At 36.4% G+C, this 144,179-nt stretch overlaps 5 protein-coding genes across 5 annotated transcripts; all 5 read right to left on the bottom strand.

Annotated features, from left to right (window-relative positions):
• Window positions 1-25,241: 25,241 nt before the first annotated feature.
• LOC137407178 (dentin sialophosphoprotein-like) lies at window positions 25,242-30,694 on the bottom strand. Its single transcript, XM_068093780.1, has 5 exons — window positions 30,589-30,694; window positions 27,901-28,011; window positions 27,381-27,518; window positions 25,354-26,042; window positions 25,242-25,277 (listed from the first exon to the last, which is right to left on the bottom strand). Exons 1-5 carry the CDS (start codon window positions 30,692-30,694, stop codon window positions 25,242-25,244), a joined length of 1,080 nt encoding a protein of 359 aa, XP_067949881.1.
• A 30,116-nt stretch (window positions 30,695-60,810) lies between these two features.
• On the bottom strand, window positions 60,811-61,776 carry LOC137407177 (uncharacterized). Its single transcript, XM_068093779.1, has one exon. It carries the CDS (start codon window positions 61,774-61,776, stop codon window positions 60,811-60,813), a length of 966 nt encoding a protein of 321 aa, XP_067949880.1.
• Window positions 61,777-63,244: 1,468 nt separating this feature from the next.
• Window positions 63,245-66,450, bottom strand: LOC137407176 (clumping factor A-like). The gene is made up of 4 exons (XM_068093778.1): window positions 66,393-66,450; window positions 65,876-66,013; window positions 64,443-64,967; window positions 63,245-63,435 (listed from the first exon to the last, which is right to left on the bottom strand). The coding sequence occupies exons 1-4, from the start codon at window positions 66,448-66,450 to the stop codon at window positions 63,245-63,247; spliced, it is 912 nt and encodes a 303-aa protein (XP_067949879.1).
• Window positions 66,451-73,669: 7,219 nt separating this feature from the next.
• LOC137407366 (uncharacterized) lies at window positions 73,670-112,859 on the bottom strand. The gene is made up of 10 exons (XM_068093999.1): window positions 111,147-112,859; window positions 110,945-111,012; window positions 109,972-110,129; window positions 102,018-103,618; window positions 101,738-101,805; window positions 83,173-83,330; window positions 75,295-76,943; window positions 75,008-75,075; window positions 74,291-74,412; window positions 73,670-74,024 (listed from the first exon to the last, which is right to left on the bottom strand). The coding sequence occupies exons 1-10, from the start codon at window positions 112,767-112,769 to the stop codon at window positions 74,020-74,022; spliced, it is 5,520 nt and encodes a 1,839-aa protein (XP_067950100.1). The 5' UTR covers window positions 112,770-112,859; the 3' UTR covers window positions 73,670-74,019.
• Window positions 112,860-122,077: 9,218 nt separating this feature from the next.
• LOC137407367 (uncharacterized) lies at window positions 122,078-124,343 on the bottom strand. The gene is made up of 4 exons (XM_068094000.1): window positions 123,731-124,343; window positions 123,445-123,512; window positions 122,692-122,849; window positions 122,078-122,426 (listed from the first exon to the last, which is right to left on the bottom strand). Exons 1-4 carry the CDS (start codon window positions 124,229-124,231, stop codon window positions 122,422-122,424), a joined length of 732 nt encoding a protein of 243 aa, XP_067950101.1. The 5' UTR covers window positions 124,232-124,343; the 3' UTR covers window positions 122,078-122,421.
• Between the last annotated feature and the right edge of the window lie 19,836 nt (window positions 124,344-144,179).

Below are 144,179 nucleotides of genomic sequence, written 5' to 3'. Positions count from 1 at the left end.
CAAAAATTTATCATTTTAATAATTAGTATATGTATTCATGACTATAAAAGTATTACCTTTATTTGAGTATATGTATAGGAGACTCAAAGTTAAAGATAGCTTTACCTCTATTCTCCTATTTTTCTCTGCAGCATAACGCTGCTGACACCTGTCAGTTTTAGCCATAAACTCTCTGCTCCAATCTTTAACCAGCTGATGCTCAAAAAACTCTGAGTCACTTTCGCTCGAACTTGAAGCCATTTTTAAATTCTTTAGTTTGTCAATAAAACGTTTGCAAGCAATAAAATTTATTATAATCTATAGAAAAGTTTTGTGCTGATAATATCTAAAGAAGAGATCGTATATTTCTCACTCACAAACTCTTTCCATATACGCTCACTACATACGTCACAATAAAACCACCTTCTCAAATCTAAGCATTCCAAAAAATGATCTCATTCAAACTCATATCTCTGGACGGGGTTAATCTACAAAGACAAAAATAACATCAAATTGTAGCTGATGTCTTAGCCTTATAGCCTACTGGTTTTAATGTTGTTCAAGTGACTTCAATGGTGCAATCACATTTTTAAATACAAAAAATATATTCCTACCATAATATAATCGGTGTCTGCCTGTTTGTCTGAACCCAGGGTTAGAGTTTAGAATAAACCATCGCTTTCAATAGTACTTCAACTTGTGACATTCAGCTTAATAAATCGACACTCTAACACTAAACGACCGCCTCTAAGGTATTTCTGAATAATTGTGCAGCTGCATGTTCTCTTTGCTTTATCTGCACACCTGATGATCTCTCACGGCACACTAGACTGAGGGGATACTAATGCATACAATAGAGATTCTCTTAAACATCCTTATCCCTCCCAAATGCGGCAAAAGAAACAACGATGTTTTTGAAATTAAATGTGAGATTGTCTATATGCAAACCAAACTTAATGACTTGCGCCGACTTGATGCTTTATCTTATATGAAATTTTTTATGTACTCCGAAGCAAAAACTTTACATAAATTTTTTACGCTATGTGGAACTTATGTTAAAGGAGCTTTATTTTACAGGAGCGTCTACTGTATTGTATAATCTGACATTTGCTGAGGAACATCTTATAATTTAATGCTGATGGCAAAATTCGGTAACGGCGCATCTAGGTCAGTACAACGCGCATACAACGCATGCGCAACGCACATACAAGGCACTTGCAACGCACAAACATTGTGGATACAACGCTCATACACTATCATCACAAAGCACATACAATGGTCACTACAAAATAAATAGAACACTTTGTGTATTGTTTTAGACCTGTTTTATTAACAGACTCTAAATATAAATAGATTATTGAATAGTAATGTAATATTACTATTATTACACATTAATATTATTAATAATATTAATGTGTTAACAGTGTCACGTTGTGGCACGTGCGTTGTTACTTACTTGTGTTGGCGTTATATCCACAATGTTTGTGCGTTGCAAGTGCCTTGTATTTGCGTTGCGCATGGGTTGTATGCGCATTGTACCGACCTAAGATGCACCTTTACTCAAAATTCTTATTTAATACACAAAGTTTGTACACTAGTATAATCATAAATAAAAAGATCGCTATAATGTGCATACAAGGTACAGATGTTGTTCATGACATAGCAGCTACTTGAAAATAGACCAAAATCACTTACAATATAGCTACATCTACATACATTTGTAAGGAGAGGAAAATAAACAATATTATTTTCTAAATTCTAAGTAGAGAATTTTGTATAGAAGTATTAACAAAAGCAGATATTACAATGAGCATGACACCTAATACATTAGAGGACCAGCAATAAAGACAGTCATCATATACTCATCTACAAGCAGCTTAGAAACCTCCTGTGAAAGCAGCTCACGAGGAGGAAAGAAACATCAATTGACATGTCAGAAAACCATTAAAAAGAAATTAAAACTCTTTCAGCAACGACCAAAACAATTGAAGTTTGTCATTTCCAATCATCACACTCCCATGATGAACTTAAGACAAGTCCTCTCATTAATAACGCTCATCTACATAAAGACCAGAACTGAGCGTCTAACCACCTTCTCACAGGCTAACAGAGCCATCTATCAAAGAGAAAAGGTCCAACATCTCAGCATCTTTCTATTGCTCTTTTTCAAAAACCTGCTGGCGCTTCCTTTGCCTGCTGAGGCGCGTTCCCCTGCCTCTCGAGCTTCCCCCTATTTTCCATCTGCCTGTTCCATCTATATGTTATACAGCTACTTATTCTCTGTACTTTATCAGCACACATGACAGTCTCTCACAACACACTAGACTACCAGGGCACTAGAATATATAATAAAGATACCTCTATATGTTATACAGCTACTTATTCTCTGTACTTTATCAGCACACATGACAATCTCTCACAACACACTAGACTACCAGGGTACTAGTATATATAATAGAGATACCTGTATATGTTATACAGCTACTTATTCTCTGTACTTTATCAGCACACATGACAATCTCTCACAGCACACTAGACTACCAGGGTACTAGTATATATAATAGAGATACATCTATATGTTATACAGCTACTTATTCTCTGTACTTTATCAGCACACATGACAATCTCTCACAGTACACTAGACTACCAGGGTACTAGTATATATAATAGAGATACCTCTATATGTTATACAGCTACTTATTCTCTGTACTTTATCAGCACACATGACAATCTCTCACAACACACTAGACTACCAGGGCACTAGAATATATAATAAAGATACCTCTATATGTTATACAGCTACTTATTCTTTGTACTTTATCAGCACACATGACAATCTCTCACAGCACACTAGACTACCAGGGTACTGGTATATATAATAGAGATACCTCTATATGCTATTATACAGCTACTTATTCTCTGTATTTTACCAGTACATCTGATGATCTCTCACAGCACACTAGACTACCAGAGTACTAGTATATATAATAGAGATACCTCTATATGTTATACAGCTACTTATTCTCTGTTCTTTATCAGCACACATGACAATCTCTCACAGTTCACTAGACTACCAGAGTACTAGTATATATAATAGAGATACCTCTATATGCTATACAGCTACTTATTCTCTGCATTTTACCAGTATATCTGATGATCTCTCATAGCACACTAGACTACCAGGGTACTAGTATATAAAATAGATATACCTCTATATGTTATACAACTACTTATTCTCTGCGCTTTGTCGGCACACATGACAATCTCTCACAACAAACTAGACTACCAGGGTACTAGTATATATAATAGAGATACCTCTATATGTTATACAGCTACTTATTCTCTGTACTTTATCAGCACGCATGACAATCTCTCACAGCACACTAAACTGAGAGTACTAGTATATATAATAGAGATACCTCTATATGTTATACAGCTACTTATTCTCTGTACTTCATCAGCACACCTGACAATCTCTCACAGCACACTAGACTACCAGGGTACTAGTATATAATAGAGATACCTCTATATGTTATACAGCTACTTATTCTCTGTATTTTACCAGTACATCTGATGATCTCTCACAGCACACTAGACTACCAGAGTACTAGTATATAAAATAGATATACCTCTATATGTTATACAACTACTTATTCTCTGCGCTTTGTCGGCACACATGGCAATCTCTCATAGCACACTAAACTATCAGGGTACTAGTATATATAATAGAAATACCTCTATATGTTATACAGCTACTTATAATCTGTACTTTATCAGCACACATGACAATCTCTCACAGCACACTAGACTACCAGGGTACTAGTATATATAATAGAGATACCTCTATATGTTATACAGCTACTTATTCTCTGTACTTCATCAGCACACCTGACAATCTCTCACAGCACACTAGACTACCAGGGTACTAGTATATAATAGAGATACCTCTATATGTTATACAGCTACTTATTCTCTGTATTTTACCAGTACATCTGATGATCTCTCACAGCACACTAGACTACCAGAGTACTAGTATATATAATAGAGATACCTCTATATGTTATACAGCTACTTATTCTCTGTACTTTATCAGCACACATGACAATCTCTCACAGTTCACTAGACTACCAGAGTACTAGTATATATAATGGACATACCTCTATACCTCGCTTTTTCACCCAAGTGTGGTAAAAGAGAAAATGATATTTTTAAGGCCAACTATGAGACTCGTTATTCAAATCTAGTTTGAAAACTTGTATTGACTTGAAACTTTACATTATATGAAATTTCTCATGTAATATGAAGCAAAGGCTTTACATAAATTGTTTAAGTTAAATAAAATCTATGTGATGAGTTTCTACTGTATAAGAACGACAAGTAGGGTATATACACAAATAGCTCTAGTTATGTAGTAGACTTAATATACATGTATCTGCTGCAATATTTACCAATTTTCTATTCTTCCAGAGCAAGACAGCTTTTAATTCTATTTGCTATCACAAAAGTATTTAACATAATATTTACTAGGCTCTTGAGTAATTGGGTAAACAAGTTAAAAAACATGATATTAATATAATATGATAATAAAGAAAATTTAAACTACAAGAGTTAGTCAAAGGCATTCTATTAAATATTATAATGGCAGCAGACGATTGCTGCAAAAGGTTATTTTCTCTCAGCAGTAAAGCATAGTGGTACGAGGAACCTCAAACCAACTAAAACATATTATTAGTCATGTCTTCAGCTATTTTAGGCGATGGGAGAGACCGTCGCATGTCATTAAAATCTTTGTAGCCATTTCTTTGAGCGCATCAATATCAGCGCGCATTTGTTTTCTGCTCTTTTCCAGTTCAGCTCGTTCTTTAGTAATTTCATCTTGAGTTTTGCTGCGAGCTTGCAGGTCGTTCACCTTTACTATAAGTTTTCTGTAATATGTACATTATATATATGCTACTGAATGCCTGGCATTGCATGAATAATAAAAACGTTTGTGCATCAAAAATTCATTTGTAATTAACATATAATAACAGTTACCACTTTAAATTTATTTTTAGTTGGTTAAGTTTCTTTGCCCAATGATTTTGAAGAATGGAAGCAGTTTAAAATCTTTACTATAAGAAGGGCCGTGTCCATCCCTCTAAAGCTAGCGTTAGGAAAAAAGATTGCACCATGATCTCTCATGCAACCATGATCTTCAAGTACGCTTGCTGAAGCGTGAAGCATGCTATTTTACCTAATCAGCATTTAAAACTGGCAGGTGCATTAGTATGTGCACAATTATTCCATAGAAACACTGGTTAGGAGCGTAGTCTAATGAATAGCACACTTGTCTGAAGTACTGAAGGTTTCAAGTTCAAACCCAGTGCCAAGCAGATTTTTCATCCTTAAAACTTTATTACTATAACTAGAAACATGTATGGTAGACCAACAAATGACAAACTCTGAAATTTGTATATGTAGATATGTATACATGGATATTTTCTGTATGTATATGTATATATACATACAGAAAATATATATATATAAAATATATAAAATCTAGTATATACATATGTATATACCAGATGAATCCCCAGCGTTGCCCTAGGAATAAAAAAAGTTTTTGCACAGAAAATTTGTTTTTATTTAACGCATAACACCTGTTACCATTCTAAATTTCAAACTTTCATATCATGAGAAAATTGTTTTGTGCAGTTCAAACAAATTAAAAGAAAAAATAAAACTGTAAAAGTAACTTTTTCAAACTACTGCAGCTTTTAAATTTTATATCGTGAAAAAGGGGTTTAGCTGAAACAAATTAAAAAAGAAAATAAAACCACTATAAAGGTGTTTAAATGTAAATGTGAAAGAATTAGCAAGTAATGGCTAAATTAAGTCTGTTTTGCTATGGTTACAATGAAAAATTATTTGTTATTGTGTAAAAAGTTATATGGTTTTAACTTGTTTTAATGTTGTAGTGAAAATATCTTATAGAGCAGTATAGAAACGCATACTAATTATATAATGCCAACACTTCTTGGTAAAAAATCATCAAATTTTAAGTACGTAATGTTCATATTAAAATTTGTTACAGAAAAATGTGTTAACCTTAATAACTATAGTTATCTATGGTAACTTTCGTGTATTTAGTAGTAATGATCTGCAAGAAATGTGATACCACAATGTACTATGTGCAGTACATATTGTGGGAAGAACTTATCTTTGGGACAGACATATAACATAAATGTTGAATTTACCTTGATTGAGTTTAGCTAACTAAACATATAATTAAACCTAAGTTTTAACATGTATTTTACTAAACTAAACTTCAACTTTGTCACAGGCTAAAATTTTATCACCTGTCTGTTTTTAAGTTTATTTTTACTTTAACTCATAACGAATAATGCTGAATTAAGGTAAGGAGCAGCGTATATCTCTTAAGGCGTTGGAGAGAGATTTTGACTAGCATATCGACATTTTTGTTATTTTGTTGTAATCAGTAAACCAACTGCCAAATTTTAACTTTTTGAGAAGTTTTTGGTGATATCGTATGACGGAAAACAAGATTACCCTAATATGGCAAGGAAAAAAAAGCATCATATTTCATAGAGTAAAGCAAGAGATTTTTATAACAGGCCACCGTGACTTGAAGACGCACTGTATTAACTACTAATTGAGCAAAAGCAATCGTGAAAAGGGTTTGCATTAGTGTATGGCAAAAACATATATATATATATTATATATATAATATATATATATACATCGTATGACGGAAAACAAGTTTGCCCTAATATGGCAACGACAAAAAAGCATCATATTTCATAGAGTGAAGCAAAAGATTTTTATAACAGGGCACCGTGACTTGAAGACGCACTGCATTAACTACTAATTGAGCGTGTGCAATCGCGAAAAGGGTACGCATTAATGTATAGTGAGAACAACAGAAATGGTAAGAACGATTCAGTCTTGCAGTTAGGTATGAGTGTTTAGAAACTTGCAGTTGTAATTTTTGTGAGTTCAAATCCAGTATTAGGTCCATTTAAATTTTGATCGCCATAGCTGGACAGATGAATGACAAACTTTGAGACATACATGTATATGTAATATATATACTGTGCATATACATACTGTGAAACCTACATGTATATTTGAGTGCCACGGCGCTCTATTTTTCGACTTTCCTACTATAGTGGAGGGCAAATAGAGGTGGCTTTCAAATAGTGGCTGGCATTGTATTTTTCAAATACATATACCTCATCAAAACTCTGGGTAGATGAATTTGGCACTTTTACAGACAAAGCGAATGTTGCCTATATTTTGCACTCTCCCTTGAGTGGAGCAACATTAACCATGCTGGATGCTATAAATATGCTAGCCTTCCTTAAACTTTTCAAGCATTTCTGAATAAATATGCATTGAGAAGCCGAAAAATATATCTACTAGTTGATATCTGTTGCTTTCAATTAACCTGCGATAATACTATAGCCTGTGCCCTGCATTTCAATTTGTTGGAACTTTTAATTTTTTTATTTCATTCTAAATTTTAAGGCAAATTTTTATTTTATAACTATTCTAGTCGAATGCCCGGCATGGCACAGGTATTAAAAACAGCTTATAAACAATGGCAGGTAATGTAGATGCCTGCCTCTTGCCATTAGCCTGGCACATTGCCAGTAGCTAATTTGAGTAAGCTAGTATTCCTTTTGCTAAACTTAGTAATAAGAGCCGTGAGATCAAGCTTTAGTGACATTGTGCAGTGATGCAGAGTGCTATGCGTATTTTAATCTAGATATAGACTCATATCGTCTGACGAATTCACTGCATCTCATGTAGCTCAATGGGTTAATTAATTGCCTGGTGAAAGAGAGGATTCGCGATCAAATCTTCTGTGATATGAAGTCTTTAGTGCTAGAGACTAATCAGCTATAGCTGGGAAGATTAAACAACAGACTTTGAGATTTATATATTAGATTTAACAATGTTGCATAAAAGCTCATTGCACTTATTGATATATTTGCTATGCTATGTTTGTATGTGCATTAGAAGAGGAGTCATGAGCGTCGATCCATTGTAAGCCAAGTTTATATAAACACGAGAATGCAATAAAATAATATGCTATAAATCTGTAAATTTGTAAGCTACATAACAATATTCTATTAAATGCTACAAACATATATTCAATAACAAGTGACATAAATAAACGGTACTTACAATCTACGCAGAAACAAATTTAACATTTTTGAAAAAAAAACATATTTGCATCATTTGCTCGGCCAGTTGCATTCTGATTGTTGCTTTTGATGGAACGAACATCTTCTTCTAGCTGTTCACTACTTTCCACAGTGTCTTTTGACCTCAACTCTTCTGCGCTGCTGAACTAGTCGATATTAACGTCCAATTTTATTTAGCACAGCAAAACATTTATGCCTTGAATCTTGAACAAACAATGATCAACTTATAGTCGGATGAGCGCTAAGAGCTACTTTTAGCCTGAAACTAATCGTTTATATAACATCGTTAATGGAAACTGTTTTACACAAACATTGATGCATCAAGACTGTGTTGAACAAGAAACTCCTATTAGTCTGATTCAGTAATTTCTTTGGTAAGTTCCAACGTTGCTTTCAAAGTTCCAACGAGTAAACAAAAAACTTTGAAATTAGAAAATGGACATCGATACAAACAGAAACAACAAAATAGTTAATTGTTATTGATGTAACCAATTCGTGATTAGTATGATTTTGTGAGCACTTTTCTACTGACTACCTTCTATTATGGGTTCGTACAGATCAAAGTAAGTGAAGGTAGTGGTCAAATAGAGGTGGCAATCATTTAAAAGGTGGCACTCTATTTTTCAACTGTTCTCTTACAGATGTGGTCAAATAGAGGCGGCGTTAAAAGAAAGGTGGCGTTCAATTAAGGGTTTTACGGTATATACATCTATATATTTCTCAAAGTATGTCGTTTGTTTTCTGTCATCTGTCATCTGTTTTCTGTCGCCTGTCTGCATTCCGGCTATAGATTTTCAAATCTTGATATTAATAATTTCGCTTAATGATGGATTCGAACTCACGGCTAATGCATCGACAAGCTTCATAGGCAGACGCTCTACCATTGAACTAGAACGCTATGGCGATCAGATACGTTTTCGAATAACAGATACACCATGCGCGTTCTAATTATTTTAGCCTTGCGTTTACAATTTATGATGCTTATGTTCAGAAAAGTTTTGGGACATAAATATATGCAGCGCGATGTTTATTTGTCTTTTTTTGTTAGGACTAGTTTATTCGGCCCCACGATATTGACAATAAGTTATCTCAAACTTAAAATTTAGCGATTTGTGTACTGATTATATACAGTGGAATGGCTCTTGGACGCTTCAGTTCATGACCAACTCGGTTATACACCAAAGATTTTGCGATTTGTTCCTCTCGGATCTTGAACATAAATTGTCTGCGCATGCGAGAACACAAATTGTCTGTTCCAATTTGAATGCACATGCGAGAAAAATTGGAACAGCTCAGGAAACAGCATGCAAACGAAGAAGCAATTTACGCTTCATAAATTCTTTCCAAAAAAGGAGGAACTATCTGGAACAAAGAGATTTACCAAATAGATTTGATAGAGAGATAACCCCTCATGTCGAGTTACCCTAAATTATTTTGGAGGAGGATTCTCCTTCATAGATGTGAAGTAAACGTGCTACTGCTGTTTATATTTTCCTTTTCCTACGATTTTTGATGTAACTGATCTGTTGCATTTTTTGCTGTTTCATTATCAATTTGTCATTGTATTTTAACCTTTAATGTTTTTAATATTTTAAGAGCAAAACATACAGAATGTTTACTTTTGTTTTCTTTTTCCATCATCATAAATAGAAAAGCTTTTATTAAAATTAAACACGATCTATATCTACCTGTTTTTATTTATAGTATGCAGTATACAGTACAACTTATGGTGTAAAATGTAAAACACGTTACCGAAGTTGACTTCTCGCCTTGGAATAGATTAAAATTTACTTACATTCATGATTATGAGAAGAATTGTTTTAGATTTTCAACAACTCGGTTTTCGAACCGAGGTTCCACTGTACGTTGTTAAAATATATACATCGCTGAAAGTTATGAATTTTTAAATTTACAGTGGTTTAAAAAAATTTACAATTGTTTTATTTAGTTTTAATTTAGTTGTCCCTCACAAAACATTTTACTCATGATATGAAGTTTGAAAGTTACAGTTGTTTGACAAAGTTATAAAACCTTTACAGCTGTTTTTATTTTCTATTTTAATTTATTTCAACTACACAAAACACTTCTCTCATGATATGTAGTTTGAAAGCTAGAATGGCAAACGTTGTTATATGTTAAATACATAGATATATAAACCTAGCTTGGCCAATAGGGAAAAAGACTGTCAGACTTAAATAGCATAACGTTACGCCATTGTATTGTACCTAATGCTTGACTGCACTGTGGTTTACAATGGAGCTAATGAGGAGAAGGTGACAAAATCACATATATTTTCACATAAAAACCTTCTTGGATACATAATCCAGTGAACCAAAGCGATTCTGTGATAATATCTGATAACCACCATAGATTAAAACTATAAAAGTTATGAAATGTTGCACACAGATCATGAGCCATCAGGGCTTTATTTGCCATCACCTCTCCTTTCCCCTTTCTCTCTTTTCCCCTTCCCCTTCTCCTAAGAAGAAGGGGGAAGGGGAAAAGAGAGAAGAGAAAAAGGAGAGGGGGGCAAATAGCCCACCCACCCAAAGAGCCAGACCCTGGCTAGGTAAAAGACTAATATCATCCTGAACTAAACATGACTAAATATGATGAGCCTGTGAAGTTTTGATCTGATCAGGGAAGTGGAATCAGTGGCTTTCTTAGCTAGAGCTAGAATGAGACCAAGGAATGCAGTCGGGCCAGACTCAGGGTCAGCAATGAGAGCCAAGATCGAGTCGAACCTGCTCAGCATGCGCGATTTTTTTATTCATTTAAGGTTAAGAGATAGTTCTATTACAGCCTAATGTTGTGACATCAATAACCTAAGATAAAAGAACCCATTATCACACCAATCATTATATTTTGTAGCTTGGTTTATAGATGCAATTTACAATTTATGGCTAGACATTGGTGGATCAATGCTATTCAATGGGTGATAGATTAATGCCGTGGTTTGGCTGGTGTTTTTATTACAGATTTTATTTTCAACTGCTATTATAATCAACAAGAAGAGATTAGTTAAGAAATACTTTGCAAATATAGAAATGGATAACCCAGCATAGTGGAAAGCAAAAATCCATCACTTCCCTAAAACTTCTGGTATTTGTGAAAGAAATTGAAAATAAAATAAATTTGCTGGATTGAAGATTCTTAGACACCCTTTCAAGTTCCTCAGGATGCCTTCGTTGTAAATGCCTCAATAGTATTGAGGCATTTACAACGAAGGCATTTACAACGTATTTACCTTCTTTGTAACTTAACTTGTTTAGCATATTGTACCAATAACTTGGTATTTCCCTTTCTTGACCAGCTTCTTCATGAACTCCCAGACCACCGACATGTTGATTATTTCTTGCCGAAAAATGTTGTGAAACCTATAGTCCAAAGACTATTGTCGCAGACGTGAAAATATAGTTTGAACTCACCTTGTTTTATTTTGCCTGGTCTTTTCGCGCTAGGACTATACGCGACTCTATTTCAATCACACTTAAAAAGCGATATACAATTGCTCTCATTTAACCATAAACCTACCCGTATCTTTGTATAAGAAAATCTGAGGGTTGGGTGGCTCGACCAGGGCACCTCTGACCCGGTGGGTCAAGACCAGACGAGCTACCGGTGCCAGCTCTATTCTTAGCTTCAAAATGTACCCTCATCGAAATAGCATGATGTTGAACCCCAGCAACATCTCCATGGTGGCAATTAGTGCTAGCCTGAGAAAGTTTGTCACCAACCCAGCACTACTAAGCAACACTCTCATCGCTTTCTCACTGTGGTTGCAAACCTCAATCACCACAGGCGAAGACAAAGTCAAGCCACCACGATTCTTAACTGTGATTAGGGAATTCGTTGCTTGGTTGACATCATAGTTGGTAACATCCACGATGCTAGTGATACAGTCATTACACTTTAGCTTTAGTGACCGAGATACATAGCCAGTTGTAAAATAATCATTCTGTCTCATTTTTGACTTAAGACATACTTGCATACTGATCATATTTAGTCATTTTTAGTTCAGCATGATATTAGTCTATTTACCTAGCCAGGGTCTGGCTCTTCGGGTGGGTGGGCTATTTGCCCCTCCCTCTCCTTTCCCTCTTCTCTCTTTTCCCCTTCCCACTTCTTCTTGGGAGAAGAGGGAAGGCAAAAAGAGAGAAGGGGGGACAGAAGAGGGGTGGCAAATAAAGCCCTGATGGCTCATGATTTGTGTGCAACATCTCATAACTTTTATAGTTTTAATCTATGGTGGTTATCAGATATTATCACAGAATCGCTTTGGCTTACTGAATTATGTATCCAAGAAGGTTTTTATGTGAAAATAAATGTGATTTTGTCACCTTCTCCTTATTAGCTCCATTGTAAACAACAGTGCAGCCAAGCATTAGGTACAATACAATGATGTAACGTCATGCTATTCAAGTCTGACAAGGCAACCAATGGGAATAGCTATTATTGGCCAATCTAGGTTTATATATCTATGGTTAAATACAAATCAATTTTCTGTCCGCAGACTTTTTATTACTCGGGCAGCGCCGGGTTGTATCAGCTTACACATCTTTCCTTCTAAACCCAACCAATGAGTATGTCTTAATTAATTTAACATTTTACAACAAACATTTGTAAGATTACTGTAAGATATATAGTGTAAAATTACAAGTATCAATTATTCCTCACTCTCTTATATTTACATACATTTACATACTTGGAAAAAAATATATATAGATATATAAATTTACATTCTCTTATTACATTTAAAAACTTCTTATAACTTTTGAAGTTTATAATATGCGTTTTTAAAGTTTGTTTCAGCGTCGTTATTATTTCAACTTGCATTCTTTTAAACATAATTTGAGTATCATGTTTGAAGTTTAAACATTATTCATTTCCCTATCACTGTTATTATTACTTGGTTAGTTTCCAGTATTTATTATTAATATTAATTTTTTATTCAACCATTTTGGCAGACATTGTTCTAATAAAATATAATAGAATACTACCATATTCTGTCATATTTTTAGTATCGTCATATTCCAAGTTTTGATAGATAGCTTCTGGTGGAACAGCAATCTTTTTATACCCACGAACTTCTATGCAAGAATTGGTATTATTAATTCAACATATTCAGGAATTTTATTTTGTTTTCTCAGTTTGTATTAATTGTATCATTACCAAATGATCTTTTATTGTAATTGAAGCGAAATCGACTTAATTTAGCTACTACTTGCTAATTATTTCTTATTTACATCTAATCCATTTTATAATTGTTTTATTTATTTGACCTGCACAAAACATTTTCCTCATGGTTTTGAGTTTGAAAGTTGATATTGCTTGACAAAGTTTAAAAGCCGTTACATTTGTTTTTATTTTCTCTCTTAAGTTATTTCAACTACATAAAACACTTCTTTCATGATATGTAGTTTGAAAGTTAGAATGGCAAATGTTGTTATACATGTATATTAAATACAAATCAATTTTCTGTCCAAAGACTTTTTTATTACAATTTTTGCATGGCAACGCTGAAACAAACTGAAATCAAATAATTGTATACCAAATAACTTTTGATTGTAATCGTAGCGAAATAGACTATATTTAGCCATTACTCGCTAATGGTTTCACATTTACATTTAAACACCTTTACATTTTTATTTTTCTTTCTAATTTATTTCAACAAAACTCTTCTTTGAACATATGCAATTTTAAGTTTACAGTTGTTTGAAAACCTTTCGGTCAGACAAAGTACGCTATATCATTTTTACATTTGTACCAGTATCGAGAGATAATAGTATCGAGAGATAATAGTATCGAGAGATAACAGTATCGAGAGATAATATTATCGAGAGATAATAGTACCGAGAGATAATAGTATCGAGAGATAATAGTATCGAGAGATAATAGTATCGAGAGATAATAGTATCGAGAGATAATAGTATCGAGAGATAATAGTATCGAGAGATAATAGTATCGAGAGATAATAGTATCGAGAGATAATAGTATCGAGAGATAATAGTATCGAGAGATAATAGTATCGAGAGATAATAGTATCGAGAGATAATAGTACCGAGAGATAATAGTATCGAGAGATAATAGTATCGAGAGATAATAGTATCGAGAGATAATAGTATCGAGAGATAATAGTATCGAGAGATAATAGCATCGAGAGATAATAGTATCGAGAGATAAAAGTATCGAGAGATAATAGTATCGAGAGATAATAGTATCGAGAGATAATAGTATCGAGAGATAAAAGTATCGAGAGATAATAGTATCGAGAGATAATAGTATCGAGAGATAATAGTACCGAGAGATAATAGTATCGAGAGATAATAGTATCGAGAGATAATAGTATCGAGAGATAATAGTATCGAGAGATAATAGTATCGAGAGATAATAGTATCGAGAGATAATAGTATCGAGAGATAATAGCATCGAGAGATAATAGTATCGAGAGATAAAAGTATCGAGAGATAATAGTATCGAGAGATAATAGTATCGAGAGATAATAGTATCGAGAGATAAAAGTATCGAGAGATAATAGTATCGAGAGATAATAGTATCGAGAGATAATAGTATCGAGAGATAATAGTATCGAGAGATAATAGTATCGAGAGATAATAGTACCGAGAGATAATAGTATCGAGAGATAATAGTATCGAGAGATAATAGTATCGAGAGATAATAGTATCGAGAGATAATAGTATCGAGAGATAATAGTATCGAGAGATAAAAGTATCGAGAGATAATAGTATCGAGAGATAAAAGTATCGAGAGATAATAGTATCGAGAGATAATAGTATCGAGAGATAAAAGTATCGAGAGATAATAGTACCGAGAGATAATAGTATCGAGAGATAATAGTATCGAGAGATAATAGTATCGAGAGATAATAGTATCGAGAGATAATAGTATCGAGAGATAATAGTATCGAGAGATAATAGTATCGAGAGATAATAGTATCGAGAGATAATAGTATCGAGAGATAATAGTATCGAGAGATAATAGTATCGAGAGATAATAGTATCGAGAGATAATAGTATCGAGAGATAAAAGTATCGAGAGATAATAGTATCGAGAGATAATAGTATCGAGAGATAAAAGTATCGAGAGATAATAGTATCGAGAGATAATAGTATCGAGAGATAATAGTATCGAAAGATAATAGTATCGAGAGATATAGTATCGAGAGATAATAGTATCGAGAGATAATAGTATCGAGAGATAATAGTATCGAGAGATAATAGTATCGAGAGATAATAATATCGAGAGATAATAGTATCGAGAGATAATAGTATCGAGAGATAATAGTATCGAGAGGTAATAGTATCGAGAGATAAAAGTATCGAGAGATAATAGTATCGAGAGATAATAGTATCGAGAGATAATAGTATCGAGAGATAATAGTATCGAGAGATAATAGTATCGAGAGATAATAGTATCGAGAGATAATAGTATCGAGAGGTAATAGTATCGAGAGATAAAAGTATCGAGAGATAATAGTATCGAGAGATAATAGTATCGAGAGATAATAGTATCGAGAGATAATAGTATCGAGAGATAATAGTATCGAGAGATAATAGTATCGAGAGATAATAGTATCGAGAGATAAAAGTATCGAGAGATAATAGTATCGAGAGATAATAGTATCGAGAGATAACAGTATCGAGAGATAATATTATCGAGAGATAATAGTATCGAGAGATAATAGTATCGAGAGATAATAGTATCGAGAGATAATAGTATCGAGAGGTAATAGTATCGAGAGATAAAAGTATCGAGAGATAATAGTATCGAGAGATAATAGTATCGAGAGATAATAGTATCGAGAGATAAAAGTATCGAGAGATAATAGTATCGAGAGATAATAGTATCGAGAGATAATAGTATCGAGAGATAATAGTATCGAGAGATAATAGTATCGAGAGATAATAGTACCGAGAGATAATAGTATCGAGAGATAATAGTATCGAGAGATAATAGTATCGAGAGATAATAGTATCGAGAGATAATAGTATCGAGAGATAATAGTATCGAGAGATAATAGTATCGAGAGATAATAGTATCGAGAGATAATAGTATCGAGAGATAATAGTATCGAGAGGTAATAGTATCGAGAGATAAAAGTATCGAGAGATAATAGTATCGAGAGATAATAGTATCGAGAGATAATAGTATCGAGAGATAATAGTATCGAGAGATAATAGTATCGAGAGATAATAGTATCGAGAGATAATAGTATCGAGAGATAATAGTATCGAGAGATAAAAGTATCGAGAGATAATAGTATCGAGAGATAATAGTATCGAGAGATAACAGTATCGAGAGATAATATTATCGAGAGATAATAGTACCGAGAGATAATAGTATCGAGAGATAATAGTATCGAGAGATAATAGTATCGAGAGATAATAGTATCGAGAGATAATAGTACCGAGAGATAATAGTATCGAGAGATAATAGTATCGAGAGATAATAGTATCGAGAGATAATAGTACCGAGAGATAATAGTATCGAGAGATAATAGTATCGAGAGATAATAGTATCGAGAGATAATAGTATCGAGAGATAATAGTATCGAGAGATAATAGTATCGAGAGATAATAGTATCGAGAGATAATAGCATCGAGAGATAATAGTATCGAGAGATAAAAGTATCGAGAGATAATAGTATCGAGAGATAATAGTATCGAGAGATAATAGTATCGAGAGATAATAGTATCGAGAGATAATAGTATCGAGAGATAATAGTATCGAGAGATAATAGTATCGAGAGATAATAGTATCGAGAGATAATAGTATCGAGAGGTAATAGTATCGAGAGATAAAAGTATCGAGAGATAATAGTATCGAGAGATAATAGTATCGAGAGATAATAGTATCGAGAGATAATAGTATCGAGAGATAATAGTATCGAGAGATAATAGTATCGAGAGATAATAGTATCGAGAGATAATAGTATCGAGAGATAAAAGTATCGAGAGATAATAGTATCGAGAGATAATAGTATCGAGAGATAATAGTATCGAGAGATAATAGTATCGAGAGATAATAGTATCGAGAGATAATAGTATCGAGAGATAATAGTATCGAGAGATAATAGTATCGAGAGATAATAGTATCGAGAGATAATAGTATCGAGAGATAATAGTATCGAGAGATAATAGTATCGAGAGATAATAGTATCGAGAGATAATAGTACCGAGAGATAATAGTATCGAGAGATAATAGTATCGAGAGATAATAGTATCGAGAGATAATAGTATCGAGAGATAATAGTATCGAGAGATAATAGTATCGAGAGATAATAGTATCGAGAGATAATAGTATCGAGAGATAAAAGTATCGAGAGATAATAGTATCGAGAGATAATAGTATCGAGAGATAAAAGTATCGAGAGATAATAGTACCGAGAGATAATAGTATCGAGAGATAATAGTATCGAGAGATAATAGTATCGAGAGATAATAGTATCGAGAGATAATAGTATCGAGAGATAATAGTACCGAGAGATAATAGTATCGAGAGATAATATTACCGAGAGATAATAGTATCGAGAGATAAAAGTATCGAGAGATAATAGTATCGAGAGATAATAGTATCGAGAGATAATAGTATCGAGAGATAATAGTATCGAGAGATAATAGTATCGAGAGATAATAGTATCGAGAGATAATAGTATCGAGAGATAATAGTATCGAGAGATAAAAGTATCGAGAGATAATAGTATCGAGAGATAATAGTATCGAGAGATACAAGTATCGAGAGATAATAGTACCGAGAGATAAAAGTATCGAGAGATAATAGTATCGAGAGATAAAAGTATCGAGAGATAATAGTATCGAGAGATAAAAGTATCGAGAGATAATAGTATCGAGAGATAATATTATCGAGAGATAATAGTATCGAGAGATAATAGTATCGAGAGATAATAGTATCGAGAGATAATAGTATCGAGAGATAATATTATCGAGAGATAATAGTATCGAGAGATAATAGTATCGAGAGATAATAGTATCGAGAGATAATAGTATCGAGAGATAATAGTATCGAGAGATAAAAGTATCGAGAGATAAAAGTATCGAGAGATAATAGTACCGAGAGATAATAGTATCGAGAGATAATAGTATCGAGAGATAATAGTATCGAGAGATAATAGTATCGAGAGATAATAGTATCGAGAGATAATAGTATCGAGAGATAATAGTATCGAGAGATAATAGTATCGAGAGATAATAGTATCGAGAGATAATAGTATCGAGAGATAATAGTATCGAGAGATAATAGTATCGAGAGATAATAGTATCGAGAGATAATAGTATCGAGAGATAAAAGTATCGAGAGATAATAGTATCGAGAGATAATAGTATCGAGAGATAAAAGTATCGAGAGATAATAGTACCGAGAGATAATAGTATCGAGAGATAATAGTATCGAGAGATAATAGTATCGAGAGATAATAGTATCGAGAGATAATAGTATCGAGAGATAATAGTATCGAGAGATAAAAGTATCGAGAGATAATAGTATCGAGAGATAATAGTATCGAGAGATACAAGTATCGAGAGATAATAGTACCGAGAGATAATAGTATCGAGAGATAATAGTATCGAGAGATAATAGTATCGAGAGATAATAGTATCGAGAGATAATAGTATCGAGAGATAATAGTATCGAGAGATAATAGTATCGAGAGATAATAGTATCGAGAGATAATAGTACCGAGAGATAATAGTATCGAGAGATAATAGTATCGAGAGATAATAGTATCGAGAGATAATAGTATCGTTGTATTCAGAGTTTCGATGGATACTTTCTGGTGGAACAGTAACCTTTTTTAACCCTTCTTCTGCTGTAGACGAATTCATGCGTTTCCTATGGTCGATTGCCGTAGATGCATTTTTACGACTTTTCCAGCAGTTGCGTAGTAACTTAATTTTATTATTCGTTGAAAACATAACCAACGTTGTTTAGGACTTTTATAGTATTGACAGTATTATCTAAAGATTTCCCTATAAAATTAGCCTAAAATAACGAAGCAGTTTTATATTTTCTTTGGCAATTTCCAACTTGAAAGCGAGCATTTTTATGTAAGTTTTGTAAGTGCCTCCCAAGTTAGAAAACAGACAACTACATGTACTTATGTTGATGATATTATAGCCAATTCATATTCAGATTTTTGTGGCTACGCAGATAATTAAAGTAGCAGTTTTGATGGTGATGAAAGTAATAGTTTTGTAAGAGTAAGGAACATTGTAGAATATCGTTCTAGCTTCGTAGCAATTGTAGCTTCACATAGCTTTAGCAATGCACAAAGTATAGCTCCATTTAATTTTTGGCATAGAACTATTTGTTAATATGTTAGCAAAATAAAATATTTAACAAAAGTGTTCTAGATACAGTTTAAAGTTGAAAAACTGCCTACATATCATGAAGCAAAATCGGCAATTTTCGGTAAAATGGCTGGCAGTAGGCCAATAGCTAAATTGGTTTATGAATGGTAGAGAAAGGATTAACCACACACTTCTATGCAAGAATTGTTATTATTAATTCAACATATTCAAGAATTTTATTTTGTTTTTTTCAGTTCATAATAATTTTATCATTACCGAATCAACCTTTATTGTAATTGTAGCAAAACCGACCTATTTAGCTATTACTTGCTAATTATTTCACATTTATATCTGAACCCTTCCATATTTGCTTTATCTTTTGTAATTTATTTGACCTGCACCAAACATTTTTTTCATGATATGAAGTTTGAACGTTACAGTTGTTTGCTAAAGTTTCAAAACCTTAGCAATTATTTTATTTTCTCTGTTAATTTATTTCAATTACGTAAAACACTTTTCTCATGATATGTAGTTTGAAAGTTGGAATGGCAAACTTTGTTATATGTTAAATACAAATAAATTTTCTGTCCAAAGACTTTTCTATTACTCGGGCAACGCCGGGTAGCACAGCTAGTCTATATATATATATTTCTCAAAGTTTGTATTCTGTCGTATGTATTCGGTAAGTCCAGCTATAGCTATTAAAATCTTAATATCAAAATTCTGCGTTTTGATAGATCTAAACTCACAACAAATGCATCAAAAATTTACTTATTCAGACGCTCTACCACTGAGCTGGAACGGCATATTAATCAAACACGTTCTCATATACCCCATACCCATGCGCATGCTAATTATTTTAGCCTTGTGCCCACACGTTACAATCCCTCTGTTAAGAAATATTTTGGGACTTAAGTTTATGCGACACGATGCTTCTTCATTTTTTTTGTTAGGGCTAATTTATTCCGCTCAACGATATCGACAATAATTTATCTCAAACTTAAAATTTGGCAATTTGTGTACTGATTATATACGTTATTAGAAAATATACATATCTGAACTTGCCATGGCGAGTTATCCATATCCGTTATACGTTATATCCGGTATCCGTTATGATAAAAACATTTTGCAACGAGAAAATTAATGTTAAAAGTTTAAAGTTTACTAAAATAGACGTTTAGCTATATATATATATATATATATATATATATATATATTATATATATACATATACACAACAAAAAATATAGGTAGTATGGGTACAATCAAGTTAAATTAGTTGCTGAAATGATATGCAAAAATAAGTGAGCTGGCAAGAAGAAATCTTACCTAATCTCTTCTTTATTTCTGTCATTTTCTTTAACCAACCTACAAATATATGTATTTTCTATATGGTAATCCTGCTTAGACATTTGAGAGATTTCCAATTAACAAATTACTTCACTCTCTACTACTTCACTCTCTACTTCCTCAGAACCCACCAAATATATAATATGGCACCACAACATGAGATTTCAGCTACAATAAAAGGTTAAAAACATTCAATGCTGTGGCAAAGCACCTGCTCCAAGCAGTCTACATAAGTATTCGCAACTCTTACCAACTCTTACCCTCCTATATAAAATACCTTTAGACAAGAATAAAATTTTTAGTAAAACAAAGTAATAGAATATTTTGCAACAAGTAAGTCATGGAAAAGAGTATGGAACATTTTTAGTAGGCTCTGTGTTGCAAGAATGCAGTAATACTACAGTTACTTCATTGAATATTAATTTATGTGCGTGACAAAAAATTTACTAAAAGCTGTAAATCACCAGTCATTTATACATTGAAGAAACATACCCAATGCAGTACTTGATGCACCCTCCTTAGAATCAGCAACAAACAGTATGTCCTCCAATTCCTATGGTATACACAAACATGTCACTAAAGCCCGTATTAATTACAGATCAGAATACAAGATGTGTAGGTTTGTACAAACTCAAGTTATGAACCCAATCTGAAAAGCCCAAGTACGTAACACGCAACTGTTAAAGTAATAGTTTGAAGATTTCAGAGTTTGGCCTTATTTAAAATTCCCCTTAAAACGAGTATCTATTTACCTTTTCTTGATCAGTTTGCCTTGCAATTCTCTTTATTTTTTTGGTAAAACTTTTTCTCTGTTCATCGCTAGTAAATTGAACAAGTGAGTGGACGACTCTATTGCGAGTGAATACTAGCTGCTGCATGTCACCCAGATCAATCCGCTCAACTGTTTTAGCATCTTGGTTTTCTATAGCCTGTATGAGATCACCCGTAGTCAGAGATGCATCAGAAATGGCTTTACAAATTACATGTTTTTTCAGCTCTTCAATGAACTTGTCAGGACAACTATTTTTAGCGCTCAGTAAGATTTTACTCAAGTCCAAGTCTACCATCCTAAGGTCTTGCATAGTATTTAGAAACGGTTGTGCTGCAGTCAAATCTTCGGTAAGCAATTGGCGAGGAATTCCATTAAGCACTTCATAAAACTCATTCTTTTCATCTGCTTCACTTAGAAGTGTTTGAACGCTGTCTCGAGTAATTACATCTTGTTTTGCAAAAAAATTTCGAAATGTATTTAGTGACCTGCCACGGAGAGTGATTGCGCCATCCAGTTTCTTGATCAAAGATTTGTATAACTTCACATCACACGATGACAAAATGTGAATGGCATTCTTTTTCGATTCCTCATGAGCGTTGTTGTACATTGTCCATTTCTCCATAAACTCTTTTTCATCCTTACGCTTCTCACCCATTTTTGAAACATCAGCAACTTTTCTTAGTAGCTCTTCAGTTATATTATCACTTGTAATAGCTTTTACAATGACATTTAGTTCACCTTGATCGGTCATCTTCACAAGTAAATGTTGACAGTCTGATAAACCTTTATACATTTTTTTGGTTTTTTTTTCCAAAAACCGTTTAAGTTGCTGCCTTGTTTCATGCGACCTCCTGAAACATTTTATAATCTCTTTCTTTTCCATGTATTGATGAGCAGTTTTTAAGTTTGTGACTTTGTATAAAGCATCAAACAAAACTGTCAGATAACTGACAGTTTTATCGGCTAAAAAATTTTCTATGTCGGTTGGATTGAGGAGCTGTCTACCAAAAAAATCTATTAACTCATCTCTCCATTTGTCTGCATCAGGATACCTGCTGTCAAGTTCAGTTTCAATTTTTGTCAAAAATACTTCACTACAATTCGGCAAGATTTCGATTGCTCTCTGTTGCAAATTGGAGTCTACTTTCAGGCTCTTCTTCTGCAGCTTCTGAAATTTTCTTTTGAGATTTTTTGTTATTCTTTGGTCCGGTGATGCAAAAACATTCTTTAGTGAATTCAGCAACATTTTCTTTTCAGTGCTAGAAGTTCCCTTTACAAGTTTCAGGCACTTCTCACCATCCCATTCCTCGAGTTTTTCTTGAGTAAAAATCTTCAGAAAGTCCAATAAATTTGCTGGTCGCACCTTATGATGCCCCTTTTTGATGACTTGTTCTGCTGCATCCATACAGTCATCCAATTTTTCCTTTTCAGAAATGAAACCAGCGAGTAATTCTTCTAATATTGGTGCAAAGGTTTTGTCAACCGAAATTACACATAGTGAAATAGCAGAAATGCACGACCAGAACCCGATGAGTGATCGCAGCCATTCCAGCAACTTTTTGTTTGACACATCGCTCGAATTACTCTCATCTGAACCTACAAATAAGTGTAATACCTCTACTTCTGTACAGATTTTATATAACCAAATGTTTGATGGAGTGGTAGAGGGAAGTTGTAGCCCACCTATAAATGATCTTCTGAGTTAATGTTAAAAGCCTGGATCATGAGGAAGAAACTCCAAACAGAATGAACTATTATTTGACTACATGTCTTTTTTAAGGGATAAAAAAGCTAATCCCATGACCAAACACGAGCGGAGCGATTGTTTGAGAGATTTATGATAAATGCATGTGCACTCAACTCATGAAAATTATTCATCAACACTGTCGCAAACCCTTGTACCAAAATCTCATCAACAAATTTAACCATTTTTCAATGGAGTCGTTTAAGTATAATAACGATACAAAACACATATAAACCTATATGTGTTTTGTATCGTCTATAGTCTATAGCATTGTGTAATTGCCGAAGGTTTCTAATATTTTTCTGTTATTAATATATTGCAAAAATATTTAATTATAAGAATAATGATTTGATTTTATAAAATTATCATAAGAATAATTATTCAAATTTATTTGTCCCAAGGTTTCTGTAATAAACGTAGACCGTTTGAGGTGTAGATCGATTTACAAGTACGAAATTGTGGTACACAGTCTATCAGCCTATAATTTTTCCCAATTACCAAAGGTTTCATTAAATTATTTAAAACGTTTGCCAAAATTCTTTACATCTTATGTACAAGCTAGGGCCGAACTACAACGCCCCTTTATGACGAAAACATTTTTTTATTTTGCTCCAGTTTGCAGAAAACTTCCAAACGTGTGAATGCTCACACTTGCTTTCTGCTAGATCGCTATCAAAACCATTCTACATTCAACGCAACCAACTTTCAAACTGTGTATATTACACAGCAGCTTGCCATTTTACTTCTAATATTGCATTTCAGAGATATAATAAACATATTTCCCTATTACTGTTGTTAAATTACATACATTACAGTAGGTTAGGCCTACAGCTTTAATTAATATTCATTTTATTGTTGTAAAACATAGGTTTGCGATAGTAGTAGATTAGGTGTGAATATTTTACAACCTTTTGTTTTGCATAATTGAATTTTTGAATTTAATTTCAAAACAACTTGACAACTACCATGGACATACAACTTCCCAGAACACCACGTCGGGGCTGACACAGTGGCCATCCACGTGTCTCTCAATTATTACAGCTTAATAGGAAGATAAATAGAAGGTCCTCACAGCAACCATCAACATCAAATGCTAATGTTCAACAACACGCTACTTAAATTAATAACAACAACTCATCTGATTCAGAAAATTCTTTAGTAGATGTTGTAGGCAATGTAAATGACATGAACTTGGCAGCCCCTTTGTTTCCAGATGATCATGATTTTATAGACATCATTGACCATGAAAATATTGCACAAAACAACATTGCTCCTCCCAATGCTGCCCCCTTCATCACATTCCTCATTTTCAATCTCTAGATTGTCCTGATTTTCAAGAACTGCGTAACAACTTTCTAGACAGACTTGACAACAACATATCACAGCTCACGTGTACTGGAAGTAATGAGAAACATTTCATTACATACAATGCTCAAATACAACTATGTCATAAGTGCCAACAAGTTCCCCTGTCAAACTCTTAGATTACTAGAATTTCCTTTTTGAAGTTGTGCTGCCTCAAATTTATTTTATATCATCTCGAACAACCCTCATATACACTATACTCTGTCAAGTCCTGCTGAAAACTATTTTTTCAACAACCAGCACTACCCTTTCTTTTTTACAGTATCACTTATTCCATTATCAGGTCGTGGGCGGTATGACAGGGGAATTTCTAGTTAGTGATTACAGATGTTTCACATCTCAATTATTTACTCTGCTGTAAGCAAAAGAGAACATACTTGAGGTGTCCGAGATAGCTTCAGCTTCCTCCGTTGTTGTTGAATCTGTCACATCAGAGCCACCTGAGCTGACTTGTCTTGCTACAGCATCTGATCCACCTGTGCTTGCTTGTCTCTCTACAGCATCTGAGGCACTTGTGCTAGCTTCTTTTGCTACAGCATCTGAGTCACCTGTGCTAGCTTGTTTTGCTACATCGTCTGAGTCACCTATACTAGCTTGTTTGGCTACATCATGAGAGTCACCTGTGCTATTTTGTCTTGCTATAACATCTGAGTCACCTGTGCTAGATTGTCGTGCTACATCCCCTGAGTCATCTGTGTTAGGTTGTTCTGCTACAGCATCTGAGTCATTTGTGCTAGTTTGTTTTTCTGCAGCATCTGAGTCACCTGTGCTAGCTTGTCTTGCTACATCGTCGGAGTCACCTATACTAGCTTGTTTGGCTATAACATCCGAGTCACCTGTGCTAGCTTGCCTTGCTACATCGCCTGAGTCATCTGCGCTAGCTTGCCTTGCCACAGCATTTGAGTCACCTGTGCTAGCTTGTTTGGCTACAGCATCTGCGTCACTTGTGCTATCTTGTCTTGCTACAGCACCTGAGTCACTAGTGCTAGCTTGTCTTGCTACATCGTCGGAGTTACCTATACTAGCTTGTTTGGCTATAGCATCAGAGTCACCTGTGCTAGCTTGCCTTGCTACATCGCCTGAGTCATCTGCGCTAGCTTGCCTTGCCACAGCATCCGAGTCACCTGTGCTAGCTTGTTTGGCTACAGCATCTGCGTCACTTGTGCTATTTTGTCTTGCTACAGCACCTGAGTCACCAGTGCTAGCTTGTCTTGCTACATCGTCTGAGTCACCTGTGCTAGTTTGCTTTTCTTTAATGTCTAAGTCATCTGTACTAGCTTCTTTTGCAACAGAATCTAAAATAGAAACTGACTAACATTTTTCACTTGTTAAGAAAAGTTTACTAAGGAGATAAGGTAGAAGCAGTTGGTCAGAAGTAACAATATTGGTAGGTGAGAAGTACAGAGGAGTGTGGGACAAGTAATAACAAAGTAAAATCATTCAGTAACTTCTGAATTCTTTAACAATGAGTGGCTATAAAAATTTGCATTCCTAAACACTTGTATTTCTAAAAAGCAAAAAGGCATTTGTGAAGATGCAGAAAACCTGCATATTAAACAAGTTTTGTATTTCGACTGTTAAATGTAAATAATTATCGGCACTGACTGAATCAAGTTCGTATTACGAGATACTTGAAACATAATTTCTAAAATATATTTACCCTGATCTCCTTGACTTTGACAAGATAAAAGTTTTCTGACTATGTAAACCTCAAAGTTGTTTTCAACAATATAGATTGTTATCACCACCACTATTGTGCAGTTTTTACATAATTCTAAAAGTCGTACCCACCAGTCAGTCAGTCAGTCTGTCTGTCTGTCTGTCTGTGTGTCTGTCTGAAGACACCCTAGGAGCATGAGGAAAAAAGATTCTATCAAACAGAAGTTAAACCAGGATAATCAGATTTCCAGCCAAGCACTACCATCAGTGCCACTCAACCATTTCTAACAACTAGAACAACTGTGCGCATGTTTATTATATATGACCAAACTGCCAGCTTTCTATAATTTTATAACAACTGCAAGTATTTATTTCCTACTTAACAATGAAACACCAAATGTTTGGTTCATCACTAGGTGAGGGTGAGCTAAAGCAAACCAATGTTACAAACCTTTCACGAACTTATCATATGTGCTATGTACTATATAAAATACACCTGATGGTACAAAAGAATAAGCAGATTACTCATAAAATTGAGTAACATTTTTTTTGCCAAAAGATTTCAACTCATAAAAGAACTTTAACTCATCTTCCCCATACAAAAAAATGATTAGCTATACAATTGTTGCTACATCAATGGGTTTTACCATAAATAATAGCTGTGCACACCAACTGTACAGAATGTTCCATAAGAAACAATTTTTTTTATTGAGTAATGCAAAATCTGAACAATGATTACCAAGTTTTTAAGGTAATAAATAAATACAGTCAGTGATTCAGAGCAAACTGACCCAGCTTTATCAAAGAATTAGAATTCTTACAACTATAAATTACAGTGAGATTGTTCGATGTTTAAAATAAATACTTGCATGATATGATGTATGTTATAAAACTTGCAAAACTTTGTAGCTGGGCGGACAACTCCTGATGTGATCAGAAACGATGTAAATGATCAACAATAAATAAAAACAAACCTGTAGACTTTGAGTCACTCTCAGACTCAGGTTTTGGTAAATCCATCACTCCTTCAACATATGGGTCACTCTCAGACTCTGCTTCTGGTAAATCCATCCCTTCTTTCTCATCTGAGTCATCTTGGCAAGGTTGACTACCTAGAGAACCATAAATATAAATGGTAGATTATATTTCCCTGAATGTCTTTTAGTTACTTTTGAAAATGTGACAAAATATACATAAAACCGATGACAGGTTGTGGGTGAAGGTTCTGAGAAAAAAGAGAGAATAAAAACAACTGGCCTAATATTAATGAATAGAGAGAAAACTTCATGGTTCCATCACAAAACCAATGGCATTATCACATTCACCGGTGTGAGTTATGTTACACTGATCACCTATTTATAATAACACACCGAATACTAAAACAGGCAAATAGTTACAACACACAATATGCTTTAAACAATTTTTATCAGAGCATCTTCTTACTTGTCGGTGAAGTGTGTCTCTCAATTATTTGAAAGGCAAAATAATACTCACTTGGAGGCTTGGAGCTGCTCTGTAACTGTGCTGCTGGAATATGATCTGGTGGATCCATCTCTTTGATGTTAGCTATAGTCATGAAAGTTGACTGTCGCTCATGTGACTCTTCTGTAAACAGAAAAATTTGATAGCATAATCAATAAACATGACATCGTTGAAACCACTGTGACTTTGGAGGTGATGAACGATGTTCCATGAATTTCAATAACAAGTTGATTATAAGCAATTGAACTCATTGCAGAATAGGTTAACTCGAGGGAAACTGGCAACTTAATCCAAATTTCGGTCTGCATTCGTTTTTATGAATTGTCTATTACCATACTGTCTAGCGTATGCATGTTTAAATATATTTGCATATCAAGTTTTGTACATGAAGCAAAACGTAAATAAACCGTTTGAGCAGAGTTTTATTTATAGGGATTCTACACCATACAAACAGGGAAATAAAAGTTAATTGCCTAATCCATTCCAAGATTTTCTCAAGCTCACCTCTGTGGGTGGCCTTTCCAAAAAGAAAAAATTAAACTTATATTTTTGTTTTGATGGCTGTACAGTAACCGTGGTATTTTTATTTGTATCGACAATTTATCTTTTTTTTTAATCACTCTCATTTGGTTTTGGGTTCAAATATGTTAAATTAACAGAATTGCTCACCTTCAGCGTCAATATTAATCAATTTTTTCACATTTTTCGACCCAAAAAGTATGTTTAAAGTTAAGTGGAACAAAAATACTTTTTACTATAATAAATTCGGTGTCTGTCTGCCTGTTTGTCTAAAGCTAGGGTTACAAAACAGAGAACAAACCATGGAGTGTTGCAACAGTGTTACAATAACAGTGTTAGAGGTTAAAATAAAACATCGCTTTCAATGAGATTTGAACTTGTGATATTCAGCTTGATAAACCGACACTCTAACATCTGCATCAATCGACCACCTTCAAGGTATTTCTGAATAATTGTACAGCTACTTATTCTCTGTATTTTATCAGCACTCATGACAATCTCTCATGGTACACTAGACTGCAATGGTACTAGTATATATAAAAGAGATACCTCTATATGTTATACAGCTACTTATTCTCTGTTCTTTATCAGCACACATCACAATCTCTCACAGCACACTAGACTACCAGGGTACTAGCATATATAATAGAGATACCTCTATATGTTATACGGCTACTTATTCTCTGTGCTTTATCAGCACACATGACAATCTCTCACAGCACACTAGATTACCAGGGTACTACTATATATAATAGAGATACCTCTATATGTTATACAGCTTCTTATTCTCTGTACTTTATCAGCACACTTGACAATCTCTCACAGCTCACTAGACTACCCTAGTACTAGTATATATAATAGAGATACTTCTATATGTTATACATCTGCTTATTCTCTGTACTTTATACAGCACACATGACAATCTCTCATGGCCCACTAGACTGAGAGGGTACTGGTATAATATATCTATATATATATATTCTTTATATTCTTCTTTATATATATATTTGCTTTTTGCACACATGACAATCTCTCATAGCTCACTCGACTGAGAGGTATGAATATATATATATATACATATGTATATATATACATATGTATATATGTATATATATATATGTATATATACAGATATATATATATATATATATACAGGACAGATAGCGCAGTTGGTAAGGTATTGGGACCGTGACCATTAGGTCCTCAGTTCAAACCCCAACAACTGCACTTTTCTGATGGTCCTTAGACAAGACCTTGGCTTGTATAACGTCTACAACCTCTATGATGAGTGCAATAACCAAAGCCATGCCGGCTCAGACGTCGCCCGGTCAAACAAGGTCCGCGCTGCCTGTAGCTGAACCAGGGACAACGCAGTGAAAATGGGCTACTGGTTTAAAACGGATAAAATGGACTCGGACTGATAACAGGTACCTCATGCAGTGCTACTTTATGAGTGAACCTCAAAAGTGGGGTTATATGGGAAGGATGCGTCAACTGAGGATAAACTGCGCCCTGAATTGCCACTAACCGCTAAGCAACTTGTAGCTCAGAGTAGTAACATAATCAAGCGGCACCTCATATCGGAACTTGAGGTAGATGAAATTAGGGAACAGTTCACCCAGGTAACCTCGACCAATGAGGAGTGCATATCAACACACGCTGTCACACATACACAATCATGTGTTGACTCACGGGTTGAAGAAGACATGCACTTGGACCTTGACTCAAGCGTGAAAGAGCTTGCGGAAAATATCATCAACAAGATGCTGGCTGCTAATGATTATGGAAGCAGGGTACCACTACGAAAAGTTAGCATGGCCATACCTAAGAAGCTGTTAGAAGACATTAACTTGGCACCGGTGTCGATCTCAACTGGTTCGATCAGTGAGACCAATGCCCTAATCTACAGTACAGCAACCGTCATCTTGGAGGTGATGGGTATTAAGCCCCTGCCAACAAGGCTTCAAGCCATTCTACCCTGGCAGCTGAGGCTACAAAATAAGATCAAGGAATTGCGCAAGAAAGTTAGTAGGCTCAGTGAGAAATCTAACCACAGTTTGGAGCGTACAAAAAGGGAAGCCACAATAGAAGCTCTAGAATCTGCCAAACAGCAGCTAGTAGCACTCTCGGCACGACTGAAGCGGTACACCAAAGAACAGAATAACAAGAGAATGAACAAACTGTTCATCAATAATCCATCTAAAGTGTATTTCCAGTTCAAAGGTGAACTGCAGAAGCCAATGTCAGAGCCTCCCTGATCTAGCACTTCAAAGTTCTGGAAGGACATCTGGGAGAAAGAGACGACTCATAACACCACTGCAAATTGGCTGAAGAGGCTTAAAGAGAGCCATCAACACACTGTGGCTCAGCAAAGACATCAAGTGCAGAGTGCAGCGTATGAAGAACTGGGCAGCACCTGGCCATGACATTATTCAAGCATTCTGGTTAAAGAAATTGACATCACTTCACACTAGAATGGCTAAGCAGATGGAATGCCTAATAGAACAAGGTGACCATCCAGAATGGCTGACCAAAGGACGAACTGTACTTCTGATAAAAGATCCAAAGCAGGGGCCGATTCCCAAAAACTATCAACCAATAATGTGCTTGCCCACCACCTGGAAACTGCTCTCAGGAATAGTTGCAGACAAACTGAGCCATGAGTCACTATATGACCAGTGCTCAGAAAGGAATTGGGCGCAACACCCGAGGAGCCAAACATCAGTTACTGGTGGATCGGTCGGTCTGTCAAGACAGCAAGAGAAGGCATACCAATCTTGCCATGGCTTGGACCGACTACAAAAAGGCCTATGACTCAATTCCCCATAGTTGGATACTTGAGTGCCTCAGTATGTACGGTGTTCACCCTGCTCTTTTGGCATTCATCAAAATGTCAATGACCAAATGGAAGACGGAACTGGAGGCTAATGGCAAAAAGCTGGTGAGTGTAAAAAATAAGCGAGACATCTATCAAGATGACTCCTTATCACCGCTGCTCTTCTGCATATGCCTAAACCCTCTAAGCAATATGCTGGAGAAGACTCAGTATGGGTACCAGTTTAAGAGTGGCACCAAGATAAACAACCTCTTCTACATGGATGACATCAAGCTGTAAGCTAACAAAAAAGGGACATTGATTCGCTAATACACCTCACTCAGGTATACAGCAAGGACATTGGAATGACCTTCGGTATTGAGAAATGTGGAAGGCTAATTCTTAAGAAAGACCATTCTATGCTCACAGGTGGCCTAAAAATGCCAAATGGTACCATCAAAGATATAGAAGAAGGGTACAAGTACTTGGGAATTATGCAAAGCAACATCAACCACGAAGCCGAGGTACGTCACAAAGCCATTACCGAAAACAAGAAACGCCTTCGGCAGGACTTACGGAGCCAGCTCAAGGCCAAGAACCAAGTCATGGCAATAAGTACCTACGCATTGCCAGTAATAAGATATTCAGCGGGCATAACAAAATGGACTGAGGAAGCCATCAAAGAAACAGATATAGCAACTCGTAAACTGCTGACCATGCATGGAGCACTCCACCCAAAATCTGATACTACTAGATTGTATCTTGATAGGAAAGATGGCGGTAGGGGACTCAAAAGTGTACAGCAGACAGTGAAAGAGGAGGAGCAAAGCATCAAAACATATGCAACCTCCATGGCCACTTCAGATAAGTTGCTAGCTGAATTTCAATTGGCTGCTCTTACAACGCACCTACGCCCTGATGATGAGGAAATTGACTGGCACATGAAACCTTTTCATGGTGCTTACCACCGACAAACATCTAAGGTTGGCGATCTTCACCAGACATATATGTGGCTGAACAAAGGAAACCTAACGGCCAATACAGAGTCGCTAATCATGGCAGCCCAGGAGCAAGTGCTCCAACAAGACAACTCCAAACAAAAAATCTATCACACTAGAGACGATCCTAGATGCAGACTGTGCAAAGATGCACCTGAGACCATCCAACACATCATCAGTGGATGCAAACAGCTTGCAGGAAACGCATACACTGAGCGGCATAATCATGTTTGCAGGTGTTGTGTATAGAAGTCTATGTGATGAGTATGGCCTTAATAAACCACAACACTAGTGGGAAGCTCCTGGTAAAGTGAATGAAAATGACCGCGCTAAGATTTTCTGAGACTTCTACATTCGAACTGACAAGGATGTCCTAGCAAACCAACCAGATATAATGGTGGTGGACAAAGAGAACAAGAAGGCTACAATAATAGATATCGCAGTACCCAATGACTACAATATAGCCAGCAAAGAAAAAGAAAAGGTAGAGAAATACATGCATCTCCCTCTTGGAGAGGAGATTGAGAAATGCTGGAATGTAAGAACAACTGTAATCCCAGTAGTCATTGGGGCACTGGGCGCAATAACACCGGCGCATAAAATGTGGCTTGCCCAAATACCAACAGCAATCAACTCAGGTGAGTTGCAGAAAAGTGCGCTATTGGGAACAGCTAAGATCTTGAGGCGAGTGCTCAAACTCCCAGGTCTCTGGTAGGAGACCCGAGTTAGAGCAGAATTTACCACCCATACGGGGTATCCGGGGTGAGGAAACAATTTTTTTTATATATATGTAGTATATTATACCAGTTATATACATATATATGGTAGTTTACCAGTTTTCCATTCTTCCAGAAGTGTGGCAACTTTTAATTCTATTCACTATCACAAAGCCATAAAACAAAACGTTTACACAGTACTCTTGAGTGGTAATAGTTTAATAGCTGTAGTAACATATAAAGCCAACATTACTGTAGAATTCCTAGACATATAATTACTGAAAATTTTAATGATGAAAGATAAACCAGCGGATTTTATGAAGTTTCGTATGAATTCAACCAAAGGCACAGCTAAAGAAATAGAAACTAGCTTATGTGCTTATAACTTAATGTGCATATAAGGTACACAAGTTGTTCATAACATAGCTGCTACTTGAAAATAACAACCACACACAAAATAGCTACATTCTACATACAATTGTAAGGAGAGGAAATTGAACAAAATTGCCTTCTATATTCGTACTGTTTTCTGTTACTAGTATAAATTACAAGCAATAAGTTGTGAGGAGGAGATAACAACTAAATTACAGCTAGTATAAACTTTGGCTTTACCAAAATGGCCTACCTTAAAATCAGATCAAACTTTACCTGCTGTAATGTACTCAGTTCTCTATTCATAAGGTCTTTGAACAGCGCAAGAAAGATACAAGGTAGACGGCTGCTGAGGTAAACTTGTTTATCTTCCAGTGCTTGAGTTGGCTGACAAAGAAAAGAGTGAACGACTCTCAGTTATGCTGATGGTTGGTTAGTGTTCGACAATAGAATAGTTCATACGTCTTTATTATCAGCCGTCATTTGCTTATCAGTTGCCTCACAACCTTTGTGTTTGAATAATCATGGTTGAGTGATTCTATAAACTTTTTAACTACCATGATGTCTACTATAATATTCAAAGTCGGCCTGTGTTGTTGAGCATCATGCGTGTATTGCATATCCTAAATACTGTTCACCTATCTTGAAAGCTCAATTTGAAAACACTAAAAGTATTTACTCTAAGTACAGCAAGTCTATTTTCAAGACATGGGAAACATATGCTAGTAGACATTTTATCAGCTTTAGTCTTTATTTAACATGTTCACGCAATATTCAACAACAATTGAACTATTTACATACATAAGAAAGACAAGTAGTGTATGTACAACAATTTAATAATCCTAGCCATGTAGGAGACAATGTCGGTTGCAATAGTAATCAATATCTATCCTTCAAGAAGAATAGCAGCTTGTAATTCTATTTGCTATGACAAAGCTATTAAATGAAACATTTACACAGTGCTCTTGGGTAGTAATAGTTTAACAGCTGTAGTAACAAGTATAGCCAACATTACTGTAGAATTCCTAGGCATATAATTACTGAACATTTTAATGATGAAAGATAAACCAACAGGTTCAATAAAGCTTCACCTGAATTCAACCAGAAGCATAGCACAGGTAAATAGAAACTATTATAACTTCTAATGCTAATAGCAATACGGGCAGCCCCCCCCCCTCCATACTGCGGTAGATACGAAAAGCCGAACGCACTGAATGACTGAACAGACCGAATATCTTTTGGGAGTTGGCCTCCCTCAACTATTATCTATAAATCAATTATATCTATAAATAATATTGATTGCATGTTTCATATAATTATAATAAATATTACTATATATAGAAATAAATATATTCATTTCCAATTGAATAAAAAAACAATTTTGGCTAGTTATTTAGCTACTAGTTCACCAATGGTTAACGATACTACTGAACAAATAAAACCTTTTGCTTCTACTAGGCATTTCCCTTTTATCTGTCAAAGCCTCAAAGGTAAGGCAAGTACTGATTGGACTAGTGACAGCAAAAATACTTCGATTGAATATGTAGTATTTTTAATCACAGCGTGCTTCACTGGCGCGAAATAAACAATAGCCTCTAAATTGTTTCTATGGAATTCATTGAGCTCTTTATTTATAGAAGTTTGAGTTACGCACCCTTATCATTAAATAGTCACACGAGAAGGCAACTCCCAAAATATTCGGTCTGTTCAGTCATTTAGTGCGTTCGGCTTTTTGTATCTACCGTCTATAATGCGCCATACCATAGCCATACAGCCTAAATTTTAAGGCCTGGCAATATTTTCCATTAATGATCAGCTTTCTCCGCAGCGTTTCTAGTAAGACGACTCCTTTGTTGCGGGCATGCAAGCAATTTGTTATAATTGATTGGATATTGACATAATTGACCTACTTTCAAAGTAGCAAAACAAATCTTTCAAATGTTCATAAAAGCCAAATACTACTTGCATCTACACAGTTCCATTATCTGGTCTTAGAATAAAGTCCTTTTCATGTTGTATGTGGATTCACATTAGTTATGCATTAAATAATTTCTCCCTATCCACCCATAACACTGCCACTTGCAGTGTATACAGTTCCATTATCTGGTACTAGAATAAAGGTCTTTTCATGACAAAAGACCTATAGCAAACAACTTCATGATAAACTAATAAAAATAGCATGAGTGTGTAATTGCAGGTACTCAGAGCATTAGGTATCAACCTTGCCTTTGAAGGTCATCTTACTGTCTACCTGCCGGCATGTCAATGATGACTAAAGCTATATCATCTGGTCCAAGAATAAAGAGCTTTTCATAACAAATGATCAATAACAAACGGCTTGATGATAAACTAATAACAATAGCCTGAGTGCATAATTGCAGGTACTCAGAGCATCAGGTATCAACCTTGTCTGTGAAGGTCATCTTGTTGCTCACCAGCGTGTCAGTGAAAATATGGAGTTTAAGTTTTTTATAGCCGACCTTTATTGTACTTTATGACACTTTATTAAATTTGCATTGTGTAATAGATTTTAGTACCTCACTGATTTTAATGAGATTGAAGCTGCATATTGTAATTTTGAAATCAGATTTTTTTTCATTGAGTTCAAAGTGAAATAAGGTCAACTGACTTTTGAACTTTTGCTGTCATCATTAGGTTCATACTATATTTGTATTTTTGGTTTTGCTTTATTGACGGATGCATTTTTTTTATTGGTAATAGCAATTGAAGGAAAAACTTTCAAGTGTTCTTTACAACACTCGGGGTAGAACAACTCCTTTGTTGTGACTAAGCAAACATGCTATATTAGAGTAGATGTTTACATAAATAATTAGCAAACCTCTACACAAACTCTCAAACCTAGCAAACCTCCACACAAACTCTGCGTGGTAGCAACTGGTGACTTTAAAGGCTCTACAACTCACTTGTGGAGCAATTCTCATTGATATGTACCAAAAGCTGTTGCATGTGACAACTTTCAGATTTCAGAGAGCCTACCTATCAGACCTATTCTCTCTTGTTTAGTATTTGTAACTCAAATGCTGATGAGCACATCATCAACTTTGCCTGCATAATTTTTGGAGAAATCAAGGGAGACGATTGTTGTTGACACGATCACCAAAATGTATGCTGTACATTTGCATTCAGCACTTCATCTTCCATTCACCATCTAGTCAACCACCAGTTGTATTTACACCAAATCAAACTGTCACACAATTACACTGCTGTTCTACACTGTGCATACACCTCGCTCTTGACTTACAGTTTTCGAGGTTAAAGATTTTCTAATTTGAGCCTGATCGACTGGCTGTTCGCCAAAAATGCTTTAAACTCGTCTCTTCATTTGTCTGCATCAGGATACATGCTGTCAAGTCCAAATTCAATTTTTGACACAATTTTTTCACCACAATTTCGTAAAATTTTGTGAAAAATTTTGTAAAAAGTTTGCGCTTTTTTGCAAATCAGTTTCTACTCTCAGGCTCTTTTCTAGAAGCTTCTGAAAATCACCTTTGAGATCTCTCTCTACGTTTTGGTCCAGTGATGCAAAGGCGTTGTCAAGTGATTTTAGCAACATTTTTTTCAGTACTTGAAGTACCCTCTACAAGTTTAAAACACCTCTCATCATCACATTCCTTAAGTTTGTCTTTGGTGAAATGCATCAAAAGTCAACTAAATTTGTTGGCTGCCCCTTATAATGCCCTGTTTTGATGACTTGTTTTGCTGCAACAATACAGTCATCTAAGTTTTCCTTTCAGAAATGGAGGCAGCAAGTAATGCTACTAATTTTAGTGCAAAGGTTTGGTCAACCAAATGCACACATAGTGAGATAGTAGAAATAAAAGACCAGAGCGTAGAGAGAGACTTCAACCATTTAATAAGAATCTGTTTTACTCCTGGCGCATCGCTCAAATTACCCTTTACCAAACCTGTAAAAGAGTTCAATAGAGTATGACGCTACTTTTGTACAGATTGTACCATAACCACATGTTTGATCGAGTGGTAGAGGGAATATGTAGCCAACCTATTATAGAGTTTATTGATCTTTCAGATTATTGTTAGAAGTTTGGATCATGAGGGAACAACTCCCAACAGTATGAACCACTTCTGGCCTACATGTATTTTAAAATAAGAGTATTTCATATATATTTTACAAGTGCCCTTCTGGATACTCACCATTGCTGTCAGTTTTCAGTCTGCCAGGCTTGTATTTAAAAAAAATCTGTTGTAAAACTGTGTCAATAGTAAATTGTAACGTAAAGCAAGCTTTTTGCTTAAAGGTTGACTTGCAACAAAATTCACATTACAGTTATTTGGTATCAAAAGATTCACCATGTCTTACTCTGTTGTGTTGTAGATGCACAATATGTGGAAATGTGATTACAAGCTCTTAAAAGCTCAAAAACGATCAGTTAATGGCAGCCATCACGAAAACGCCGTAGGTTGGAATTCCTCTCCAAAACTGCTCAACTGGGACGTAGTTGAACACGATGTGCTTCTGTTTACCCTTTCATGCAACCTCATTCGTCGAAATATTTTCACAAATATACTTCACGCATTCGATACAACCATGTCTATTGTCATTACGCGTCTATTTAATTATCATTGTAATGCTGTCACTTTGAGCACTGATATCTCAAAACCTGCCGTAAAAATTCATTTAATTGTTTTACCGGTTTGGGGCGTGGACTCACCTGTTTTTACTTAGTAGTGTGGAGTTTAAAATCTTTTTGCGTAGCTTTTAGTATTTGGTCCTTTGGAATTGAGTCGAGCTATGCAAAAGTACTTGGCAATACAGGCCAGATTACACTTCATAGACCAATCTATCGGACAAGATTTTGGCACGGGTGGCAACGAGGCTATGATGTATTCAATATGTTCTGCAAATCATACAGATCAGCACATACAGATGTGTAAATGTCATGATAATGTTGTTTGTTTCCAGTATGTGATGCACATAAAATGTTTAGAGCTCGTTGACAAGGTAAAAATATTAGAATGATATTGTAATTAACAACGAAAAATTTAATTTGGTACGAGCTTTCACCACTTTCCCAGACCTTGTTCACATTGGCTGCACAGCAGTAGGGATACAGTGCACCCTCCCATAGGGGAGACCGGGGCAAGTTGAGTATTGGGGCAAGTTGAGCATTACCATTTCTTACCAACCATGTGCTTTGTTGTTAACATTTGTGACATAGTTTTGTGACCATGAACATTACATACAAGTATTTACAAGCTCGAGAGGAAAGAAAGAGAGGTAAGCCATTCATTCAGGTCTTTGTCATTTTATGCTGTTTACTTGTAATTTTCATGTACACTATACTTGTGCAAAAGAACAAATTGAGCCAGTTGGTGACCACCAAATTGTTACATCTTGTTTAATAGAATCTTTTTGAAGTGATACTATAATTTTTTGTGATTCCAAATGTAGGTTTCCCAGCTTTGATCACAACACCTGAGAAGTTGCATGTGGGGTAAGTTGAGCACGCTCAGCTTACCCCGGTATGTTCATGCAGCCCATACTTCTGCAATATACTACCCGATACTATGGTTGATGAAAATACCGTAATCTGCATAAGCTATCTGATTCAAACAGGAGACAATTCACGAAGTCGAACATCCTTTTGCTATCCAGGCAAAGACAATGAGGGATGGTGGAACTATAAAAATACTCTTGAAGGCCTGCCGGAGCCTTTCATTGGCCAGGAAGAATTAACTTCAGTTATTCATTGGACTGTAACTCTATTAGTTTTACCCATTTATACTTCCAGCTACTTGGGTTTGCTCTATTTTAGCTTTTTCTTGCCATTTTGCATCCCAAATAAAAGTTTCAGCAATAATAGCATGCTCAATATTCTTTATGCTCAACATGTCCCAATAATTTTTTTGGTTTCTTAATTTTTATGAAAACTTCATTAGTTGGACTTGCAAAAAAATACTGCCAAATCAAACACTTTGATAGGCCGCACCTATGCTATGAAAGTCAATTTGATTGTATTATAAACCACGGGGTAATAGCCGTTTAAATTTTGCTTGCTCAACTTGCCTCGTCTCCTCTACAGTTTTCTTCTTAACGAAGTAGAACATGAGAATATTTTTACCTTGCCATATGAATCTTATTTCACCATACAAACTCAACAAAATTCTCGCCTGAGTTCAAATTTGGCAGTCGGTGTGCTTATTACACACGCCAAAATAACATAAAAATGCTGTTCGCCAAAAACCCTTTCACTACGCCTGAAAGAGACACAATGACCGATTTCAGTCAGTTCAGCAATTTTAGTGCGTGAAGTGATGATACATGTACTTTCCTTTTAAAACTAGTAGCAAATTTGGAGTTGCGATCCCTTTAAACATAAATGGTCTGACAACTTCTCTTTACTTGCTTACAAAAATCCATTGCATTACAAAAACGGCATCGTTTGAGCTCTTTTGTCAAAATAAGTTGAAAAAGGTTTGAATGAGATTAGCTAAAATGATATTGAAAATGAAGCGAAAAACTAATAGGTGGTAAAATTTTAGTGACAAAAAGTTGAAAGTCAGTAAAATAGTCAACAATACATACAAAAACTTAGATTTAAGTGCGAGTTTAGTAAGCTAAACTTATAAAGGGAATTCAAAGTTTATGTTGTAGGTACCTCCATCATAAAGGTAAGAACTATCTATGGTACGTACTGCACATAGCACATTGCAACTTTACATTTTATTGCAGATCATCACCAATAAATGCCCTGATTATACTAAATTTACTGTAGCTAACTATAGTTACTAAGGTTGAGGTTAACATATTATTTTGTTACTAATTTTTAATATGTGCAGTATTTGTGCAAAATTTTAATGACTTTTACCTGGGGATGTTTGCATTATATAATTACTATGGTTTCTATACCTCTCTATACGATTTTTTCACCATACGATACCGACCTTGGATCGGATTAAAATCGTATCCTGAGAGTGCACTGTATGTGGTTGAGATTCGTTGTTACTAACACCCGAGCTTGTACTAAGTTTCCTTGTAGTAAGTTTTACAAGCAGAGCCACACTCTGACTCGGCCTGGACAACTTTTGTGCCTTTGGAGTAGGGTGACTCATCACCGACTGGGAGCTTCTTACACTTGCAGTAGAAAGAGAGCGCAATGGCAATACCGGCACATTGCCCACCACCATTCTGGCTGGGCTAGTTGATGTTGGAGAAAAAATGATGGGGCCTCAGCTGTTGGAGCCTTGTTTTGACTGCTAACAACCTTTACTAAATTATAATGGTTTGTGCATAAATCAACTCGAGTATTTGTTCTCGACCAGCTGCAGCCATAATAGTGGTGGTGATTGGTCTCCTGTTTAAATCATTTAGGTATAGCCTCCCTCTCCCTAGTTTTATGACTTCCGTTGTAGCTGTGAGCTTACCACCCTTTATAGTCAAGTTCAATTGCTCTGAGCTTCTTAAGATCAATAGGTGAATTAACGGCATAACCCATTGGATTTATACCCATACCCATTACCAGCTGAGCTGAAAAATACCCATTTTCTAGGAGACTGTCGTTATAGCACATTACAGATACATCAAGATCAGTATTTTTTATGCTAACTTTTTGAATGTTTGAATGCAACGTTCCCCCAAACCATTGAGTCTGAGATTCTTAGGAGCACTAGTGGGGTGTACGATGTTCCATATCCTCATCAATTTTGCAGAACTTTCCGAAATGAACTGAAACCATTGCCCAAAACAATAGTGTTTGGTACTTTGAAGGTGCAAATCAGCTTATTCACAAATCTGCCAGAGATCCGCAGCTGTTGGATTCGTGAACTTTTCTACCACATGAAACTTCTATAGTACTCAGAAATTACTATAGGAGATTCATGTCATGTTCTGAGTTTGCATCAACACTGCAAAATTTCAAAGCATTCTTTCACCAGGGTTTTCCGCAAAATGGTGTCAAGCACATGGGTTCAGGTGGAGCATGCCTGAATAATAGACATGAGTCACACCTTTGCACCACTTTCCATGTATTCTGGGTCATTCCAGGACAACATCCAGCACTTTTGGCTTGTCGGATGCATCAATTTTCTTTCAGATGACTGGTTGTTCTCTGCCAACCCTCTTGCACGCTCCTGAAAATTTACAAATAGGCAGTTCTCATAATACAACAATCTTTCCAACACAGTCAGATTGTCTTTGTAAGGGTGAAACTTCTTTAGCTAACTACTGAAAGACCGGTCAACCTACCCTAGATCGGCCAGCTTTGCTGAATGTAGTGCGTCAGCTGGCTTACCACTAGATCAGACGCCGGTGCCTTCTCTTTTATCTTTATCTTCTGAGGTGATATAGGAAGTTTTTCAACTAGCTCCTGAAGCAACCAAGGCTCAAGATAATTATCCCTTTTTACCGACGAAAGTGGCCAACTGAGAGCGTCAGCGACGACCAGTTTTTAGGCCAGGACATAAACTACGCTATACGAGGATCTCATCATGTTCAGACGACTCTTTTGTACACGCGATGGAGGCTTGAATAAGTCCTTTTGTGAAATTACTGTCACTATTGGCTTATGATTAGTTTCTACAGAGAATTATCGACCGGCCATGTAGTAATAGAATTTCTCCAATTGCGGCTACTGGCAACTGCGCCTAAGTCTTAAATTTCAGAACTTACAACATTCATCCTCTCGTTTGGAAAGTATTTCTGTAAAAGTTTAACTTTTGGAATCTCATCGGCATCTGAAACTTTCCAAAGAAAAATGCAGAAGGCGTTGGAGAGGGTAGAAGAAGAGTGTGTCAGTTGAATGAAATTTTAATTCATACTGAGACTCAAGAACAGCACGTCACTAAGGTTCAGAAAGTTCTTTCAAAGTTAGTTGAAGCTGGCATCACGCTCAACTCTTGGTTGACGCGTCTTCTGAAACGCTAGACCAAGAATTGAGCGTTCTAGAAAAATTCGAGTTCTTTTGGAACCGGTAAGTGTTCTTGGGTCATGTTATTGACGAGTCTGGCATCCGAGCAGACCCAGAAAAAGTAAAAGTTATTTGTGATTACCCTAAATAAAGAATAAAAAAGCCCTGAAGCAGTTTCTAGGTACAGTAAATTCTTTGGGCAAGTTCTCTTTTACGCTGGCAAATGACACAGCCCACTAAACATAAAGACAATGGTTGGCTGTGGAAAGAGGATAAAGCGAAAGAGTTTGACATCACCAAGTACAATACATTGTCTGAACCTGTTTTGATTCCCTTTGATTTGGAAACCAGACGTGGCTGTCCACTGATGCGCCGACTTTTATTCTGAGGGCAGCGATCTTTCAAAGGTCAAATGACGGCTTCGTGTCGATGGCGTTTGCATAATGGTCTCTCTCAAAAACTAAACAGCGAACAAACTCAAACACTAAAAAGAAGCTCAGGCAATATGTTGGGTTGCCGCCGACTACAGTGAGCGGGTATCACACCTGTAAAGGAGACCAGAAGGCAGTCTAGTCTTCCCCATCATCACGAGTACTTGCTCCTTCATTCACCAAACGTTTGTGATAAGATAGCGCCTGGTTTTGACAGCGAGGCCTGCGTGCGGTAACCCCCGACACAATGGGGTGTTACATCATTACAGAAAAAAACCTATCGTGCGAAGAAAAAATATTTTGTATGTTCAAAATTAAAGATGTGATAGCGCCAAATTTTAGTTGATTTTAACAAAAAATTATTAATGTTTTTCTATCATTTGAGATGCTGTTTGTTGTTTAAGGCAATCTCACTGTCAAAATATTTGAAGATTAAAATCGACAAAACTTGATCCCGGTAAAACTGCCCAGAAGAAAAATCGATGTCCAGACTTGCCCAAATTGAAGTACATGTATGTGGAGAAGCAGCATGTACATCTCTCGTATTCACATAAGTTATCATAATGAAAATTGAGTCCTATGTGGCTCTATTAGTATATATTTTATTCTGTATTTGCTCATGATTGCTAAAATAAAATTTCCAACTTAGCTACAGATACATTATTATAGGTGTCTCAAATGTCTCAATTAGGTTAATTAAAACTCGAATTATTAGTTTTCTGTAAATGCTGTGTAAACATATGCACGCAGACTACAATTTTGTCAGACTACGATAATTAGGTCAAGCAAACTAAATTGAATAAGGCGATTGTATCAGCGCAGTTCTTAATCGCTACTCATACGATAAACTACAATCGGTCGAAAATATGAATTAAGTTTCTTACCATTTTTAACTTGTGTTGTGCTTGACACAGACCAAAGAGATAAGGCAAATTACTTTTTAGTAAATTAATTAGTATTTTCATTTGTTTTGATCTGTTCATCTACAAAATAAAAAACAATTACTACATTAATTTACTGAATTGAGGCAGTTGCAGCACATTGTGTTAGTTCATTCAGCTGGTTTACTAATCAATCTGTCATTTCAATTGACAAAGTTTTTAAAATTATAGAAGAGTAATTATAGTTATTAAACTTCTTTAATTTTTATGCATTTTAAACTTTTTTGTTTAAAATAGGATAAACACACATGAATTTATACAAAAATTATATGCTATGAAAATAAGCTTGACCCTTTTATGGATACTATAAACATTTTCTTCAAATATACAGTAGGTTACGCACTTAAATAATTTGATATTTTTATATTTGCTAAGAATAGTCTGCATAACCAGTTTAATGTTTTATTGTAGCAGTGAGATGCCTTCAAGTCGATATGGTGTTCTCTCCTGTGCTGATGCTAATTGTAAAGAGGCCAAGCATCTATTTGCTTGACTTCAGGGAACGAGCTCAACAGCTGTTCAGGGAGCCAAATGGACACCATTTGTGAAGATGCATGCAGCAAATTTTCAATATAACAGCACATTTAATATTTGCTTCGGGCACCACACTGAGTAATGCTTCAGCAACTACCGCCAGTACAGGTCCCAAAAAGAAGAAAGCATTGAGCTCTTGTTAAAGAAGCAGTCAAATATAATTCTCTCACAAAACTTTCACACTGACGCTGGTTCTGCTGTTACCCCAAAGGAGCAAAAGCTAACTACCCTTTTGCCTGCAGTTGAGAGTAGAGCAGTGGTGCGAGGCTTACTTTGTGACGCTGAAGTCGTGTGAGATGTGATAAAGCACAGTACATGACCTTCCAACTTGTAAATATAAAACAACTCACGTTTTACAGAAAATAATTTCCTGTTTATGCATTGCAGTATTCCTGAAGTACCTATGACAGCGACCCTAGTTCCTCGGTCGTAATCTAGAATACCTATTTGTAATCCTCAGCCTGAAGAGTCTTGGACCTGGAGAGTCCTCTAATGTTGACAAAGGGGTACAGCTATGAAAGTGCGCCATATGTTTCACAGCATCACTGCCAAAAATGTCTTTGACTTTTCTCAGCGATAAACATTGCAACCCAACATTAAATACATTTCAAAGTCATCAAAGTGCAGATCTACATGAAATAAGTTCTTATCTAAATTCTAGTTTCGAATTATATCAACTTTTATTTTATAATATGAGGTTTACATGTTTTATGATGGGATTTACAACAGGCTGTTAAAAGTGTGACAGCCAATATGCTGGAGGTGGTTCATCAAGATCACAGGGAACAATCAATCAGAGTGAGTGGCAATACCATAGCAATGGTTTCCATAGCAATGGACATTCATTTGTGTAATTTTTTATGCTTTGCAAACTTGATCTGTGGATTACATGTTTTAATGTTGAGGTCTTCTTGTAGCTACATACAGTTTGTACATTTTGATGCATTGAATTTTCAATTTCAAAACTATGCAATAACTGTGGTATTATTGGTTTGTATCGAAAATTTTTATCTTTTTTCTTACCACTGTCACTCGATTTAGGGTTCATGATTACGTTAATTTTATTTTATTAAGGGAAGCATAAACTATCAATGTCAATTTAAGTCATGCTCCAAAAAATTTTATATATTTAAAATAAAGGAAGGCTAATATATATTTACTGTTATAAAAGTAATGTCTGTCTGTTAGTCTGTTTATGCAAAGCCAGGGCTAGCGGTTGAGATAAAAGATGGATTTCAATGAGACTCCAACTCATGAAATTCAGCTTGATAAACCGATGCTCTAACACCTGCATCAATCGAACGCTTTTAAGGTATTTGTGAATAATCGTGCAGCTACTTATTCTCTGTCCTTTATCAGCACTCATGACAATCTTTCACGGCTCACTAGACTACCAGGGTTCTAGTATATATAATAGAGATACCTCTATATGTTATACAGCTACTTATTCTCTGTCCTTTATCAGCACTCATGACAATCTCTCATGGCTCACTAGACTGCAAGGGTACTAGTATATATAATAGAGATACTTTTATACATCCTTTTCTCCAAAGCGCAGCAAAAGAAAAAATGATATTTAAAGGCTAATTATGAGACTCGATTTTCAAATAGAATTTGAGAACCTGCATTGACTTGAAAATTTACCTTAAAGGAAAGTTCTTATGTAATACAAAGCAAAGATTTTACGTAAATGATTTAAGTTAAATGAAGTTTATGTGATATGAGCATCTACTGTATAGAAATAACAAGTTAGGTACATGTATGTACAGAAATAGCTTTAGACTTGCATGTTTACTAATTTTCTAATCTTCCAGAAGCATGGCAACTTCTAATTCTATTTGCTATTACAAAGCCATAAAACAGAACATTACACAGCGCTCTTGGGTAATTGGGTAAACAAGTTAAAACACATGATATGACGATAATAAGAATAATAAAGGAAACTTAAACTACAAGAGTTACTCAAAATCACTCTATTAAATATTCCATTGAGAGCAGATAACTACTACAAAAGGTTATTTTTTTCTCACCAATTATGCATAGTGGTGTGAGGAACCTCAAAACCACTAAAATAAATTATTAGTCTTGTCTTCAGCTATTTTAGGCGATGGGAGAGATCGTCGCATGTCACTAAAATCTTTGTAGCCATTTCTTTAAGCGCATTAATATCAGCGCGCATTTGTTCTCTGCTCTTTTCCAGTTCAGCTCTTTCTTTAGTAATTTCATCTTGGGTTTTGCTGCGAGCTTGCAGGTCATTCACCTTTGCTCTAAGCTTTCTGTAATATGTATATATATACAAATATATATATCTATATATATATATATATATATATATATATATATATATATATATATATATATATATATATATATATATATTTATATATATATATATATATATATATATATATATATATATAATAGATAAGTTGTCAGGCCTACTGCTAACAGCACTCTACGCTCTAAAAAGTGCGGAGTGTTATAACTAACTAGAGTGTGGAATAGGTTAATGTTACTTATCTTTGTTCCAGATTGATGTTTTATTCTGGGGTCACGACAGGTCTGTTTCGTGCTGGTGCACTCTTCAGGTGACTTGTGTTGAATGGCGGGTGGAGTTGCCTCTCCTGATGTTGTTGGTGGTGTCTGTAGCTCCGCCTCTGCCTGGATCGTATTGGCTGAGTAGGTATTTCTTGGAGTGTCTGCATGTATTGTTTATTTCATTTCTTTTGTTTAAGGTGGCTGTTTCTGGCCTGCAAATGATGTAATATTTTTCACTAAGGCACAGATGACATTTCTTTGTTTGGTTTGAATAAGGTCTAGCTTTCTGCATAATTTTCCATTTAATCCTGTAGCTTGCATTGTCATTCTTAAGTTTCCAGATGTGTTTACTAAGTTCTGTGCTGTTTTGCTTGTCACTGTGTGTGAAAGAGGCTGTGTGGTTTCTAAATCTGGATTTGAAGTCGGTTGTGCATAGTCCTATGTAGGTGCTCTCGGTGCCCGTATCTTCTCTAGTCACTATGGCCTGGTATATTATGTTTGTGGTTAAGCAGTTTCCATCTAGTGGGCAGTTGTTCCTTACTCTACAATTGCAGGCCCTGTTTGTAGTTGTGCTCTGCTGGCTGCTCAGCAGGCGTCTGTTGTGTGAATCTATGTGCTGTTTCATGTTCGGCATGCAAGAGTAGCTGAGTTTTAGTGTGTGTCTGTTAAATACTTTGTGCAGTGAATGGGTAGGCGGGAAACATGTATCTATAATGTTTATAAATTTTCTGCCTATATTTGTCTGTACGTCGGCGTTAAAAGGGGGGTTGTACCATGTTACGGGTCGCGTACGCTGTCTCTTGTTAGTCGCTGGCTGGGTCGGGATGTGTTTATATTTAAGTGTATGGTTATAACCACTGTCATTGAGTGCTTTTTGGTAAGGGGGTGCTGCTTTGCTAAATTCATGCTCATTACTGGACAGTGTAGTTAGTCGCAAATTAATGTTGTGTGGTAGATTTTTTATTACAGTAGGTGGGTGGTTACTGTTTTTGTGGACATAGAGTGTTGTATTGCTAGGTTTGGCATAGGGTGAGTAAGTGTTTGCATTAAGGTTAAAGGTTACGTCAAGGAAATTTACAGACTTTTTATTAGCTTCGATGGTTAATTTCAGTTTGTGCTGGTTAAATATTTTGCATATCAGTTTCTTGAGTCGTTCAATATTTTGTGGGCAGGCTGTACTGATGGCTAGTCCATCGTCTCTGTATAGTCCTATGTTTTCTCGAAGCTGTCTGGGTAGCAGCGACAACATGTATGTGCCAACTAATTCGCATGTTTCCGCTCCATCAAAGCTGCCCATTGTTACGTCAAAGGTTTTGTTGCTAGAAGATTTTTTTACCCAAGTTTGGTCGTTGTGTACTAGTATGGAGTTTTTGGCATGAAGAATTATTTGCTTGTCTTGGTCAGTAATTTTGACATAGTTGCCAGCGAAGTCTAGTGCATGTTCGAGTAATTCTTGCGTTATAGATGGGTAAAAGTCTATTACGTCGAAAGTTAGGAATGAGCAAGAATGTTTATTTTTAATACATTTAAACCAATCAATTACGTCGGCTGTTTTCCGCCATAGATTAATATTAGTTTTTACTGTCAGGGTTTTGTTGATCTTCTCAAGAATTCTCTTGCTGATTTTGCCTATTTCTGATTTAGTGGGATTTATCAGTCTGCAAGTGGGTTTGTTTTGGAAGTTAGGTTTGTGGTCCTTTAGTGTAATGAAAGCTGTTTTCTCTGCCAATTTCTCAATTCTACTATCTAAGTCTAGCGAAGTGGCAATGTTTTTGTCTATATTAGTAATCTTGTCAGTGTGGCTATCTGGTGCGAGTTTGTAGGATTTGGTCACATTACTGTGTGTTAGTGAGGTGTACTGGTCTGGCTAAAGTTTGTAGTAGTTTGTAGTCTTGTCGGCTTTGACTAATAAGTCAGTGCAGGTTTTGGTTTGTTTAATGTCAGTTTTCAATTTAGTCTGGAAGCTGTTGCTGTAAGGTTTGAATTTTATGTTATGTATTAGGTCTATAATTTTCTTCTCAAAGTCAGTTAGCTCATGTATGTGTGGTGCTGGTTTAGTTGACCTAAAGCCAAAGGTTTCAGTAGTATTATTCTTAGCTGCAGGATTAAGATGAAAGAAAGCACGCCACCGCATTCTCTTTATGAGTTGCTCAGTCATTTCAATAAGCCTAAGTCGGTATTGGCTGTGGCTAGCTGACAACTTATCTATTATACTTGCTCCGTTTACCGTTGAGCGCTTTATCAGTCCAACCATGGAACAGATTAACTTTGGTTACTCGACTAAAAACATACCTGTAGCTAGCCACAGCCAATACCGACTTAGGCTTATTGAAATGACTGAGCAACTCATAAAGAGAATGCGGTGGCGTGCTTTCTTTCATCTTAATCCTGCAGCTAAGAATAATACTACTGAAACCTTTGGCTTTAGGTCAACTAAACCAGCACCACACATACATGAGCTAACTGACTTTGAGAAGAAAATTATAGACCTAATACATAACATAAAATTCAAACCTTACAGCAACAGCTTCCAGACTAAATTGAAAACTGACATTAAACAAACCAAAACCTGCACTGACTTATTAGTCAAAGCCGACAAGACTACAAACTACTACAAACTTAAGCCAGACCAGTACACCTCACTAACACACAGTAATGTGACCAAATCCTACAAACTCGCACCAGATAGCCACACTGACAAGATTACTAATATAGACAAAAACATTGCCACTTCGCTAGACTTAGATAGTAGAATTGAGAAATTGGCAGAGAAAACAGCTTTCATTACACTAAAGGACCACAAACCTAACTTCCAAAACAAACCCACTTGCAGACTGATAAATCCCACTAAATCAGAAATAGGCAAAATCAGCAAGAGAATTCTTGAGAAGATCAACAAAACCCTGACAGTAAAAACTAATATTAATCTATGGCGGAAAACAGCCGACGTAATTGATTGGTTTAAATGTATTAAAAATAAACATTCTTGCTCATTCCTAACTTTCGACGTAATAGACTTTTACCCATCTATAACGCAAGAATTACTCGAACATGCACTAGACTTCGCTGGCAACTATGTCAAAATTACTGACCAAGACAAGCAAATAATTCTTCATGCCAAAAACTCCATACTAGTACACAACGACCAAACTTGGGTAAAAAAATCTTCTAGCAACAAAACCTTTGACGTAACAATGGGCAGCTTTGATGGAGCGGAAACATGCGAATTAGTTGGCACATACATGTTGTCGCTGCTACCCAGACAGCTTCGAGAAAACATAGGACTATACAGAGACGATGGACTAGCCATCAGTACAGCCTGCCCACAAAATATTGAACGACTCAAGAAACTGATATGCAAAATATTTAACCAGCACAAACTGAAATTAACCATCGAAGCTAATAAAAAGTCTGTAAATTTCCTTGACGTAACCTTTAACCTTAATGCAAACACTTACTCACCCTATGCCAAACCTAGCAATACAACACTCTATGTCCACAAAAACAGTAACCACCCACCTACTGTAATAAAAAATCTACCACACAACATTAATTTGCGACTAACTACACTGTCCAGTAATGAGCATGAATTTAGCAAAGCAGCACCCCCTTACCAAAAAGCACTCAATGACAGTGGTTATAACCATACACTTAAATATAAACACATCCCGACCCAGCCAGCGACTAACAAGAGACAGCGTACGCGACCCGTAACATGGTACAACCCCCCTTTTAACGCCGACGTACAGACAAATATAGGCAGAAAATTTATAAACATTATAGATACATGTTTCCCGCCTACCCATTCACTGCACAAAGTATTTAACAGACACACACTAAAACTCAGCTACTCTTGCATGCCGAACATGAAACAGCACATAGATTCACACAACAGACGCCTGCTGAGCAGCCAGCAGAGCACAACTACAAACAGGGCCTGCAATTGTAGAGTAAGGAACAACTGCCCACTAGATGGAAACTGCTTAACCACAAACATAATATACCAGGCCATAGTGACTAGAGAAGATACGGGCACCGAGAGCACCTACATAGGACTATGCACAACCGACTTCAAATCCAGATTTAGAAACCACACAGCCTCTTTCACACACAGTGACAAGCAAAACAGCACAGAACTTAGTAAACACATCTGGAAACTTAAGAATGACAATGCAAGCTACAGGATTAAATGGAAAATTATGCAGAAAGCTAGACCTTATTCAAACCAAACAAAGAAATGTCATCTGTGCCTTAGTGAAAAATATTACATCATTTGCAGGCCAGAAACAGCCACCTTAAACAAAAGAAATGAAATAAACAATACATGCAGACACTCCAAGAAATACCTACTCAGCCAATACGATCCAGGCAGAGGCGGAGCTACAGACACCACCAACAACATCAGGAGAGGCAACTCCACCCGCCATTCAACACAAGTCACCTGAAGAGTGCACCAGCACGAAACAGACCTGTCGTGACCCCAGAATAAAACATCAATCTGGAACAAAGATAAGTAACATTAACCTATTCCACACTCTAGTTAGTTATATATATATATATATATATATATATACACATATATTTATATATATATATATTCTGCTAAATGCCCAGTATTGCATGAGTAATACAAACGTTTATGCATAGAAAATTTGTTTTTAATTAACATATAATTACAGTTACCACTTTAAATTTGTTTTTTATCGGTTAAGCTTTTTGCCCAATTAAATTGAGTAAATTGAGCAATTTTAAATCTTTACTGTTATAAGAGTCGTGTCCATCCCTCTAAAGCTAGCATAAGGAAAAAATATTGCGTCATGATCTCTCATGCAACCATGATCTTCAAGCGTGATGGCTGAAGCGTGAGAAGCTTGCTATTTTACCCACTTTGCATTTAAGATTGGTAAGTACCATAAGTATGTGCACAACTATTTCATAGTAACACCAGCTAGGGGCGTAGTTTAATGAATAACACATTTGTCTGCAGTACTGAAGGTTCAAAGTTCAAAGCCAGTGCCAAGCAGATTTTTCGTCCTTAGCACTTTACTGCTATAACTAGGCACACGAATGGTAGACTAACACATCACAAACACTGAAATTTGTATATATAGATTCATATACATAGAATTCTACTGTATATACATATATATATATATATATTTTTTATATTATTTGTTTATTAAAAAATTATTTTTAATCAGTAAATAATAAAGATTATTTTTATTTATGATATAACAACAGTTACAATTCTAAATTTCAAACTTCATATTGTAAAAAAAGTGTGTTTTGCAGTTAAAATAAATTAAAAGAAAAAACAAAACTGTAAAGGTTTTTAAACTTTTTCAAACAACTAACGTTTAAATTTCATATCGTGAAAAAGGTTTTTTTGTTGAAATATATTAAGAGAAACAATAAAACAACAGTAAATGTGAAATAATTAGCAAGCAATAGCTGAATAAAGTCTGTTTTGCTATAGTTACAATTAAAAAATTATTTAGTATTTGGTAAAAAGTTATATGAGTTTAACTCGTTTTAATGTTGTAGCAAAAATCTCGTATAGAGCAGTATAGAGACCCATACCAAGTATCTAATGCTAATGCCTCCTAGTAAAAATCATCAAAATCTTATATATGTACTGTACATATTAAAGATTAGTATCAGAACAATATGTTAATCTTAGTAACTATTGTTGCTTACGGTAACTTTAATGTATTTAGTGATTATGATCTGCAAAAAATGTGACATCACATTGCACCGCAGGCAGTACGTACCGTGAGAGTACTTACCTTCGGAACAGACATATAACATAAATGTTGGATTTAACTTGAGTGAATTTAGCTTACTAAACACATACTTAAAGCTAAGTTTAAATATATATCTATATATGAAAATATTAGTATATATCTCTATATATATATATATATATATATATATATATATATATATATATATATATATATATATATATAATAACATATATATACCGCAAATAACATATATATATATATATATATATGTATATATATAACAAAGAATATGGGTAATCCAATGTACAATCATGTTTAATTAGCTGATGAAACAATATGTTAAAAGGAAGTTAGCTGGCTATTAGAAATCTTACCTAATTTCTTCTTTATTTCTGTCATTTTCTTTTACTAACCTACAAGTATATGTACTTTCTATATAGTAATCTTTTTTTGACATACGAAAGATTTTGAATAAACAAATTATTTTACTCTTCACTTCCACAAATTGCTTGCAAGGCAAGACTCCACCAAATATATTTAATATGGCACCACAATTTGATATTCCAGCTACCATAACAGGTTAAAAAAATCTATTGTGTGGCCAAGCACCTGCTCCATGCAGTCAACATCAGTTTTCGCAATTCATACCCGAAACCCTCCCTATACAAAGTAGCTTTAGACAAGAACAAAATTTCTAGTATAAGAAGGTAACAGAATATTTTGCAGCAAGTAAACCATGGAAAGGAGTATGCTACATTTTCAGTAGGCTCCTTGGTGCATGAGTGCAATAGTACGGCTTCTTCATTGAATCTTAATTTGTGTGCGTGACAAAAAATTTACTAAAAGCTATAAATCACCAGTTATTTATACATTAAAGACACATACCCAATGCAGGACTTAATGCATTCTGCTCCCTCTTTAGAATCAGCAACAAACAGTATGTCATCTACTTCCTACAGCATACACAAACATGTTACTAAAGCCCATATTAATTACAGATCAGGATACAAGATGTGTAGGTTTGTACAAACTCGAGTTATGAACACAGTCTAAAAGCCCAAGTACGTAGCATGCATCTATTAAAGTAATAGTTGAGTGATAGTAGGGCTTGGCCTTATTTAAAATTTCTCATAAAATGACTCTCTGTGTACCTTTATTTGTTTAGTTTGCCATGAAATTCTCCTTAACCTTTTGGTAAAACTTTCTTTCTGTTCATGGCTAGTAAATTGGACAAGTGAGTGGACGACTCTATTGCGAGTGAATACTAGTTGCTGCATGTCACCCAGATCAATCTGCTCAACTGTTTTAGCATTTTGGTTTTTTATAGCCTGTATGAGATCACCCGTAGTCAGAGATGCATCAGAGATGGCTTTACCAATTACATGTTTTTTCAGCTCTTCAATGAACTTGTCGAGGAAACTATTTTTGCAGCTCAGTAAGATTTTACTCAATTCCGAGTCAACCGACTTCAGTTCTTGCATATTATCTAGAAACGGTTGTTCTGCAGCCAAACCCTCAGAAGGCGACTGGCGAAGAACTCCATTAAGCACTTCATAAAAATCATCTTTTTCATCTGCTTCACTCAGAAGCGTTCGAACGCTGTCTCGAGCAATAACATCTTGTTCCGCAAACAAATCTTGAAATGTTTTTATTGACCTGCCACGGAGAGTGATTGCGCCATCCAGTTTCTTGATCAAAGATTTGTATAACTTCACATCACACGATGACAAAATGTGAATGGCATTCTTTTTCGATTCCTCATGAGCGTCGTCGTACACTTTCCATTTTTGCATAAACTCTTTTTCATCCTGACGCTTCTCACCTTTTTTTGAAACATCAGCAACTTTTCTTAGTAGCTCATCAGTTATATTATCGTTTGTAATAGCTTCTACTATTGCGTTGAGATAACCTTCATCAGTCATCTTCACAAGTAAATGTTGAGATTCTAATATGCCTTTATACATTTCTTTGGTTTTTTTTTCTAAAAACCGTTTAAGTTGCTGTCTTTTTTCATGCGATTTCCTGAAACTTTTTATATTCTCCTTAATTTCCATGTATTGATGAGTGGTTTTCAAGTTTATGGCTTTGTACAGAGCATCAAACAAAATGGCCAGGTCACTTTCAGTTTTATCGGCTAAAAATTTTTTAATGTCAGTTTGATTGAGTAGCTGTCCACCAAAAAATTTTATCAAATCATCTCTCCATTTGTCTGCATCAGGATACCTGCTGTCGAGTTCAGTTTCAATTTTTGTCAAAAACACTTCACTACAATTCGGCAAGATTTCGATTGCGCTCTGTTGCAAATTGGATTCTACTTTCAGGCTCTTCTTCTGCAGCTTCTGAAATTTTTTTTTGAGATTTCTTGTTATTCTTTGGTCCGGTGATGCAAAAACATTCTTTAGCGAATTTAGCAACATTTTTTTTTCAGTGCTAGAAGTTCCCTTCACAAGTTTCAGACACTTCTCATCATCCCATTCCTCGAGTTTCTTTTGGGTAAAAACCTTCAAAAAGTCAACTAACTTTGCTGGTAGCACCTTATAATGCCCCATTTTAATGACTTGTTCTGCTGCATCCATACAGTCATCCAATTTTTCCTTTTCAGAAATGAAACCAGCGAGTAATTTTACTAATTTTGGGGCAAAGGTTTTGTCAACCGAAATTACACATAGTGAAATAGCAGAAATGCAAGACCAGAACCCGATGAGTGATCGCAACCATTCCAGCAACTTTTTGTTTGACTCATCGCTCGAGTTACTCTCATCTGAACCTACAAATAAGTGTAATGGACTATACCTCTACTTATGTACAGATTGTACTGTAGTGCTGGGACGATATTACGATATTTCGGTATACCGTCAATATCACTTTCTGATACCGGCCGTACCGAGTGCTTTCTGCCCATATCGAAATATCGGATATCGTCGATATTTGACGATATCAATGATAATATAGATCAGTGGTTCCCAACTGGTGGTCCATGGACCCTTAGGGGTCTACAGGAAGTTTTGAGGAGGTCCACAGGCTGGTACCAGTATCGTTTTTTTCTAGCTAGTTACAGCTATTTCTGTCTTATAGTGGTTGGATCAATGATATAAAACCTCAAAAGAATCGGCTATCATATGGGCAGGCTTTAATGATTGGGCTCTGCTGTGATTGTGCTCGCCTAGATTTCGGGGCTAATGTAATTTTCCTGAGGTAGTCTTGTTGTTTTGTTAGGTTTGTGGTTCTAGACTTTTATCACGTATGTGCGTCAATCGCTGGATAGTACTTGATTTCCGGTTAGTAGTACAAAACAACAAGACCTGTAACCAGCAAACACGTAATTCTCCCTCTCTCCCTCTTCAATTTCAGCAATATACTACAATCCATGGAATATAAAACATTACAACTTACCTATTTTTAACAATTTTAAGATTGGTAGGGGTTTTAGTATATGCTCAAAGTTAAATATAATTTAGCCGAAATCACTCGAACAACAACCTTTTTTTCAGTTTTTAGTTAATATTTTGCCACTTCTAATATAAAATGACAAAGTCTTTTGTTGTTGCCACATTTTTTGACCTGGCCAATAAAATGGGACAGCGGGCAAAGCTGTACAGTGTAGTTTTCACACTCAAAATTTTAATCTAAACCCAAACTTGGGTCATTTCACAATGGCGACTATTATTATGGAAAAAAATTGAAAAACAAGAAGTACAATCCACCCCATTAATAGACTGGCTAATGAAAGTTAAAAAGTCAAAGCAATTTAGTATAGCATTGCTTTATATCAGTAAATAAATAGAAACGGGTGAAATCTGCTGACTCTTATATTGTGTTAGTTCCCGGTGACCAACACGTAGAGGCGACTAGGTCGGCTTACTCTACCGGTCAAGCATTAACCACTTCACACAAGAGATTGCACAAAAGGGTTTGCACTAGGTCGACAGGGGTCGACAGGGTCGACAGGGGTCGACAGGGGTCGACAGTGTTTTTAAGAGTCTTTTCCAACAGCACAGTCCATAGACCAAGTCTTTGGAGATAGCTATATGCCGTGGTGATCCTTATGTTGCTGAGATAGCAGAAGGAGTGTGATTAAATCGCAAAGACTGTATTGAATGAACAAAAAGGGCCGAGACCCTATCTTATATACACGAAGTTATGCAAATTAGGTATAATAAGCCAGCCTCCCTCAGGGCGTGGCTAAACAATTATAAAATAAAGAGAGCATAACCCTTTTAGAAAAGTATAATAACTATTCAAGAGAGGTGGAAGTTACATTTTCCACCACACACGCCGCCCCTATAGACGGCAAACGACTATAAATAAAAGGTAAACAAGCCGGACTATTACTGCGATACAAGACAACAAGGTGAGTAAATAATAAGTTTATATGAATAGTCAATGTTTTAGCAGCATCCTTGGTGTAATCCTTTTACTTGGTTAGCATCTGGTTGGCCAATTCTTCCAGGTGGTGGGCCGTTCTTCTGAGGTTGGAGGCCTCCTCTCGGAGGGCGTTTATAGCGGTACGGGGTCGGACATCCCCCAGTCGACTCTGGATGGTTCCCACTGTAGTCAATGATTTTCTGGGGGCAGGTATAGGTTTTCCCTTCTTGGGTGGACTCCGTTTTCTATCTACCCGCTTTACCTTTGGGGGTGAGGGAGGAGGTGTCTGAGGCCCTCTCCTCACAGGGGGTTTTGCTCTGACAGGACCATGAGGCACAGGCCTCTCGAAGGCCGGTGGATTATTCAGCTTGACCTTTTTTATCCATGCGGGATAGTTAGTACGGTCGACCTCGTATATTCGGATGCTCCCTCCGCCGTGATTTTTCCCTCTTTCACTGCCCCTCATTCTTGACTGATGTTTAGCTATGGTGTCTCTCGAGGTAGAATTCCTTCTACATTTACAGAAAACCTCGTGAAGTGCTGCGTAATGTGTATTCGACGCCTTTGGGGGTGGAAAAGGTTTGGTGGCACAAGGAACAGTGATCACCATCTTTCTCACACAGCTTACCTATCTTCTGGGTCGTTCCCTCTGAGATCCACTTAATTGGTATTGGAGAGCTTGGGGGAAGATTTTCCTTTTCTGTTTCGGGGTTCATATCATATAAGGTCTCATTAGGAGCAGGGTGCAGCTCTAACAGAGTTCCTAGGTCCGGTAATAAGGGTAGAGCTCCGGCAATTGGGGAAGCTCCTTTAATAGTCTCTTTAGTTACTTCCATGGCTGGAGGGCGGAGGTGTGCGTGTGCGTCAAGTTGATAGCAAACGGAAAGATGGCTTTCTCTATTTTCCAATATGGCCGACCTTTGGCCTTGACTCTTTTTAACCTTTCCTGATTGGACTATATTCGTGTCGTAATCCGCTAGATACGAAGGGGGCTTTCTAATTCGCGGGAGCCGAGCTGAGGTTCCACTATCTGTAGTACTTGTCTCTGGCTCGTCCGGAAGGGAAGTACTCATTTTTTTGGTCCCAGCACCTGGATTAAGGTCGGGAGTGTGCTCAAGGTCAAGTTGGTTACGGGTTTGGGGTGTAGTTATATTTCTTTCGGGACTGGTATGCCGATGACTTTCTGGATGGTTATAGAGAGGTTGTGTATCCACTTTCGACCTTGTCATAGGTGGGACAAGGGGTAGTGACTCCATATATACATCTGGGAGTGCTGGTGACTGGTTGTTTATGTGTCTTAATCTTCGAGGGTACCCTCTCATGTTTGGCCTTTTGGTCGGCTCGATCTGAGCTGGGGCCCTCCCTTGTTGTACTTCGCTCGGTCGGCAAAGCCTCAACCTTCCTTCTGCTTGCACCGACCTTTGCCCATACCTTTCAATCTCGTAAGTGTGGTTGTCATGACTCTTTAGTACTCGGTAGGGGCCAACGTATTTTGCGGCTAGTTTTGGATTCTCTCCTTTTCGACGTCGCTTGCTGACTAACCACACCAAGTCACCTTCATTGAAGAGAGGAGGTTTGGTGGCATCCGTAGTCACAATTTCTCTCTGTTTTTCTTGCAAGAGGGTGTGTGCTTGCACGAGTCTGTCATGCATGATTTGTACATACTCATGTGTACTGGTAAATGAATCCACCAATCTTCCATAGTGCAATTGATCGGGGAGGCGTAACTCTCGCCCAAGCATTAGGAAATTCGGAGTTTCCCTGGTGGCTGAGTGGGGCAACCCTCGAAGCGTACGCATGAGCTGTGGTAACAGGAGGTCCCAATCTTCTTGCTCTCGGCCGAGCAGCAATGCTCGCAATGAGTCCCCTAGCACCCGGTTGTTCCTCTCGACAACTCCATTTCCTTTTGGGTGGTATGGGGTTGTCCTCGTTTTGTCTACCCCCCAGAGCTCGCACAGTTCTTGAAACAAGGTAGACTCGAACTGAGCTTGGCGGTTACCAGAGTGTCGAGAGGCGCCGGGTTTAGCTCGCTGGCAGATTTCGCAGGACAACACAGCCTGCCTTACATCGACGGCCATTCTCGGCCAATACCAGTCCATCTGCACCCTCTTCATGCTTCGTTCCACTCCACTGTGGGCTTGTTCATGGGTCCTCCATAAAATCTCTTGGCGTAGGCTCTGGGGGCACACAATTACAACCTTTTCCCGTTCATTCTGTACTAGGTGGAGAGTCACGACCCCAGACTCGTCGATCTGTAGCTGATGGTACATTTGAGCAAGTCTACGTAGCTCGGGGCTCCACAGGTGTACCACCACTTCCTCGACTTTTCGTCGCTCTCTTATAGCTCGATAGATCCGTCCCAGATCGGTTTCAGACCTCTGCTGGAGAGCCCGGATCTCGTCCAGGGGCGTCTGGATGGCGACCAGAGATGACTGTTCCACAGGCAGAGGTCCCGCTTCCTCCGTGCTTAGTGATGGCCGTACTGTAATTTGGCCATCTTCCACGGGAAGACCAGGCTCCATCGCTGCCAGAGGACCATCGGGTCCAGTCCTTGCCCTAGAGGGTTTGAGAGGGTTTTCCGACACTCGAGGGACCTTACACTGCATGGCGGCCGTACTGAGACTTGGCCGGCTGGTGTAGGGCTCTGGAGACCGGGTCCTGGTGAGTGACTGCTGTGATTTAGTTGGGGCCAATTATACTCATTCAATTCAAGGGGTCCGGACGTAGGGGGAGTGGTGCGAACCTCGTCAGGAGTCCCTGTACCTCGTGGCAGCCGTACTGAAACTTGGCCGGCTGGCACAGGGCTCCATGGCCTTGGTTCCCATCCACTCCTTCCAGACGACCGTAGGCCCGGCTCCTCTTTCCCTACAGCAGGCAATTCTGAGGGTGAGGGTGGGGTGACTGGCTGAGGAAGATTCAGCGAGTCGTAGACCTCAGACCTTGTGGGCCCACCATCGCGCCTTTTTATCGTGGCACACTGGCGACAGTCTGTGCATTGCTGCCGGCTCAGTCCATCCGCATTGCCATGTCGAGCCCCCTTCCGATGGATAATCTTGTACTTGTACTCTGCCAGGCCCTCTAACTGCCGGGCTATCTGGCAGGACGGTTCCTTGCGCCGGTGCAACCATACCAGGGAGGCATGGTCCGTGCGGATCGTAAACTCCCTTCCATACAAATAAGGCCGAAAGTGTTTTACCGCAAGGACCACTGCTAAGAGCTCCTTCCTGGTCACACAATAGTTCCGCTCAGCTGGGGAGAGTGTCTTGCTTTGATAGGCGATGGGTTGCTCCTTTTTCTGTTGGATCTGTGATAGTACCGTCCCCGTTCCCACGTTACTCGCATCCGTGTCGAGTATGTACAGCAGGGTAAGGTCTGGGTAGGCCAACACGGGGGCGTGAGTCAGTGCCCACTTCAACTTCTCAAAGGCTTCTCGTTCCACGCCTCCCCAGCTCCAGTTGGTCCTTTCTCCGGTCAACAGGGTCAAGGGTTTAGCAATATATGCGTAGTCGGGGACATACCGATGGTAGTACCCGCTAGTCCCAAGGTATGCCAACTAGGTGACATCCCGTGGCTCTGCCCACTCGCCAATAGCCTTAATTTTTCCTGGATTTGTGGCAACCCCTGCCTCAGTGACTATGTGTCCCAAATACTTGACTTTGGTCTGTAGCAGGCTACACTTAGAGGGCTTTAGCTTAAGTCCAGCCTCTCGGAGCCTCTCCAAAACTTCGCCGAGTCGTAAAAGGTGACTAGGGAGGTCAGCAGACATAACAATAATGTCATCCAAGTACAAAAGTAGGGTCTTCCAATGAAGTCCTTGGAGTACCCGCTCCATCAGGCGTTGGAAGATGGCTGGGGCGGAGGTCAGCCCAAAGGGTAGCACTTTCCATCGCCACAGCCCACTACGAGTGGCAAAGGCGGATTTTTCTTGTGCCCCGGCTGACAGTGGTACTTGCCAATAGCCACTCATCATATCGAGAGTGCTGAAGAATTTTTTGCCTGACAGGGCATCTAGGCTGTCGTCGATCCGGGTAGGGGGTAGGCATCTTGCCTAGTGATTGCATTCAACTTCCGGTAGTCGACGCACAACTAGAGTCTAGTTGTGAAGGATGGGGCCTGGCGGTTGTGCGGCACAACCGCCAGGCCCCATCTTTCTTTCTCACTAGCACTACCGACGAACTCCAAGCCTCATGGGCAGGCTCAATCATTCCTGGCTTGGCTAAGGCCGCCACTTGGTGTTCTATTTCAGCCTCTTTTTCAGGGCCCACTCTGTACGGTGGCTGGCGAATAGGCTGGGCATCAGTGGAGACTGGAATCTCATGTCGCACTAGGGTGGTGCATCCCATGTCCTCGCTCCCACGGCTAAAAACATCTGCAAACCGACAGAGGAGTTCTTCCACTTTCTGACGTTCCATCTGGCCTGAACAGTGCGTCACAGCCTGTTGGTACAAGTCATGTAAGTGGGTAGGTACCCTGGGGCCTTCTGTGACTTTTGCTGGATGGGGACTCCCTACGGGGTCAGTGTCCGTCCAGGGAGTCCCGATATCATCCTGCTTTACTCCGGTGCAATGGCCTAGTATAGATCCAGCTGTCACATCCACAGGGTGATCAGTAGGGTTCATACAGCGTACTGCCACCCTTCCCCGCTCATCCGGCTGGAGTAGGCTGGCTGCCACCATGTATTTCTGGTTGGCACCTTCTATGAGTCCTACAGGTTGGTAGGATGTGGTGGTCAGCCGTCCTCCCACCAAGATCTCTGATTGTGGGGGAAGTGTTGTAGTTCTTAGTATCTGCATTTTGCTCACCAAGGGTCGACCCTCTCGGTCAGTGCATACTAGGCGTTGGCCATTCACCACCAGGGTTGGCTGCTGAAAGTCCATCTCGCAGCGATGGTCTACAAGGAAGGGCATGCCCAAAATAGCATCCTCTTTCAGTGCACATACCACCAAGGATGTGGTGACCTGTACACTCCGGACTCGCAGGGGGAGGGTGATTAATCCATGGAAGCGGAGTCTTGTTCCATCGGCCATTCATCCGTAATCTTCCCTTGTTTCCAGCCTTGCTCTAACATCCTTGGGGAGGCGGTCAAATACATGATGGCTCAAGAGGTTTGACGTGCACCCGGTATCTATTAAGAACTGGACTGGCTGTCCACTTATACGGCCAGGCAGAAAATAGCTGCTGTTATATGGCTTCCAGAGGTTGTCTACCTCGATCTCATCTGTCAATTTTGGCTTGACTAGTGTTCTCCGGTTGTGCCTTCGTCTTTTTGGCCAGGTATACAACTTCCCATTTACCTCTGGTTCTGGGGCTGTCATTAGGTCAGTTAATGTCTCAAAGGCATTCTGCAAGGGGACTGGAGTCGACCAGGGGGGGCCTGGGTCGACCGGTCCGTCATGGCCGTCGCCAAACATCTTGCTTTAACGCCTGTGATCCACAGTCAGTACCTTCCCCTACTGCTGTGGATGATGGCCGTTTCTCGGCATCTGCTGCCGAGGGTTGGCTCGTCTAGAAGGAAGAGGCTGGGTGCATTGGCGGCGAGTATGTCCACTTTGTCCGCACCCCCAGCAACTGAGTTCCCTCGCTAGAGGTGTGTGGTTGGCTCGTCTGCCTTCTACCTTAGAGGTGCCTTGCAGCCCTTCTGCCAGCCCTTTTATGACGGCTAAGACATCATTTAATGTGACGGATGGAGGTTCAGGAGTCACTGGAGCGGCTGTATGATCGAGTTTTGGTTCCTCCTCCAGGGTCATGATCAGAGGTTGAGGGTTAGACCGTTGGGAAGTAGGCTGAATTTGAAGGAATTCGTTTCCCGCCTGGACAGCCTCTTCCAATGTCTGTGCTTTAACGGCTAATAGATGCCTCTGCAAATAGGTGTTTCCCAATGTCATAGAAAATGCATCCATAACCATGGTAGCCTGGTAATTCTCCGGTAGTTCTCCGTAGTCAATCTTCACCAGCCGCTGGATTTCGGTGGCATGGTCTTGTAAACTGACCTTGCCATCACGTTTAGCATTGAGTCGAGCCTTCGCCTCCCTAGGAGACAGCCCATATTTGGTCCTTAGTGACAAGAATATGGCTTCAGGGGAGTCTCCTTGGCTACATTTTTCGCTCCATCCTTCAGTACTTCACAAAGGTGTAAGAGTGTAGCCTTTTGATTCCATTCGTTAGCATCAGCAACCTCTTGGAATTGGGTAATGAAAAGTTCGACATCTTCTCCTCCGTCGAACTTAGGGGGCTTAAAATTCCCTTCTCGACGAGGTATTTGTAGTGCCTGTGTAATGGCCTCGGTCAGTCGACTCATTTGGTCAGCTTGCTGCAGTTCAGCTCCTGCCAGCTCTCTGGTAGCTGATCGCCGACTGCCAGGCATGGTCGCATAATTGTCCGAGTGGGGTCCCTTTTTCGGCAGATCCCACCGCTGCCACCAATGTGTTAGTTCTCGGTGACCAACACGTAGAGGCGACTAGGTCGGCTTACTCTACCGGTCAAGCATTAACCACTTCAACTTCGACAGGGTCGACAGGAGTCGACAGGGTCGACAGGGGTCGACAGGGGACGACAAGGGTCGACAGTGTTTTCAAGAGTATTTTCCAACAGCACAGTCCATAGACCAAGTCTTTGGAGATAGCTATATGCCGTGGTGATCCTTATGTTGCTGAGATAGCAGAAGGTGTGTGATTCAATCGCAAAGACTGTATTGAATGAACAAAAGGGCCGAGACCCTATCTTATATACACGAAGTTATGTAACTTAGGTATAATAAGCCAGCCTCCCTCAGGGCGTGGCTAAACAATTATTAAAGAAAGAGAGCATAACCCTTTTAGAAAAGTATCATAACTATTCAAGAGAGGTGGAAGTTACGTTTTCCACCACAATATTATTCTAATTTATAATGTATGCCAATTTACAATACATTGTTATAAACACCATATATTATGATGTTTATAAAGGGGTCCATGACTTTTAGATAAGGAGCTCAGGGGGTCCATGGCTCCAAAGTAGTTGGGAACCACTGATATAGATCCATTGGTTTTTGTCATCGTTCTGTTTGCACATGCGCTCGTCTACGAAAAAGCCGCCATCTTTGTATAAAACGATCGTCATTCTCTTGATTAATAGTATTTTTCGGTGTTGTTTTGATACTAAAATAAAAAAAAATTGCAAACACAAGCATTGTTTGCAATAATTAATAGCAGAACCTTCGTGTTTTTAACGGTAAAAGTTGTCCATATAGATGGTAGACAACGATAGAACGACGTCACGAAAAAAACGAAAGATATTCTACTCAATTCGATACCCGATTTTTCAAAGGAATTATACTAGTACATGGATTCGTTAAATAGTTGTTTTCCCATGGCAGTTTTTCTCACAAGTAAGACAACTCCGAATAACCTAACCGATATTTCGATATATCGGTTGAATACGCCATCATATCGTACCGAAACAAATTTTTGATATCGTTCCAGCACCAGATTGTACATAACCACATGTTTGATGGACTGGTAGAGGAAAGTTGTAGCCAACCTATAAATGATCTTCCGAGTTAATGCTGAAAACCTAGATCATGAGGGAGCAACTCCAAACAGAAAGAACCATTATTTGACTTCATGTTTTTATAAGGGGATAAAAAAGCTAGTTTGTGATTACAGATGTTTCACATCTCAATTATTTGCTCTGCTGTAAGCAAAAGAAAACATACTTGAGGTGTCCGAGATAGCTTCAGCTTCCTCCATTGTTGAATCTGTCACATCAGAGCCGCCTGAGCTGACTTGTCTTGCTACAGCATCTGAGGAACTTGTGCTATCTGCTTTTGCTACAGCATTTGAGTCACCTGTGCTAGCTTGTTTGGCTACAATATCTGCGTCACCATTGCTAGCTTTTCTTGCTACATCGTCTGAGTCACCTATACTAGTTTGTTTGGCTACAGCATCAGAGTCACCTGTGCTAGCTTGTCGTACTACATCCCTTGAGCCATCTGTGCTAGGTTGTTCTGCTACAGCAGCTGAGTCATTTGTGCTAGTTTGTTTTTCTACGGCATCTGAGTCACTTGTGCTAGCTTGTTTTGCTACATCGTCTGAGTCACCTGTGCTAGCGTGTCTTGTTACAGCATCTAAGTCACTGGTGCTAGCTTGTCTTGCCACAGCACCTGAGTCACCTGGTACTGCGCTAGTTTGCTTTTCTTTAATGTCTAAGTCATCTGTACTAGCTTCTTTTGCAACATGATCTAAAATAGAAACTGGCTAACATTTTTCATTTGTTAAGAAAAGTTTACCAAGGAGATAAGTTTTGAGCAGTTGGTCAGAAGTAACAATATTTGTAAGTGAGCAGTACAAAAAAGTGCAAGACGAGTAAGAACAAAATAAAATCATTCAGTAACTTCTGATTTCTTTAATAATGACTGCTATAATGCTATAATGGTATAAACATCTGCACCCTTAATAAACAAAAAGACATTTGTAAAAATACAGACAACCTCTGTATTTTACCTCTGTAACAAGTTTTGTATTTCAACTGCTAAATGTAAATTATTATTGGCAATGACTGAATCAAGTTCGTATTAAAAGATACTTGAAACATAATTTCTAACATATATTTAACCTGATCTCCTTGACTTTGACAAAATAATAATATTCAAACTACATAGGCATCAAAGTTGTTCTCAATAATATAGATAGCTATTATCACTACTATTGTGCAGTTCTACATAGTGGTAAGAGCCATCTGTCTGAGTGAGTCTGTCTGAAGACACTCTAGGAGCATTACGGAAAAAGGATTATTTCACACAAGAGTTAAATCAGAATAATTATCTTTCCAGCTAACCACTAATATCTGTGCCACTCAACCATTTTTGACAACTAGAATAACTGTGCACATGTTTATTACACATAACTGGACTGCCAGTTCACTAAGTTTACCAAGTTTTTAAGATAATAAATAAATAGGGAGTTATTCAGATTAAACCAAACCAGCTTTATCAAAGCATTGGAATTACATTGAGATTGTTTGAAGTTTAAAATAAATACTTGCATGATATGTTGTATGTTATACAACTTACAGAACTTTGTAGCTGAGCAGACAACTCCTGATATATTTAGAAATCAAGTAAATGATCAACAATAAATGAAAACGAACCTGTAGACTTTGAGTTACTCTCAGACTCCAGTTTTGGTAAAACCATCACTTTTTCAACATATGGGTCACTCGCAGACTCCAGTTTTGGTGAATCCATCTCTCCTTCAACATCTGAGTCCTCTTGACAAGGTTGACTAACTAGAGAACCATAAATATAAATGGTAGGTTAGATTTCCCTGAATGTGCTTCAGTTACTTTTGAAAATATGACAAGATATGAAACAGATGATTGGTTGTAGGGCAAAGTTCTGAGAAAAGAGAAAGAAAAACAACAATAGGCTTATTGCAGGGAATTAAAGAGAACATCATGGTTTCAATGCAATACCATTGGCATTATTTCCTTCTCCAGTGTGAATTATGTTACACTGATCACTTATTTATAATAACACTGAATGCTAAAACAGACAGATAGTTACAGAACACAATATGCATTCAACAATTCCTATCAGACCATCTTCCTACTTGACAGTAAAGTAGGAAGATTTAGCTAACTATTTGAATGAAAAAGTAACACTCACTTGGAGACTTGGAGCTGCTCAGGGACTGTGTTGCTGGAATATGTTCTGGTGGATCCATCTTTTTGATTTTAATTAGTCATAAAATTTGGCCGTAGCTCATATGACTCTTCTGTAAACAGAAGTATTTTGATGGCATAGTTTATGAGCATGACATCCCCAAAACCACTGTGACTTTGGAGGTGATGAACGATGTTTCATGAGCCTCAACAACCAGTTAACTTTAAGCAATTCAACTCATTGCAGAATAAGTTGACTTTAGGGTTGAAATGTTGAAATGTAGTCTACATTTGGGTCTGTGTTCAATTTTATGAATTGTGTGTTACATACTGTCTAGCATATGCATGTTTAAATATGTTTATATATCAGGTTTTGTACATGAAACAAAACATAAATAATCTGTTTTGAGAAGGTTTTCTTTATAGAGATTCTACCCTATACAAACAAGGAAGTAAATGTAAATTGCTTAATTTGTTCCAAGATTTTTTCAAGCTCACCTCAGTGGGTGGTCTGTCAAACACCTGCACTAATCAACTGCCCTTGGATATTTCTGAATACTTGTGCAGCTACTTATTCTCTGTAATTTATCAGCAGATGTGACCATCTCTCACGGCATGCTAGACTGAGAAGGTACTAGTGTATACAATAGAAGTAACCCTAGATGTCATAATCTCTCTCGAAAGGGGCAAAAGAAAAAATGACACTTTTAAGGTTAGCTATTAGATTGCCGTCATTCAAATCAAAGAGTCAGCGCCAACATGACGCTTTGCTTGATACGGAATTTTTATGTTGTCACAAACAAAAACTTTATTTAAACGGCTCACAATAAGCGGAATTTACAACAAAGGTTGACTTGCAACAAAATTCACATTACAGTTATTTGGTATCAAAAATTCCCCATGTCTTACTTTGCTGTGTTGTAGGTGCAAAACATGTGGAAATGGGATTACAAGCTTTTAAAAGCTAAAAAACGAACAGTTAATCGCAGCGATCGCAAAAAAACGCCCTATTCTGAAAGCTTTTAAGAGCTTGTAATCACCAAAATAGACAACAACCATTCACTATAATTTGTACAATAATATACAAAGAGATCACTATGATGCACATACAAGGTACAGAAGTTGTTTATAACATAGCAGCTAGTTGAAAATAGACAACAACCACTCACAATATGGCTACATGTTACATACATTTGTAAGGAGAGGAAAATAAACAAAATTACTTTCTACGTTCGTACAGTTTTCTGTCACTAGTAAAAATTACAAGTAATAAGTTGTGAGAAGGAGATAAGAACTAAATTACAGCTCCTATGAACTTTGGCTCTATCCAAATGACCTACCTTAAAGTCAGATCCAACTTTACCTGCTGTAATGTACTCAGTTCTCTATTCGTAAGGTCTCTAAACAGCATGGGAAAGACACAAGGTAGACGACTTCTGTAGTAAACTTGTTTATCTTCCAGTGCTTGAGTTGGCTGACAGAGAAATGAGTGAACGATTCTCAGATGCGCTTGTGATTGCTTAGTATGGGACAATAGAATGATTCATTGCTAATTATCAGCCATCATTTGCGTGTTTGGTTGCCTCTCAACCTTTTTATTCGACCAATCATGGTTGAGTGTGACTCTACTAACTTTTTAACTACCATGATGTCTACTATAATATTCAAAGTCGGCCTATGTTGTAGTGCATGATGTGTGTATTGTATATCTTAAATACTGTACACCTACCTATCATGAAAGCTCAACTTGAAAACACAAAAGATTTTCTGTAAATACAGCAAGTCTATTTTCTAGACATGAAAAGCATATGTTAGTAGACATCTCATCAGCTTTAGCCTTCATTTAACATGTTCACGCAATATTCAACAGCAATTGAACTATTTACATTAAAAAGACAAGTAGTGCTTGTACAGAAATAGTTGTAGCCATGTAGAGTACTAAATACATCTGTTGCAGTGTTCACAAATTTTCTATTCTTCCAGAAGAGCAGCAACTTCTAATTTTATTTGCTATGACAAAGCTATAAAACAGAACATTTACGCAGTGCTTGTAGGTGGTAATAGTTTAATAGCTGTAGTGACAAGTATAGCCAACATTACTGTAGAATTTCCAAACATATAATTACTGAACGATTTAATGATAAAAGATAAACCAACAGGTTCTATGAAGCTGCATCTGAATTCAACCAGAAGCACAGCTAGGAAAATAAAAACTCACATCACTTTTAATACTAAGAACGATACGCACCCCCCCCCCCCTATACATGTTAGACAATAGTATAACCATAGTATAACCATATAGCCTAAATATTTGAACCAGGCAATCCTTTCCATTAATGATCAGCATCTTCTGCAGCGTTCCTAGTAGGACGACTCCTTTGTTGCGGACATGCAAGCATTATGTTATAATTGACTAGATATTGATGTAAACAATTGGCTTGCTTTTAAAATTACAAAAAAATTTTTTCAAAGGTTCACAAAAGCCAGCTGCCACTTGTGTCTATAGAGAAATTTACTTTAATGAAATCTTATATGTGTAAGAGCTACCTATGTTATCTGGCATTTGAATAGAGACCTTTTCATGACAAAAGACCAATAGTAAACAGCTTGATAAAAAACTAATAACAATAGCCTGAGTGTGTAATTGCAGGTACCCAAAGCATCAAGTATCAACCTTGCCTGTGAAGGTCAGATGTCAGCTAACTGTTTACCTGCCGGCATGTAATGACGACTCGAGTTGAAGTTTTTATAACTGGCATCTTAAAGGTGCATTTCATTGTGTAACTTTGCATTGTGTAACAATTATAGAATAGAGATACACACACCTCATTGATTTCAAAGATGTTGAAGCTGCACACTGTAATTTAAAAATTTGACTTTTTCAACCAATTTCAAGCAGAAATAAAATCAACTGATTTTTGAAACTTTTCTGTCATCATCAGGTTCATACTATATTTGCATTTCATGTTTTGTGTTACTGACAGGCATATCTTTAATTGGTAATAGCAATTGAAAGGAAGACTGTCAAGTGTTTCTTACAACACCCGGGGTAGGACGATTCCTTTGTTGTGACTAAGCAAACATTATGCTATATTAGACCAAATGTTTACATAAATTATTAGCAAACCTCCACAAAAGCTCTATGTAGTAGCAAGCTGTCAAAACTAACTTTGAAAGTTCTACAGCTCACATGTGCAGCAATTATCACTGGTATGTACCACAAGCTGATGCACGTGACAACCTTTTTAGATTTCAGTGATCCTACCTACTAGTCCTATTCTCTCTTGTTTAGTATTTGTAACTCAAATGCTGATGAGCACATCATCAATTTTGCCTGCATCCTTTTAAGACAAATCAAAAGAGACAATTTTTGTTGACCCGATCACCAAAACGTATGATATATGTTTGTATTCAACACTTTATCTTCCATTCACCATCTAGTAATAGTCAACTGTCAGTTGTATTCACACCAAATCAAACTGTCACACAATTAAACTGCTGTTCTACACTGTGCATACACCTCGCTCTTGTTTGACTGGTTATCTCTATGATTATGAATACTCTATTACTAGCTGAAGACACTGCAAGCTTTAATCAGCTTTAATGAGCACTGTAGGTCGGGTTTATAAATAATGTGATGTTAGGGTGACACGTAGCGGATTGTTTACTGCAATACAAATTATAAATTATATTATAGATAAATAAGCAACCACACAATACAGAAAGTTGCGTAATTACATAAAGAAATAGCGTAGTCAGAAAAGAAAAAGCGCTCCTCTACTGGTCTATAATTAATATAAAATATAAAACAAGATAAGAAGTCAATAAGAACAGCAGTAGTTAATCAAAATCACTCTATTAAATATTGTAATGACAGTGGATAATTACTAGATGAAGTTATCTTTCCTCGGCAATCATGAATAAAGGTATGAGACTATTTATTTTATTTTATTAGTTGAGTTTAGTTGTGTTAAGCTGATTGACACATTTGTAACATCTCTTTAGTCATCTCTTTAAGGTAATCAATAGTTTGTAACCTTTCTGCCTCACGATGTTCCAGTTGGTATGCGGTTATGTCTTTCATCAATAATGTTGTCTTGATATGACTTTTGATCTTTTAATTCATCTACCTCTGCTGTAAGTTCTTTGAAATTAAAAATCTCACACGCGTTGCTGAAGTTTTCAAACCATAATTACTCACTGTTTGCTAATAGAAAAGGGCACAAGTGGTAAATACTTTATATTGACAGATATCTCTTTTTGACAACTTTTGTTGCCGCTAAAAATGGGTTCTAAACTGAGATTACCAGTCATTGCGATTTTGCTACAAAACTAGTCATAAAGAATTCATGTACACAATAATAAATTTACTCATGCAAGCAGATAATTCTGACCATGAGGTTCAGTGGGTTAAAATCAGACTTTTCTCGCTCTCTAAATATGTACACAGAATTTCAACTGAAGCTGGGAAGACAGCAAAGCTTGTAATTCTATTTGCTATGACAAAGCTAAAAGACAGAACATTTACACGATGCTCTTGGGTGGTAATAGTTTAATAGCTGTAGTAACAAGTAAAGCCAACATTACTGTAGAATTCCTAGACATATAATTATTGAACGATTTAATAATAAAAGATAAACTAACAGTAAGTGTTCCATGAAGCTTCATCTGAATTCAACCAAAAGCACAGCTCGGAAAATAGAAACTAGCATAACTTCTAATACTAAGAGCGATACGCACCCCCCCCATACATACATATTGCACAATAGTATAACCATATAGTCTAAATATGCTGACTTGGCAATCCTTTCCATTAATGATCAGCGTCCTCTGCAGCATTCCTAGTAGGACGCCTCCTTTGTTGAGGACATGCAAGCATTGTGTTATAATTGATTAGATATTGACATAAATATTTGCCTGGCCATTATAATAACAAAACCAATTTTCGAAGGTCCATAAAAGCCAACTGCCACTTGTGTCCATACAGTTCTATTATCTGGTCCTATAATAAGGAGCTTTTGATGACAGAAGACCAATAGCAAACAGCTTGATGATAAACCAATAACAATAGCCTGAGTGTGTGATTGCAGGTATGCAGAGCTTCAGTATCAACCTTGCCTGTGAAGACCAGATGTCAGCTAGCAGTCTACTTACTGGCAGGTCATTACATTGGAATTGAAGTTTTCATAACTGACATCTTAGATATGCATTTCATAAACTTAGCATTTTGTAATAGCTATGAGATAAATTTTTAAAGAGGTTGAAGCTACATATTGTAATTTTGGAATTGGGATTTTTCGAATAAGTTCAAGTTGAAATAAGGTCAACTGTTTTGTTAACTTTTTCTGTCATCATCAGGTTCACACTATATTTCTATTTTTAGTTTTGTTCTATTGATGAACATATTTTTAATTGGAAAGACTTGAAAGGGAAACTGTTGGGTGTTCTTTATAGTGGCTCTCATCCTGTGTAGAATGACCCCCTCTTTGTTGTGACAAAGCAAACATGCTATATTATACTAGATGTTTACATAAATAATTGGCAACCTTCCAGATGAGCTCTATGTAGTAGCAAGCTGTCAAAACTAACTTTAAAAGTTCTACAACTCACTTGTGTAGCAATTATCACTGGTATGTACCACAAACTGTTGCATGTGACAACTTTTTAGATTTCACAGATCCTACCTATCAGTCCTATTTTCTCTTGTTTAGTATTTGTAACTCAAATGCAGATGAGCACATCATCAATTTTGCCTGCATCCTTTCAAGACAAATCAAGGGAGACGATTGTTGTTGACATGATCATCAAAATGTATGCTGTACATTTGCATTCAACACCTTATCTTTTAAACATTTATTTATAGTCACTTGTCAGTAACTTGTCAGTAACTTGTATCTTGTATTCACCATCTAGTAATAGTCAAATAGTTACTAATTAATAGTTACTAGTTAATAGTTACACTGCTGTTCTACACTGTACATACACTTTGCTCTTATTAGACTGGTTATCTCTATGGATCTGAATACTCTATTGCTAGCTAGAGCCACTAGAAGCTCTGGGGCGGATCTACTGTGGTGCATATGGTGCAAATGCACCACCCAAAATTTGGCAAAAAAAATAAAAATAAAAAGATTTAAAATGCATCAAGAATTGAGTGAGTTACATTTCATTTCACTTAAAACTTACTTTGGGAGGAAATGAGCAAAAACGGCCTAGTAGGGCTCGTTATAATGATAAAGTTTTGATAACCTTGGCCTGAATTTGTTTATCTCGTAAACAAATGAGGGTCGTCCCAATAGGCATTCCAAATTGAGCCACAACTTTTTTGAAAGAAGTACTACAAGCAATTTTAAAAGCAAAATTTCTCAGAAAGGCCAAAAACGAACTATGGATCAATTTTTTCATCAAGAAAACAACAATTCCAAAAAGTATGCCCTACTATGTCTGTTTTATAAGAGCATCATTGTATAGCTAACACTACAAAACATTTTGCATGGTAGTTTGCAGAAATGATGGCCTATTTCTGCAAAGCCAAACCAAATAGCTGCTGAGGTTTTGTGATTGATTTTATTTTATTGCATAATTGTTTGTTAACTTTCTGTTTACATATAACTTTGATATACTTTGGACTCTACAAAGTAGGGAGCTGTAGGTAGTGCCTCTCATCCTGTGTAGAATGACCCCCTCTTTGTTGTGACAAAGCAAACATGCTATATTATACTAGATGTTTACATAAATAATTGGCAACCTTCCAGACGAGCTCTATGTAGTAGCAAGCTGTCAAAACTAACTCTAACAGTTCTATGACTCACTAGTGCAGCAATTATCACTGGTATGTACCACAAGCTGTTGCATGTGGCAACCTTTTAAATTTCACAGATCCTACCTACCAATCCTATTCTCTTTTGTTTAGTATTTGTAACTCAAATGCTGATGAGCACATCATCAATTTTGCAAGCATCATTTTAAGACAAATCAAGGGAGATGATTGTTGTTGACACTTCACCAAAATGTATGATATATGTTTGTATTCGGCACTTTATCTTCCATTCCCCATCTAGTAATAGTCAACCGTCAGTTGTATTTACACCAAATCAAACTGTCACACAATTACACTGCTGTTCTACACTGTGCATACACCTTGCTCTTGTTGAACTGGTTATCTCTATGGATCTGAATAATCTATTGCTAGCTGAAGACACTGCAAGCTTATCAGCTTTAGTGAGTACTATAGGTCATGTTTATAATGTGATGATATGGTGACACGTAGCAGAGTGTTTAAACCAGTACAAATGATAATATATATTATGAATGAAAAAAACATATAGGTAAATAACAAATAAGTTAAAAACACAAAGAATGAACGTATCTTTGGCGAGTGTCTTACTGTCTATTTATGGAAGCACGACATCGAGGGAATCCTTAGCAACGATTCTTGTTCATTGGATGATCACTATGATGTGGTAGCATTTATAGTGTTTAGTAATAGTCTGGAACAGTGATTGGTTGCTTTGATTGTGTGCTGGAATGGATAGCCGCTTCCCAATTTTACATGACAACGGTTGTGCTTTTGTGTATCTTGATGATGGCTCATTGTGAGTGGCAGTGCTATCCAGCAATGAGTGTGACTGTCATCCTGAGAATGAGAATTAAAACATTAGCTAAACATTTGTTTGTACGCTAATCATAATAATTATAATATTTATAATAATATAAAGGGACACCCCAAAAGTACAAAAGAAAGAAAGCCCTTCCCTACTATTCAGGCTTCTGTCTAGGAACAAACGTATAAGATAAAAGAGACAAACGCAAAAAGTAAATAAAGAGGAAATCGACTAGCGTAGATCTAATTGGATGTTTCAGCATATGAACCACCTACAGTGCTGCTAACGGAAGACATACCTGATGTGTGTAGGACAGTTACAGCTTTCGCTGTTGTTGTTGGCAACATCACATATTTTACATCAGAGTCACCTGTACTAGCTTGTCTCACTACAGCATCAGAGCCATCCTGTTCAACTAACCTGCAAGTATATGTACTTTCTATATAGTAATCTTGTTTTGACATGCGAGAGATTTTCAATAAATAAATTACTTCACTCCCCACTTGCTCATACTGCTGGCAAGACAAGAGTCAACAAAATATATTTAATATGATACCACAACTTGCCATTCCTGCTACCATGAAGGGTTAAAAACAACCAATGTTATGACCAAGCACCTGCTCCATGCCAGTCTACATCATTGTCAGCAATCCATATCAGAAACTCTTCCTATATAAAGTAGCTTCAGACAAGAATAACATTTCTAGTAAAACAAGGTCACAGCACATTTTGCAGCAAGTAAACCATGGAAAGGAGTATGCTACAATTCCATGTTAGCAAGATAAAGGGTTTCAGAAACAATTTCACGGCGAATTTCACTAGAATAGCTGAGTACAGTGTTATTGTTGAACTATATGTGGAAACTAAAGGACATTGCTAATAAAAATAAGTAGAGCTACAGGGAACCTGCTTATTTTTGGCTTTATGAATGACCTGAACAGGCTCTTTGGTACAGCAATGCAATTACGCCATTGAAAGTCAAGGTTTGGTGGTATTAAGAAAAAATGACTCATACCTTATCACGTATTCGATGAATTCTGGAGCTTTCTCAGAACCAACAACACGAAGTATGTCCTCGACTTCCTACAGCAAACACAAACATGTCACTAAAGTCCATATTAATTAACAGATTAAGATGCAAGATATGTAGGTTTGCACAAACTCAAGTTATGAACACAGTCTAAAAAGCCTAAGCGCATAGTTTGTAACTATTAAAATAATAGTTGAGAGATTTTGCCTTATTTAAAAGTTTTCGGTAAAATAACTCTCCGATTGTTACTGTAACTATGCTGATAAAAATACCTTTAGCCGACCAGTTTGTTCTGCAAAGTCTTTTATTCCTTTGATGAACCTTTCTTTCTGTTTATTGTGTTCGAATTCAAATCGCACCTTCACAATGTCATTGCGAGTCTTTACAAGGTCACGCAATTTCTCCAGATCCACAGGTTCTATTTTAGTCTTTTCGCTTTCTATAGCTGACAGGAAATCTCCCATGACCAGGGATGCAGAAAGAATCGCTTTACAAGTTACCAGTTGTCTCAGCTCCTTAATGAATTGGTCAAGGAAATCGTTTCTACAGCGTAGTAAGAGTTGACCCAAGTGTGAGTCTACAAACTTATTCTCTTGCATAGCGTCTTGGAACAATTGTGTTACCTCCAAATCCTGGGTAGGCGATCGCTGAAGAACCTTATCGAGCACTTGATATACATCACCCATCTCGTCTTCTTCTTTCAAACGTTTTTCAACATCGTCTGCAGCAACGTCCTCAGATGTCGCGAAAAACCTTCGCCATCTTTTCAGTATCACGCCACGGCGAGTGAATGCGCCTTCCAGTTTCTCGTTCAAGGTTTGATATAACTCGTAATTGCACGATGACAAAATTAGAATGGCACTTTTTTTGGAACCCCGATGAGCTTTGCAATACGTCTTCCATTCTATCAAATACTCTGTTTCAGTGTCAAGCCGAGTACCAGCTTGTACAACGTTAGCAACCCTTTTCAGATGGTTCTCAGCCTCTTCACATTTTTCAATATGCTCTACAATGTAAGTTGCAAATGCGTTTGCATCATCTCGGATTTGACGTTCATCCATCTTTTCAACAAGAGCACCATCTTGGGTTAGACGCTCATCCACCATCTTACCAACAAGATAGGTTCTATCTGATGAGAACATTTTTGAAGCTTGTTTTTTCAAAGACAATTTGAATCGATTTCTTTGTCCATATTCTTTCTTGAAATCATTAAAAGGCTCATCATTGTGAGTGCTTGAAGGAGAAGTCTTACAAATTACAGCTTTATTTAGAGCGCTGAACAAAACCCCCAGCTCACTTTCACTTTTCTTGTTTAGAAAAGTCCTAATAGTAGCCTCATCGATTGGCGGCCCGCTAAAAAATTTGATGAACTCATCTCTCCATTTGTCAGCATCCGAATACATCCTGCTCATTTCATGTCGGATTCCTTTCAAAATGTCTTTCCCGCAACTTGATAAGATTTTGCCTGCACTCGCTTGTAGATCCGATTCTGCTTTCTTTCGCTTTTTCTGAAGCTTCTGAGCTTCGTCTTTGAGACTGCCTCCTTCAACATTTTCAAGTGATTCCAGCAACATTGTCTTTTCAGCGCTGGAAGTTCTTTTTACAAAATCTGGAAACTGTTGAGGTTTCCATTCCTTTAGTTCTTTTTGGGTAAACAGTGTCAAAAAGTCAACTAACTTTGCTGGTTGCACCTTATAATACCCTTTATTGATGAACCTTTTTGCTAACTCGATGCAATCATCCCGTTCGGAGATGGAGTCGGCAAATAATTCGGCTAATCTTGTTCTTGCGACTTTTTCAAGCAAAGGTATACAGAGTGAGATAGCAGAAATGCATGGCCAGAGCTTGAGGAAACGCCTCCACCATTGCCATGCTATCATGTTTATTGTTGAAATGCTGCTCAAATCACTCTCATCTAAACCTACAAAAAGAGTGTAATAGATTACACTGCTGTTTAGTTCTGTGGAGATTTTACATAACCTTGATCGAACGTTAGACAGAATTTGTAATCGGCCTATAAATTATCTTCCAATTTAGTGTTGAAAACTTAGACCATGAGCGAATGACTCCAAATAATATACTTATCGATTTTATTACTACATAAGAGTCACGAAATAAAAAACTGATTGCGAATGTGAGAAATAACAACAAGCTTCGGAAAAAATAGTTTGCGTAGTTATTCCTTTAGCTAGTTTGGCACAAATAATTGGTTTTTGTAAAAATGAGCAAATGGGTGATTTTTTATTTTGAGAATCGCTATAATTCGGAACCTTCTACTAAAATTTGAGTGAAAACATTTTTCAACAAGTAAGTTTATTTACTTTATCTTTATTTTTATAATATCCACATGCTATTCTATCATAAACTGTACAAAATAATGAATCTCAAGTTGACAATGAAATAAATTGTTATTGGTCGTCGTTGCCGTGATGGTAACGGGTCCTGGAATACGATTAAGTTTTATCAGTGCTTTGTTACTCTGTATTAAGATAATATAATTAGTTTATTGTACCTCCGCCTGATTTAAAGGAAACAATCATCTGTTTGCATTGAGCCAATGGAAAACATCTTTGCATTTCACGCTCATTTCAGTTTGGCTTTGCAAAAACACTTTTAGTAGCTATTTCTTTTTCGAGATGATCAGACGCATTACAGCTGCGTAGGGTTTACAGATTGTAGATCAACCCCCTTCTGATGATTATCTATTGAGCAATAGTAGTAATGACTGTGTATTAATTTCTAATAGTAATAATAATGCCGTAAGCTATAGCAAGAGTGCTAACTCTTCTGACTCGGAACAAGATCAACTTGTCAATTAGTCAAATGAAGATGAAAAAGGGTGTCCAAACTCATTCTGCAACATATTTGTGGATTTTTTATGGCGTCATATGAGGTAAACTTTTATGCTAATCAGTTTGATCAAATGTTATGCCAACTTATATGAGCCAATCTCAAATATTTGGTTTGTCGAATATTCAATTGTTTCGGACACTGTCTTTATTTTAATTCAGTTGCAATTAACTTTAATGTCTCAGCAAAAAGACCTATTTGCTAGCAAACGAGTTAATAATAGGGGTAGCCATTATTAAAGAAGCCGTGTAAAACATTTGTTTTTCTATGGGTAAAATCAAGCATTTTTTTAGTAAAATCTTCTAACTGTACTCGGATTCTATTAATGCAATTGCATGTAATGCAATTGCATTAATAGAATGCAAAAAGCAGTGTAAAAAGTGTAAAAAATAGTGTAAAAAGCAAACGCCCAGTTAACCATGACCATCAATGCCATCATAGCATGCTATTATAAAACAACAGCTGCTTCAAGTGTATGCCATCGCTACTGTATTAAAAATCTGTAAGTAAAAGGCTAACACTGGCATGCTTAGCATAATTTGCGTTTTAGTCTCAAAAATGAAGTTAGCATAATGTCATTTTGTTTGCTTTTAATCTGAGTTACGCATGAACAAGCTGAACACCTTAGTTTGGTAATTTATTTTTACCTTTTAAAATCGGCGTATACATGAGGATATACGGTAATAGGCCTACTTGTAAAATTATTTTAATTACTTCACTACTCCATCCAAACAAACTTTCAGTTAAGTAGGAATTTGACACTTCCAGCAATATTTTTACAATAATAATTGATTTTGAAACACCATTGCAAAATTTTTGTTGTAAAATTTGACAAAGTTTTTGCCGCTGCAAAAAATTCACATCGCGAACAAGACACTTTAATTGAACTATGATTATTCATGCCAACAGCGCCCGTTTAAGACTATCACAGTCTCCATCTTCAACAATGAAACAATATTTATATACTTCATTGGCAAAATAGACTATACAGAAAATTGCAGAAGTAATCATCATGACTGCTTCCTATTGGTTTCAATGGCTGATTTTACCTCTTTTTAAATACAGTAATACAGTGCACCTTCAGGATATACCTTACATACACACCTGATATATACACCTTACCCTGATATATGATTTTTCCACCTTACGAAGTGAAACGATGATTATTTAGCTCAGCATTCAAATATTATCTCACCATACGAATTCAACCAAATCTTTTGCACGAGTTCAAATTTGGCAGTCGACGTACTTATTACGTATGTCAAAAATAACATACACGCCGAAATCCTCTTCGCCGAAAATATTTTTACGACGCCTGAAAGCGACTCGATGACCGTGTTCTGTCAGTTCAACAATTTTCGTGTGTAAAATGATAACATTTTCCATTTAAGACCAGCAGCAAAGTTTGAGTTGCAATCCCTTTTGAACAGAACTCCAGGCAACTTCTCTTAATCTGCTAACGAAAACCTACTTCATTAAGAAAACAGCATCGTTTGATTTTTTGCCGTATTAATTTGAAAAAAGTTTTAAACAGGCTCGCTAAATGTTATAGTGGAAGGGAAGCCAGAAGCTGATAAGTGATAAAATTTCAGTGATGAAAAGCTGAATTTCAGAAAAATGGTTAAAAATACATACTGCAACTTAGCTTTAAGTGTGTGTGTTTAGTACAGTGCAAGTTAAACTTATTTGAGGTGAATTAAAAGTTTATGCTAAGCCAGATGTTGTAATTGACAGCTTTGTGACATTTATGATCATTTGGCAATGTCTGATCAGCCTATCGTTGCTGGAGTTAGTCGTTGCCACTTTTACCGCATAGGGCAAGGTTATATTGAGCAATGGTAACAGCGAATGTTGCTAAACTACCCGGCACCAGACAACTACACTAACTCGCGTATTTATAACGTTGCTAGGCACTCAATGCGAGTCAACTCGCGTCTGAAATTTACCAACTCCTTGCATCATTATTTTTAAATTATAAAATAATATTTTTGATTAGTTAGAAAGAAAAATTTCTGGCCAATCAGACAAACTTTAAAATATGCCTCCATGACGTCTCTGGCAAAAGTTATAACCAAACTAGTACACCCATCTCAATATCTACCAGTACCGGAAATCATTATGCCGACTTGAAATTTTATAGTTCAAGAAAATCTTTTTTCAACTCCAGCAGTAAATATGCAGATTCAAAAGTGGTAAGACATTGAAAGACTGCATAAATCAAATTAAAACATAATTTTTAATGTTTCAAAGTTTTTATTAACTTTTAATTTTGCCAATTTGAATTGTTATGCTCGAATAAAAATGCACTCTTCACGCTGCCAGCCGTAGTCAAACTAACGTTATCTTTCAGTTTCGATAGGATCATATTGATTCTTAGAGCTGTCTATGAATTCTGAAAAGTCAAGAGTTAATGACAGAGTTATTGAACTATTTTTATTATTTGAACTATTTTCATGGCGTTTTATTTGAGTTATATTGGCATATAGATTACCTATGCTTTTGTTTGAAGGATGATACTCGTGAGGCAAAGTTCGAAGGTAGAGTTTCAGAATTTTCATGTTCATGACTAACTACATATGTATAAATAATACTTATAACTATGTATTGTCTGTAATAAATGAGTAATTTCAGTCAGGCTTTGTATATTTTGCAATTTTTATGGCGCAAATCTAACTTTGTTTCAGCAAATAACAATCTTTTTAAAATTGGAAATTTCCTGAAACTACCTTCTTTGAGGCACGGATCTACATAAAAGGGATATGAGTTGTCTATATGAATGTAATATAATTTGAAAGAAAAGACTTGGCTGGTTCTTGTGAAGATTGAATGAGTAAATTATCTCAAGTCTGTCTCCTGTAGTAGTAATTTGAATTACGGCAACTTTCTGAAAAAGTAGCGGTATCTGAAGCTAATTGCCTAGAAATCAGTCGGGTGCGAATGAGTTAAAGGTATGACTATGCTAATATTTATATACACATGTGTACATATAAACTAGTCAAATGCCGGTTTGCTTGAGTAATAAAAAAATTTTGAACGAAAAATTTACTTTTAATCAACACAAAACATTTTTCAAGTTAACGTTTAAATGAAGATGTTTATTCCTGTATACTGTGTTTATTTCTTTGTAATTCATACTGTTCCGACTGCAGTGCCTACCACGTCTCTTTGCAATAGCCTTGCTGCCCATGTGAGTTCAAGCATTTTTCTTCTGGTCAAGAATTCTAGCATAAAGCTAGCTGAAGTGTCAAGCCTGAAGCCATATAAGATTTGCGTGTGTAATGAGTATGTGCACAATTTATTCCATAGTACAGCCAGTTTGACAATGCATAGCATTGGATAAATACCTGTCTGCTAAACTAGGGCTTGCAAGTTCAAATCCAGTGCACAGCAAATTTTTCATTGTTAAAACTTTGTCATTATAATTGGACACATGTACATATAGACCAACAAACAATGAGATATATATAGACATATACACTAGATTTGCTCCCATATGGTGACATATATCGCCTAATGATTTCATCAAGCTTGTGTGGCTGAATTGGTAAGGCATTGGACTAGTGAATAGGAGGGCCCGAGCTCAAATCTTCTGTGATACAGATTCTTTATTAGAAGATTTTAATAGCTATAGTTGGACAAACACACATTTGACCAACTTTGATATATATATAGAAGATATTAGGCCAGTTTAAAATACATATTTTGTACTTATATACATATGGAGATAAGTATTTTTAACTGTTAGTATATGGTCGCAGTTACTTTCGTGCGAGTTATTTCTATTGTAATTGTTGCACTATTGCGAGCTAACACTGCACGCTCGTAGTTATTTATTGCTGTTGTGTAGTTTTCTTATGTTTGTATGTTCAATTTCCTGATTCTACTCGATTCTGTGTGCACTTTTGCATGACTTACTATATTATGATTCAGCTAACATAATAATCAGAATCAGTTGACATACCATTCTAATTTACTGAGTCTTAATAAATTGTAATCAGGGTTCTAAGGTACAAATGTAGCCACGTATTTTAGATACAGGAAGAAGAGTGAAGACCAGTGAAGAAAAGGATTTCGAGCTGAGGCTGATCGATAAGATTGATCCAGGTAAAATTATTGGTAATCTGCAAATAATTGTCCTATTGCTGCTCAAAATATGAAGCATTTCCTTTGTTGTTCATAGGTGAGTATTTGGAATCTATGAATGTGAGCATCTTAGAGGAGATGAAGATCTTTCAATAAACGAAGACTGATATGAATCCATAATAGCCGATCGAGACATTTTTTTAACATAGAGCACTGATGAGGAAGCCGATGATAAAGACTGAAATAGGGATGTCGACTATGAATTTTGGACGACTTTACTGTAGTTTTATTTAAATAAGTTAAGTTCAATTTGAGCATTTTACGTTAAAACAAATAGATTCCTTCGTAATGATTCGATATTGTAAGGTATATATGGTTACAGTTGTGTTTATATATGCAAATACGCTTTGAAAATGAACTATTTATTTGATTAGGAGTTGTCTCCTTTGTACTTGAGTTTTAGTGAATAGGATGAAGTATACAGAACATCGAAATGGCGTACTATATTCTTGAAAGGCAGTAAACACAGTGTGTTGCAACATGCTGCCCTACCATACACATTAGGGTATTACGGCTATCGTGTTGTCCTTTTTACGCAAGCATTTGCATCCTGAAGAGACGTCACAAAACCGTTAATAAATAATGGACCTCAAGGCCTATTTTTAAGAAATTTAAACTTTAAGATAGCTAAGATGTTATATTATGACATACTAAAGTTTGAGGTTTAAAAAACTTTGAAAATTAACTAAATTTTACGCAAAACTCAATAAAAAATCTTACTGAAGGGCACTTTTTTGTCATAAAAACTTTGCAAGCTGCCATTGCTGTCAGTTTTTAGTCATTACAGCTTTCGTTTTCAATAAGAAAACTTCTGTGGTAAAAATTGTGTCACTAGGACATTGAAACCTAAAGCAAGCTTTTTGCTTCATACTTTATAGTCAATGCAAACCTGAAGCTAGGGAGATGTCACGCAAGGCTGATGAAATTATCTTATTTAAACCTGATGTTCAATAGCTCTGGTGTTTAAAAGGTCTTCTGATTATGATTACAAGCTGTAGATTTCACCAAAGACACAGCTACAGACTTCAAGAAAGAAGATCAAATATTTCAATGATAATTAAACTACTACTTTTAATGAAGAGGAAATCCACTAACGTAGATCTAATTGGATGTTTCAGCGTATAAACCACCTACAGTGCTGCTAACAGAAGACATACCTGAGGTGTGTGGAACAGTTTCAGCTTTCTCTGTTGTTGTTGGCAACATCAAATATTTTGCATCAGAGCCACCTGTACTAGCTTGTCTTACTACAGCATCAAAACCACCTGCACTAGCATGTCTCACTTCATCATTAGAGCCATCCTGTTTAACTAACCTGCAAGTATATGTACTTTCTATATAGTAATCTTGTTTTGACGTGCGAGAGATTTTCAATCAATAAATTACTTCATTTTGCACTTCCTCGTACTGCTGGCAAGACAAGAGTCAACTAAATATATTCAATATGATACCACAACTTGCCATTCCAGCTACCATAAAGGGTTAAAAACAATCAATGGTATGACCAAGCATCTGCTCCATGCCAGAAACCCTTTGTATATGAAGTAGCTTCAGACAATGATAACATTTCTAGTAAAACAAAGCCACAGGAATCCTTGCAGAAAGTACAACCCAGAGCGGAGTATGATACATTTCCAGTTTAGTTGAGATAAGGATTTTATAAACAACTGTTAGCTGACTATTAAGCAAAAACGGCTATAGTGTTATGGTTAAACTTTATGTGAACTACATAAGTTGACCTTAGAAAAACAGCCGTAAAAAGGTGGATTTTACAAAAGTTTGCATGAGCCAGCTTTACAAATCGTAACATGCTGTATGCACCTATCTTAGCAAAAGGTTGCAGATAATAATTAAATCATTGCATACCACGAGCTGTGTAGTGCAGTTCGGCACAACATTTGCGTATGGCCAAAAAGTAAATCTTTTGTATATTCCGGATACACATCTCTGATTTAATGGTAAAGTAATTAGCCTATCATGTCATCCCTTGGACGAAAGGATACAATCATCTGTCTGTAGTGGGCCCATAAAAATTTATTTACATTATTGAACATCAATTTACGATGATGACCAAAATTTTTTTACAAAAAACTATGAAATATCTATCAACTATACACTTCCCAAACATACCTTATCGAATATTCGATGACTTCTGATGCTCTCTCAAAATCAGCAACAAAAAGGATGTCCTCGACTTCCTACAGCATACAAACATTTCACTAAAAACTAAGTTAAATCAATCGAGTTATTCAAATTATTATTTAAATAAATTCATAAAATTTACTTAGAACTTTCTGATAAACTAATTTTGTAGGTATGCTGATAAAGCTACCTCTTTTTGACCAGTTTGCTCCGCAAAGTCATTTATACTTTTGATTAAACTTTCTCTCTCTTCAGGGTGTTTGAGCTCAAAGAGGAGGTGGAGGATTTCACTTTGAATGTCTACTAGCTTCTTCATGTTGTTCAGATCCACCTGTTCTATTTTAACAGCTTGAGTTTTAACAGCCTGTATGAAACATCCAATGGTCAGGGATGCAGAAAGAATCGCTTTACTAGTTACCCGTTGTCTCAGCTCCTTAATGAATTGGTCAAGGAAATCGTTTCTACAGCGTAGTAAGAGTTGACCCAAGTCTGAGTCTACAAACTTATTCTCTTGCATAGCGTCTTGGAACAATTGTGTTACCTCCAAACCCTGGGTAGGCGATCGCTGAAGAACCTTATCGAGCACTTGATATAAATCGCCTGTCTCGTCTTCTTCTTTCAAACGTTTTTCAACATCGTCTGCAGCAACGTCCTCAGATGTCGCGAAAAACTGTTGCCATCTTTTCAGTATCACGCCACGGCGAGTGAATGCGCCTTCCAGTTTCTCGTTCAAGGTTTGATATAACTCGTAATTGCACGATGACAAAATTAGAATGGCACATTTTTTTGAACCCCGATGAGCTTTGCAGTACGTCTTCCATTCTCTCAAATACTCTGTTTCAGTGTCAAGCCGAGTACCAGCTTGTACAACGTTAGCAACCCTTTTCAGATGGTTCTCAGCCTCTTCACATTTTTCAATATGCTCTACAATGTAAGTTGCAAATGCGTTTGCATCATCTCGGATTTGACGTTCATCCATCTTTTCAACAAGAACACCATCTTGGGTTAGACGCTCATCCACCATCTTACCAACAAGATAGGTTCTATCTGATGAGAACATTTTTGAAGCTTGTTTTTTCAAAGACAATTTGAATCGATTTCTTTGTCCATATTCTTTCTTGAAATCATTAAAAGGCTTATCATTGTGAGTGCTTGAAGGAGAAGTCATACAAATTACAGCTTTATTTAGAGCGCTGAACAAAACCCCCAGCTCACTTTCACTTTTCTTGTTTAGAAAAGTCCTAATAGTAGCCTCATCGATTGGCGGCCCGCTAAAAAATTCGATGAACTCATCTCTCCATTTGTCAGCATCCGAATACATCCTGCTCATTTCATGTTGGATTCTGGTCAAAATGTTTTTCTTGCAACTTTGCAAGACTTTGCTTGCACTCACTCGCAGATTTGATTCTGCTTTCTTTCGCCTTTTCTGGAGCCTCTGAGCTTCGTCTTTGAGACTGCCTCCTTCAACATTTTCAAGTGATTCCAGCAACATTGTCTTCTCAGCTCTGGAAGTTCCTTTTACAAAATCTAAAAACTGTTGAAGTTCCCATTCTTGTAGTTTTTTTTGGGTACAGGTTTCCAAAAAGTCAACTAGACATGCTGGTTGTTTCTTTTCACGCCCTCTCTTGACGACTTGCCGTACTTGCTGTAAACAATCATCCTTTTCAGAAACGCAATCAGCAAATAATTTTACTACTTTTGGTTTGAAGATTTTCTCGAGCGAAAATACACAGAGTGAGATAGCGCAAATGAATGGCAACAACGCGGGAAAACCCTCCAACCATTGAAGGGTTGGCATTTCTATTTTTGACATGCTGCTCAAACCACCCTCATCTGAACCTACAAAATGGTGTAAAAGATTATACCACTATTCAGTTCTGTGGAGAGGTTGCACATAACCACATGGCTGACCAAATAGTAGACAAAATTTGTAGTCAACCTATAAATGATTTTCTAGTTTCGTGTCAAAACCATACACCAGGAGTAAACAACCCCAAGTCATATAAACTAGTAAATGTCTAAGTTGTAAGAGAATAATAAAATTACAGATGTTACAATGCTAACAAATTTTAGAGATAGTTTGAACAGTGCTTTCTTTAGCTAGTGAAGCGAAAATGATTGTTTTTGTATGATAAACATGAAAATGATCCCTTTCTGTCATTAGGATTTTACCCGTCACAATCACTGTCAGTTTTCTGTCTGTGAGACTTGTGTCTTTAAAATAAGTGGTAAATTGTGTCACTAGGACATTGTAGGTTAAAGCAAGCTCTCTGCTTCATACTTTATGTTCAATGTAAACCTGAAGCCAGGTAGATGTCATGCAAGGCTGATGAAATTATTTTATTTAAACCTGATAATCAATTTGTGTTGAATAGCTCTGGTGTTTAATAGTTGTTCTGATTATGACTACAACAAGCTGAAGATTTCATCAATGACACAACTACAGACTTCAACAAAGCAAGCTCAAATATCTCAGCGACAATATAATTAGGATACTTCTAATGATGAGGAAATTCCCTAACGTAGATCTAATTGGGTGTTTCAGCACATAAACCTAGAGTGCTGCTAGCAGGAGAGATACCTGAAGTGAAGTGTGTGGGACAGTTACAGCTTTCTCTGTTGTTGTTGACAACATCAAACTTTGTTTGAAGTTTAAAATAAATACTTGCATGATATGTTGTATGTTATACAACTTACAGAACTTTGTAGCTGAGCAGACAACTCCTGATATATTTAGAAATCAAGTAAATGATCAACAATAAATGAAAACGAACCTGTAGACTTTGAGTCAGTCTCAGACTCCAGTTTTGGTAAATCCATCACTTTTTCAACATATGGGTCACTCTCAGACTCCAGTTTTGGTAAATCCATCACTTTTTCAACATATGGGTCAGTCTCAGACTCCAGTTTTGGTAAATCCATCTCTCCTTCAACATCTGAGTCATCTTGGCAAGATTGACTACCTAGAGAACCATAAATATAAATGATAGGTTAGATTTCCCTGAATGTGCTTCAGTTACTTTTGAAAATATGACAAGATATGAAACAGATGATTGGTTGTAGGGCAAAGTTCTGAGAAAAGAGAAAGAAAAACAACAATAGGCTTATTGCAGGGAATTAAAGAGAACATCATGGTTTCAATGCAATACCATTGGCATTATTTCCTTCTCCAGTGTGAATTATGTTACACTGATCACTTATTTATAATAACACTGAATGCTAAAACAGACAGATAGTTACAGAACACAATATGCATTCAACAATTCCTATCAGACCATCTTCCTACTTGACAGTAAAGTAGAAAGATTTAGCTAACTATTTGAATGAAAAAGTAACACTCACTTGGAGACTTGGAGCTGCTCAGGGACTGTGTTGCTGGAATATGTTCTGGTGGATCCATCTTTTTGATTTTAATTAGTCATAAAATTTGGCCGTAGCTCATATGACTCTTCTGTAAACAGAAGTATTTTGATGGCATAGTTTATGAGCATGACATCCCCAAAACCACTGTGACTTTGGAGGTGATGAACAATGTTTGGCATAAGCCTTAACAACCAGTTAATTTTAAGCAATTCAACTCATTGCAGAATAAGTTGACTTTAGAGTTGAAATTTTGAAATGTAGTCTACATTTGGGTCTGTGTTCAATTTTATGAATTGTGTGTTACATACTGTCTAGCATATGCATGTTTAAATATGTTTATATATCAGGTTTTGTACATGAAACAAAACATAAATAATCTGTTTTGAGAAGGTTTTCTTTATAGAGATTCTACCCTATACAAACAAGGAAGTAAATGTAAATTGCTTAATCTGTTCCAAGATTTTTTCAAGCTCACCTCAGTGGGTGGTCTTTCAAACACCTGCACTAATCAACTGCCCTTGGATATTTCTGAATACTTGTGCAGCTACTTATTCTCTGTAATTTATCAGCAAATGTGACGATCTCTCACGGCATGCTAGACTGAGAAGGTACTAGTGTATACAATAGAAGTAACCCTAGATGTCATAATCTCTCTCGAAAGGGGCAAAAGAAAAAATGACACTTTTAAGGTTAGCTATTAGATTGCCGTCATTCAAATCAAAGAGTCAGCGCCAACATGACGCTTTGCTTGATACGGAATTTTTATGTTGTCACAAACAAAAACTTTATTTAAACGGCTCACAATAAGCGGAATTTACAACAAAGGTTGACTTGCAACAAAATTCACATTACAGTTATTTGGTATCAAAAATTCCCCATGTCTTACTTTGCTGTGTTGTAGGTGCAAAACATGTGGAAATGTGATTACAAGCTTTTAAAAGCTAAAAAACGAACAGTTAATCGCAGCGATCGCAAAAAAAACGCCCTATTCTGAAAGCTTTTAAGAGCTTGTAATCACCAAAATAGACAACAACCATTCACTATAATTTGTACAATAATTTACAAAGAGATCACTATGATGCACATACAAGGTACAGAAGTTGTTTATAACATAGCAGCTAGTTGAAAATAGACAACAACCACTCACAATATGGCTACATGTTACATACATTTGTAAGGAGAAGAAAATAAACAAAATTACTTTCTACGTTCGTACAGTTTTCTGTCACTAGTAAAAATTACAAGTAATAAGTTGTGAGGAGGAGATAAGAACTAAATTACAGCTCCTATGAACTTTGGCTCTATCCAAATGACCTACCTTAAAGTCAGATCCAACTTTACCTGCTGTAATGTACTCAGTTCTCTATTCGTAAGGTCTCTAAACAGCATGGGAAAGACACAAGGTAGACGACTTCTGTAGTAAACTTGTTTATCTTCCAGTGCTTGAGTTGGCTGACAGAGAAATGAGTGAACGATTCTCAGATGCGCTTGTGATTGCTTAGTGTGGGACAATAGAATGATTCATTGCTAATTATCAGCCATCATTTGCGTGTTTGGTTGCCTCTCAACCTTTTTATTCGACCAATCATGGTTGAGTGTGACTCTACTAACTTTTTAACTACCATGATGTCTACTATAATATTCAAAGTCGGCCTATGTTGTAGTGCATGATGTGTGTATTGTATATCCTAAATACTGTACACCTACCTATCATGAAAGCTCAACTTGAAAACACAAAAGATTTTCTGTAAATACAGCAAGTCTATTTTCTAGACATGAAAAGCATATGTTAGTAGACATCTCATCAGCTTTAGCCTTCATTTAACATGTTCACGCAATATTCAACAGCAATTGAACTATTTACATTAAAAAGACAAGTAGTGCTTGTACAGAAATAGTTGTAGCCATGTAGAGTACTAAATACATCTGTTGCAGTGTTCACAAATTTTCTATTCTTCCAGAAGAGCAGCAACTTCTAATTTTATTTGCTATGACAAAGCTATAAAACAGAACATTTACGCAGTGCTTGTAGGTGGTAATAGTTTAATAGCTGTAGTGACAAGTATAGCCAACATTACTGTAGAATTTCCAAACATATAATTACTGAACGATTTAATGATGAAAGATAAACCAACAGGTTCTATGAAGCTGCATCTGAATTCAACCAGAAGCACAGCTAGGAAAATAAAAACTCACATCACTTTTAATACTAAGAACGATACGCACCCCCCCATACATATTAGACAATAGTATAACCATAGTATAACCATATAGCCTAAATATTTGAACCAGGCAATCCTTTCCATTAATGATCAGCATCTTCTGCAGCGTTCCTAGTAGGACGACTCCTTTGTTGCGGACATGCAAGCATTATGTTATAATTGACTAGATATTGATGTAAACAATTGGCTTGCTTTTAAAATTACAAAAATTTTTTTTCAAAGGTTCACAAAAGCCAGCTGCCACTTGTGTCTATAGAGAAATTTACTTTAATGAAATCTTATATGTGTAAGAGCTACCTATGTTATCTGGCATTTGAATAAAGACCTTTTCATGACAAAAGACCAATAGTAAACAGCTTGATAAAAAACTAATAACAATAGCCTGAGTGTGTAATTGCAGGTACCCAAAGCATCAAGTATCAACCTTGCCTGTGAAGGTCAGATGTCAGCTAACTGTTTACCTGCCGGCATGTAATGACGACTCGAGTTGAAGTTTTTATAACTGGCATCTTAAAGGTGCATTTCATTGTGTAACTTTGCATTGTGTAACAATTATAGAATAGAGATACACACACCTCATTGATTTCAAAGATGTTGAAGCTGCACACTGTAATTTAAAAATTTGACTTTTTCAACCAATTTCAAGCAGAAATAAAATCAACTGATTTTTGAAACTTTTCTGTCATCATCAGGTTCATACTATATTTGCATTTCATGTTTTGTGTTACTGACAGGCATATCTTTAATTGGTAATAGCAATTGAAAGGAAGACTGTCAAGTGTTTCTTACAACACCCGGGGTAGGACGATTCCTTTGTTGTGACTAAGCAAACATTATGCTATATTAGACCAAATGTTTACATAAATTATTAGCAAACCTCCACAAAAGCTCTATGTAGTAGCAAGCTGTCAAAACTAACTTTGAAAGTTCTACAGCTCACATGTGCAGCAATTATCACTGGTATGTACCACAAGCTGATGCACGTGACAACCTTTTTAGATTTCAGTGATCCTACCTACTAGTCCTATTCTCTCTTGTTTAGTATTTGTAACTCAAATGCTGATGAGCACATCATCAATTTTGCCTGCATCCTTTTAAGACAAATCAAAAGAGACAATTTTTGTTGACCCGATCACCAAAACGTATGATATATGTTTGTATTCAACACTTTATCTTCCATTCACCATCTAGTAATAGTCAACTGTCAGTTGTATTCACACCAAATCAAACTGTCACACAATTAAACTGCTGTTCTACACTGTGCATACACCTCGCTCTTGTTTGACTGGTTATCTCTATGATTATGAATACTCTATTACTAGCTGAAGACACTGCAAGCTTTAATCAGCTTTAATGAGCACTGTAGGTCGGGTTTATAAATAATGTGATGTTAGGGTGACACGTAGCGGATTGTTTACTGCAATACAAATTATAAATTATATTATAGATAAATAAGCAACCACACAATACAGAAAGTTGCGTAATTACATAAAGAAATAGCGTAGTCAGAAAAGAAAAAGCGCTCCTCTACTGGTCTATAATTAATATAAAATATAAAACAAGATAAGAAGTCAATAAGAACAGCAGTAGTTAATCAAAATCACTCTATTAAATATTGTAATGACAGTGGATAATTACTAGATGAAGTTATCTTTCCTCGGCAATCATGAATAAAGGTATGAGACTATTTATTTTATTTTATTAGTTGAGTTTAGTTGTGTTAAGCTGATTGACACATTTGTAACATCTCTTTAGTCATCTCTTTAAGGTAATCAATAGTTTGTAACCTTTCTGCCTCACGATGTTCCAGTCGGTATGCGGTTATGTCTTTCATCAATAATGTTGTCTTGATATGACTTTTGATCTTTTAATTCATCTACCTCTGCTGTAAGTTCTTTGAAATTAAAAATCTCACACGCGTTGCTGAAGTTTTCAAACCATAATTACTCACTGTTTGCTAATAGAAAAGGGCACAAGTGGTAAATACTTTATATTGACAGATATCTCTTTTTGACAACTTTTGTTGCCGCTAAAAATGGGTTCTAAACTGAGATTACCAGTCATTGCGATTTTGCTACAAAACTAGTCATAAAGAATTCATGTACACAATAATAAATTTACTCATGCAAGCAGATAATTCTGACCATGAGGTTCAGTGGGTTAAAATCAGACTTTTCTCGCTCTCTAAATATGTACACAGAATTTCAACTGAAGCTGGGAAGACAGCAAAGCTTGTAATTCTATTTGCTATGACAAAGCCATAAAACAGAACATTTACACGATGCTCTTGGGTGGTAATAGTTTAATAGCTGTAGTAACAAGTAAAGCCAACATTACTGTATAATTCCTAGACATATAATTATTGAACGATTTAATAATAAAAGATAAACTAACAGTAAGTGTTCCATGAAGCTTCATCTGAATTCAACCAAAAGCACAGCTCGGAAAATAGAAACTAGCATAACTTCTAATACTAAGAGCGATACGCACCCCCCCCCCATACATACATATTGCACAATAGTATAACCATATAGTCTAAATATGCTGACTTGGCAATCCTTTCCATTAATGATCAGCGTCCTCTGCAGCATTCCTAGTAGGACGCCTCCTTTGTTGAGGACATGCAAGCATTGTGTTATAATTGATTAGATATTGACATAAATATTTGCCTGGCCATTATAATAACAAAACCAATTTTCGAAGGTCCATAAAAGCCAACTGCCACTTGTGTCCATACAGTTCTATTATCTGGTCCTATAATAAGGAGCTTTTGATGACAAAAGACCAATAGCAAACAGCTTGATGATAAACCAATAACAATAGCCTGAGTGTGTGATTGCAGGTATGCAGAGCTTCAGTATCAACCTTGCCTGTGAAGACCAGATGTCAGCTAGCAGTCTACTTACTGGCAGGTCATTACATTGGAATTGAAGTCTTCATAACTGACATCTAAGATATGCATTTCATAAACTTAGCATTTTGTAATAGCTATGAGATAAATTTTTAAAGAGGTTGAAGCTACATATTGTAATTTTGGAATTGGGATTTTTCGAATAAGTTCAAGTTGAAATAAGGTCAACTGTTTTGTTAACTTTTTCTGTCATCATCAGGTTCACACTATATTTCTATGTTTGGTTTGTTCTATTGATGAACATATTTTTAATTGGAAGGACTTGAAAATACAACTGTTTGGTGTTCTTTATAGTGCCTCTCATCCTGTGTAGAATGACCCCCTCTTTGTTGTGACAAAGCAAACATGCTATATTATACTAGATGTTTACATAAATATTTGGCAACCTTCCAGACGAGCTCTATGTAGTAGCAAGCTGTCAAAACTAACTTTGAAAGTTCTACAACTCACTTGTGTAGCAATTATCACTGGTATGTACCACAAGCTGTTGCATGTGACAACTTTTTAGATTTCACAGAGCCTACCTATCAGTCCTATTTTCTCTTGTTTAGTATTTGTAACTCAAATGCTGATGAGCATATCATCAATATTGCCTGCATCTTTTTAAGACAAAAAAGGGAGGCAATTGTTGTTGACATGATCATCAAAATGTATGCTGTACATTTGCATTCAACACCTTATCTTTTAAACATTTTCTATAAATAGTCATTTGTCAGTAACTTGTATGCAACTTGTATCTTGTATTCACCATCTATAATAATAGTCAACTGTCAGTTGTATTTACATCAAATCAAACTGTCACACAATTACACTGCTGTTCTACACTGTGCATACACTTTGCTCTTATTAGACTGGTTATCTCTATGGAACTGAATACTCTATTGCTATCTAGATCCATTAGAAGCTCTGGGGCGGATCTACTGTGGTGCATATGGTGTAAATACACCACCCAAAATTTGGCAAAAAAAAAAAATAAAAATATTTAAAATGCATCAAGAATTGAGTGAGTTACATTTCATTTAAAACTTACTTTGGGAGGAAATGAGCAAAAACTGCCTAATAGGGCTCGTTATAATGATAAAGTTTTAATAACCTTGATCTGAATTTGTTTATCTCATAAACAAATGAGGGTCGTCCCAATAGACATTCCCAATTGAGCCACAACTTTTTTGAAAGAAGTACTACAAGCAATTTTAAAAGCAAAATTTTTCAGAAGAAAGGCAAAAAACGAACTATGGATCATTTTTTTCAACAACAAAACAACAATTCCATAAAGTATGCCCTACTATGTCTGTTTTATAAGAGCATCATTGTGTAGCTAACACTACAAAACATTCTCCATGGTAGTTTGCAGAAATGATGGCCTATTTCTGCAAAGCCAAACCAAATAGCTGCTGAGGTTTTGGGATTGATTTTTTCTTGAGTTTATTTTATTGCACAATTGTTTGTTAACTTTCTGTTTACATATAACTTTGATATACATAGTATAATAAACATTATAAAACACCAATTTAATTAATCATATCTAATGTCAATCTTTACCTCTAAACTTGTGATTTACGGCAAACAGATGATTACACTCTTTGGGGCTCAAACCCTTCTCTCCTTCATTCTAAGATGCCTAAATTTCAAAAAGTTCTTCTAGCGCCTGGCCAGGCAAGGCGGTGGTCCGGTGCACCCCTTTCACCCTAGATATGTTACACAAATTTTGTACCACACACTTTTTTTCCTAGATTCGCCCCGAAGCTTATTAGTTTTAATGAGCACTGTAGTTCGGGTTTATAATGTGCTGATAAGGTGACACGTAACAGAGTGTTTATGTCAGTTCAAATGATAATATATATTATATTATTGATGAACAAGCACACACAGAAAAGAAAGTTACATAGTTACATAAATAAGTTACATAGTCAGGAAAGAAAGAGCGCTCCTCTACCGGTCTATAATTAATATAAAACACGATAAGAAGTCAATAAGAATAAGAAAGAAAACTTAAACAGAAGGAGTTAATAAAAATCACGCTATTAAATATTGTAATGACAGTGGATGGTTACTAGATGAAGTTATCTTTTCTTGCCAATCGTGAATAAGGGTATGATAACTCTCAAGCCAACCAAAATATTTTATTAGTTGTGTTTTAGTTGTGTTGAGCTGATTAGAGGTTTTGACGCATTTGTAACATCTCTTTAGCCATATCTTCAAGCTAATCAATAGTTTGCAATCTCTCTGCCTCACGGCGTTCCAGTTTTTACATGTGGTTATGTCTTTCATCAATAATGTTGTCTTGATATGACTTTTGGTCTTTCAATTCATCCACCTTTGCTCTAAGTTCTCTAGAATTAAAAATCCTAAATGCGTTGCTAAAGTTTTTAAACCATAATTACTGGCTGTTTCCTAATAAAAAGAGGGTACAAGTGGTAGATACTTTATGATGGCAGTTATCCTTTTGTGACAGCTTTTGTTGTAGCTAAAAATGGGTTCTAAACTGAGATTAACAGTCATTGTGAATTTGCTACAAAACAATTCTTACAAAATTCATGTACACAATAATAAATTCATTCGTGAAAGCAGATAATTCTGACCATGAGGTTAGTTAAAATCGAACTTTTCTTACTCTCCAAATATGTACAAAGAGTTTCAACTGAAACTGCGAAGACTGACAGCTAAAATTGAAACCAGTTATACTAGACCTCAAACTGTCAGCATATGCAGCCTCTTTTTTCAAGGTAACTAATGACAACTACAGATTTACAGCTGCTGTATTCATCTCTGCAATCGCCTTACTCAAATTTCTCAATTGTTTAAACCTTTGAAGCCTAACCTTGTATACACAAGTTTGAAATATGGAGTGTCAAAGTGTATCAAGACCTTGACGGAGGATTTGTACAGTCCAATGTACAATCAAGTTAAATTAGCTGACGAGATGATATGTGAAGGAAGTTAGCTGGCTAGTAGAAATCTTACCTAATTTCTTCTTTATCTTTGTCATCCTCTTCAACTAACCTAAAAGTATACACATTTTTATATAGTAACTTGTTTTAGTATATTTAGGCAATTGTTTTAGTTCTCTGAACAAATTCAAGCAAGTAACATGGCAATAAACAGTGAATAATAATAGTGACAATAATAACCATGTAAGATTAAAAACAATCAATGCTGTGACCAAGCACCTGCTCTGTGCAGTCTACATCAGTGTCAGCAATCCATACCAGAAACCCTCTGTATATAAAATAACTTCAGACAATAATAACATTTCTAGTAAACCATGAAGGGTAAACCAGAAAATAAACCGTGGAAAGGAGTATGCTACAATTCCAGGTCAGGAGGATGAAGGGTTTCAGAAACAACTTCACTGTGAATTTTATTACAAAAGCTGAGTACAGTGTTATTGTTAATCTTCATGTGGAAACTAAAGGACATCGTTAATAAAAATAGACGGAGCTACAGGGAGCCTGCTCATTTATGGCTTTACAGAATGACTTGAGCTCTTCGGTAAAGGAATGCAATTACATCACTGAAAGTCAGTGTTTGGTGGTGATAAGAAAATATTTTACTAAATGCCATACATTAAATAAACATATCCAATGCAGTATTTGATGTATTTTGCTGCTTCCGTAGAACCAGCAACAACAAGCGTGTCCTCGACTTCCTACAGCATACACAAACATGTCACTAAAGTCCATATTAATTACAAATCAAGATGCAAGATGTAAAATAGGTAGGTTTGTACAAACTCAAATTATGAACACAATCTGGAAAGCCCAAATCCATGCCATGTAATTAATTATTATCATAATAGTTGAGTGATTACGAGGTTAAAATTATTTTAAAATCTTTGGTAAACTGACTATTTGTGTGTCACTATGACTATGCTGATAAAGCTACCTTTTTTGATGGAATGAATCTGTAAATCCCATTAATCCTCCGATATAACTTTCTCTCAATTCATCGCCATTGAACTCAAATAGCATATATACTGTATTATTGCAAGTGGCTGATAGCCCTCGCAAATGCTTCAGACTCACCTGTTCTATTTTAGCATTTTGGTCTTTCATAGCCTGAATGAGAGCACTCATGGTCAGAAATGGCTTTACAAATTACATGTTTTTTCAGCTCCTCAACAAACTTATTGAGGAAACCATTTTTACAGAGCAGTAAGATTTTACTCAAGCTTGACTCTACATTCTGCTTAAACTGCTGAGCCTCTTGAAGCAAACCTTCTATCTCTTTATCATGAGGAGCTGATTGGTGAAGAGTTGCAAAGAACACTTCATAAAACTCATCCTTTTTATCTTCTTTCGTCAAAAGGCTTTTAACACTGTCCGTGGTGATGTCATAGGGTTCTGTAAAAAAGATCTTGAAACGTTTTCAGTGGCTTGTCCCGGGAAGTGATTGTGAACTCCAGAATTTTGCTCAAGTTTTCATGTAACTTCGATTTACACAATGAATAAATTAGAATGGCATTCTCTTTTGCAGATTGATGAGCTTTTTCATACTCACCTCTTTCCTTCAGAAACTTGACTTCATCGTTTCTCTGAGTACCACTTTCAAAAATTTCCGCAACTTTAGTTAGTAGCTTTTCCGGTTCTTCACTTTTTTTAATACCTTTTACGTGATAAGTCATCATTGTCTTGGTGATGCTTTCATCTTTACTTTGATAACACACCTTTTCAACAAAATACACATCAGTTGATGAAAACATCTCCGCAGCTTGTTTTTACAAATGTGATTTGGATTGCTCTCTTTCTTCATACGCTTTTCTGAAAGCTTTTTTTTAAACATATGAGTCACCTGTGCTAGCTTGTCTTGCTACAACGTAAGAGTCACCTGTGCTAGCTTGTCTTGCTACAACGTAAGAGCCACCTGTGCTAGCTTGTCTTGCTACAGCGTAAGAGTCACCTGTGCTAGCTTGTCTTGCTACAGCATCTGAGTCACCTGTGCTAGCTTGTTTTGCAACAGCATAAGAGCCACCTGTGCTAGCTTGTCTTGGTACAGCGTATGCGTCACCTGTGCTAGCTTGTCTTGCTACAGTGTAAGAGTCACCTATGTTAGCTTGTTCTGCTACAGCGTAAGAGTCACCTGTGCTATCTTGTCTTGCTACAACATAGGAGTCACCTGTACTAACTTGTTTCGCTACAGCATAAAAACCATCTGTGCTAGCTTGTCTTGCTACAGCATAAGAGTCACCTGTGCTAGCTTGTCTTGCTACAGCGTAAGTGTCACCTGTGCTAGCTTGTTTTGCTACAGCGTAAGAGTAGCCTGTGCTAGCTTGTCTTGCTACAGCACGAGTCACCTGTGCTAGCTTGTCTTGCTACAACGTAAGAGTCACCTGTGCTAGCTTGTCTTGCTACAACGTAAGAGCCACCTGTGCTAGCTTGTCTTGCTACAGCGTAAGAGTCACCTGTGCTAGCTTGTCTTGCTACAGCATCTGAGTCACCTGTGCTAGCTTGTTTTGCAACAGCATAAGAGCCACCTGTGCTAGCTTGTCTTGGTACAGCGTATGCGTCACCTGTGCTAGCTTGTCTTGCTACAGTGTAAGAGTCACCTATGTTAGCTTGTTCTGCTACAGCGTAAGAGTCACCTGTGCTATCTTGTCTTGCTACAACATAGGAGTCACCTGTACTAACTTGTTTCGCTACAGCATAAGAACCATCTGTGCTAGCTTGTCTTGCTACAGCATAAGAGTCACCTGTGCTAGCTTGTCTTGCTACAGCGTAAGTGTCACCTGTGCTAGCTTGTTTTGCTACAGCGTAAGAGTAGCCTGTGCTAGCTTGTCTTGCTACAGCACGAGTCACCTGTGCTAGCTTGTCTTGCTACAGTGTAAGAGTCACCTGTGCTAGCTTGTCTTGCTACAGCGTAAGTGTCACCTGTGCTAGCTTGTTTTGCTACAGCATAAGAGTAGCCTGTGCTAGCTTGTCTTGCTACAGCACGAGTCACCTGTGCTAGCTTGTCTTGCTACAGCATAAGAGCCACCTGTGCTAGCTTGTCTCGCTACAACATAAGAGTCACTTGTGCTAGCTTGTCTTGCTACAGCATAAGATTCACCTTGATAGATCGTCTCACTACATCTGAGTCACCAGTGCTAGCTTGTCCTGCTACAATGTTATAACAATGTTTACCAGTTTTCCATTCTTCCAGAAGTGTGGCAACTTTTAATTCTATTCACTATCACAAAGCCATAAAACAGAACATTTACACAGTGCTCTAGGGTGCTGATAGTTTAATAACTGTAGTAACATATAAAGCCAACATTGCTGTAAAGTTCCTAGACATATAACTACAGAACATTTTAATGATGAAAGATAAACTAATAGGTTCCATGAAGCTTCATCTGAATTCAACCAAAAGCACAGCTAGGAAAATAGAAACTAGCCCAACTTCTAATGCTAAGAGCGATACGCATCCCAACCCCCATACTGCACCACAGCACAACCATACAGCCTAAATATTTCTGCCTGGCAGTTGTTTCCGTTAATGATCAGCGTCCTCTGCATTGTTCAGAGTATGACGACTCCTCTGTTAGGGACATGCAAGCACTATGTTATAATTGCAATGCTTTGAAATAACAAAACAAATATTGGAAAGTTCATAAAAGCCAACTGCCACTTGCGTCTATACACTTGCATTATGTGGTACTAGAATAAAGACCTTTTCATAACAAAAGACCCATTGCAAACAGCTTGATGTTAAACTAATAACAATAGCCTGAGTGTGTAATTGTAGGTACATTGAGTGCCAGTATCCACCTTGCCTGTGAAGGTCAGATGTCAGCTAACGGTCTACCTGCAGGCATGTCTTTAAAACTAGGGTTAGTTTTCATAGCTGACATCTTAGAGGTGCATTTCCTAAAGTCTGCATTGTGTAATGGTTATGCAATAGAAATGTAGACACCTCACTGATTAAAAAAAAAGGTTGAAGCAGCATATGTAATTTTAAAATCTGACTTTCTTGACTAAGGCCAAGGCAAAGTAAGGTCAACTGATTTTTGAACTTTTGCTGTCATCATTACGTTCATACAATACTTGTATTTTTGGTTTTATTGACAGACGTATATTTCTAGTGGTAATATCAATTGAAAGGAAGACTGTCTAGTGTTCCTTACTACATCAGGGGTAGGACAACTCCTTTGTTGTGACTAAGCAAACATTATGCTATATTAGACTAAATGCTTACATAAATAATTAGCAAACATTCAGACGAGCTCTACATAGTAGGGAGCTGTCTAAACTAACTTTAACAGTTCTACAACTCACTAGTGCAGCAATTATCATTGGTATGTACCACAAGATGTTGCATGTGGCAACTTTTTTAGATTTCAGAGATCCTACCTACCAGTCCTATTCTCTCTTGTTTAGTATTTGTAACTCAAATGCTGATGAGCACATCATCAATTTTGCCTGCATCCAAAACGAAACAAGGGAGATGATCGTTGTTGATACGATCACCAAAATGTATGATATATGTTTGTATTCAGCACTTTATTTTGTATTCACCATCTAGTAATAGTCAACTGTCAGTTGTATTTACACCAAATCAAACTGTCACACAATTACACTGCTGTTCTACACTGTGCATACACCTTGCTCTTGTTGAACTGGTTATCTCTATGGATCTGACTACTCTATTGCTAGCTGAAGACACTGCAAGCTTATCAGCTTTAAGGAGTACTATAGGTCAGTCATGTTTATACTGAGATGATATGGTGACACGTAACAGAGTGTTTAAACCGGTACAAATGATAATATATATAATGGATGAAAAAAAATTATATATTATAGATAAATAACAAATAAGTTGAAAACACAAAGAATGAACGTATCTTTGGCGAGTGTCTTACTGTCTATTTATGGAAGCACGACATCGAGGGAATCCTTAGCAACGATTCTTGTTCATTGGATGAGCGCTATGATGTGGTAGCATCTATAGTGTTTAGTAATACTCTGGAACAGTGATTGGTTGCTTTGATTGTGTGCTGCAACGGTTAGCCGCTTAACAATTCTTCATGACGACGGTTGTGCTTTTGTGTATCTTGATGATGGCTCATGGTATGTGACAGTGCTATCCAGCAATGAGTGTGACTGTCATCCTGGGGAAATTAAAACATTGGCTAAAGATGTGTTTGTACGCTAATCATAATAATTATAATGATATAAAGTGCCATTCCAAAAGTACAAAAGGAAGGAGGCCTATTAGTCAGGCTTCTTTCTAGGAAAAAGGTGTGAGATAAAAAAGACAAACGCAAACAGTAAATAAAGAGGAAATCCACTAGCGTAGATCTAATTGGATGTTTCAGCGTATGAACCACCTACAGTGCTGCTAACAGAAGACATACCTGATGTGTGTAGGCCAGTTTCAGCTTCCTCTGTTGTTGTTGGCAACATCAAATATTTTACATCAGAGTCACCTGTACTAGCTTGTCTTACTACAGCATCACAGCCACCTGCACTAGTTTGTCTCACTTCATCAATAGAGCCATCCTGTTCAACTAACCTGCAAGTATATGTACTTTCTATATAGTAATCTTGTTTTGTTATGCGAGAGATTTTCAATCAATAAATTACTTCACTCCCCACTTCCTCATACTGCTCGCAAGACAAGAGTCAACAAAATATATTTAATATGATACTACAATTTGCCATTCCTGCTACCATGAAGGGTTAAAAACAACCAATGTTATGATCAAGCACCTGTTCCATCTAGTCTACATCAGTGTCAGCAATCCATATCAGAAACCCTTCGCATACAAAGTAGCTTCAGACAAGGATAAAATTTCTAGTAAAACAAGGTCACAGCACATTTTGCAGCAAGTAAACCAAGGAAAGGAGTATGTTACAATTCCAGGTTGGGAGGATGAAGGGTTTCAGAAACAACTTCACGGTGAATTTTACTAAAATAGCTGAGTGCAGTGTTAATGTTGAACTCTATGTGGAAACTAAAGGACATTGCTAATAAAAATAAGTAGAGCTACAGGGAACCTGCTTATTTTTGGCTTTATGAATGACCTGAACAGGCTCTTTGGTACAGCAATGCAATTACGTCATTGAAAGTCAAGGTTTAGTGGTGATAAGAAAAAATGACTCATACCTTATCACGTATTCGATGAATTCTGGTGCTTTCTCAGAACCAAAAACAAGAAGTATGTCCTCGACCTCCTACAACAAACACGTCACTGAAGGCCATATTAATTACAGATTAAGATGCAAGATATGTAGGTTTGCACAAACTCAAGTTATGAACACAGTCTAAAAAGCCTAAGCGCGTAGTTTGTAACTATTAAAATAATAGTTGAGAGATTTTGCTTTATTTGAAAGTTTTCGGTAAAATAACTCTCCGATTGTTACTGTAACTATGCTGATAAAAATACCTTTAGCCGACCAGTTTGTTCTGCAAAGTCTCTTATTCCTTTGATGTACCTTTCTCTCTGTTCATTGTCCTTAAACTCAAATCGTACTTTTACAACGTCATTGCGAGTCTTTACAAGGTCGTGCAATTTCTCCAGATCCACGTGTTTTATTTTAGCCTTTTGGTCTTTCATAGCCTGTACGAAATCTCCCATGGTCAGGGATGCAGAAAGAATCGCTTTACAAGTTACCAGTTGTCTCAGCTCCTTAATGAATTGGTCAAGGAAATCGTTTCTACAGCGTAGTAAGAGTTCACCCAAGTGTGAGTCTACAAACTTATTCTCTTGCATAGCGTCTTGGAGCAATTGTGTTACCTCCAAACCCTGGGTAGGCGATTGCTGAAGAACCTTATCGAGCACTTCATATAAATCACCTGGCTCGTCTTCTTCTTTCAAACGTTTTTCAACGTCGTCTGCAGCAACGTCCTCAGATGTCGCGAAAAACCTTTGCCATCTTTTCAGTATCATACCACGGCGAGTGAATGCGCCTTCCAGTTTCTCGTTCAAGGTTTTATATAACTCGGAATTGCACGATGACAAAATTAGAATGGCATTTTCTTTCGAACTCTGATGGGCTTTGCAGTACATCTTCCATTCTCTCAAATACTCTGTTTCATCGTCACTTTGAGTACCAGCTTTTACAACTTTAGCAACACTTCTCAGATGTTTTTCAGCCTCCTCACATTTTTCGATATGCTCTACCAAAGTTGCAAATGCGTTTGCACCATCTCGGGTTTGACCTTGATCCATCATCTTTTCAACAAAGTAGGCTCTATCTGATGAGAACATTTTTGAAGCTCGCTTTTCCAAAGACAATTTGAAGTGATTTCTTTGTCCATATTCTCTCTTGAAATCATTAAAAGGCTTATCATTGCGACTGCTTGGAAGAGAAGCCTTATCAGTTACAGCTTCTATTAGAGCGCTGAACAAAACTCCCAGCTCACTTTCACTTTTCTTATCTAAAAAAGTCCCAAAGTCCTCATCGATTGGCGGCCCGCTAAAAGCTTGGATCAACCCATCTCTCCATTTGTCAGCAACCGAATACATCTCATTCATTTTATGTTCGATTCTGATCAAAATGTTTTTCTCGCAACTTGATAAGATTTTGCCTGCACTCGCTTGTAGATCCGATTCTGCTTTCTTTCGCTTTTTCTGGAGCTTCTGAGCTTCGTCTTTGAGTCTGCCTCCTTCAACATTTTCAAGTGATTCCAGCAACATTGTCTTTTCAGCTCTGGAAGTTCTTTTTACAAAATCTGGAAACTGTTGAGGTTTCCATTCCTTTAGTTCTTTTTGGGTAAACGGTGTCAACAAGTCAACTAACTTTGCTGGTTGCACCTTATAATACCCTTTATTGATGACCTTTTTTGCTAACTCGATGCAATCATCCCGTTCGGAGATGGAGTCGGCAAATAATTCGGCTAATCTTGTTCTTGCGACTTTTTCAAGCGAAAGTATACAGAGTGAGATAGCAGAAATGCATGGCCAGAGCTTGCGGAAACACTTCCACCAATGCCATAGTATCATGTTTATTGCTGAAGTGCTGCTCAAATCACTCTCATCTAAACCTACAAAAAGAGTGTAATAGATTATACTGCTACGTAGTTCTGTAGAGATTTTACATAACCTTGATCGAACGTTAGACAGGATTTGTAATCGGCCTATAAATTATCTTCCAATTTGGTGTTGAAAACTTAGACCATGAGCGAATGACTCCAAATAATATACATATCAATTTTATTACTACATAACAGTCACGAGATAAAAAACTTATTGCGAATGTGAAAAATAACAGCAAGCTTCGGCAAAAATAGTTTGCGTAGTTATTCCTTTAGCTAGTTTGGCACAAATAATTGGTTTTTGTAAAAATGAGCAAATGGGTGATTTTTTATTATGAGAATCGCTATAATTCGGAACCTTCTACTAAAATTTGACTGAAAACATTTTTCAACAAGTAAGTTTATTTACTTTATCTTTATTTTTATAATATCCACATGCTAGTCTATCATAAACTGTACAAAATAATGAATATCAAGCTGACAATGAAATAAATTGTTATTGGTCGTTGTTGCCGTGATGGTAATGTGTCCTGGAGTACGATTAAGTTTTATCAGTGCTTTGTTACTCTGTATTAAGATAATATAATTAGTTTATTGTACCTCCGCCTGATTTAAAGGAAACAATCATCTGTTTGCATTGAGCCAATGGAAAACATCTTTGCATTTCACGCTCACTTCAGTTTGGTTTTGCAAAAGACTTTTAGTAGCTATTTCTTTTTCGAGATGATCAGACGCATTACAGCTGCGTAGGGTTTACAGATTGTAGATCAACCCCCTTCTGATGATTATCTATTGAGCAATAGTAGTAATGACTGTGTATTAATTTCTAATAGTAATAATAATGCCGTAAGCTATAGCAAGAGTGCTAACTCTTCTGACTCGGAACAAGATCAACTTGTCAATTAGTCGAATGAAGATGAAAAAAGGTGTCCAAACTCATTCTGCAACACATTTGTGGATTTTTTATGGCGTCATATGAGGTAAACTTTTATGCTAATTAGTTTGATCAAATGTTATGCCAACTTATATGAGCCAATCTCAAATATTTGGTTTGTCGAATATTCAATTGTTTCGGTAACTGTCCTTAATTTAATTTTAATTCAGTTGCAATTAACTTTAATGTCTCAGCAAAAAGACCTATTTGCTAGCAAATGAGTTAATAATAGGGGTAGCCATTATTAAAGAAGCCGTGTAAAACATTTGTTTTTCTATGGGTAAAATCGAGCATTTTTTTAGTAAAATCTTCTAACTGTACTCAGGATTCTATTAATGCAATTGCATTAATAGAATGCAAAAAGCAGTGTAAAAAGTGTAAAAAATAGTGTAAAAAGCAAACGCCCAGTTAACCATGACCATCAATGCCATCATAGCATGCTATTATAAAACAACAGCTGCTTCAAGTGTATGCCATCGCTACTGTATTACAAATCTGTAAGTAAAAGGCTAACACTGGCATGCTTAGCATAATTTGCGTTTTACTCTCAAAAATGAAGTTAGCATAATGTCATTTTGTTTGCTTTTAATCTGAGTTACGCATGAACAAGCTGAACACCTTAGTTTGGTAACTTATTTTTACCTTTTAAAATCGGCGTATACATGAGGATATACGGTAATAGGCCTACTTGTAAAATTATTATAATTACTTCACTACTCCATCCAAACAAACTTTCAGTTAAGTAGGAAATTTGACACTTCCAGCAATATTTTTACAATAATAATTGATTTTGAAACACCATTGCAAAATTTTTTTTGTAAAATTGGACAAAGTTTTTGTCGCTGCAAAAATTTCACATCGCGAACAAGACACTCTAATTGAACTATGATTATTCATGCCAACAGCGCCCGTTTAAGACTATCACAGTCTCCATCTTCAACAATGAAACAATATTTATATACTTCATTGGCAAAATAGACTATACAGAAAATTGCAGAAGTAATCATCATGACTGCTTCCTATTGGTTTCAATGGCTGATTTTACCTCTTTTTAAATACAGTAATACAGTGCACCTTCAGGATATACCTTACATATACACCTGATATATACACCTTACCCTGATATATGATTTTTCCACCTTACGAAGTGAAACGATGATTATTTACCTCATCATTCAAATATTATCTCACCATAGGAATTCAACCAAATTTTTGCACGAGTTCAAATTTGGCAGTCGACGTACTTATTACATATGTCAAAATAACATACACGCCGAAATCCTCTTCGCCGAAAATATTTTTACGACGCCTGAAAGCGACACGATGACCGTGTTCTCTCAGTTCAACAATTTTCGTGTGTAAAATGATAACATTTTCCATTTAAGACCAGCAGCAAAGTTGGAGTTGCAATCCCTTTTGAACAGAATTCCAGGCAACTTCTCTTAATCTGCTAATGAAAACCTACTTCATTAAGAAAACAGCATCGTTTGATTTTTTTGCCGTATTAATTTGAAAAAAATTTTAAACAGGCTCGCTAAATGTTATAGTGGAAGGGAAGCCAGAAGCTGATAAGTGATAAAATTTCAGTGATGAAAAGCTGAATTTCAGAAAAATGGTTAAAAATACATACTGCAACTTAGCTTTAAGTGTGTGTGTTTAGTACAGTGCAAGTTAAACTTATTTGAGGTGAATTAAAAGTTTATGCTAAGCCAGATGTTGTAATTGACAGCTTTGTGACATTTATGAGCATTTGGCAATGTCTGATCAGCCTATCGTTGCTGGAGTTAGTCGTTGCCACTTTTACTGCATAGGGCAAGGTTATATTGAGCAATGGTAACAGCGAATGTTGCTAAACTACCCGGCACCAGACAACTACACCAAATAGCAAGAGGCTCTAGAGCTACATCTGTAACGTTTCGAAATTTGTGGTGTTATTGTTGGATATTTCCCTGTTACCATCACATGATTATAAGGGCTAAACTTTTAACTCATTCGCACCCAGGCGCGAGTTAACTGGCGTATTTATAACGTTGCTAGGCACTCAATGCGAGTCAACTCGCGTCTGAAATTTACCAACTCCTTGCATCGTTATTTTTAAATTATAAAATAATATTTTTGATTAGTTAGAAAGAAAAATTTCTGGCCAATCAGACAAACTTTAAAATATGCCTCCATGACGTATCTTGCAAAAGTTCTAACCAAACTAGTACACCCATCTCAATATCTACCAGTACCGGAAATCATCATGCCGACTTGAAATTTTATAGTTCAAGAAAATCTTTTTTCAACTCCAGCAGTAAATATGCAGATTCAAAAGTGGTAAGACATTGAAAGACTGCATAAATCAAATTAAAACATCATTTTTAATGCTTCAAAGTTTTTATTAACTTTTAATTTTGCCAATTTGAATTGTTATGCTCGAATAAAAATGCACTCTTCACGCTGCCAGCCGTAGTCAGACTAACGTTATCTTTCAGTTTCGATAGGATCATATTGATTCTCAGAGCTGTCTATGAATTCTGAAAAGTCAAGAGTTAATGACAGAGTTATTGAACTATTTTTATTATTTGAACTATTTTCATGGCGTTTTATTTGAGTTATATTGGCATATAGATTACCTATGCTTTTGTTTGAAAAATGATACTCGTGAGGCAAAGTTCGAAGGTAGAGTTTCATGATTTTCATGTTCATGACTAACTACATATGTATAAATAATACTTATAACTATGTATTGTCTGTAATAAATGAGTAATTTCAGTCAGGCTTTGTATATTTTGCAATTTTTATGGCGCAAATCTAACTTTGTTTCAGCAAATAACAATCTTTTTAAAATTGGAAATTTCCTGAAACTACCTTCTTTGAGGCACGGATCTACATAAAAGGGATATGAGTTGTCTATATGAATGTAATATAATTTGAAAGAAAAGACTTGGCTGGTTCTTGTGAAGATTGAATGAGTAAATTATCTCAAGTCTGTCTCCTGTAGTAGTAATTTGAATTACGGCAACTTTATGAAAAAGTAGCGGTATCTGAAGCTAATTGCCTAGAAATCGGTCGGGTGCGAATGAGTTAAAGGTATGACTATGCTAATATTTATATACACATGTGTACATATAAACTAGTCAAATGCCGGTTTGCTTGAGTAATAAAAAAATTTTGAACGAAAATTTTACTTTTAATCAACACAAAACATTTTTCATGTTAACGTTTAAATGAAGATGTTTATTCCTGTGTACTGTGTTTATTTCTTTGTAATTCATACTGTTCCGACTGCAGTGCCTACCACATCTCTTTGCAATAGCCTTGCTGCCCATGTGAGTTCAATCATTTCTCTTCTGGTCAAGAATTCTAGCATAAAGCTAGCTGAAGTGTCAAGCCTGAAGCCATATAAGATTTGCGTGTGTAATGAGTATGTGCACAATTTATTCCATAGTACAGCCAGTTTGACAATGCATAGCATTGGATAAATACCTGTCTGCTAAACTAGGGCTTGCAAGTTCAAATCCAGTGCACAGCAAATTTTTCATTGTTAAAACTTTGTCATTATAATTGGACACATGTACATATAGACCAACAAACAATGAGATATATATAGATATATACACTAGATTTGCTCCCATATAGTGACATATATCGCCTAATGATTTCATCAAGCTTGTGTGGTTGAATTGGTAAGGCATTGGACTAGTGAATGGGAGGGCCCGAGCTCAAATCTTCTGTGATACAGATTCTTTATTCCAAGATTTTAATAGCTATAGTTGGACAAACACACATTTGACCAACTTTGATATATATATATAGAAGATATTAGGCCAGTTTAAAATACATATTTTGTACTTATATACATATGGAGATAAGTATTTTTAATTGTTAGTATATGGTCGCAGTTACTTTCGTGCGAGTTATTTCTATTGCAATTGTTGCACTATTGCGAGCTAACAATGCACGCTCGTAGTTATTTATCGCTGTTGTGTAGTTTTCTTATGTTTGTATGTTCAATTTCCTGATTCTACTCGATTCGTGTGCACTTTTGCATGACTTACTATATTATGATTCAGCTAACATAATAATCAGAATCAGTTGACATACCATTCTAATTTACTGAGTCTTAATAAATTGTAATCAGGGTTCTAAGGTACAAACGTAGCCACGTATTTTAGATACAGGAAGAAGAGTGAAGACCAGTGAAGAAAAGGGTTTCGAGCTGACGCTGATCGATGAGAATGATCCAGGTAAAATTATTGGTAATCTGCAAATAATTGTCCTATTGCTGCTCAAAATATGAAGCATTTCCTTTGTTGTTCATAGGTGAGTATTTGAAATCTATGAACGTGAGCATCTTAGAGGAGATGAAGATCTTTCAATAAACGAAGACTGATATGAATCCATAATAGCCGATCGAGACATTTTTTTAACATAGAGCACTGATGAGGAAGCCGATGATAAAGACTGAAATAGGGATGTCGACTATGAATTTTGGACGACTTTACTGTAGTTTTATTTAGATGAGTTAAGTTCAATTTGAGCATTTTACGTTAAAACAAATAGATTCCTTCGTAATGATTCGATATTGTAAGGTATATATGGTTACAGTTGTGTTTATATATGCAAATACGCTTTGAAAATAAACTATTTATTTGATTAGGAGTTGTCTCCTTTGTACTTGAGTTTTAGTGAATAGGATGAAGTATACAGAACATCGAAATGGCGTACTATATTCTTGAAAGGCAGTAAACACAGTGTGTTGCAACATGCTGCCCTACCATACACATTAGGGTATTACGGCTATCGTGTTGTCCTTTTTACGCAAGCATTTGCATCCTGAAGAGACGTCACAAAACCGTTAATAAATAATGGACCTCAAGGCCTATTTTTAAGAAATTTAAACTTTAAGATAGCTAAGATGTTATATTATGACATACTAAAGTTTGAGGTTTAAAAAACTTTGAAAATTAACTAAATTTTACGCAAAACTCAATAAAAAATCTTACTGAAGGGCACTTTTTTGTCATAAAAACTTTGCAAGCTGCCATTGCTGTCAGTTTTTAGTCATTACAGCTTTCGTTTTCAATAAGAAAACTTCTGTGGTAAAAATTGTGTCACTAGGACATTGAAACCTAAAGCAAGCTTTTTGCTTCATACTTTATAGTCAATGCAAACCTGAAGCTAGGGAGATGTCACGCAAGGCTGATGAAATTATCTTATTTAAACCTGATGTTCAATAGCTCTGGTGTTTAAAAGGTCTTCTGATTATGATTACAAGCTGTAGATTTCACCAAAGACACAGCTACAGACTTCAAGAAAGAAGATCAAATATTTCAATGATAATTAAACTACTACTTTTAATGAAGAGGAAATCCACTAACGTAGATCTAATTGGATGTTTCAGCGTATAAACCACCTACAGTGCTGCTAACAGAAGACATACCTGAGGTGTGTGGAACAGTTTCAGCTTTCTCTGTTGTTGTTGGCAACATCAAATATTTTGCATCAGAGCCACCTGTACTAGCTTGTCTTACTACAGCATCAAAACCACCTGCACTAGCATGTCTCACTTCATCATTAGAGCCATCCTGTTTAACTAACCTGCAAGTATATGTACTTTCTATATAGTAATCTTGTTTTGACGTGCGAGAGATTTTCAATCAATAAATTACTTCATTTTGCACTTCCTCGTACTGCTGGCAAGACAAGAGTCAACTAAATATATTCAATATGATACCACAACTTGCCATTCCAGCTACCATAAAGGGTTAAAAACAATCAATGGTATGACCAAGCATCTGCTCCATGCCAGAAACCCTTTGTATATGAAGTAGCTTCAGACAATGATAACATTTCTAGTAAAACAAAGCCACAGGAATCCTTGCAGAAAGTACAACCCAGAGCGGAGTATGATACATTTCCAGTTTAGTTGAGATAAGGATTTTATAAACAACTGTTAGCTGACTATTAAGCAAAAACGGCTATAGTGTTATGGTTAAACTTTATGTGAACTACATAAGTTGACCTTAGAAAAACAGCCGTAAAAAGGTGGATTTTACAAAAGTTTGCATGAGCCAGCTTTACAAATCGTAACATGCTGTATGCACCTATCTTAGCAAAAGGTTGCAGATAATAATTAAATCATTGCATACCACGAGCTGTGTAGTGCAGTTCGGCACAACATTTGCGTATGGCCAAAAAGTAAATCTTTTGTATATTCCGGATACACATCTCTGATTTAATGGTAAAGTAATTAGCCTATCATGTCATCACTTGGACGAAAGGATACAATCATCTGTCTGTAGTGGGCCCATAAAAATGTATTTACATTATTGAACATCAATTTACGATGAAGACCAAATTTTTTTTACAAAAAACTATGAAATATCTATCAACTATACACTTCCCAAACATACCTTATCGAATATTCGATGACTTCTGATGCTCTCTCAAAATCAGCAACAAAAAGGATGTCCTCGACTTCCTACAGCATACAAACATGTCACTAAAAACTAAGTTAAATCAATCGAGTTATTCAAATTATTATTTAAATAAATTCATAAAATTTACTTAGAACTTTCTGATAAACTAATTTTGTAGGTATGCTGATAAAGCTACCTCTTTTTGACCAGTTTGCTCCGCAAAGTCATTTATACTTTTGATTAAACTTTCTCTCTCTTCAGGGTGTTTGAGCTCAAAGAGGAGGTGGAGGATTTCACTTTGAATGTCTACTAGCTTCTTCATGTTGTTCAGATCCACCTGTTCTATTTTAACAGCTTGAGTTTTAACAGCCTGTATGAAACATCCAATGGTCAGGGATGCAGAAAGAATCGCTTTACTAGTTACCCGTTGTCTCAGCTCCTTAATGAATTGGTCAAGGAAATCGTTTCTACAGCGTAGTAAGAGTTGACCCAAGTCTGAGTCTACAAACTTATTCTCTTGCATAGCGTCTTGGAACAATTGTGTTACCTCCAAACCCTGGGTAGGCGATCGCTGAAGAACCTTATCGAGCACTTGATATAAATCGCCTGTCTCGTCTTCTTCTTTCAAACGTTTTTCAACATCGTCTGCAGCAACGTCCTCAGATGTCGCGAAAAACTGTTGCCATCTTTTCAGTATCACGCCACGGCGAGTGAATGCGCCTTCCAGTTTCTCGTTCAAGGTTTGATATAACTCGTAATTGCACGATGACAAAATTAGAATGGCACATTTTTTTGAACCCCGATGAGCTTTGCAGTACGTCTTCCATTCTCTCAAATACTCTGTTTCAGTGTCAAGCCGAGTACCAGCTTGTACAACGTTAGCAACCCTTTTCAGATGGTTCTCAGCCTCTTCACATTTTTCAATATGCTCTACAATGTAAGTTGCAAATGCGTTTGCATCATCTCGGATTTGACGTTCATCCATCTTTTCAACAAGAACACCATCTTGGGTTAGACGCTCATCCACCATCTTACCAACAAGATAGGTTCTATCTGATGAGAACATTTTTGAAGCTTGTTTTTTCAAAGACAATTTGAATCGATTTCTTTGTCCATATTCTTTCTTGAAATCATTAAAAGGCTTATCATTGTGAGTGCTTGAAGGAGAAGTCTTACAAATTACAGCTTTATTTAGAGCGCTGAACAAAACCCCCAGCTCACTTTCACTTTTCTTGTTTAGAAAAGTCCTAATAGTAGCCTCATCGATTGGCGGCCCGCTAAAAAATTCGATGAACTCATCTCTCCATTTGTCAGCATCCGAATACATCCTGCTCATTTCATGTTGGATTCTGGTCAAAATGTTTTTCTTGCAACTTTGCAAGACTTTGCTTGCACTCACTCGCAGATTTGATTCTGCTTTCTTTCGCCTTTTCTGGAGCCTCTGAGCTTCGTCTTTGAGACTGCCTCCTTCAACATTTTCAAGTGATTCCAGCAACATTGTCTTCTCAGCTCTGGAAGTTCCTTTTACAAAATCTAAAAACTGTTGAAGTTCCCATTCTTGTAGTTTTTTTTGGGTACAGGTTTCCAAAAAGTCAACTAGACATGCTGGTTGTTTCTTTTCACGCCCTCTCTTGACGACTTGCCGTACTTGCTGTAAACAATCATCCTTTTCAGAAACGCAATCAGCAAATAATTTTACTACTTTTGGTTTGAAGATTTTCTCGAGCGAAAATACACAGAGTGAGATAGCGCAAATGAATGGCAACAACGCGGGAAAACCCTCCAACCATTGAAGGGTTGGCATTTCTATTTTTGACATGCTGCTCAAACCACCCTCATCTGAACCTACAAAATGGTGTAAAAGATTATACCACTATTCAGTTCTGTGGAGAGGTTGCACATAACCACATGGCTGACCAAATAGTAGACAAAATTTGTAGTCAACCTATAAATGATTTTCTAGTTTCGTGTCAAAACCATACACCAGGAGTAAACAACCCCAAGTCATATAAACTAGTAAATGCCTAAGTTGTAAGAGAATAATAAAATTACAGATGTTACAATGCTAACAAATTTTAGAGATAGTTTGAACAGTGCTTTCTTTAGCTAGTGAAGCGAAAATGATTGTTTTTGTATGATAAACATGAAAATGATCCCTTTCTGTCATTAGGATTTTACCCGTCACAATCACTGTCAGTTTTCTGTCTGTGAGACTTGTGTCTTTAAAATAAGTGGTAAATTGTGTCACTAGGACATTGTAGGTTAAAGCAAGCTCTCTGCTTCATACTTTATGTTCAATGTAAACCTGAAGCCAGGTAGATGTCATCCAAGGCTGATGAAATTATTTTATTTAAACCTGATAATCAATTTGTGTTGAATAGCTCTGGCGTTTAATAGTTGTTCTGATTATGACTACAACAAGCTGAAGATTTCATCAATGACACAACTACAGACTTCAACAAAGCAAGCTCAAATATCTCAGCGACAATATAATTAGGATACTTCTAATGATGAGGAAATTCCCTAATGTAGATCTAATTGGGTGTTTCAGCACATAAACCTAGAGTGCTGCTAGCAGGAGAGATACCTGAAGTGAAGTGTGTGGGACAGTTACAGCTTTCTCTGTTGTTGTTGACAACATCAAACTTTGTTTGAAGTTTAAAATAAATACTTGCATGATATGTTGTATGTTATACAACTTACAGAACTTTGTAGCTGAGCAGACAACTCCTGATATATTTAGAAATCAAGTAAATGATCAACAATAAATGAAAACGAACCTGTAGACTTTGAGTCAGTCTCAGACTCCAGTTTTGGTAAATCCATCACTTTTTCAACATATGGGTCACTCTCAGACTCCAGTTTTGGTAAATCCATCACTTTTTCAACATATGGGTCAGTCTCAGACTTCAGTTTTGGTAAAACCATCTCTCCTTCAACATCTGAGTGCTCTTGACAAGGTTGACTAACTAGAGAACCATAAATATAAATGGTAGGTTAGATTTCCCTGAATGTGCTTCAGTTACTTTTGAAAATATGACAAGATATGAAACAGATGATTGGTTGTAGGGCAAAGTTCTGAGAAAAGAGAAAGAAAAACAACAATAGGCTTATTGCAGGGAATTAAAGAGAACATCATGGTTTCAATGCAATACCATTGGCATTATTTCCTTCACCAGTGTGAATTATGTTACACTGATCACTTATTTATAATAACACTGAATGCTAAAACAGACAGATAGTTACAGAACACAATATGCATTCAACAATTCCTATCAGACCATCTTCCTACTTGACAGTAAAGTAGGAAGATTTAGCTAACTATTTGAATGAAAAAGTAACACTCACTTGGAGACTTGGAGCTGCTCAGGGACTGTGTTGCTGGAATATGTTCTGGTGGATCCATCTTTTTGATTTTAATTAGTCATAAAATTTGGCCGTAGCTCATATGACTCTTCTGTAAACAGAAGTATTTTGATGGCATAGTATATGAGCATGACATCCCCAAAACCACTGTGACTTTGGAGGTGATGAACGATGTTTCATGAGCCTCAACAACCAGTTAACTTTAAGCAATTCAACTCATTGCAGAATAAGTTGACTTTAGGGTTGAAATGTTGAAATGTAGTCTACATTTGGGTCTGTGTTCAATTTTATGAATTGTGTGTTACATACTGTCTAGCATATGCATGTTTAAATATGTTTATATATCAGGTTTTGTACATGAAACAAAACATAAATAATCTGTTTTGAGAAGGTTTTCTTTATAGAGATTCTACCCTATACAAACAAGGAAGTAAATGTAAATTGCTTAATCTGTTCCAAGATTTTTTCAAGCTCACCTCAGTGGGTGGTCTTTCAAACACCTGCACTAATCAACTGCCCTTGGATATTTCTGAATACTTGTGCAGCTACTTATTCTCTGTAATTTATCAGCAAATGTGACGATCTCTCACGGCATGCTAGACTGAGAAGGTACTAGTGTATACAATAGAAGTAACCCTAGATGTCATAATCTCTCTCGAAAGGGGCAAAAGAAAAAATGACACTTTTAAGGTTAGCTATTAGATTGCCGTCATTCAAATCAAAGAGTCAGCGCCAACATGACGCTTTGCTTGATACGGAATTTTTATGTTGTCACAAACAAAAACTTTATTTAAACGGCTCACAATAAGCGGAATTTACAACAAAGGTTGACTTGCAACAAAATTCACATTACAGTTATTTGGTATCAAAAATTCCCCATGTCTTACTTTGCTGTGTTGTAGGTGCAAAACATGTGGAAATGGGATTACAAGCTTTTAAAAGCTAAAAAACGAACAGTTAATCGCAGCGATCGCAAAAAAACGCCCTATTCTGAAAGCTTTTAAGAGCTTGTAATCACCAAAATAGACAACAACCATTCACTATAATTTGTACAATAATATACAAAGAGATCACTATGATGCACATACAAGGTACAGAAGTTGTTTATAACATAGCAGCTAGTTGAAAATAGACAACAACCACTCACAATATGGCTACATGTTACATACATTTGTAAGGAGAGGAAAATAAACAAAATTACTTTCTACGTTCGTACAGTTTTCTGTCACTAGTAAAAATTACAAGTAATAAGTTGTGAGAAGGAGATAAGAACTAAATTACAGCTCCTATGAACTTTGGCTTTATCCAAATGACCTACCTTAAAGTCAGATCCAACTTTACCTGCTGTAATGTACTCAGTTCTCTATTCGTAAGGTCTCTAAACAGCATGGGAAAGACACAAGGTAGACGACTTCTGTAGTAAACTTGTTTATCTTCCAGTGCTTGAGTTGGCTGACAGAGAAATGAGTGAACGATTCTCAGATGCGCTTGTGATTGCTTAGTATGGGACAATAGAATGATTCATTGCTAATTATCAGCCATCATTTGCGTGTTTGGTTGCCTCTCAACCTTTTTATTCGACCAATCATGGTTGAGTGTGACTCTACTAACTTTTTAACTACCATGATGTCTACTATAATATTCAAAGTCGGCCTATGTTGTAGTGCATGATGTGTGTATTGTATATCTTAAATACTGTACACCTACCTATCATGAAAGCTCAACTTGAAAACACAAAAGATTTTCTGTAAATACAGCAAGTCTATTTTCTAGACATGAAAAGCATATGTTAGTAGACATCTCATCAGCTTTAGCCTTCATTTAACATGTTCACGCAATATTCAACAGCAATTGAACTATTTACATTAAAAAGACAAGTAGTGCTTGTACAGAAATAGTTGTAGCCATGTAGAGTACTAAATACATCTGTTGCAGTGTTCACAAATTTTCTATTCTTCCAGAAGAGCAGCAACTTCTAATTTTATTTGCTATGACAAAGCTATAAAACAGAACATTTACGCAGTGCTTGTAGGTGGTAATAGTTTAATAGCTGTAGTGACAAGTATAGCCAACATTACTGTAGAATTTCCAAACATATAATTACTGAACGATTTAATGATAAAAGATAAACCAACAGGTTCTATGAAGCTGCATCTGAATTCAACCAGAAGCACAGCTAGGAAAATAAAAACTCACATCACTTTTAATACTAAGAACGATACGCACCCCCCCCCCATACATGTTAGACAATAGTATAACCATAGTATAACCATATAGCCTAAATATTTGAACCAGGCAATCCTTTCCATTAATGATCAGCATCTTCTGCAGCGTTCCTAGTAGGACGACTCCTTTGTTGCGGACATGCAAGCATTATGTTATAATTGACTAGATATTGATGTAAACAATTGGCTTGCTTTTAAAATTACAAAAAAATTTTTTCAAAGGTTCACAAAAGCCAGCTGCCACTTGTGTCTATAGAGAAATTTACTTTAATGAAATCTTATATGTGTAAGAGCTACCTATGTTATCTGGCATTTGAATAAAGACCTTTTCATGACAAAAGACCAATAGTAAACAGCTTGATAAAAAACTAATAACAATAGCCTGAGTGTGTAATTGCAGGTACCCAAAGCATCAAGTATCAACCTTGCCTGTGAAGGTCAGATGTCAGCTAACTGTTTACCTGCCGGCATGTAATGACGACTCGAGTTGAAGTTTTTATAACTGGCATCTTAAAGGTGCATTTCATTGTGTAACTTTGCATTGTGTAACAATTATAGAATAGAGATACACACACCTCATTGATTTCAAAGATGTTGAAGCTGCACACTGTAATTTAAAAATTTGACTTTTTCAACCAATTTCAAGCAGAAATAAAATCAACTGATTTTTGAAACTTTTCTGTCATCATCAGGTTCATACTATATTTGCATTTCATGTTTTGTGTTACTGACAGGCATATCTTTAATTGGTAATAGCAATTGAAAGGAAGACTGTCAAGTGTTTCTTACAACACCCGGGGTAGGACGATTCCTTTGTTGTGACTAAGCAAACATTATGCTATATTAGACCAAATGTTTACATAAATTATTAGCAAACCTCCACAAAAGCTCTATGTAGTAGCAAGCTGTCAAAACTAACTTTGAAAGTTCTACAGCTCACATGTGCAGCAATTATCACTGGTATGTACCACAAGCTGATGCACGTGACAACCTTTTTAGATTTCAGTGATCCTACCTACTAGTCCTATTCTCTCTTGTTTAGTATTTGTAACTCAAATGCTGATGAGCACATCATCAATTTTGCCTGCATCCTTTTAAGACAAATCAAAAGAGACAATTTTTGTTGACCCGATCACCAAAACGTATGATATATGTTTGTATTCAACACTTTATCTTCCATTCACCATCTAGTAATAGTCAACTGTCAGTTGTATTCACACCAAATCAAACTGTCACACAATTAAACTGCTGTTCTACACTGTGCATACACCTCGCTCTTGTTTGACTGGTTATCTCTATGATTATGAATACTCTATTACTAGCTGAAGACACTGCAAGCTTTAATCAGCTTTAATGAGCACTGTAGGTCGGGTTTATAAATAATGTGATGTTAGGGTGACACGTAGCGGATTGTTTACTGCAATACAAATTATAAATTATATTATAGATAAATAAGCAACCACACAATACAGAAAGTTGCGTAATTACATAAAGAAATAGCGTAGTCAGAAAAGAAAAAGCGCTCCTCTACTGGTCTATAATTAATATAAAATATAAAACAAGATAAGAAGTCAATAAGAACAGCAGTAGTTAATCAAAATCACTCTATTAAATATTGTAATGACAGTGGATAATTACTAGATGAAGTTATCTTTCCTCGGCAATCATGAATAAAGGTATGAGACTATTTATTTTATTTTATTAGTTGAGTTTAGTTGTGTTAAGCTGATTGACACATTTGTAACATCTCTTTAGTCATCTCTTTAAGGTAATCAATAGTTTGTAACCTTTCTGCCTCACGATGTTCCAGTCGGTATGCGGTTATGTCTTTCATCAATAATGTTGTCTTGATATGACTTTTGATCTTTTAATTCATCTACCTCTGCTGTAAGTTCTTTGAAATTAAAAATCTCACACGCGTTGCTGAAGTTTTCAAACCATAATTACTCACTGTTTGCTAATAGAAAAGGGCACAAGTGGTAAATACTTTATATTGACAGATATCTCTTTTTGACAACTTTTGTTGCCGCTAAAAATGGGTTCTAAACTGAGATTACCAGTCATTGCGATTTTGCTACAAAACTAGTCATAAAGAATTCATGTACACAATAATAAATTTACTCATGCAAGCAGATAATTCTGACCATGAGGTTCAGTGGGTTAAAATCAGACTTTTCTCGCTCTCTAAATATGTACACAGAATTTCAACTGAAGCTGGGAAGACAGCAAAGCTTGTAATTCTATTTGCTATGACAAAGCCATAAAACAGAACATTTACACGATGCTCTTGGGTGGTAATAGTTTAATAGCTGTAGTAACAAGTAAAGCCAACATTACTGTATAATTCCTAGACATATAATTATTGAACGATTTAATAATAAAAGATAAACTAACAGTAAGTGTTCCATGAAGCTTCATCTGAATTCAACCAAAAGCACAGCTCGGAAAATAGAAACTAGCATAACTTCTAATACTAAGAGCGATACGCACCCCCCCCCCCATACATACATATTGCACAATAGTATAACCATATAGTCTAAATATGCTGACTTGGCAATCCTTTCCATTAATGATCAGCGTCCTCTGCAGCATTCCTAGTAGGACGCCTCCTTTGTTGAGGACATGCAAGCATTGTGTTATAATTGATTAGATATTGACATAAATATTTGCCTGGCCATTATAATAACAAAACCAATTTTCGAAGGTCCATAAAAGCCAACTGCCACTTGTGTCCATACAGTTCTATTATCTGGTCCTATAATAAGGAGCTTTTGATGACAAAAGACCAATAGCAAACAGCTTGATGATAAACCAATAACAATAGCCTGAGTGTGTGATTGCAGGTATGCAGAGCTTCAGTATCAACCTTGCCTGTGAAGACCAGATGTCAGCTAGCAGTCTACTTACTGGCAGGTCATTACATTGGAATTGAAGTCTTCATAACTGACATCTAAGATATGCATTTCATAAACTTAGCATTTTGTAATAGCTATGAGATAAATTTTTAAAGAGGTTGAAGCTACATATTGTAATTTTGGAATTGGGATTTTTCGAATAAGTTCAAGTTGAAATAAGGTCAACTGTTTTGTTAACTTTTTCTGTCATCATCAGGTTCACACTATATTTCTATTTTTAGTTTTGTTCTATTGATGAACATATTTTTAATTGGAAAGACTTGAAAGGGAAACTGTTGGGTGTTCTTTATAGTGCCTCTCATCCTGTGTAGAATGACCCCCTCTTTGTTGTGACAAAGCAAACATGCTATATTATACTAGATGTTTACATAAATAATTGGCAACCTTCCAGACGAGCTCTATGTAGTAGCAAGCTGTCAAAACTAACTTTAAAAGTTCTACAACTCACTTGTGTAGCAATTATCACTGGTATGTACCACAAACTGTTGCATGTGACAATTTTTTAGATTTCACAGATCCTACCTATCAGTCCTATTTTCTCTTGTTTAGTATTTGTAACTCAAATGCAGATGAGCACATCATCAATTTTGCAAGCATCATTTTAAGACAAATCAAGGGAGATGATTGTTGTTGACACGATCACCAAAATGTATGATATATGTTTGTATTCGGCACTTTATCTTCCATTCCCCATCTAGTAATAGTCAACCGTCAGTTGTATTTACACCAAATCAAACTGTCACACAATTACATTGCTGTTCTACACTGTGCATACACCTCGCTCTTGTTGAACTGGTTATCTCTATGGATCTGAATAATCTATTGCTAGCTGAAGACACTGCAAGCTTATCAGCTTTAGTGAGTACTATAGGTCATGTTTATAATGTGATGATATGGTGACACATAACAAATTGTTTAAACCAGTACAAATGATAATATATATAATGGATGAAAAAAAATTATATATTATAGATAAATAACAAATAAGTTAAAAACACAAAGAATGAATGTATCTTTGGCGAGTGTCTTACTGTCTATTTATGGAAGCACGACATCGAGGGAAGCCTTAGCAACGATTCTTGTTCATTGGATGAGCGCTATGATGTGGTAGCATTTATAGTGTTTAGTAATAGTCTGGAACAGTGTTTGGTTGCTTTGATTGTGTGCTGGAAAGGATAGCCGCTTCCCTATTTTACATGACAACGGTTGTGCTTTTGTTTCTCTTGATGATGGCTCATTGTGAGTGGCAGTGCTATCCAGCAATGAGTGTGACTGTCATCCTGAGAGCGAGAATTAAAACATTAGCTAAACATTTGTTTGTACGCTAATCATAATAATTATAATAATATAATAAATATAATAATATAAAGTGGCATTCCAAAAGTACAAAAGAAAGAAAGCCCTACCCTACTATTCAGGCTTCTGTCTAGGAACAAAAGTGTAAGATAAAAAAGACAAACGCAAACAGTAAATAAAGAGGAAATCCACTAGCCTAGATCTAATTGGATGTTTCAGCATATGAACCAACTACAGTGCTACTAACAGAAGACATACCTGATGTGTGTGGGACAGTTTCAGCTTTCTCTGTTGTTGTTGGCAACATCACATATTTTACATCAGAGTCACCTGTACTAGCTTGTCTTACTACAGCATCTGAGCCACCTGTACTAGCTTGTCTTACTACAGCATCAGAGTCACCTGTACTAGCTTGTCTTACTACAGCATCAGAGCCACCTGTACTAGCTTGTCTTAATACAGCATCAGAGCCACCTGTACTAGCTTGTCTTACTACAGCATCAGAGCCACCTGTACTAGCTTGTCTTACTACAGCATCAGAGCCATCCTGTTCAACTAACCTGCAAGTATATGTATTTTTTATATGGTAATCTTGTTTTGACATGCGAGAGATTTTCAATAAATATAGCTAACACTACAAAACATTTTCCATAGTAGTTTGCAGAAATGATGGCCTACTTCTGCAAAGCCAAACCAAATAGCTGCTGAGGTTTTGTGATTGATTTTTTCTTGATTTTATTTTATTGCACAATTGTTTGTTAACTTTCTGTTTACATATAATTTTGATATACTTTGGACTCTACAAAGTAGGGAGCTATAAAAACTAACATTAACAGTTCTACAACTCACTAGTGTAGCAATTATCATTGGTATGTACCACAAACTGTTGCACACAGCGACTTTTTAAATTTCAGAGATCCTACCTACCAGTCCTACTCTCTCTTGTTTAGTATTTGTAACTCAAATGCTGACGAGCACATCATCAATTTTGCAAGCATCATTTTAAGACAAATCAAGGGAGATGATTGTTGTTGACACTATCACCAAAATGTATGATATATGTTTGTATTCAGCACTTTATCTTCCATTCACCATCTAGTAATAGTCAACCGTCAGTTGTATTTACACCAAATCAAACTGTCACACAATTACACTGCTGTTCTCCACTGTGCATACACCTCGCTCTTGTTGAACTGGTTATCTCTATGGATCTGAATAATCTATTGCTAGCTGAAGACACTGCAAGCTTATCAGCTTTAGTGAGTACTATAGGTCATGTTTATAATGTGATGATATGGTGACACGTAACAGAGTGTTTAAACCAGTACAAATGATAATATATATTATGAATGAAAAAAACATATAGGTAAATAACAAATAAGTTAAAAACACAAAGAATGAACGTATCTTTGGCGAGTGTCTTACTGTCTATTTATGGAAGCACGACATCGAGGGAATCCTTAGCAACGATTCTTGTTCATTGGTTGAGCGCTATGATGTGGTAACATTTATAGTGTTTAGTGATGCTTTGGAACAGTGATTGGTTGCTCTGCTTGTGTGCTGGAACGGTTAGCCACTTCCCAATTTTACCTGACGACGGTTGTGCTTTTGTGTATCTTGATGATGGCTCATGGTATGTGACAGTGCTATCCAGCAATGAGTGTGACTGTCATCCTGAGAGTGAGAATTAAAACATTAGCTAAACATTTTTTTGTACGCTAATCATAATAATTATAATAATATAATAATATAAAGTGGCATTCCAAAAGTACAAAAGAAAGAAAGCCCTACCCTACTATTCAGGCTTCTGTCTAGGAACAAACGTATAAGATAAAAAAGACAAACGCAAAAAGTAAATAAAGAGGAAATCCACTAGCGTAGATTGAATTGGATGTTTCAGCATACGAACCACCTACAGTGCTGCTAACAGAAGACATACCTGATGTGTGTGGGACAGTTTCAGCTTTCTCTGTTGTTGTTGGCAACATCACATATTTTACATCAGAGTCACCTGTACTAGCTTGTCTTACTACAGCATCAGAGCCACCTGTACTAGCTTGTCTTACTACAGCATCAGAGCCATCCTGTTCAACTAACCTGCAAGTATATGTACTTTCTATATGGTAATCTTGTTTTGACATGCGAGAGATTTTCAACCAATAAATTACTTCATTTTGCACTTCCTCATACTGCTGGCAAGACAAGAGTCAACTAAATATATTTAATATGATACCACAACTTGCCATTCCTGCTACCATGAAGGGTTAAAAACAACCAATGGTATGATCAAGCACCCGCTCCATGCCAGTCTACATCATTGTCAGCAATCCATATCAGAAACCCTTCCTATATAAAGTAGCTTCCGACAAGGATAAAATTTCTAGTAAAACAAGGTCACAGCACATTTTGCAGCAAGTAAACCAAGGAAAGGAGTATGCTACAATTCCAGGTTGGGAGGACGAAGGGTTTCAGAAACAACTTCACGGTGAATTTTACTAAAATAGCTGAGTGCAGTGTTAATGTTGAACTATATGTGGAAACTAAAGGACATTGCTAATAAAAATAAGTAGAGCTACAGGGAACCTGCTTATTTTTGGCTTTATGAATGACCTGAACAGGCTCTTTGGCACAGTAATGCAATTACGTCATTGAAAGTCAAGGTTTGGTGGTGATAAGAAAAAATGACTCATACCTTATCACGTATTCGATGAATTCTGGTGCTTTCTCAGAACCAACAACAAGAAGTATGTCCTCGACCTCCTACAGCACACACAAACATGTCACTGAAGGCCATATTAATTACAGATTAAGATGCAAGATATGTAGGTTTGCACAAACTCAAGTTATGAACACAGTCTAAAAAGCCTAAGCGCATAGTTTGTAACTATTAAAATAATAGTTGAGAGATTTTGCCTTATTTAAAAGTTTTCGGTAAAATAACTCTCCGATTGTTACTGTAACTATGCTGATAAAAATACCTTTAGCCGACCAGTTTGTTCTGCCAAGTCATTTATTCCTTTGATGTACCTTTCTCTCTGTTCATTGTGTTCGAATTCAAATCGCACCTTCACAACGTCATTGCCAATCTTTACAAGGTCACGCAATTTCTCCAGATCCACGTGTTTTATTTTAGCCTTTTGGTCTTTCATAGCCTGTATGAAATCTCCCATGGTCAGGGATGCAGAAAGAATCGCTTTACAAGTTACCAGTTGTCTCAGCTCCTTAATGAATTGGTCAAGGAAATCGTTTTTACAGCGTAGTAAGAGTTGACCCAAGTGTGAGTCTACAAACTTATTCTCTTGCATAGCGTCTTGGAACAATTGTGTTACCTCCAAATCCTGGGTAGGCGATTGCTGAAGAACCTTATCGAGCACTTCATAAAAATACCCCATCTCGTCTTCTTTCAAACGTTTTTCAACGTCGTCTGCAGCAACGTCCTCAGATGTCGCGAAAAACCTTTGCCATCTTTTCAGTATCATACCACGGCGAGTGAATGCGCCTTCCAGTTTCTCGTTCAAGGTTTTATATAACTCGGAATTGCCCGATGACAAAATTAGAATGGCATTTTCTTTCGAACTCTGATGGGCTTTGCAGTACATCTTCCATTCTCTCAAATACTTTATTTCATCGTCACTCGGAGTACCAGCTTGTAGAACTTTAGCAACGTTTCCCAGATGTTTCTCAGCCTCCTCACATTTTTCAATATGCTCTACAATGCGAGTTGCAAATGCGTTTGCAACATCTCGGGTTTGACCTTGATCCATCATCTTTTCAACAAAGTAGGCTCTATCCGATGAGAACATTTTTGAGGCTCGCTTTTCCAAAGACAAGTTGAAGTGATTTCTTTGTCCATATTCTCTCTTGAAATCATTAAAAGGCTTATCATTGCGACTGCTTGGAAGAGAAGTCTTATCAGTTGCAGCTTCTTTTAGAGCGCTGAACAAAACTCCCAGCTCACTTTCACTTTTCTTATCTAAAAAAGTCCCAAAGTCCTCATCGATTGGCGGCCCGCTAAAAACTCGGATCAACCAATCTCTCCATTTGTCAGCAGCCGAATACATCTCGTTCATTTTATGTTCGATTCTGATCAAAGTGTCTTTCTCGCAACTTGATAAGATTTTGCCTGCACTCGCTTGTAGATCCGATTCTGCTTTCTTTCACTTTTTCTGGAGCTTCTGAGCTTCGTCTTTGAGTCTGCCTCCTTCAACATTTTCAAGTGATTCCAGCAACATTGTCTTTTCAGCTCTGGAAGTTCTTTTTACAAAATCTGGAAACTGTTGAGGTTTCCATTCCTTTAGTTCTTTTTGGGTAAACGGTGTCAAAAAGTCAACTAACTTTGCTGGTTGCACCTTATAATACCCTTTATTGATGACCCTTTTTGCTAACTCAATGCAATCATCCCGTTCGGAGATGGAGTCGGCAAATAATTCGGCTAATCTTGTTCTTGCGACTTTTTCAAGCAGCAGTATACAGAGTGAGATAGCAGAAATGCATGGCCAGAGCTTGCGGAAACACTTCCACCATTGCCATGGTATCATGTTTATTGCTGAAGTGCTGCTCAAATCACTCTCATCTAAACCTACAAAAAGAGTGTAATAGATTACACTGCTACTTAGTTCTGTAGAGATTTTACATAACCTTGATCGAACGTTAGACAGAATTTGTAATCGGACTATAAATTATCTTCCAATTTAGTATTAAAAACTTAGACCATGAGCGAATGACTCCAAATAACATACATATCAATTTTATTACTACATAACAGTCACGAGATAAAAAACTTATTGCAAATGTGAAAAATAACAGCAAGCTTCGGCAAAAATGGTTTGCGTAGTTATTCCTTTAGCTAGTTTGGCACAAATAATTGGTTTTTGTAAAAATGAGCAAATGGGTGATTTTTTATTATGAGAATCGCTATAATTCGGAGCCTTCTACTAAAATTTGACTGAAAACATTTTTCAACAAGTAAGTTTATTTACTTTATCTTTATTTTTATAATATCCACATGCTATTCTATCATAAACTACAAAATAATGAATATCAAGTTGACAATGAAATAAATTGTTATTGGTCGTTGTTGCCGTGATGGTAATGTGTCCTGGAGTACGATTAAGTTTTATCAGTGCTTTGTTACTCTGTATTAAGAATATATAATTAGCCTATTGTACCTCCGCCTGATTTAAAGGAAACAATCATCTGTTTGCATTGAGCCAATGGAAAACATCTTTGCATTTCACGCTCACTTCAGTTTGGCTTTGCAAAAACACTTTTAGTAGCTATTTCTTTTTCGAGACGATCAGACGCATTACAGCTGCGTAGGGTTTACAAATTGTAGATGAACGAACATCTGATGATTATCTATTGGGCAATAGTAGTAATGACTGTGTATTAATTTCTAATAGTAATAATAATGGTGTAAGCTATAGCAAGGGTGCTAACTCCTCTGACTCGGAACAAGATCAACTTGTCAATCACAGTAGTATGAAGATGAAAAAAGGTGTCCAAACTCACTCCGCAACACATTTGTGGATTTTTTATGGCGTCATATGAGGTAAACTTTTATGCTAATTAGTTTGATCAAATGTTATGCCAACTTATATGCGCCAATCTCAAATATTGGGTTTGTCGAATATTCAATTATTTCGGTAACCGTCTTCAATTTAATTTTAATTCAGTTGTAATTAACTTTAAGGTCTCAGCAAAAAAGACTTATTTGCTAGCGAATAAGTTAATAATATGGCCATTATTAAAGAAGCCGTGTAAAATATTTGTTTTTCTATGGGTAAAATCAGGCATTTTTTCAGTAAAATCTTCTAACTGTACTCAGGATTCTATTAATGCAATTGCATGTAATGCAATTGCATTAATAGAATGCAAAAAGCAGTGTAAAAAGTGTAAAAAATAGTGTAAAAAGCAAACGCCCAGTTAGCCATGACCATCAATGCCATCATAGCATGCTATTATAAAACAACAGCTGCTTCAAGTGTATGCCATCGCTACTGTATTAAAAATCTGTAAGTAAAAGGCTAACACTGGCATGCTTAGCATAATTCGCGTTTTAGTCTCAAAAATGAAGTTAGCATAATGTCATTTCGTTTGCTTTTAATCTGAGTTACGCATGAACAAGCTTAGCCTGTCTTGACAAACTGTTGTTTTTGCGGAGTTGTTCCCAGTCGAGCGGGCGAGCTACACAACAGCTTGTCACAAGACGTACTGCACCTGATGCATCAGCTGCACTGAAAGGGAGTTGTTCTCTTCCGTCTAAGCGGCTTGGTTGCGATGTTATGTCGGTCGCTCCATTGGTATTGTACTTTTCGGACTATGAACCGCACCCTTATATAAGCCGCTTCTGCTTTATTTTCTAAAAACGATAATAAAACAATACATAAGCCACACCTTTGTATAAGCGGCAGAACTCAGGACAGCGGTTTTTAACGCAGCAGCAACTTTGCAGTTTGAAACGGAACAGTGCCGAACGGCAAAGTTTCGTATTATCCGACGCTTTTTGACTTAGTGCTTAACGGAACACTACCGTGAGGCATTGTTTCGTATTTTCTTTCACCGCTAGAAGCGCACTAATTGGAGATTCCCGTTAATGCGCCCTAGCAGTGAAAGAAAAAGCCACAGATTAGCCACACCCTTATATAACCACATGGCTCAAATCATCAGAAAAAAGTAGCGGCTAATAGTCCGAAAAGTACGGTAATCATAACGAATTTCGTGCCAAAACTTATGTAGAAAAAATAAGATAACAACATTTAACCAGCGACCAGTCTCTGCGGTAAACTTTAGTAGAACTTGAGAACTTAAGCAACAACAGCGACCAAACATGGCGTTATTTGTGCGCTCAGTCAGTTTTGATTCTATTTTTGTATCAGTCGGGTTTATTTGTTCTTATGGACTTTATTTTCAATTTATTTTATTCTTAAATTCTACTAACGTTTACAACAAAGACTGGTTTTTGGTTAAACGTACTATTATTTTTTTCTACATAAATTTTTGCGCGAAATCCGTTATGATTATCAATGGAGCGACCGCCATAACATCGCAGCCAAGCCGCATAGACGTAAGAGAAACACTCCCTTTCAGTGCAGCTGATGCATCAGGTGCAGTACGTCTTGTGACAAGCTGTTGTGTTGCTCGCCCGCTCGACGGGGGAACAACTCCGCAAAAACAACAGTTTGTCAAGACAGGCTAGTATAAGCTGAACACCTTAGTTTGGTAACTTATTTTTACCTTCTAAAATCGGCTTATACATGAGGATATACGGTAATAGGCCTACTTGTAAAATTATTATAATTACTTCACTACTCCACCCAAACAAACTTTCAGTTAAGTAGGAAATTTGACACTTCCAGCAATATTTTTACAATAATAGATTTTGAAACACCATTGCAAAATTTTTTGTTGTTGTTAAATTTGACAAAGTTTTTGCCGCTGCAAAAAATTCACATCGCGAGCAAGACACTCTAATTGAACTATGATTATCCATGCCAACAGAGCTCGTTTAAGACTATCACAGTCTCCACCTTCAACAATGAAACAATATTTATATACTTCATTGGCAAAATAGACTATACAGAAAATTGCAGAAGTAATCATCATGACTGCTCCCTATTGGTTTCAATGGCTGACTTTACCCCTTTTTAAATACAGTTATACAGCGCACCTTCAGGATATACCTGATATATACAACTGATATATATATACCTTACCCTGTTATATGATTTTTTCGCTTTATGAAGGGGAACATGATGAGTATTTACCTCATCATTCGAATATTATCTCACCATACGAATTCAACCAAATTTTTGCACGAGTTCAAATTTGGCAGTCGATGTGCTTATTACATATGTCAAAATAATATAGATGCCAAAATCCTCTTCGCCAAAAATAATTTTCACGACGCCTGAAAGAGACATGATGACCGTGTTCTCTCAGTTTTCGTGTGTAAAATGGTAACATTTTCCATTTAAGACCAGCAGCAAAGTCGGAGTTGCAATCCCTTTTGAACAGAATTCCAGGCAACTTCTCTTAATCTGCTAACGAAAACCTACTTCATTAAGAAAACAGCATCATTTGATTTTTTTTGCCGTATTAATTTGAAAAAAGTTTTAAACAGGCTCGCTAAAAGTTATAGTGGAAGGGAAGCCAGAAGCTGATAAGTGATAACATTTCAGTGATGAAAAGCTGAAATTCAGAAAAATGGTTAAAAATACATACTACAATTTAGCTTTAAGTGTGTGTGTTTAGTACAGGGTAAGTTAAACTTATTTGAGGTGAATTAAAAGTTTATGCTATACATACGCCTGTCTTGAAGGTAAGAACTCTTTACCATGCTTACTGCATTTGGTACGCACAAAATGTTGCATTTTATTGCAGATCATAACCACTAAATAAACTAAATACAATTACTGTAGCTAACTATAGTTACTAAAGGTAAAACACTATTTTGTTACTAATTTTCAATATGTACAACATTTTTTGTAAAATTTTGATGATTTTTAGCAGGAAATGTTGCATTATTTAATTACAATGGTTTCCATACCCCTACATACGATTTTTCCACCGTACAATGCCAACCCTGGAACATATCAACATCGTATCCTGAGGGTGCCCTGTATTTCGTCAGATGGCCGATCACCGCAGGACAAATTAAACCTACCCTTTCTGAATCTTTCAAAACCATTTAGATCTTTTTTGAAATTGTTTGGAGCTTTTTTGGAACATGCCATGGTAGAAGCTCTGCTGACGGTGAAGCTGGTGTGATAAAACTTACTTAACCCTAAAATCAACAAAGCCAGATGTTGTCATTGACAGCTTTGTGACATTTATGATCATTTGGCAATGTCTGATCAGCCTATCGTTGCTGGAGTCAGTCGTTGCCACTTTTACTGCATAGGGCAAGGTTATATTGAGCAATGGCAACAGCAAATGTTGCTAAACTACCCAGCACCAGACAACTACACCAAATAGCAAGAGGCTCTAGAGCTACATCTGTAACGTTTCGAAATTTGTGGTGTTATTGTTGGATATTTCCCTGTTACCATCACATGATTATAAGGGCCAAACTTTTAACTCATTCGCACCCAGGCGCGAGTTAACTCGTGTATTTATAACGTTGCTAGGCACTCAACGCGAGTCAACTCGCGTCTGAAATTTACCAACTCCTTGCATCGTTATTTTTAAATTATAAAATAATATTTTTGATTAGTTAGAAAGAAAAATTTCTGGCCAATCAGACAAACTTTAAAATATGCCTCCATGACGTCTCTGGCAAAAGTTATAACCAAACTAGTACACCCATCTCAATATCTACCAGTACCGGAAATCATCATGCCGACTTGAAATTTTATAGTTCAAAAAAATCTTTTTTCAACTCCAGCAGTAAATATGCAGATTCAAAAGTGGTAAGACATTGAAAGACTGCATAAATCAAATTAAAACATCATTTTTAATGTTTCAAAGTTTTTATTAACTTTTAATTTTGCCAATTTGAATCGTTATGCTCGAATAAAAATGCACTCTTCACGCTGCCAGCCGTAGTCAAACTAATGTTATCTTTCAGTTTCGATAGGATCATATTGATTCTTAGAGCTGTCTATGAATTCTGAAAAGTCAAGAGTTAATGACAGAGTTATTGAACTATTTTTATTATTTGAACTATTTTCATGGCGTTTTATTTGAGTTATATTGGCATATTGATTTCCTATGCTTTTGTTTGAAGGATGATACTCGTGAGGCAAAGTTCGAAGGTAGAGTTTCATGATTTTCATGTTCATGACTAACTACATATGTATAAATAATATTTATAACTATGTATTGTCTGTAATAAATGAGTAGTTTCAGTCAGGCTTTATATATTTTGCAATTGTTATGGCGCAAATCTAACTTTGTTTCAGCAAATAACAATCTTTTTAAAATTGGAAATTTCCTGAAACTACCTTCTTTGAGGTACGGATATACATAAAAGGGATATGAGTTGTCTATATGAATGTAATATAATTTGAAAAAGGAGACTCTGCTGGTTCTTGTGAAAATTGAATGAGTAAATTATCTCAAGTCTGTCTCCTGTAGTAGTAATTTGAATTACGGCAACTTACTGAAAAAGTAGCGGTATCTGAGGCTAATCGTCTAGAAATTAGTCGGGTGCAAATGAGTTAAAGGTATGGCTATGCTAATATTTATATACATATGTGTACATATAAACTAGTCAAATGCCGGTTTACCTGAGTAATAAAAAGATTTTGGACGAAGAATTTACTTTTAATCAACACAAAACATTTTTCATGTTAACGTTTAAATGAAGATGTTTATTCCTGTGTACTGTGTTTATTTCTTTGTAATTCATACTGTTCCGACTGCAGTGCCTACCACGTCTCTTTGCAATAGCCTTGCTGCCCATGTGAGTTCAAGCATTTTTCTTCTGGTCAAGAATTCTAGCATAACGCTAGCTGAAGTGTCAAGCCTGAAGCCATATAAGATTTGCGTGTGTAATGAGTATGTGCACAATTTATTCCATAGTACAGCCAGTTTGACAATGCATAACATTGGATAAATACCTGTCTGCTAAACTAGGGCTTGCAAGTTCAAGTCCAGTGCACAGCAAATTTTTCATTCTTAAAACTTTGTCATTATAATTGGACACATGTACAGATAGACTAACAAACAATGAGAGATATATATATATATAGATATATACACTAGATTTGCTCCCATATAGCGACATATATCGCCTTATCATTGCAACTAGCTCGTGTGGCTGAATTGGTAAGGCATTAGACTAGTGAATGGGAGGGCTCGAGCTCAAATCTTCCATGATACAGATTTTTTATTCCAAGATTTTAATAGCTATAGCTGGACATACACACATACGACCAACTTTGATATATATAGAAGATATTAGCCCAGTTTAAAATACATATTTTGTACTTATATACATATGGAGATAAGTATTTCTAACTGTTGTTATATGGCCGCAGTTACTTTCGTGCGAGTTCTTTCTATTGTTATTGTTGCACTATTGCGAGCTAACACTGCACGCTCGTGGTTATTTATCGCTGTTGTGTAGTTTTCTTATGTTTGTATGTTCAATTTCCTGACTCTACTCGATTCTGTGTGCACCATTGCGTGACTTACTATATTATGATTCAGCTAACATAATAATCAGAATCAGTTGACATACCATTCTAATTTACTGGGTCTTAAAAAATTGTAATCAGGGTTCTAAGGTACAAATGTAGCCACGTATTTTAGATACAGGAAGAAGAGTGAAGACCAGTGAAGAAAAGGGTTTCGAGCTGACGCTGATCGATAAGATTGATCCAGGTAAAATTATTGGTAATCTGCAAATAATTGTCCTATTGCTGCTCAAAATATGAAGTATCTCCTTTGTTGTTCATTGGTGAGTATTTGAAATCTATGAATGTGAGCATCTTAGAGGAGATGAAAATCTTTCAATAAACGAAGATTGATATGAATCCATAATAGCCGATCGAGACATTTTTTTAACAGAAAGCACTGATGAGGAAGCCGATGATAAAGACTGAAATAGGGATGTCGACTATGAACTTTGGACGACTTTACTGTAGTTTTATTTAGATGAGTTAAGTTCAATTTAAGCATTTTACATTAAAACAAATAGATTCCTTTGTAATGATTCGATATTGTAAGGTATATATGGTTACAGTTGTGTTTATATATGCAAATACGCTTTGAAAATGAACTATTTATTTGATTAGGAGTTGTCTCCTTTGTACTTGAGTTTTAGTGAATAGGATGAAGTATACAGAACATCGAAATGGCGTACTATATTCTTGAAAGGCAGTAAACACAGTGTGTTGCAACATGCTGCCCTACCATACACATTAGGGTCTTACGGCTATCATGTTGTCCTTTTTACACAAGCATTTGCATCTTGAAGAGACGTCACAAAACCGTTAATAAATAATGGACCTCAAGGCCTATTTTTAAGAAATTTAAACTTTTAGATAGCTAAGATGTTATATTATGACATACTAAAGTTTGAGGTTTAAAAAACTTTGAAAATTAACTAAATTTTACGCAAAACTCAATAAAAAATCTTACTGAAGGGCACTTTTTTGTCATAAAAACTTTGCAAGCTGCCATTGCTGTCAGTTTTTAGTCATTACAGCTTTCGTTTTCAATAAGAAAACTTCTGTGGTAAAAATTGTGTCACTAGGACATTGAAACCTAAAGCAAGCTTTTTGCTTCATACTTTATAGTCAATGCAAACCTGAAGCTAGGGAGATGCCATGCAAGGCTGATGAAATTATCTTATTTAAACCTGATGTTCAATAGCTCTGGTGTTTAAAAGGTCTTCTGATTATGATTACAAGCTGAAGATTTCACCAAAGACACAGCTACAGACTTCAAGAAAGAAGATCAAATATTTCAATGATAATTAAACTACTACTTTTAATGAAGAGGAAATCCACTAACGTAGATCTAATTGGATGTTTCAGCGTATAAACCACCTACAATGCTGCTAACAGAAGACATACCTGATGTGTGTGGAACAGTTTCAGCTTTCTCTGTTGTTGTTGGCAACATCAAATCTTTTACATCAGAGCCACCTGTGCTAGCTTGTCTTACTACAGCATCAAAACCACCTGCACTAGCTTGTCTTACTACAGCATCAGAGCCATCCTGTTCAACTAACCTGCAAGTATATGTACTTTCTATATAGTAATCTTGTTTTGACATGCGAGCGATTTTCAACCAATAAATTACTTCATTTTGCACTTCCTCATACTGCTGGCAAGACAAGAGTCAACTAAATAAATTTAATATGATACCACAACTTGCCATTCCAGTTACCATAAAGGGTTAAAAACAATCAATGGTATGACCAAGCATCCGCTCCATGCCAGAAACCCTTTGTATATGAAGTAGCTTCAGACAATGATAACATTTCTAGTAAAACAAAGCCACAGGAATCCTTGCAGAAAGTACACCCCAGAGCGGAGTATGATACATTTCCAGTTTAGTCGAGATAAGGATTTTATAAACAACTGTTAGCCGACTATTAAGCAAAAATCGGCTCTTGTGTTATGGTTAAACTTTATGTGAACTACATAAGTTGACCTTAGAAAAACAGCCGTAAAAAGGTGGATTTTACAAAAGTTTGCATGAGCCAGCTTTACAAATCGTAACATGCTGTATGCACCTATCTTAGCAAAAGGTTGCAGACAATAATTAACTCATTGCATACCACGAGCTGTGTAGTGCAGTTTGGCACAACATTTGCGTATGGCCAAAAGGGAAATCTTTTGTATATTCCGGATACACATCTCTGATTTAATGGTAAAGTAATTAGCCTATCATGTCATCCCTTGGACGAAAGGATACAATCATCTGTCTGTAGTGGGCCCATAAAAATGTATTTACATTATTGAACATCAATTTACGATGACCAAATTTTTTTACAAAAAACTATGAAATATCTATCAACTATACACTTCCCAAACATACCTTATCGAGTATTCGATGACTTCTGATGCTCTCTCAAAATCAGCAACAAAAAGGATGTCCTCGACTTCCTACAGCATACAAACATTTCACTAAAAACTAAGTTAAATCAATCGAGTTATTCAAATTATTATTTAAATAAATTCATAAAATTTACTTAGAACTTCCTGATAAACTAATTTTGTAGGTACGCTGATAAAGCTACCTCTTTTTGACCAGTTTGCTCCACAAAGTCATTTATACTTTTGATTAAACTTTCTCTCTCTTCAGGGTGTTTGAGCTCAAAGAGGAGGTGGAGGATTTCACTTTGAATGTCTACTAGCTTCTTCATGTTGTTCAGATCCACCTGTTCTATTTTAACAGCTTGAGTTTTAACAGCCTGTATGAAACATCCAATGGTCAGGGATGCAGAAAGAATCGCTTTACTAGTTACCCGTTGTCTCAGCTCCTTAATGAATTGGTCAAGGAAATCGTTTCTACAGCGTAGTAAGAGTTTACCCAAGTCTGAGTCTACAAACTTATTCTCTTGCATAGCGTCTTGGAACAATTGTGTTACCTCCAAACCCTGGGTAGGCGATCGCTGAAGAACCTTATCGAGCACTTGATATAAATCGCCTGTCTCGTCTTCTTCTTTCAAACGTTTTTCAACATCGTCTGCAGCATCCTCCTCAGATGTCGCGAAAAACTGTTGCCATCTTTTCAGTATCACGCCACGGCGAGTGAATGCGCCTTCCAGTTTCTCGTTCAAGGTTTGATATAACTCGTAATTGCACGATGACAAAATTAGAATGGCACATTTTTTTGAACCCCGATGAGCTTTGCAGTACGTCTTCCATTCTCTCAAATACTCTGTTTCAGTGTCAAGCCGAGTACCAGCTTGTACAACGTTAGCAACCCTTTTCAGATGGTTCTCAGCCTCTTCACATTTTTCAATATGCTCTACAATGTAAGTTGCAAATGCGTTTGCATCATCTCGGATTTGACGTTCATCCATCTTTTCAACAAGAGCACCATCTTGGGTTAGACGCTCATCCACCATCTTACCAACAAGATAGGTTCTATCTGATGAGAACATTTTTGAAGCTTGTTTTTTCAAAGACAATTTGAATCGATTTCTTTGTCCATATTCTTTCTTGAAATCATTAAAAGGCTTATCATTGTGAGTGCTTGAAGGAGAAGTCATACAAATTACAGCTTTATTTAGAGCGCTGAACAAAACCCCCAGCTCACTTTCACTTTTCTTGTTTAGAAAAGTCCTAATAGTAGCCTCATCGATTGGCGGCCCGCTAAAAAATTCGATGAACTCATCTCTCCATTTGTCAGCATCCGAATACATCCTGCTCATTTCATGTTGGATTCCGGTCAAAATGTTTTTCTTGCAACTTTGCAAGACTTTGCTTGCACTCACTCGCAGATTTGATTCTGCTTTCTTTCGCCTTTTCTGGAGCCTCTGAGCTTCGTCTTTGAGACTGCCTCCTTCAACATTTTCAAGTGATTCCAGCAACATTGTCTTCTCAGCTCTGGAAGTTCCTTTTACAAAATCTAAAAACTGTTGAAGTTCCCATTCTTGTAGTTTTTTTTGGGTACAGGTTTCCAAAAAGTCAACTAGACATGCTGGTTGTTTCTTTTCACGCCCTCTCTTGACGACTTGCCGTACTTGCTGTAAACAATCATCCTTTTCAGAAACGCAATCAGCAAATAATTTTACTACTTTTGGTTTGAAGATTTTCTCGAGCGAAAATACACAGAGTGGGATAGCGCAAATGAATGGCAACAACGCGGGAAAACCCTCCAACCATTGAAGGGTTGGCATTTCTATTTTAGACATGCTGCTCAAACCACCCTCATCTGAACCTACAAAATGGTGTAAAAGATTATACCACTATTCAGTTCTGTGGAGAGGTTGCACATAACCACATGGTTGATCAAATAGTAGACAAATCTGTAGTCAACATATAAATGATTTTCTAGTCTCGTGTCAAAACCATACACCAGGAGTAAACAACCCCAAGTCATATAAACTAGTAATTGTCTAAGTTGTAAGAGAATAATAAAATTACAGATGTTACAATGCTAACAAATTTTAGAGATAGTTTGAACAGTGCTTTCTTTAGCTAGTGAAGCGAAAATGATTGTTTTTGCATGATAAACATAAAAATGATCCCTTTCCGTCATTAGGATTTTACCCGTCACAATCACTGTCAGTTTTCTGTCTGTGAGACTTGTGTCTTTAAAATAAGTGGTAAATTGTGTCACTAGGACATTGTAGCTTAAAGCAAGCTTTCTGCTTCATACTTTATGTTCAATGTAAACCTGAAGCCAGGTAGATGTCATGCAAGGCTGATGAAATTATTTTATTTAAACCTGATCATCAATTTGTGTTGAATAGCTCTGGTGTTTAATAGTTGTTCTGATTATGACTACAACAAGCTGAAGATTTCATCAAAGACACAACTACAGACTTCAACAAAGCAAGCTCAAATATCTCAGCTACAATATAATTACTTCTCCTAATGAAGAGGAAATTCCCCAACGTAGATCTAATTGGTTGTTTCAGCACATAAACCTAGAGTGCTGCTAGCAGGAGAGATACCTGAAGTGAAGTGTGTGCGACAGTTACAGCTTTCTCTGTTGTTGTTGACAACATCAAAACTTTTACATCTGATTCACCTGTACTAGCTAGTCTCACTACAGCATCAGAGCCATCCTGTTCAACTAACCTGCAAGTATATGTACTTTCTATATATTAATCTTGTTTTGAGATCTTGTTACAGCTTCTGAGTCACCAGTGCTAGCTTGTCTTGCTACAGTGTCTGAGTCACCTGTGCTAGCTTGTGTTGCTACAGCATCTGAGTTATCAGTGCTAGCCTGTCTTCCTACAGTGTTTGTGTCACTTGTGCTAGCTTGTGTTGCTACAGCATCTGAGTCACGTGTGCTATTTTGACACTGTAAAGCATCTGAAACAAATGTCTCTTGTAATATTTTCATCGGTTAATAAATGTTTACCAAGTAGATAAGGTATGAGCAGTTGGTCAGAAGTAACATTTCTTGGTGACAATTGTACAAAGGAGTATGGGACAAGCAGGTTGGCTCGGTCTAAACTAATCGTTTAAACTGAGTGGTTTTTAAACCGAGTGGTTTAAGCCCATTTTAAACCAGCCAAAAAAACTGGTTTTTATGGTTTTTTTTATTATATTTTGTGAAAAACATATTTTAAGTTTCTAGTGGTTCATATGCGGTAGAAATGAAATTATATGTAATTATCAGCTGTGGAAGTTTATTTAGGACACAGTAGTAAAGTGATGGCAGAGCTCAAGTTGCAACTACATGAAATCCTAACACAACAATGAATTAGTGAATTTCATTTTCAATTGGTTTTATCAAGTGATATGATGATCTCTTTACTGATGAAATATAAAAACCATGCGAAATATACTAATCCAATCATCGTCTCTAATAATGAATGAATACTTTCTCAAGTCGGGTCAGTGAGAAAGGATTACTTATAATTAGAAATTAAAACAATAAATCCTTTTGGGCAAAAGCTTCAAGTTTGCAAACTAATATTTCATTTACTGGGCACAAGCCAAACTAGTTGGATTGTTAGAATTCAGTTTATCAAGTTTTTGTGTTTTGAAAAGTTAAAGTTGTGCTTCAAATTTCCAACATGCCTCACAAACAGGATTCCGTTTGGCAATTTTTCACTCGAACTGCAAAAGGCAAAGGTTTTAAGGCAAAATGTAATAGGTGCGCTATCGTAACGCGAGGCCACGCAGATAGGCTTAAAGCTCACGTAGCAAAATGTCAAGCTGAAAACACCAAATTTGACAGTAATGCTAGTATTCAGGTGATAGAAGTTGAGTCATCTGCCACTGCTCCAAACACTAGCAATGCATCTGCATTATGCTCTGCCCTACACTACCACACGACTAATCACTGGGATTGAAGTTTCTACTTATACATAGAGCTGTATGTAAAATATTCACTTTATGTGATAAGATTTCAGCTCTGTATTTCATCGATCATGTTTGATTAAAGACTCATTCCGAAATCTCCATATTTTTTCTCTCTTTTTCCCATAATAACTCCCACAGTACCATCTTTAACAGATGATTCCACATATGTTTGTTCAATACTCAATCATCCAGTTATAGTAAGTGATGTTAATTAGACTTATAATTGCAAAAACCATGGTAAAATAATATTATAAAAACCATAAAAACCGGTTTAAACCATAAAAACCTGGTTTTTTCATAAAAACTGTGGTTTTTTCCAACCCTGGGGAAAAGCAATAACCAGGTAAAATCATTCCATAACTTCTAAATTCTTTAACAATGACAGGCTATAAACACTTGTATTCCAGAAGAGCAAGAACAGCGTTTCTAAAAAAGTTAAGAAAGTTGTGCACTTCGATAATGCTGTGCAAAGTAAGTGGTATCATCAGCGATGAGTAGATTCTGTCCATGATGAAATGGTAAAAATATTTCGCCTAAAAGTGGTTTCCAGTTATATAGATAGCCCTCAAAACCAATATACACAGGAAGTTTTGTTTATCATTAGTTCTAATTATATAGATAGCTCTCATCATTATTTTTGTGCAGATTGTCATATAATGTTGATCCAAAGAAATAAATGAATCAGATAACTAACAATTTTTTTTTAATAAATGCAAGTACAGTGCGAACCCCCGGGTTACGCTGTTATACGATTTTTTTGCTTCATGATGTGAAACACAATGTTTTTCTGTAACCGCCAAAATTTCTCTCAAAATTAAAATTTGGCAGAAGTGCTGAATACATCAAAATAACAAAGATGCCGCGATAGGCTATTCACCAAAACCCCTCTCACAACGCCTGAAAGAAATACGATACTCACTCTCACACAGTTCAGCGAGATTCGTTACAAGTTATAGTGAAAACTAAACAGGAAACAGATGTTAGACGATGACAAAGATGAAGTTTAGTAAAATACATAATAAAATTTGGCTTAAGTATGAGTTTAGTAAACTAAATTTATTTCAATTAAAGTCAACGTTTATGTCATACATTTGTCTTGAAGGTAAGAACTCCTTACGGTACGTACTGCACATTTTACATTGTCATGTTACATTCTATTGCAGATCATGACCATTAAACACACTAAAGTTATTGTAGATAGCTATACAGTAGATACACCTATAACATTTACTTCCTATAACGTAAATTCCTGATACTGTAAAGAATTTATGTCAAGTTTTTGCTTCATACTACGTAAAAAACTCCATATGGCGCCAAGTGTCAAGTCGAGCGAGTTCTCAAATTCGATTTTGATGGCATCCTATCTCGTCACACTTGTGAGAGAAAAAGCGACGCACGCGTAGCATTATATGTATTGTATATACAACTTCGGTGATATTTTAGTTCACCGTGATACTCGTCAGATCTGGGGTGAAAACAGAATAGGTTAGCTGCGTGATTGTTCATAAATACATACTTGAACGCAATCTATTGGGGCTGGTGTTACAGCGTCGGTCTACCAATCTGAATGTCACGATTTGGAGTATGGTCGAAAGTTACTTTTTATCCTAACCTTGACCCCTGAATACATATAAATGACGAACAGGCAGTACAGCTCTTTTTTATAAAACTATTTTTTTGTATTGCTTTATTATAAACGTATTAAATATTTGCGATTAGTTTTACTTTGCAGAAAAATAACGAAATCATTGTAAATAAACGTCGATGATGGTCCCATCAACTCATTGGAAATTACTGCAATCGTGGTCTACAAAACCAGTGCCATTGATCAAAAAGAAGAGAAAAGTTGCAATTGTGAAATATTGCATGGACAGGTGTAAATGACATACACCTGTCCATGCAAATGATGCGAGTAAATTGACATACAAGCTCAGTACTAGAACGCACCAAGGTCGTATGTCGAGGTATGATTGTACAGTGCACCCTTGGGATACAATTTTAAATCTGTTCCAAGGTTGGCTAGTTGTGAAATATTGCATGGAGAGGTGTATGGAGAACTTCAACCACTTTTGGGTCTTTACGAGCAAGTTCGACCAAGAAGACCAGCTTTCCTGCTGGTGTAGAGTGAGCAAAAAAAACAAGCCAACTTGGTGCGATGTAGAAGATAGCCTAGTTGATCACTTATAGAGGATGATGCTTGCTGGTGCGTTCTAAATGTTGGTGCAATGCAGACAATTGCTAGCTAATGCTTATAAAATATACAGAGAAGGTTGTAGCTTGTCTTGTATGGAATGTGCACAAGAATTATTTTAATGAATAATGGCTTTTTTGTTTGTGATAATGGCTGCAATTGTCGATTAGTCGCAGCCATATACCTTGGCAATATTAACAACATGGGCGCCTTCTTCGCGTTTATTCATGATCTTTAGCTTTGTTGTCATGGAAATCATTTTTTCCTTCTTCCTTTTAAAGTTTTTATTGATCTCAAATTCCGTAACTAACGAATTAATATGTATGTACATATACTGTATATATATATTTGTATCATATATACCTTCAATGAATGAAAGTTTGTAGTAAATATGATTACATTGTATACCGCTAGAAATGAATATTTGCTCTGGCTTACATACTTTTCACAAAATTTCCTATGATAAATGCTGAGCTGAGAGGAACCGGTCCTTACATCTCTTTTAGGTGCAGTGAAAATGTTTACAGCGAACAGCATTTCGATGTCTTAATTATTTCGACACATAATAAGCACACAGACTGCCAAATTTGAACTACCGCGAAAGTCGTAGAATTCGGATGGTGAAATAAGCATCGCATGGTGAGGTAGAAAAATCATCAGGTTCCACTTCGTAAAGCGAAGAAATCTTATACCAGGGTAATCATATCCCGAAGGTGCACTGGATTTATTTTTTTTATATTTTTTATTTATTTTCTGCTTAGCGATAAAACACCAAATGTGTTCTTCATCATTCATTACTAGTTGACAATGAGTAAAAGTAAAGCAACCTAAAAAACTGCTAAAATAATCATATATATGCAATATCCTGTATAAAATATACCTGATGGTATAAATAAGTGAATATAAACTCTTGTTATATGTGGTATTTAAAGGTCGACTTGCAAAAAAATTCACATTCAGTTATTTGTTATCAAAAGATTCACCACGTCTTACTCAGATGTGTTGTAGGTGCAAAATATGTGGGAAGGTGTTTACAAACTCTCACAGGCTCAAAAACGAACAGTTAATCGCAGCCTTCATGAAAACGCCGTAGATTGGAATCCCTTTCCAAAACGGCTCAAATGATATGTAGTTAAACACGATGGCTTCTGTTTACACTTCATGCAATCTCATTCGTCGAAATATTTTTACAAATATACTTCACACATTAAATAAAACCATGTCTATTGTCCTTACACGTCTATTTCATCATCATTGTAATGCTGTCATTTTGAGCACTGACATCTAAAAACCTACTGTAAAAATTGGTTTAATTTTTAAAATGGTTTAAACCTACTGGTTTAATTTTTTAACCTTAGCTCGAAGGAGTGCATATCATCCTCTGATGAACGTGAGGAGCCTGCTGGTTACCTGTGATAGTCGAAAAATGATGCAGAAATTGTTCGCGCTGTTCGGCAAGAAGTTTGGGTCACATGATCAGATTACAAATAGATGATTAGACCAGGGTGAAACAGAACTGTAAAGTAGCGAGCGTCTATATTTGATTATTTGATTATATATGTATATGTTTGTCATAAACTAGTGCTATGAGACGTTTTATATTGAGCCTTTTATTGGCCTTGAATTTTACTTGATAACATCACGTGTCAAAACAATAATCACAATGTCTGAGTACGTCATCGAAATAAAGAGATTCCAACTTACAGTGTTTTCATGATGGCTGCGATTAACTGTTCGTTTTTGAGCTTTTAAGAGCTCGTAATCACATTACCACATTCTTTGTACCAACATCACAGCAGAGTAAGACATGTGAACCTTTTGATACCAAATAACTGTAATGTAAAATTTGTTGCGAGTAAACCTTTAAGGAGCTTACTCACTTGAATTCCACAAAAACACAATATATTAATGACTTCTACATTTTCACTTTATTCCAGACTGCTATTTATGGTTGAATGGTCAAAGGCAATGCGCCTTGTTTGTTATGGTCATCAAGAGTGGACAGTTTAATTTATAGGACTTGACCCAGATCTCTGATGTATAATGTAGCAATAAAATATTCTTTATTCTCACAAACCCAAAACCTAATACATAAGTAGCAAAATTCTAGGATAAAGTAAAAATAACAAGTGGTAGAAGCTAAGTGATATAAAATATATACCCTTTTGCTGAACAGCTGTATTTACTTTCAAGCTCAGTCTTGTACGCCTATAAAGCTTACAATGACAAAAGAGGAATCAATGTCAATGAATCCATGGAAAATAAAACGTTTCAAATTACCTATTTCTACCAATTTTGAGATTGGTAGAGGTCGCAGTATATGCTTAAAGTTGAATATAATTTACCTGAAATCACCCGAACAACGGCCTTTTTTCCCTAATTGTTGATTAATATTTTGCCATTCCTAATATAAAACAGTCTTTTATCGTTGTCACATTGTTTGGCTTGGCTAATAAGAAGGGACAGCAATCAAAGCTGTGCAGTGTAGTTTTCATACTCAAATCTAAAATCAAATATGAGCCACTTCACAATGGCGACTATTAATAGCACGAATGCTTGTGAATGGCAACTGACTGATCATAGCGGTGACAATATTGGGCAACTACATTTATTTGACAGCAAAATAAAACTAAAAGATCAGTAAAATAACCACTATTGTTCATAATATTTGTAAATTTACAAAGGGCTTTATTCAGCATATATTTCTTTGTTCTGGTGCCATGTTCGGGTTCATCCTAACGGAGCTCGATCATTAAACCCGCCAATATAATGGCCGTAACCTACCCTGTAGAGATTGTAAATCATTGCTTCATATAACCCTCTTCAAATTGAGTGAAATTATTTTGTGCCAAAATATTTTCAACTCATTGTAGAATATTTTTTAACTCATCCGTCTTCCATACACAGCAAATGAATAGCTATACAATTATTGTTACATCAGTATGTTTTACCACAAATAATAGTTGTGGAGACCAACTATCTAGAATATTCCGAACAAAAAACAATATTTTTCTTGTTTATTAAGAAAAACGAGCTGTCTACGTTTTCTAGGCGGTAGCTGGCTCCATATATAGTAGCGTAGGGAGCCTCCACAATAAATAAATTCATATTTTGTACAAATAACCGTTAGTACAATCGATCAATTCAAATCCAATTGCTAAATCAAAAGTTGAATGTTTCACATATCGTGTAGACCTATAGGCCTACGATGTTTAATCTATTCTACTCAGGCCTGCCAACCCAAAAGTGGGGCAATGCGTGAGATTTGGTTTTGGGGCAATTGATGTATCAATGATAGTATATATAAAATTGTAGAAATTGGGGCAAAAATCTCACGCATTTTCATTTTTTCTTTTGGGTGATTGCGTGAGTCTCACGCCCAATGCGTGAGAGTTGATAGGTAGGATTCTACTTCATCCATTACGTACTTGCTTCGCATACACGGTTGCGTTGCTTTTCACTACGTACACTCCAACATGTACTATTTTTTCTTTATTAGTGAAGCCGCTAGAATTCAAACTATAATGCTAACTCCAATGAACATTACTGTACGTACATACAAACAACAATTCTTAAAAATGGCGATACTTAAAATGATATACTTACACGTACAGGCATACCTGCCAACTCTCACGCATTGGGCGTGAGACTCACGCAATCACCCAAAAAAAAAACGAAAATGCGTGAGATTTTTGCCCCAATTTCCACAATTTCATATATACTATCATTGATATATCAATTGCCCCAAAACCAAATCTCACGCATTGCCCCACTCTTGGGTTGGCAGGT

Source organism: Watersipora subatra, chromosome 10 (genome assembly GCF_963576615.1).
Source record: "Watersipora subatra chromosome 10, tzWatSuba1.1, whole genome shotgun sequence".
Taxonomy (NCBI): domain Eukaryota; kingdom Metazoa; phylum Bryozoa; class Gymnolaemata; order Cheilostomatida; family Watersiporidae; genus Watersipora; species Watersipora subatra.
Note: the sequence above shows the minus strand (reverse complement) of the source record. Positions and strands in the feature narration are given on the sequence as shown.

Bases quoted from the DNA above. Each gene is read 5' to 3' on its own strand.
- LOC137407178 (XM_068093780.1), bottom strand. From the start codon at position 30,694: ATGTCCTTCCAGAACTTTGAAGTGCTAGATCAGGGAGGCTCTGACATT. The intron at 27,519-27,900 runs GTGAGTATTATT...ATGGTTCTCTAG, and splicing joins GAGCAGCTCCAAGCCTCCAA to GTAGTCAACCTTGCCAAGAT. The intron at 25,278-25,353 runs GTAGCCAAACAA...CAGATGCTGTAG, and splicing joins GCACAGGTGACTCTCATGAT to CAAAAGAAGCTAGCACAAGT.
- LOC137407177 (XM_068093779.1), bottom strand. From the start codon at position 61,776: ATGGCCGATGGAACAAGACTCCGCTTCCATGGATTAATCACCCTCCCC.
- LOC137407176 (XM_068093778.1), bottom strand. From the start codon at position 66,450: ATGGATCCACCAGAACATATTCCAGCAACACAGTCCCTGAGCAGCTCC. The intron at 66,014-66,392 runs GTGAGTGTTACT...ATGGTTCTCTAG, and splicing joins GAGCAGCTCCAAGTCTCCAA to TTAGTCAACCTTGTCAAGAG. The intron at 64,968-65,875 runs GTTCGTTTTCAT...TTTCTATTTTAG, and splicing joins GAGTAACTCAAAGTCTACAG to ATCATGTTGCAAAAGAAGCT.
- LOC137407366 (XM_068093999.1), bottom strand. From the start codon at position 112,769: ATGTCAAAAATAGAAATGCCAACCCTTCAATGGTTGGAGGGTTTTCCC. The intron at 101,806-102,017 runs GTATTTTTATCA...TGTTTGTTGTAG, and splicing joins AACAAACTGGTCGGCTAAAG to GAGGTCGAGGACATACTTCT. The intron at 83,331-101,737 runs GTATGAGTCATT...ATATACTTGCAG, and splicing joins TTCATCGAATACGTGATAAG to GTTAGTTAAACAGGATGGCT.
- LOC137407367 (XM_068094000.1), bottom strand. From the start codon at position 124,231: ATGATACTGAAAAGATGGCAAAGGTTTTTCGCGACATCTGAGGACGTT. The intron at 123,513-123,730 runs GTATTTTTATCA...TGTGTGCTGTAG, and splicing joins AACAAACTGGTCGGCTAAAG to GAGGTCGAGGACATACTTCT. The intron at 122,850-123,444 runs GTATGAGTCATT...ATATACTTGCAG, and splicing joins TTCATCGAATACGTGATAAG to GTTAGTTGAACAGGATGGCT.